Genomic DNA, 134,889 nt, shown 5'->3' on the forward strand with positions numbered 1-134,889 from the left:
GAGCCCTGACCGGAATCGAAGCAGTGACCTCTCGGTGCAGGGGATGGCGCCCCACCAACAGAGCCACACCCGCCGGGGCCATAACCGACGTCTTAAAACACCTGGGACCAATGGATGGAAACGCTGCATCCAGCCGTGCGGGGCGCACAGTGGTGCTTCCCGAAGTGTCAGCCGGCAGCAAGGAGGTGCAGGCTCAGACGCCGAGTCCGCCGGGAGGTCGGGGCTGGCCGGGGGCGACTGCAGGGGGCCATGGGGAACTGGGGTGACGACAGTATTTTAGACCCAGTTGCGCTGGCAGTTCCACAACGGGGTGCGTTTGTGAAAAGCCAGAACTGCGCCCCGAAAGGAGATGAACTGCGCCACATGTGAACTGTCCCTGACCTCGTAACAAATACAGAAAGAAGTTGCGGGAAGAAAGCGCGCGCACACAGAAAAGCCCGAAGAAAGTTGAAAATCAGGTGAAAGGTCAGCGGAGACGGACGTTAGTTCCCTGAACAAGGCGACCAACGAAACAGACCAACTTCTGGGAATAATGACCCGAACCAAAAGGAAAGGAGAGACACCACTCCAACCAGAAAGAGGAAGTGGCTGAGGACTTAGGTGAGAGGAGGCCGTGCCTGGCAGAAAGCGCTTGCAAACCGCGCGTCAGGCGAAGTGTATGCGGGATACCGTGAACTCTCAGAACTCAGCAGAAAAGAAACGAAATAACCCTTTAAGATGGGTCACAGACGGGGCACGGCGGGGGGAGGGGGGGCGGCGGGGGAGGATGGGGACAGCCCAGGGGGGCTTCCGTCACCTGTCATCAGGAGGCAAAGCCAACAAAACCACAGCGCGACACCCTGCACGCACCCTGCACGGCGGAAAACATTAATCCACCAAGTGGCTGACGGGGACGCTTTCCAACGGCACCGGGGGCCCCGAAGGGGGGGGACAGGGGGCCCTCCCACCCCGCGAGGGCCCAGCATTCACTCCAGAGAACGGAAAACGTACGTTCGTTCGCACGAAAGCCAGGGGGCGCCGGTAGGTGGCTTTGCTGATGATCGCCAGGTGTTCTCGGAAAAGGGAGGCGCTATCCCCGCGCCCGACGTGGGCGAATCTCAAGTGCGTGTCCCGTGGGGAAGACACCAGATTCGAAGGCCGTGATTCCGTTCCCGTGACATTCTGGGAAAGGCGGGACTAGAGAGGGAGGTAGACCCAGGGGTCCGGGCCGGGCTGGGGTCTGGGGGGGAAGGAGGCCTGGGGAGGGCGGCGGCGGGGACTGGGGAGCAGACGGGCCTGGGCGTTCGTGCCCGTGTGGTGCGCACGCACCTGCCTGCACCTGTCACAGAACTGCCTGTCGCACGGCGAGCTTCACTGCGTGTAAATTAATTGCAAAAACAATCAGCTCCCCGGAAGGAAACAAGACAATGCGGTCATGTTTCTGGAAACATGAATTAGACACACTCGGGGACGAGCTCGCCCAGGAGGGACGGAGGGCTGGGCTGGTCCCCCGACTCCGGGTGCTGACGCACATTTAAAAGCCCCACCGTGGGGGGAACCTGGATGCCGGCCTCGGTGACCTCAGTGCCCGGCGCCTGCCACAGCCACGTCAGAACCAACCCAAATACAGAACAGCCCTTGTCAGATCGCCGAAAGCTGGCGAGTGGCAGTCCTGCCTCCAGAGAAGGAAGGAAAGCACCTGGAGGCGGGCAGGAGGGCGGGGGCACGGAATGGGCCGACCTGGCACCGTTTTGTAATGGGGGGGGGGCTGTCTCGGCTGCGGAGGCCCCTGGGAGACGCAGGGGTCCCAGCCCCCCACCGGCCCCCAGCCCAGGCTGCAGAGCTGGGAAGAGACGTCCGTGCGTGACTCTGGGCTGTAAAATCCAGGGGGGATTGTGGCCGAGTGGCCCCGAGACTGCGGGAGACCCAGGCAGTTCCTCTTAAAGGGCCAGGGCACAGACTTACATACTAGTAGTCTCGCTTCCTCTGAGCTCCCGTGTTGGGGGAACCAGGGACGTAGGGGAGGAACTGGATTGCCTGGCATTGGGGCAGGAACTCGGGGCGGCTTTCCCCCAGATGGAGGTGCTGGCAGGGGTCACGGTGCCTGTGCTGGGGCCTCCCCCCTCTCTCCCTTCTCCCCCCAGAGCTGGCTGGCAGCCATATCTGAGTTTCTATCAGCCCTGATGATTCCCCGAGACCCTGCCCCAACCAACTTGCAGCCCCACCCAAGGTGTGCCTCCGCCTCCCCTCCCCTCCCCTCTGGCTCTGACCTCACCCCCACACCTGGCAGAGCAGCCTGTGCCCCGCCAGCCCCAGAGACCAGTTGCAAAGTTCTGGCCCCTCCCCTCGGGGGCGGGGGGCTCTGAGGGATCCCACTCGCTGCCCCTCTGCCCCAGGGAGCCCTCTGGGCGGCAGCTGGCTGAGCTCGGGGCTCTGAGCTCACTCTGGGACTGTGGCCCCTGCGTGCCTGCCGGTGAGGCCCCTCCTGGGGCTGTGGGCCTCCCGGGGGGTGTGGAGGGCGCAGGGTCCCAGGCCCCCCTGGGTGCCCAGGGCTGGGTCCCGGCCATGCAGGCCCGCGGTCCGGCTGCCCAGGGCCGTGCACAGAGCCGGGCTCAGCAAGCGCTCCCCCGGCTGGGGGGCAGGAAGCTGGGAGCTGAGGCGCTGCAGCCGGCCCTGCAGAGGAGGAAGCGGGTTGCTGCGGTGTGAGGGTGTGAGCTGGGAGCTGTGCGTGCGCTGGGCCGGCCTCAGCCGCCAGCCAGCGGTGCTTTCCCGCGGGGGCTGCCTCGTCCTGGAAAGGTGTCGTGGGGGCCGTGGGCGGGGGTCCCCACCCCTGGCGGTTCCCCTTCCAGGCTGCTTCTGCTTTCCACGTAGCCGCCCTGGGGGAGGGCTGGGTCCCGGCCACGCAGGCCTGGGTCGGGCTGCCCTGGCCTGGCTGCTGGTGTGGTCAGGGCTTCCCCAGGGCAGGGGGCGGGAGGGGGGCAGGGGCCTCCCAGGTGCAGCAGCACCTGTGCCCCTGCCCACTTCCTCCCACAGGACCCAGAGCAACTCCTAGCGGGGGGCCTGCCCACATGGTGGAGGTGACCTTCGGGCTGCCCTGTGCATTATGGGACGGTCAGCACTTTCCCCAACAAGGTTTCCAGAAAGGCTCAGTGTCCCTGGGGATGGAGCACCTGGTGGGGGACCCCTGGGTGGGCTGCAGGGGGTGAGGGTGAGGTGGGGGGTGGGGGTCCTCCAGAGGGGAGAGGAATCCAGGGGAGGATCTGCATTCATTCCAGCTGCTGACCTCTGACCTGTGAGAACTGGGGGGTCTGCTGACCTCTGACCTGTGAGAACTGGGGGGTCTGTGACCTCTGACCTGTGAGAACTGGGGGCTCAGTCAGCTGAGGGAGGCGCTAGGGCCGGGGAACAGTGGTCTGGGAGCGCAGGGCCTGAGGGAGGCCGGGGGCCTTCCTGGGGGGTGGGGAGGACACGTACCCCTTTGGGCCAAGGCACACAGCGGGCGTTTAATGCCACAGCTGCGGACCCAGCAGCACGTCCTCCCGTGGCCGTGGCCGTGGCCCAGGAAAGAGGCTCTGCCTGGCTCCCTCCTGGGCGTCTTCCAGGGACTGAGGCTGGGGCTCGGGTGGCCTCAGTGGACACGAGAGGCCGGAGCTGGGCCGGAGCTGCCAGGCGGCCTGGGGGGGGGCAGAGCCGTGGGCTCAGCGAGGTGACCTGGGGCTTGGGGTGACGGCGCCCGGCCCCGCCGAACCAGGACACCGGCCACTTTGTGAAACCGCGACGCCTGGGTGCCCGCTGACTCCCCCTGCCTCCCTGCCCCCCCCCCCACCCCGCTCTCTCCTAGGAACCGGCCCGAAAGCCCCTGGGAGCCCCCACCGGGCCCTGACTGGGCATCGCCGAGGCCGCGATGGCCCCTGGGCCCCGGCCGCCAGCTCGGCCGCCACGGACCGACTGACAGACGCAGGCTCGCTCCACCCACGGCGTCAGCCCCTCTGAGGAGGCGCGGTGCCAGCCCAGCGTGCCCCACGTCCGACAGTTTGAAGCCTCCAGTTCCCTCTGTGGTTGCAGAAGGGAAAATCCGGCGCCCGCACCCCCACCTTCACCGCTGCGTTACCCACAGTGGCCAGCAGGCGGCAGCAGCCCAGGTGCCCCCCAGGGAGGATGGACGAGCAGGTGGCGCGTCCACCAGGGTCCAGGGACCGGGATTCAGCCCTAACGAAGGCCGGCCGTGGAGGAGGCTGACCCACAGAGGTGGCCGGCGGGCGGGCGGGGCCCTGTGTGATGGGGCAGAGGCTGTCTGGGACGGTGAGAAAGTTCTGGAGGGGATGGGGGTGGTCGCACAGCAGTGAGGACGCGCTGAGTGCACTGAGCTGGGCAGTCAAAGTGGTTAACCGCGGACATTTCCTCCCGGCCGGTGTGGCTCAGTGGATAGAGCGTTGGCCAGTGGACCGAAGGGTCCGGGTTCGATTCTGGTCGAGGGCACGCACCTCGGTGCAGGCTCCTCCCCGGCCCCAGGCCCTGGTCGGGCGCGTGCAGGAGGCACCCCATCGATGTGTTTCTCGCACATCGATATTTCTCCTGTCTTTCCCGCTCTCTCTCTATAAATCAATGGAAAAATATCCTCGGGTGAGGATTTAAAAAAAAAACCTGAACATTTTATTTTTAAATATTTTTTGTTGATCTCAGAGAGGAAGGGAGAGGGAGAGAGATGGAAACATCAATGGTGAGAGTGAATCATGGATCGGCTGCCTCCTGCACGCCCCCCACTGGGGATCGAGCCCACAACCGGGCCTGTGCCCCGACCGGGGATCGAGCCGTGACCTCCTGGTTCAGAGGTTGACGTTCAGCCACGGAGCCACGCTGGCCAGGCCCTCCTACTTTTCTTCATAAAACCTTTAACACGCCCCACCCAGGAGGGTGGTCACATGGCCCTCAATGGGCCAGGAGCAGGTCACATGGCCCTCAATGGGCCACCCTCTGTGTCTTCTGAAACGCGGCTCTGGGCACAGGAAACGGGTATGAAGGCCACAGGTAACGGGTGTGAAGGGCGCAGGTGACAGGTGTGAAGGGCGCGGGGGACGGGTGTGAAGGCGCACAGACGTCCCGGTGAGGAGATGATGGAGATGACGTGGCAGGAGGACAAATGAGGAAGCACTCCAGGCCACGGCCCTGCCCGCGGAAGTCGGGGCCACGGAAGCCAGTGACCCTCAGGGTGAGGTCACGGGAGGCTGCAGACGCCCCTCCGGGAGGTACTCAGCCCTCTTCTCCCCCTAAAACCCCCCTCACACCCCCTCCTGCCCAGTCAGGGATCTGTGCCCAGGCAGGGGGCAACCTGGGTCCTGGAGGTGGGGGTGCAGCTGCCACGCCAGCTGCCCCCTCAGCTCCCACCTCCCAGGCCCCCTGGGAACCCTGTGAGGACTTTGCTGCTGTGACGGAGGGTTGGATCTGTGCTCCCCACCCGGACCCGCCACTGGGGTGCAGGGAACCCCTACGTGGGGGTGCAGAGGGAGCAGGCCCTGCATGAGTGACAGCTGCCTGTCACCCTGGGGCGCCGGGCTTGGTGGCCGACCTCCCTCATCGGGGCCTCGAGGGGCTGAGGGTCAGGGCGCCCCCCACCTCACTCCCCTGCTGGGAGGGGGACACTGTTGGGCGGTGGCCCGTGGGCACCGCAGGGCTCGGGCAGGCGCGTGGAGCTGAGGGGAGCCCGCGGGACAGCACAGAGCGGGGCGCCCCCCGCTGTCCCGGCCCTGGACACGCGGGGCCGGCGGCCCTGGCTGTGCCTGGGGACCGTGCTGAGTCAGGCTGGGTGCTGGGCCCAGGGAAGGGCCCCCGGCCTCTCACCCCGAACCCCAGAGTAGCCTCGGGGCTGAGGGTGGAGGGAGGCGGTCCCCTGGGGCCGCGGTGCCTGGGGCCTGGGCGTGTGTTTGGATGAGGCTGTTGGAGCCCAGTGGGCAGCGCGCGGGGTCGCTGTGTCCAGGGACCCACCGCCGAGGCCCAGCTCAGGCTGGGGTGTCTCTGGGGTGTCAGAGGCAGAGCCCAGGGTGGCGGGTGCGGTCTCTGCCCTCCAGCAGGCCCCCCGGACGGGCCCCAGAGGGCGGGGTTGGGCTTCGGGCGCCGTCTGGGGGCCGCCGTGCCCTGTGTGTTCCCGGAGGGTGCAGCTCCTTGGAGGCGGGCCTGTGGTGCCCACGCTGCCGGAGGCTGGTCAGGCTGGACCCCCCTCGAGGGGCCTGGCCCGGGTCCCACGCGGCCCTGTCTGGGCCCCGGGAGGCTCTGGTGAACTCAGAGGTGCTTCCCGCCAACTCTGGTGTTGTCAGAGGGGAAGTGGGCTGGGCCCGTTTCCTGTTATCAGCAGGCACAGCGACAGGCACATGTCACAACCAGAGAGCCGGCATCCCCCTCGGTCAGCCCACACTGGGGTCTGGGCCGGGCTTTCAGGACAAAGGCTCCTCCGCTGCTTCCTGGAGGCGCCCAGCCCTGCGGCTGGCGGCGGGGAGCGCTGGGCCGTGAGTCTGCGCTGGGGAGGGCGGTGGGGGCATCTGACAGCCGAGGGGGGTCTGAGGGGGGTCGCAGCCTGAGGCCTTCACCGGGGAGCCCGGGTGGCAGTGCCCAGGCGCTATGTGGGCAGAGGATTTGGGGTGCGGTGCCCTCCTGCGGCTCCGCCAGAACCTCACCCCGAGACCGTCTCCTGCTGAGGCCTCACCTGCTGCTGGTCAGGGCCAGAGTCCGGTGGCAGGGCTGTCCCTGGGACCCCCCATCCCCAGGTGGGGTGGGGGCTGGGCGGGCATGAAGCGGCCGCTCCCTCGTGTCCAGGGCTGCGGGCCCAGGGGCTGGAGGTCGCCTCCGCCTCGGGGAGACGGGATGAGATGGGTGCGAGCACAGATCTGGGGGCTCGGCCTCACTCGTGATGAAGGAAATGCACCCGATGAAAACGGGGGGATAGGAGGTGAGCCGGGGGGCGGGGGCGAGGCAGGTCTGCTCAGGCCGGGGATGCGGCTGGGGCTGGGGGGCCAGCGGACACGCGGAGGGGAGAGGGGAGTGCCGCCGACAGGAGCGCCGGACCCGCTCACCAGGGGTCAGGACGAGGGGACGAGGCCGGGCGACAGCGTGGGGTGCGAGGGGCTCGCAGTTGGTGTGTCCCCGTCTGTGTGAGACGTTCACAGTGAAACGCGAGTAGAACGACAGAGGACGTGCGGCAGGCGCAGGGCACGGGGCGGGGGCTCACTGGCGGCTCCGTGGGACAGTGGGTTTGTGTGGCCGCACCTGCAGCACAGGTGAGCGTGGGGGGCGGGGGCGGGGGCTGGGAGGACCAGCCCAGGCTGCGTGTCCCCTCCCTGGGCCGAATCAGGGCCATCCATGGGGTCTGTCGCTCTACAGCCAAGACCCGCCTGTGTGGGACCCCAGAGGTGGGCGGGGACACGGGGTGACCTTAGCAAAGAGTGTGCGTCCAGGAGGCAGCGTGGGGGACGCAGGGCTCCCCCTGCCGGCCTTGTCCTCCCACTTAGCATCCAGCCAGAGAGGCAGGGGTGTGGGGAGGGGGGCGGGGGGAGGACCCGGCAGGGGAGGGGGCGGGACGGCCGTGGACACTGGGGCAGTGGGGACGCCAAAAGGACATCCGCTGCCAGTGGCTGCTGCGGGCTCCCACTGCGGCTGGGCCGGCGCCAGGCCCTGACCCCCCAGGCTCGCCCACCTGGGGGCATGGACTTGAGGGGGCAGGGAGTAGAGGGGCGCCAGCTGGGCCGGAGGAGGAGGTGCCGGGAACGGGGTCCCGGGCGCAGAAAGTCCTGGGAGAACTGAAGCCACGCGTCCCAAGTCAGGACAAGCTGCGGAGTGTCCGCCAGGGAGTGGGCAGAGGGGCAGGAGCCCCGGTCGCTGACCATGGCGAGGGCAGGGCCTGGGCCCTGGTGTCGGGGGCCCGGGGGCCCCTCTCAGGCTGCGCTGGCCCCGGCCACTCAGCTGCGCCTTCTGCTGGGAGGCGGGTTCCCTCGGGGGGTCCCTTTCTGCTCCCCCACATGTCCAGCCTGGCCATCGGGGCCTGACGGTCAAGGCCATGGGCCCGGCCTGGGCATCAGCGCCCGGCTCTTCCCAGGCATGTGGGCAGCCTGCCCAGGACCCACCTCGCCCACCAGCCTGCCCTCAGGGCGGTGCTGGGAGGGGAGGGAGTATTCAGTTGGGCCCCACTTCCTCTGGCTTTTGTGGAAGTGCAATCTGGGTCCCCCCCTTCCTGTCTGCGGTGGGGAGAGGCCGGCAGTGGGCTGGGCCAGGGCTAACCCCACAGTGCGAGGGGAGCAGCAGGCTCCCCTCCCCCAGTCCCTCCCCCAGCAGCAAGGCCTGAGAGAGGAACTGGGGGGGGGGGTGGCTAGGCCAGTGGCACCCCATGCTTTGGGGTCCAGAACGTCTGGATGGTTCCCAGGTGGGCAGCTCCTCACCTGGGGGCCCAGCCCATGCGGCCTCTCCCCTTCCCTCCCCCAGAGCCGCTGGGTCTCCTCGGGGGCTGCATCTCCCACTGGGCTGTGGGCCCCGGGGCCTCAGGCCGTCTCCTTAGTGGGCAGAGCCCGGCAGGTGGGCCTTGCCACGGCCCCCAGGGTGGCCCAGGCCCCGGCCTGCAGCCGGCAGGCATCTGACCTGAGACCCGGGGACAGGGGCAGGGGCAGGGTGAGCAAGGCCCTGTGGCCTCCAAGCCCTGCGACCTCCAGGCCCTGCGACCTCCAGGCCCTGCGGCCTCCAGGATCTGTGGCCTCCAGGATCTGTGATCTCTAGGCCCTGTGGCCTCCAGGCCCTGCGGCCTCAAGGATCTGTGACCTCCAGGCCCTGTGGCCTCCAGGATCTGTGGCCTCCAGGCCCTGTGGCCTCCAGGATCTGTGTCTTCCAGGCCCTGCGGCCTCCAGGCCCTGTGGCCTCCAGGCCCTGCGGCCTCCAGGCCCTGTGACCTCCAGGATCTGTGCCCTCCAGGCCCTGTGACCTCCAGGCCCTGTGGCCTCCAGGATCTGTGGCCTCCAGGCCCTGTGACCTCCAGGCCCTGTGGCCTCCAGGATCTGTGGCCTCCAGGATCTGCGGCCTCCAGGCCCTGTGGCCTCAAGGATCTGTGGCCTCCAGGGTCTTTGGCCTCCAGGCCCTGTGGCCTCCAGGCCCTGTGGCCTCCAGGATCTGTGACCTCTAGGCCCTGTGGCCTCCAGGCCCTGTGACCTCCAGGATCTGTGGCCTCCAGGCCCTGTGACCTCCAGGATCTGTGGCCTCCAGGATCTGTGACCTCTAGGCCCTGTGGCCTCCAGGCCCTGTGACCTCCAGGATCTGTGGCCTCCAGGATCTGTGGCCTCCAGGCCCTGTGACCTCCAGGATCTGTGGCCTCCAGGATCTGTGACCTCTAGGCCCTGTGGCCTCCAGGATCTGTGGCCTCCAGGCCCTGTGACTTCCAGGCCCTGTGGCCTCCAGACCCCTGGGGGATGTCAGGCACTTGGCGATGGTGTTTCTGGATTCTTCTTTGCCTCGGCCCTCACCTCCCGTGCATTCGGTCTGACCTAGACTGTCTGGTCAGGGGCATCCTGTGGCTTCAGGGGGCGGAAATGGCTTTCGGAGGCAGGGCCGGGGGCCCTCGGGACTGTGGGCAGCGGCATCGGGCTTAGAGCCAGGGCTCAGCCTGCCGGCTGCCTCGTGGCTCCGAGACCCAGGGCCCTGCCCTGCAAAACGGCGCAGGACACAGCAGCTCCTGGCTGGGGCTCATCTACACCCTCTGAGGGTGGAGCCCGTCTTGGGCACCTATGGTTCGGGAGGGGAGCCGGGCAGGGGGAGGGCTGCTGGGTGCCCTCCGGGGCCTGGGTTCCTTTCACAGGAGCATGCTGGGATGTTCTTTCAGGCGACAGGTGCTGTGCATCTTGGGAAACGGTGGCCACATTGTGCCGGTTCACGCTGCCATCGGCACAGGGCGAGGCGTCACTTCCTCATGCTCTTGCCAACACCAAAAACTAAAGTCCTTTTTGCCAACCCGAGAGGCCAAAAAGGACTACCGCTGGAGCTTTTTAATTTATCTGTAGGGGCGACGTTTGTTTCTTCTGTGAATTACCTGCTCATTGGCTTCGACCCTTGTTGTTGTTGATTTGTGGGAGCGCTTTCTATATGAAGGACACACTGTAGAATCCGCAGGATAAATGCAGGACGTGCCTCGTAATAACTGCTCAGTCACCACTGTTTCATGCCTTCGCTTGTGATTTAATCGATTTCCCTAAAGCGGTTTCCACCGACTTGTTCTCCAGGTCATTTTAAACCGAGTGGTCTTCGGAGCAGGCCCGACGGTGTGATGTGCCCTGGGGCGCTGCTGTAGAGCCTGCCTGACACCGGACCCGCAAACATGCCAGGTGAGAGCATTTGGGAGGGAGCCGTGCGCGTTTCTCCAAGGGCACGCCTCTCAGACGGCGACCGGGCGTCAGGGAGGAGCGTGCGGCCCTGGCCGGTCGCTCCGTTGGCCGGAACGTCGTCCTCTGCACTAAAAGGTTGCGGGTTCGATCCCCGTCAGGGCACACCCCGGGTGGCATGTTCGGTCCCCAGTCTGGCTGCTTACAGGAGGCAGCCAATCGACGTGCCTCTCTCGCATCGATGTGCCTCTTTCCCTCTCTCCCCCGTCCCCTCTCTCTCTACAAATCAATAAAAGCATGTCCTCAGGTAAGGACGAAAAAACTGAGCATGCAGCCTGGCTGGTGTGGCTCAGTGGTTGAGCGTCGGTCGACCTATGAACCAGGTCACGGTTGGGTTCCAGGTCGGGGCACAGGCCCGGGTTGCAGGCTCCATCTGCAGTGGGGGGCGTGCAGGAGGCAGCTGATCCATAATTCTCTCATCGTTGATGTTTCTCCCTCTCCCTTCTTCTCTGAAATAAATGTATATTTTGCAATGAGCACACACAGGAGAGGCACAGGAGCTCAGAAACGGCAAAGCCAGAGGCTCTCCCTCAGGCGTTCGGAGAGCCCGGCTTGTCCTGGGACGCATGTGAGCAGGAGGCCAGGGGCTGAGGGACAGCGGGCTTCAGGGTGCATCCTGCTGCTGGTGACGGACCCAGGGCCGAGTCAGAGCTGTCGCGATGCCCACGGAGCCCCACCCAGGGGACACTTTTCCCAGGAGGTGCCTGTGGGGTGGGCAGGCTCTCCTCGGCACACCCGGGGCTGGTCGCCAGATCGGCACAGAGAAGGGACTGGGCACGGGCGAGTGAAGAGCTGAGGCCGCGTGCCCGGCCCGCGTGGCCCGAGCGAGTGTCGTGGACTTAACCACACCAGGGCCCAGTGGCCACGCCAGGGGTGGGCAGGGGGAGAGGGAGGGGCCCGGAGGCTCCCAGAGGCGGGCGCTGGGCCTGCGCCTGGGACTTTTTGCTTTGTTGATCTCAGAGAAGAAGGGAGAGGGAGAGAGAATCATGGGTCGGCTGCCTCCTGCACGGCCCCCACTGGGGATCGAGCCCGCAGCCTGGGCACGTGCCCTGACCAGGAATCGAACCCGGGAGCTTCCATCGCAGGCCGGCCCTCCCCCCCCCCCCCCCCCTGACTAGGGCCGAATCTTATCGTTCCTTAGCGTCTCCGGAAGGTCTCCTCCACCCACTCACGCCGTCTCTTCCCACAGGAAACCTCACGGCCGCGGCCGGCTGCGGGCTCGGCTGCAACGTGTCCTTCGAGGGGAGCCGGGTGCTCGCCGTGGGCGTGTACAGCACCGTGTGCGCGCTGGGGCTGCCGGCCAACTGCCTGACGGCCGCGCTGGCGCTGCGGGAGGCGCGGCGGGGCAGCGTGCTGGCCGTGTACCTGTGCGGCCTGGCGCTCTGCGAGCTGCTGTACGCCGGCACCCTGCCGCTGTGGGTCCTCTACGTGCAGAACCAGCACTGCTGGACCCTGGGGCCCTGGGCCTGCAGGGTGACCGCCTTCGTCTTCTTCTGCAACCTCTACGTCAGCAGCGTCCTCCTCTGCTGCGTCTCCTGCGACCGCTTCGTGGCCGTGGTGTACGCGCTGGAGAGCCGCGGCCGCCGCCGCCGCCGCACCGCCGCCCTCCTGTCCGGCGCCGCCTTCCTGCTCGTGGGGCTGGTCCACGCCCCCGTGTTCCTGATGGAGGACAAGGGCACCTGCTTCGAGAGGATGCCCGTGGACAGCCAGGTGGCCCGCTACTACTACTCGCGGTTCGCCCTGGGGTTCGCCGTGCCGCTGTGCGTCATCGCCTTCACCAACCAGCGCATCGTCAGGACCGTGGGGCTGAGCCAGGGCCTGAGCGCCGCCCGGAAGGCCCGGGTGCGGCGCACGGCCATCGCGGTCGTGGCCATCTTCCTGACCTGCTTCGCCCCCTACCACCTGGTGCTGCTGCTCAAGGCCGCCGCCTTCTCCTACTACGGCGACGACCAGGCCTCCCTGTGCCGCCTGGAGGCCCGCGTCAGCACCGTGTCCGTGGCGTTCCTGTGCCTGGCCACGGTGAACAGCGTGGCCGACCCCATCATCTACGTGCTGGCCACGGACCACTCGCGGCGGGAAGTGTCCAGAATCCGCAGGGAGTGGACCATGTGGTCCGCCAAGACGGACGCCGCGAAGCTCACGCGTTTGGACTCGGAGGAGAGGCCGCCGCCCGTGTCGCTGACAAGCAGCTGCCTGTTCCCCAGGCCCGCGCAGCCCCGCAGGGCACAGCCGGGCAGGTGGGCCCCACTGGGCGACCTGGAGAGGCCGCGGGAGGAGCCTGCTGAGCCCAGGCCTGCAGGGGAGGCCGGCCGGCCGGCACAGGGCATCTGGGGCCGCCCGCGTGGCTTCCCCGGCCACGGAGCCTGCCCACCGGCGTCCGTGGCGCTGCCATGACGGCCCTCTGGAAGACGTGCCACCGATTTCCTGTTCCTGGAGCCACACGCTTCGCAAGCCTCTTCCCCTCGGGTCCCAGCCCCGGCTTTCCCACCGGGCCGAGGGCGGCGGCTGTGCCAGGCGCAGGAGCCAGGCAGCCCAGGCAGGCAGGAGGCCCTTCATCCACAGCTCCTTTGGCTGTGAGCTGGCACATGCCGGGCACCGTGGAGGTGCTGAGTCAGCATCCAGTGAAGACTTAAAAAAAATATATATATATATATAAATCTTCAGAGAGGAAGGGAGAGGGAAAGAGGTAGAAACATGAATGATGAGAGAGAATCATGGATCTGCTGCCTCCTGCACACCCCACACTGGGGATCGAGTCCACAACCCGGGCCTGTGCCCTGACCGGGACTCGAACCTGGGACCTCCTGGTTCATAGGTCGGTGCTCACCCACTGAGCCGCGTGGCCAGGCCAGTGAAGACTTCATTTCTTGGCTTTCCGGTGGGCGTGGCCCGGACGACCGGTGGTTCGTGGCGGGCCATGCACAGGCAGCTCGCCTAGGCAAAGCCTGGTGACCGTGGGGCACCCGGGCCTGTGGGGGCGGGAGCCCAGCCCCGAGGGCCCTTGCGGGGCGGCTAGTCTGTGCCAAGAGGTCTGCGCGGAGGCTCCGAGCCCTCGGGGAGTCCTCCGCAGGAAGCTCCAGGCCTGTCACCCGGCCATGCTGGGGCTCCCAGGCGGTGGGAGTCCCTCACGCCAGGCTTCCCGGGCTCACTGTCAGGAGAGCGGCGAGGGCTGGGATGGGGTGAATGAGAGCCAGCCCTCGGCCGCAGGCCCTCACAGGCGAGGCGGAGCCCGGGCGGCCTGACCGGTGGCCGAGAGCACGTGGGCTCCCCGGAGACCACACGGCTCGGGGCCGGACCCAGGCAGGCCCCCGACAAGCCACTTCCGGGCCAAGTCACACCACTGCCTCAGTTTCCCCATCTGCAACAGGGCCAGCGACACCTACCTCACCAATACCAGGCCCCTCCCTCACCGTTTTGGGGGTTCCTTTCCCAAGAGGCCGTGCGGGCCGTGTGCTCAGCTACAGTCTCGTGTCAGGAAGGCAGTGCTGGTTGTCTGTCTTCACTGGGAGAGGCACTGAGAAGGCACATTTAGAAAATACATTTAGAAATAAACACGGGATGAACGCCTGCCAGTCTCGGCTTCCCCTTTACATGAAATAATGTCCTTTTCCCTTTTTGAGTAAAATCCCCTCGAGGGCTCCCCGGGAGGCCAGGCCCTGGAGGGGCGAGCGCGTGGGCTCCCTCGGGGGTGGGCCGGGGGCTCTGGAACAGTCTGGGGGAGAGTGAAGACAGGCGGGGCCCCGTGACGCACCCCGCGTGGAGTGTGTTTGGGTTTCCGGGGCTGCTCGATCTGCACCACAAACGGAGTGGCTTAAAGCGGCTTGTTCGCTGAGTCTGGGCAGGAAGCCGGGGTTGGGGCGTCTGGGCTAGTTCCGTCTGGAGGCTCAGGGGTGCCTGGGCCAGATCCCCCACCCCCCCAGCTCTGGGGCTGCCGGCCTCCTGGCCTCATCTCTCCCGGCTCTCCCTCCTCCTCTGTGCCCCTGTCCCTTCTATTATTTTATTTTATTTGTATATTTTTATTGATGTCAGAGAGGAAGGGAGAGGGAGAGATAGAAACATCAATGATGAGAGAGAGTCACTGATCAGCTGCCCCCTGCACGCCCCCCGCTAGGGATCGAACCCACAGCCCAGGCGTGTGCCTTGACCGGAATCGAACCCGGGACCCTCCAGTCCACAGGCTGGTGCTCCATCCACTGAGCGACACTGGCTAGGGCCACCTCCTCTATTTATTTAAATTAACTTTCCTGGGGTGATTTGTAAGTTTCAAAGGTACCGTTCTCAAAGATGTCACCTGTGTGTCTGTGGTGTGTGTCACCCGCCCCGACCCGTAGCCATGACCTCATCCACCATGACTGGGTTGTGGTCAGAGCCACAGCCTGTGACCTTTCGGCTGACTCTCGAAACTCGAAACTCCGCAGCCTCTGGCATCTCCCTCCTCCCTCCCTCCCTCCCTCTCACTCCTTCGCTCCCATCTCCCCCAGTTCATTCGCTCCCTCCACTCCCCTCTGCCCCCCACACCGTGAGCTGTGAGGTCCTTGCGGGGAGCCCTGAGAGCCACCAGGTGTCCCTCCACGGGGCACGCCACCTACGCTCCTGACTCTGCCCACAGGTGTGTCCCGGGGGCTCCTGGGGGACGGGACACCTGCGATTTATTCGCTGCCGGACGCCCATCTCCCTGGCACGACCTGCTCCTGAGCAGGCCCTCGCTGTCCTTCCCCGAATCACGTGTGGAGCCCTAGGCCAGCCACGGCCACGGCCACGGCCGCCAGGCTCCTGCCACGCCCGCAGCACTCACACGCCACGGGTTTCATAAGCCGTCGGCCAGCCTGGGACCTTCATCAGACCGCTCCAGCTTCCCACCCAAGGACATCAGCACGCCTGGGGCAGGACGGCCCTGCCAGGCTTCCCCCCCACTCCTCTATGGTGGCTGGGCCCACAGGCCGCACACCTGAGGGACCCCTGGGGGAGAGGTGGCCCCACCCACGGAGGTGGGCCCAGAGGGTTTGGCTGGGAATTCTGGGCTCCCATCCTCTGGGTCGGACTCCAAGCGGGGATGGCCCATGGGAGGGTCACTCCAGGGTAGGGCCACAGGGTCCTGCCTCTGCTGGACCCCGGGGTGCTGGCCACACTGGTGGGTAGATGGCCGTGGGCTGGGGGTGCAGACGCTGGTGGGGGTGCTCCGTCCCCCCAGGGAGGCGGCTGGCTGCCTGGTGTTGCTCCCTGTGACCGGCTATCTCACCCTCCGTGCCTCAGGTGCTCTGCCTGTAATTTAAAATAAAATGTTTTTATAGCCCTGGCTGGTTCGGATCAGTGGACAGAGCACTGGCCTGCAGACTGAGGGGTCCCAGCTTCGATTCCGGCCAAGGGCACGGACCTAGGTTGTGGGCTTGATCCCCGGCCCTGATCGGGGTGCATGCAGGAGGCAACCAATCAATGTCTCTCTTATCACTGATGTTTCTCTCTCTCTCTCTCCCTCTTCCTTCCTCTCTGAAATCAACGCAAATGTATTTTTAAGAAGCTTTAAAAAATATGTGTTTACTGATTTTAGAGAGGGAGAGAGAGCGAGCCCACCTCCCACGCATGTGCCCTGCCGGGCATGGAACTGGTGAGCCCGGGCTCCGTCCGCGCCGCCTGAGCCGCGCCCAGCCTGTGGTTTGGGACCGGCCACGGCACCTGCTCTGCTTAGGACGCGCACTGAGTCCGGCCCGGTTCGGCCTCCCCGGCCAGTCCTTCCCAGGGTCCGCAGCCCAAGGCCGTGTGCGTGTCCCGGGGCCCCTAGAGGGCGCTGGCGGCGGGGAGCCCGGAGTGTCCGATGCAGCCGCTAGTGGGCAGCGTTCCCGCGGGGGCGCTGGCCTGGCTGCTGCCCAAGGGCGTGGGGAGCCGGGCCACCCTGAGCCCTGGCCGCGAGCACCGGGTCGAGGCCCCTCTGAGACGGGAGGAACCCCAGGCCTGACATCAGCGCCGACCGCAGGGCCTGATGGCGGGAGGGCGGCGGGAGCGGGGAGGGGGCCTCGCCCACCCCGGGTGTGGGAGTGGGGACGGGGCAGGGGCAGCCCAGCCTCCTGAGGCGTCAGCCCACACCCGCTGACCGCCCCACGGCGCAGGGGCCCGGCTTCCCACCCGACACGCGGCCTCACACCCACGCGGATACCTGCGCCCCGGTGCTGGCTGGGCGGTGGGACAGCTGCGGTGGAAAACGGTGCAGGGTCCCCAGAGGAGCCAACATGGAGTCACCCCGTGACCCAGCGGCCCCACTCGCGTCCTTCCAGGGGACCCCCTCCTGCCCATCCCTCCCACGCCCCGCCCCTCTTCCTGCCCTACGCCCCGCCCCGCCCCTCCCACGCCCCGCCCCTCTTCCTGCCCTACGCCCCGCCCCTCCCACGCCCCGCCCGCTCTGGGTACGCTCCCGCTCCCATTGCCGCCCCGCCCTCAGGTGGCCCGCGCAGGCGCAGTAGGCCCGCGCGCGGAGACCTGGGAGCCAGCGGGGGCGGGGCGGAGGGCGCGGGGCCCAACGGCCAACGCGGCCGCGCGGGAACTCCAGCGGCAGGCCCCGCCCCCGGTTTGAACCAGAGACCCCGCCCCCGAACTCAGCCAATCAGCGGGCGGAGCGGCCGCGTCTGGCGGCTCTTTGTGGGCGCTGAGCGGCTCCGCCCCGGCCCCGCCCCCCCTCGGCGCAGGCGGCGCGGACGGCGGGCGGCCAGGTGAGCAGAGGGTCTCGGCTCCCGGTTCCTCCGCCTGGGGGGTGGCGGGGCCCGCGGGCGCGGGGAGGCTCGGGTCTGGGGCGGCGGGGAGGCGGCACATGGTCGCCTGGGCTCCTGGGGGGGCGGGGGCGGCCCGGGGTCTTGGGGGGACGGGTTGGCCCGGGGTCCTGGGGGGGCGGGGGGCGGGCGCCCGGAGGAGGGGCGCGACCTTGTGGAGCTCTGCCTCCCCCCTCCCGCCCCTCCTGCCCGGGGACCCGTCAGCCACCTGGGTTCCCCCCGGTGCTGCCCCGGCCTCCACGTTCGCTCTCCTGCCCCATTTTTACCCAAAAGTCGCAGCTCGTGGCTGTCGCCCGGCCCTTTTAGATGGAGACCCGCTGGGAGGGTTTGCAGCGCCGGGAAGTGGTGCCTCGTAGGGAGGCCCCCACCGGTCTCCTTCCCGGGGCGTCGGCCCAGGTCGGCGCAGGTCCGTCACCCAGGAGGCCTCCGGGAAGCCCGCCGGGACTCGGGGCGATGTGCGTCCCACTGACGTAAAGTTACATCCGACCAGGTGCCCTGTGGCTGCCCCTCCTTTCCCGCCCATCCCAGTCACCCACCCACCCATCCACCCAGTCACCCTCCCATCCACCCATCCAGTCACCCTCCCACTCACCCATCCACCCAGTCAGCCTCCCATCCACCCACCCAGTCACCCTCCCACCCACCCACCTACCCACCCATCCACCCATCCAGTCACCCTCCCACCCACCCATCCACCAAGTCACCCACCCATCCACCACCCAGTTACCCTCCCATCCACCCACCCAGTCACCCTCCCACCCACCCACCCAGTCACCCTCCCACCCACCCATCCACCCAGTCACCCTCCCATCCACCCACCCAGTCACCCTCCCACCCACCCACCCAGTCACCCTCCCACCCACCCACCCAGTCACTCTCCCACCCACCCATCCACCCAGTCACCCTCCCATCCACCCATCCAGTCACCCTCCCACTCACCCATCCACCCAGTCAGCCTCCCATCCACCCACCCAGTCACCCTCCCACCCACCCATCCACCCAGTCAGCCTCCCATCCACCCACCCAGTCACCCTCCCACCCACCCACCTACCCACCCACCCACCCACCGAGTCACCCACCCATCCACCCACCCAGTCACCCTCCCACCTGCCCACCCACCCATCCACCGAGTCACCCTCCCACCTACCCACCCACCCATCCACCGAGTCACTCTCCCACCGAGTCACCCTCCCACCCACCCACCCAGTCACCCTCCCACCTGCCCACCCACCCATCCACCGAGTCACTCTCCCACCGAGTCACCCTCCCACCCACCCATCCAGTCACCCTCCCACCCACCCACCCAGTCACCCTCCCATTCACCCATCCAGTCACCCTCCCACCCTCCCACCCACCCATCCACCCAGTCACCCTCCCACCCACCCACCCACCCATCCACCCAGTCACCCTCCCACCCACCCACCTACCCACCCACCCACCCACCGAGTCACCCTCCCACCCACCCATCCAGTCACCCACCGAGTGACCACAGCGGGAGTCGAGGTTCCCTCCTCACCTGCAGCCCTTGCAGAAGGAGGGGTGGCGGTGTTAGCGATGGGGCACTTGAATTTCCTCCCGGGAAGCTCCGTTCTGCTGGAATAGGATGCCGGGCAGAGTGGCACCTCCCCGGGAGCCGGGGCAGCGCAGCCTCCTGTCGCCCCGTGGGTGCCCCCTTTGTCTCTCGGCTTTGGTTGCCTCGTACACGGATGCTAAGGACGTTTAGCAGCGGCTTCCCTGCTCCACACTGCGGTGGGCCCAGCTCTCTGGTCTGGGAGGGCCGGAGCGAGCCTGCGGCTGGGGGTCTGACGCTGGCGCTCTGCCCGCTTCCCAGCAGCCTCTCCGCAGCCTCCGCAGCGTCCCAGGCCGGTGGGGACTGACGGGTGGGGTGGGCTGCCCTGTCCCAGACCCGCCGGCAGGAGCGCTGTCTGCTGTGGGTCCTGGTGCCGCCCCGCAGTCAGCCTGGGACGCGGCCCAGCTGTGACTCGGAAAAGTACTGGCAACTCGAGCCCACAGCTCCCAGGCCAGCTGAGCTCCACATCTTCAAAAGCTCATTGTCCCCAAAATAGGATTTCCAGGACGAGTCCCCAGGTGAGAGTGCCGGGGGCTGTGGGCGAGCAGAGCGGGCCCAGCCGCCTTTCCCGGGGGCCCACCGGGTTCACTGTCCTCGCCAAACGAGCCTAGAAGAACACGAAGGTTACTGTCTCATCGGCTTCCTGCCTGCTCCGCTCCGTGTGCAGGTGTGGCCACGGTTTATAATTACAGTTGAAATGCAGGAGAAAAAGTTCGCGATGACCGGTGGAGGTTTAGCCTGCAAGGAGGGCAGGGACGTTCCCTCAGCTGGCGATTGGCGCCTGTTTCATTCCAGGTAACCAGGGCCTGGATGCCCTGGTGGCAGCAGCCGTGAGAATGTCAGCCCACAGCGGGGCGGCCTCGCCTTGCGCACGCCCGTCTCCCCTCGCCGGCGCCCTGCTCCTCTCAGGTGGAGGGCTCCGCAGTAGATCTGACTGTGACAGAGGGTCGAGTTGCCTTAAAAACCTGAGGCCCGCGGGGTGCCTGGCAGTGGCTGAAGGTCACAGTGGTGGGTCAGGTCAGAGTCGGTCCTGTCCCCGCCCTCCTGCTCAGGGTCGGAGCTGCGTTCCCATCAGCCTCGCTGTGAGGTTGGTGTGGGGCTGGGTGCCCGCTGCAGGGGGGTCGCTCCCCATGTGAGCCCAGCCTTCCGTCCTCCTCTCTGTCTGGCCAGCGCCTGGGCTGGAGGAGGCCTGAGGGCCGGGGACGCTGACAGGGCGAGTGCCCGTGGGATTTGGGCATTAACTAGACGCGCCAGCTGGCCGACCCGAGATCATGGAGGTGGTGAGACCAAAGGGCTGTTCATCCTGAACAGGGAGCCGGCTCTGCGGTCCGGCCGGCCTGGCGGGTGGGCCCGTGTCCCCGTGAGGAGACTGTCCCACCTCCGCCCCGAACCCCCAGGGTCCCCTCAGGACACACTGCAGACTTTGTCCCAGCACAAGTGCATGAGGAGTGTGACCCTCCCGGGCCCCTCTGGGCCCGGCCTGACCCCGTTACCCGCATGTGGGCTCGGCCGGGTGACGCCGCGGGCGGCCTTGTGCTGAGGAGCGATTTGGACAGAGCACGCCCGCGGCAGGCTCCTCTCCTCGCTCGTCCGTCCTGGTTGTCGTCAGGTGTGCAGGGCGGCGACCTGCACGGACGCCAGCACTCGCCTGCGTTCCGACAGGCGCGCCGGCGGGCGTGTGTCCTCAGCGGCGCTGGTCAGCTTGCCCGCTCGGGGGCCAGGTGAACAGTCGGGCCGCCTCTTGTTCTTGCTTTTCGTTCCCGTGTTTTGAGGTTCACCATGTTGCCTGTGGTGGTGACCTCGACCCCCATGACCTCTGGTGGGAAACAGGCTGATGGCAGAGGCCTGTGGGCTGGTGAGAAGGAGCAGTGGGGAGCACGGGTGGGGGACCCTAAGGGGAGGGGGTGCGGAGACCTGGTGGGTGGGTGGGCACGGCCTGGAACGGCCTCCCAGTCCCGGTGGAGGCTCCGAGGAGTCCAGTGCTGGGCGGCGGGGCAGCCCCAGTGAGAGCCCGCGGCCCTGGGGGTGGGGAGGGGAGGGGAGAGCCTCCCATGTGGGTCAGTATGACTGGACGTTGGGATAAACCTGCAGGGTCCGAGGTGATTGTGACCTTGCACCTGATACGACTGATCGGCAAGAACGCAGATGAGCTCAGTTCCATAAACGAGAGAGAAAACGCAAGGGAGAACCCGGAAATAGGGGGTCCCGTCCGGGCCAGGGGCTTGTCCAGTCCTTTCTGATCCTCTTCCCATGAGTCACAGGGAGGACCCAGCCCCTGCTTGGCGGGCACGCCGGCCGGGAAGGAGGCGCTTCCTGTGGAGAAGGGGGCTCGGCACCGGTGAGGCTGGGGGCAGGGCGTCCTCCGGTGGGCCCTCGGCCGGAATGGGGCGAGGTAGGGAAACCACTGGCTGCTGACGGAGCCTCCTGCTGTGGCCGGAGGTTGTGGGCCTCGGGGCTGTCCTCCCGGAGAGACCCGCCTCCCTGCACTGTCAGTGCCTCCTGCGCCGTGAGGGAAGCCGGCCTCTGCCGCTCCAGGCCCCGTGGCACCCCCACTCCAATCGGCAGGCAGAGGCCGGACTTGAGCTTTTGTTGGAAACACTACTGAGAGCCAGAGGTGCAGAGCCTCGCGACAGGACCCCCGGAAACCTCGCCTGGTCCTCCACCTGGTGTCTGGCTGTTCGACATCATCTTATGGTCTCAGCTACAGGGTGGGCAAAAGTAGGTTCACAGGTGTCCGTGTGGAAAATAATGCAGTAATTTGATCAATAACAACCCCAGAATACACTTCTGTGCACTCAACGGTTTTAGCAGTGACTTTCCCAGGTGGTGCGGGCGTGAACGCCGGACTAGCTGCTAAGACCACACGTGACTCTGCCACCAGAGTGACTGGGATGGTCTTCCTGGTATGTGTTTTGGTGGTAAACTCGTGATGTGCGCACCGCCTGTGCACTGGTGTGAGGGCAGGACGGACGGACGGACGGACAGACGGTGGTGTCGGGCTGTGCTGATGCGTTCGACCTGCTTGCTGTTCTGGGGGACTTTGTCTTGTAGGGAATAAGCTATGGTCACTCAGGCCCATAGAGAGAGAGGAAGGGAGAGGGAGAGATACCGATGTGAGAGCAAAACCAAACGTGGATGCTGCCTCCTGCACCCCCTGCGGGGACCGAGCCTGCGCTCCGGGCGTGTGCTCTGACTGGGAATGGAACTGGCGACCTTTTGGTGCACACATGACGCCCACACTGGCCAGGCCTGGGCGGTCACAGGTCTGATCTGATGGCATGTGTGTGCGTATGCACGCGTGTGGTTCTGTGCACTTAGCAGGTGCATAGCTTGTGGACCCACCATGCAGACCTGTTCCGGCCACGCCCACCCGTCTCCATCTGTTAGAATGTCACCGCCGTGGGGTCAGCACACCCGTGTTCTTTTGAGATTGGCAGTTCCCTGGGGTCCCTGGCCGCTCCCATTGCTGGGGGAAGGGGGTGCGTGGTGTGGGCCACGCCGGTGCGAGCCTGTTCCGTGTTCAGCTCTGAGTGCCGCTGCTGTGAACATGCCTGTACGTGTTTGTTCGTGAACGTCGGTGTTCATGCCCCGGGTAAATGCCCACGGTTGCTTAAGCTTTACACGTTAAGTACATGGGAGTGAGGTCTCGGGTGTTGACATTCCGAGGACAGGGCCCTCCATCTGCAGGGCTGGCATGGGGGGGGAGGGTGTTGGTATTTTTAAAAAGGTTAAATCCAATAATTTGCAAATTTAGAAGATTCTAACCCTCATGAACAACTCAAATGAGTTATTTGAAGGATAGACGTTCAGCTACTTGACAAAGTTGGGAAGAGAAAACCTAACGGCATGGGTTCCTTTTCTAGAAAGGGGAGCCCTGGTGGGAGGCGCCCACCCACGGTGCTCACCCCCGCATGTCAGCTGAGAGCGCTGGTGGCCGGCGGCCCTGCAGCCAGCCCTCTGGGAGCCCAGGGGGACCTGCCCGCAGCCTGTGCCCCTGCGGACAGCCCAGATGGCCCCAGGGCCCTGTGGGGGGGCGGGGGCCCGCTCACATGAAGGTGACTCCGCCACGCTCGCGGGACTCTGAGGGCGCCAGCAGCGCCTCCTGCCTGCGGGGTTCGCTGAACCTCTTGGCGGGGCTGTTTGCGGGTTGGGGTGAGGCGCCCTGCCTGGCGCAGCCCAGGGGTTGTGCCTGCGCCTGCAGCCCAGCTCCTTAGCGTGAGCCTCCATTTCTAGTCCGTTGCCTGTGCGGGTGGAGACGGCTGTGCGGGGTTAGAGGCTGTGGTTCGCGCGCACTCAGAGCTCCGAGTGGCGGTGCGTGACTTACACGCGCTCCGGCGCTCGGGTCTCCGCTCCGCCCGGGCCGGCTGACCGCGAGGGGCCCTGGACGGTGCTCAGGGCGTCCTCGTCCTCTCGTCCCTGCAGGACACGGACGCGATGTTCGCCCGCGGGCTGAAGAGAAAGTGCGCCGACGGCGAGGACAGCCCCCCGGCCCCGCCCGCCTGCAGCCTGCAGCGCCAGTCGCTCCTGGACATGTCGCTGGTGAAGCTGCAGCTGTGCCACATGCTGGCGGAGCCCAACCTCTGCCGCTCGGTGCTCATCGCCAACACGGTCCGGCAGCTGCAGGAGGAGATGAGCCTGGACAGCGCGTGGCAGGTGCCGGCGCCCGCGAGCGCGGGGCGGGGGCCGCTGGAGCGCCTCGTCTCCACCGAGATCCTGTGTCGGACCCCGTGAGAGCAGCAGGGGGGGCACTCTGCTGCTGACTCGGGGGGCAGCCCGGCGCCAGACCTCCTCTCCGAACCGCCGGGGGGCCCGAGTGCGCAGGCGCCGCGGAGCGCTCCCGGCTGCGCGTGGGAGGCGGCCAGCCCGCGGGAGAGCAGGGGCGGCTTCCAGAGGTCGCTGGACCAGATCTTCGAGACGCTGGACAGCAAGGCCCCCCGCACGGCGGAAGGGCTGTTTGCGGACGTGGACGGGCCCTACTACGACCTGGACGCGGTGCTGACGGGCATGGTGGGCGCCAAGTCAGTCCCTGGAGACGGGTTCGAGACCTTGGCCTCCACGGGCGCCCCGCCCCCTGGCGTCGGCTACAAGCGGGACCTGGGCGAGCTGGACCACGTGGTGGAGATCCTGGTGGAGACCTGAGCCTGCGCCCACACTGCCCGCCGCCAGCAGCCCCGCAGCGCTGGCCACAGGGACCCGGGGCAGCCCCCGCTGCCTCCTCCTGCCGGCCCGACAGCCCCGAGGGCGTGGCCACCAGCGTCTGCCTTTCCTAGGTGAATTTTTAAAAATTGAGTTTTATATGTTTGGGGCAACATTTTGGCTTAAGATATATTTTGTAAACTTTTTATTATCTCTAGACTTTCTCAGCTATTTTCTTAAAAGTATATTTTTTCTATAAACATCCTCTGCTGCTAATTAGAAGCGTCTGTAGCCTGAGCACCTGCAGTTGGTGTGTTTTCTAAGGTTCCTTCTTAAGAGTCGCTCCCTCCAGGCAGGGTCTCTGTAAACTCAGGAGGAACCGCCATGAGCTGCCAGGCCCTGCGGGCGCCTCATCCGCTGAGGGGCCAGCCCACCGTCAGCTTGTGGGAAGGAAGTGAGAACCTAGCGTTTAATGGATGGCTGTCCTACATAATAAACGGCTGATAGGCAAGTCCACCGAATGGCAGAAGACTGGTTGCTCTGATGCACACTGACCACCACGGGCCGACGCTCAGTGCAGGAGCTGCCCACTAGTGGTCAGTGCTCAGCCAGGAGCCTCTCCCGCCTCTGAGGCAGCGCCAAGGACCCCTTGGGGGATGTCCCACTGCCGGCTTAGGCTCAGGCTCACTCCCTGCGGGCGGGCGGACATCCCCTGAGGGGTCCTGGACTGCGAGAGGGTGCAGGCCCGGCGGAGTACCCCTGCCACCCCCCAGTGCACGAATGTCACACACCAGGCCTCTAGTTTTATATAAATGTTCTTGGGGGCAAAGGTCAGATTGCTGTCTGGCCCTCCTGGATCTTCAGACACCTGAGGGGTCTCTGGTGCCCCCTCAGCACCGGCCATGCCACTAAGGCCTGTGCACACGCTCGCTGCTGGGCTGGGGCCTGCCTGCGCCTGCTGTAGTAACTGCTGGGACCCGTGTCAAGGTCAGTTTATGTCCAGGGTTAAAGAAATGTGGACCCGGGTCTTGATGGCCCCATGGTCATGAGGGAGTTGGTGGTGGGGTTGGCCGGGGTGCCTGCCCGGGGCCCTGGTGGACACCGCCTGTGCCACCTGGTCTTTCCCTCCAGCTCACAAGGGCGCTACCCTCCCCACACGGTTCCTCTCCCTGCCCTTCACCAAAAAGGAGGTTTTAATTCCAGGCACGTGATGATTTCATGTCAGTGCCGTCACCTCCCTTGATCAAAGATTACTCAGCGCAGTGTCCACGGCCTCCTGAGGGTCTGCCTGCTGGCTCAGCGGTGCCCCGTGGGTGGGGAGGAATTCCACTGGATGTCCGGGGGCAGTGGGACCGCCCGGGCCAAATACGAGGGCGCCCCTGGAGCCGGCCCCGCCCCGGGAGGAGCCGTCACGCTGGGCCGAGGGGCCTGGCAGGGCCGGCAGGAGGGGTGGCCCTGAGCAGCCCGTGGCTCCTTCAGGCTTTGGAATCCTCACGGTGGACAGTGGTTCCAGGTGTGTGTGTCTCAGAAGCAATAAACCGGCCTGTTGTGTCCACGGCATTTCTGTCTTCAGTGTGTTCCGTTTAGAAGTAGCTGGGGGCCCACCTTGCCAGCCTTCGGAGTGTAAACATCAGAGTGGGCAGGGAGGCGGCAGGCCCCGGCTTCGGGCTTGGGCTCGGGGGTCCCAATTTGTGGGTTCAGGTTTGGACAACGGGGAGGTGGCTCATGGCAGGGGCAGGGAGGCGCGGTGGGAATGGGTGAAGTGCGGCATCCAGCCTGAATCTGGGGGGGCAGCCGCAGTGGGCTGGCAGCCCCCAGGCATGAGCAGCGTGGTGGAAAGCAGCTCCAAACGCCGCCTCCTTCTGGCTGAAAGTGACGGCGGACGCAGTTCCCAGGCTCCAGCCACAGCCTGTGCGGCGCCCGGTGGTCCCTGCCACGCCCCCACCTGGGTCCGACCTGGGAAAGGGGCCTCAGACCCCAGGGGTGGGGCGGGGCTGCTGGCTGCCCGCACAGAGCGGTGAGTCAGTCAGAATGCGGTTAATCCAGGCGGTCTTATTTAGTGCAATTTTATAAACTTCAGTGCTGACTGCTGCTCTGTGAGGGGTTTCCTCAGCGGGTAGCAGGGGAAGCTCGCCCTTTGGTTGCAGGAGATGTGGGGACACGGGTGCCCCGGGCAGCGGCACAGGCCGCCGGGTCTGGGTTCCTCAGAGGCCCCCGGGGCCGGCCGCACTTCCTCGGGCAGAGGCCCTGGGTGCCACCTCGTTCCTGGGGTCCCTGGTGCCCCTTGGTGAGCGCTGGCGCTGCCGAAGGAGCCTCCATCTCACCTGATCCGAGGGCGCAGGACGGGTCTACCAGCGGACTCCCGGCAACTGGCCTGGGACTTGGAGAACCCCACAAAACAGCTCTGGGCTCCACCCCCCCCACCAGTGAGGCTGCACAGCACGCCCCTCGCAGCTGTCCCTGGAAGCCATGTCCCTCTCAGTCCCGCAGACCGGACGCCTTGGGAGGGAGGCACCCACAAGAGGGTGAGCACCCACAGGAGGGGCTCCCACAGGAGGGGGCTCCCACAGGAGGGAGGCACCCACAGGAGGAGGCACCCACAGGAGGGGCACCCACAGGAGGGGCACCCACAGGAGAGGGCACCCACAGGAGGGGGCTCCCACAGGAGGGAGGCACCCACAGGAGGGGGCACCCACAGGAGGGGCACCCACAGGAGGGGGCTCCCACAGGAGGGAGGCACCCACAGGAGGGGGCACCCACAGGAGGGGCACCCACAGGAGGGGCACCCACAGGAGGGGGCACCCACAGGACGGGGCTCCCACAGGAGGGAGGCACCCACAGGAGGGGGCACCCACAGGAGGGGCACCCACAGGAGGGGGCACCCACAGGAGGGAGGCACCCACAGGAGGGAGGCACCCACAGGAGGGGGCACCCACAGGAGGGGGCACCCACAGGAGGGGGCTCCCACAGGAGGGAGGCACCCACAGGAGGGGGCTCCCACAGGAGGGAGGCACCCACAGGAGGGAGGCACCCACAGGAGGGAGGCACCCACAGGAGGGGGCACCCACAGGAGGGCGAGCACCCACAGGAGGGGGCACCCACAGGAGGGCGAGCACCCACAGGAGGGGGCACCCACAGGAGGGGCACCCACAGGAGGGCGCGCGCTCAGTGCCGGGGTTGTTTCCAGTCACTCTGGCTTCCGCGCCCAAAGTCACTCGGACCTTCTGTCTCAGTCCGATGGGGCATTGGGAGGAGGAGGAATGTGGCTTCAAGAGGAGGGGCGGCCCTGGCGATGTGGCTCAGTGGGTAGAGCATCAGCCTGCGGCCTGCAGGGTCCCGGGTTGCAGGCTCGATCCCCAGTAGGGGGCGTGCAGGAGGCGGCCGGTCCATGATTCTCATCATTGATGTCTCTATCTTGCTCTCCCTCTCCAAAATCAATAAAAAAATATATTTATAAAAACAAAATAACATTCATCCCAACTGCAGGCCCTTCCTACCATTTGTGCCCAGATCCAAGGCCTGGCTTTTCCTCTCTGCTCCTCCCTAAGCAGTGGCCGAGGCCGGAGACGTCCTCCATTGCCTGCGGGACCGGCCATTCTAGAACAGCAAACCTGAAAATACTCTCACAGCTGAGAAGGGGCTGGAAAAGGAAAGAAACACCCACCAAACAGGAGGGACACGCAGGGAATGTCATCGCCTTCCAAGGACATAACTGGTCCCAACGAGGTTTGTGAAATGACTGCACGTCTCTGCTATCACAGGGTCCTCAAGGAAAACCACGCTGTGTGGAAAGGGCTTAGGGACGCGTGAAGGACAGGCGCCCTATAAATGCTGGCACCCCTTCCGCGCGTCAACGCTGTGGCACCCACCCACACGATGAATAGGCACTTTCCCGCTACAGGCCTGAGGTCCGGGGATGCGTCCGCGGGAGGGGGCGGGTGTAGAGGTGCGTGTGCGCCGTGTCTGTGTCGCCTGCTGATTCTCGCAAACGTTGGCTGCACCAGTCAGCTGGCGTCCAGCCGGCTCAGCTCTGTGGCTGAGCGCAGACCTGTGGACCGGGAGGTCGGTTCCATTCCGAGTCAGGGCACGTGCCCGGGTTGCGGGCTCGGTCCCAGGCGTGCGGCAATGATCCTCATCTCTCTCTCCCCTCCCTTCCCCTCTGAAATCAATAAAAATATATTCAAACAAAAACGGTGTGCGCGCCGAGCTGCCTGGGAGTGCGGACCTGGTCGGAGGCCCATCCCTAGAACCAGCCAGGCCGTTTCTCCGGCCTCTCACTTCTGTGTTTGGGAAGAGATGGGGGGAAAGAGGGCCGTGGGTGAAAGAGGAAGGCAGGAGGGTCAGAGGCAGCCACAGAACGCAAACCCAAACACGGTGGTCAGGTCGCGAGACGGGGTAGGGACCAGCACGGCCGGGGTGGGGGCTCCGGCACCCCCTCACGACACAGACTGGAGTGGGGTTCCTCCGGGGCTTTTGCAATAAGCTCACTGGCGCTTCCCCACGTGCCCTGAGCTGGTAGGTGGCAGTGGGGCTGGAGGGCGGACATGGCCAGAGCCCGGAGGAGTGGGCAGGGAGGCGGCCTCCCTTCTTCCCTGGCTCCAGGGGACGGGCAGGTGGCCACCAGGCAGGGGACAGCGGCCAGAAAGCAGCAGACCCCTCCCTAGCCAGGCTTCGCTTCCCGCGTACTTGAGAAATACCTCGAAGGGGCGGTGACAGCGCCTGTCACCCAGGGTCCGCCTGGTGAGGCTGGTGGGAGCCACACTCCTGGGCAGAAGGGGCTCCGGGCTCGAGGTGCTGCCGGCCCTCCGGGTCCCCAGTGCTGAGAGCTGCTCAGACTCGGCTGAGGATTCCCGGCCTTCAAGCTCCCCCAGGCCACCAGCGATGCGGGTGGAAAGCCCCACACGGAGCCTGGGGATCCTGGCTTCCCCATCTGACCGAGGAGGGTGGGAGCGGGCCCTCACCCGCTGGGCACAGGCACTGCCCTGGCCCCCAGGGCTCTCGCACTGTTTAGAGAACCGGAATCAATAGAGCGATGCTCAGAGAGTTGGAGTCACACTCTAGTCCCCGCGGTGGGCTTAGGGAAATGAATTCAAATCCTAGGCAGAGCCACAGCACAACTCCCCTTTTGATGGACGGGCCGGCCCTGGGTGTGCTTAGAGTTACCTCGCTGGCGGCCTCGGTAACTACGCAGTTCCATCCAATGAAAAAAGACACCGGCCTGGCGCTGAGTATGGGCGGGTCTAGTCTCTGGCCTGCCAGGTCAGACAGCTACGTTTACCTTCCTCAGTATGCAAGCAGGCCACAGCAGGCTGGGAAGCAAAGTCATTATTATATTTTTTAGAATAAGAGGCCGTCTAAAGAATAGCAGAGAATTCCAAACAGTAGTTTTACAAAACAGGGGTCAGCCTTCTCAGCAGCTGTCTTCGGAGGCCTGGTGGTCGGAGACCTCGCCTGCTTCCGCTGTGAGGTCACGCGGAGACCCGCTTAGAGTGGGAGTCGGCCAGGCCCTCACCCCGGCTCCCACGTGCGTGTGTGTGCGGGTGTGGCCAGCCCCCGCAGACGGGAGGACGCTCAGGAGACCGACGCTCAGCGGAGCTGGGCCGCCCAGGGCTGCCAGGGCCTGGGGGCCGCGGCTCGCCCACTGCCTAGGAGCTGCGGGTGGCTTCCCCCGGGGTGCGAGCGGCCCCGCCTGGTCCAGGGCCACAGTGGGACGCACACAGTCCGGACACCCAGGCGCCCGGCGACGTCCCGCACAGGGGCGTGTCCTCAGACAAGTGGGTGCCGTGGGGACTCTCGGGCCGGTGGGCAGGGGTCAGCGAGGCCCGGTCTGGCCAGAGCAAGGGAGAGTCCGGGGGGGGGGGGGCGGAGTCCCCAGTGGGATCGGGACTCCGGGTGGTCCCCGGGCGGGGCGGGGCGGACGCGAGGGCAGCCGGAGTTCGGGGTTGGCCACTAACCGCCCTCGGGGACCGGGTCTGCGGCTCCCGAGGGGCGAGCTGGGCGCGCTCAGGCCGGGGGTCCGGCTCCGGCCCGCACCCACCTGGGCCGCGTCGCCCCTGGGACCTCGATCGCTGCCTGCGGCTCCAAGTCCCCGCGTCCCGCTCCCGCCGGTTGCCCGGCAACGATGCGCACCAGCCCACTTCCGGCGTCGCCACCGTGACGTCACGCTCTGGCGCAGAGAGGGGCGTGGCTGAGACCGATCACGCCCCTTTGGAGCTCCGCCCCCGGCGCCGCCCAGACGCGGTGGGAAGAGGGGCGCGGATCTCCCTGCGCGAGGCCTGCTGCACGCGCCCCACGCGGACTGTCCGGCGGCTGCGTGACGCCTTCCCCGCGGGCTCCCGGCCTCGTCCTTCCAAACGCGAGGCGGGAGGAGCGCCCGCTGCCTCTGAGCCGCCGGCTGTGCGTGATTCCACCCGGTCCCCAGCCCTCCTGCAGCTGCCACCCAGGGCGAGGGGCGCCGATGGGCATCGATGGGCACCGGTGGGCCAGCCGTGCCCTCTGCCCGCGCCCCTCCCAGGCGGTGCAGGCGTTTCCATCAGCCCCACCCCGGGCTCCTGCAGTCAGACTCCCGGCGCGGCCATCAGGCCCCGCGAGGCCCGGATCCTCACCCGCCGGCCAGGCTCACCTCTCCCCACCCTGCGTCCTTGGGCTCCTCCGGGCCCTGTCCTGTTTGCACGAATCACCCTCCCTCCCCCTGGTCCTTCTCAGCCAAGCTACTGGAAACATCAATTTAAAAAGTCACCAGATGAGATCATTCTCTGAGCCCTGGACCGCAGCCTCCTGCCTCCTGCCCGCTGCCCGGCTGCCCGCACAACAGCGGGCTCTGCAGTGTGTGAGCAGTCACACTGTCCCGGCAAACGGCCCAGCCTGGACAGACACGGTGACCCTGCAGGAGGTGACCAGGCGCTGGCTCTCTCCTGCCTCGATGTCGCCGGGTCCAGCAGCCCCTGGTCCACTGTCGTTGCCGTCTTCTCAGCCCAGGGCCTCACCGTGTGTGCAGGTGGGGAAGCTCAGGTCCAGGCCCGAGGTCCAGGCCCGAGGCCCGAGTGGGGTGTTGCCCGGGCTGGAGCCAGCTCTTCTGAAGCTCCCCCTGCCCCGTGTCGACCTGATGGGGAGTGAGGGCAGCACTGTGGTCCTCAGGGTGCAGCATGGCAGCGCCCAGGCACACAGCATTACCTGGTGCCCAGACCTGTGAACATGGGAACTTACAGGTAAAAGGAACTTCACAGACGTGTTAGACTCTTGAGATGGGCAGGTGGCCCTGGGGGATGGTTATGCTGTGGAGCCCAGTAATCACAGGGCCCTGACAGAGGGAGGCAGGGGAGGGGGAGGGGGAGGGGAGAGGGGAGAGGGTGGTGACACACAGTACAACATGCAGATGACGTGTTGTAAGACTGTACACCTGAAGCCCATACAGTTTCATTAACCAATGTCACCCCAATCAATGCAATAAAAATAAATTGTTTTAAAAGAGGGAGGCAGCCCTGGCTAGAGTGGTTAGAGCAACAGCCCACAGACCAAAAGGTCGCGGGTTTGATTCCCAGTCAAGGGCACCTACCTGGGTTCACACACCTGGGTTGCAGGTGCAGGGGGCAACCAATCAATGTCTCTCTCTCTCTCTCTCTCTCTCTCTCTCTCTCTCTCTCTCTCCTCCCTCCCTTCCACTCTCTCTAAAACAGCATTTCTCAACCTGTGGGTCGCGACCCCTTTGGGGGTCGAATGACCCTTTCCCAGGGGTCGCCTAAGACCATCCTGCCTATCAGATATTTACATGACGATTCATAACAGTAGCCACATGACAGTGATGAAGTAGCAACGAAAATAATGTTATGGTTGGGTCACAACATGGGGAACTGTATTTAAAGGGCCAGAAGGTTGAGGACCACTGCGCTAAAAGATCAATGGAAAACAATATCCCGGGAGTTAGGAGGCTCAGAGGCTGAGAGAGGATGGAAGATGGGAGCAGGGCTCGGAGTTATGTGGGGCCCGGCCTGAGGGATGCAGGCAGCCTTGGGAGGCTGAAGAGGCAAGGCAATGGTCTTCCCTGAACCCCCAGAGGAACACAACCCCCCCCACCCCGAACTGTGAAAGAATGAACAGACGATAACTCTGTGTGGTTACTTGTCACAGTGGCCACAGGACACTCATACACCTGGTGACCCCACTCAGGAGGTGCTCCGGGGGTGAGTCAAGACTCAGAGGAGGCGGCAGAGGGGTCCCCGACATTGGGTGCTTGGCCCTGGTGGAAGGAGGGGGTGAGGGCAGCCCAGGTTGCTGATAGGTGAGCCCTGCTCCTCAGGTCAGCACCTGGACGGACAGACGCGGCATGACATGGGTACCAGCCAAAGCTCAGGCCTCCACGTGGGTGGGCAGGGCAGGCAGCTGCTCAAGGTGAACATGCTTCACAGCTGGGAAGACGGGCCAGCGGGGCCGGTCCCTATTAAAGTGGGGGTACAGGGGCCGTGAAGTGGGGTGCAGTGTGGTCAGGAGAAGAGCCCTCCCAGGCCCCTCAGGAAGGACACCTTGGCCTATCCCTGAGTCCCAGCCCTGCTGCATAGGGTGGGGGTAGCTGTGGAGGTCCAGATCCCCCCGCCCCCCCTCTGTGCCCCTCAGGGTGGGCAGGGCCAGGGCAGGGACAACGGCAAGAGCTATTTTTGCTTATGCTGCTGCGGCTGCTGCAAAAAGCATCAATCATTGATGCTCTCCCGTCCCTGCCGTCTGGAGAGGCGGAGAGCCCGGTCCGGTGGGTGGGGGCTCTGCCCGGAGCCAGGCCTGCAGAGATGTGGCTGGAGCCCCAGCTCCTCGCCCTGCCTCCCACAGTGCCCTGCACCCCAGCCTCTGCACCCAGGTGCCCAACCTGGGAGGCTGCAGGCAAGCCTGGACCCCGACCCGCGGGCCAAGGCCAGGGCTGGGTGTGGTCCGGGGTCCCGGGCTGGGGGTCCCGGGGGGAGGTGGGCCTGTTTGTCAGTGGGGAGAGCACTGCAGGACCCGCCCGGCCCCCACCCAGGGGGTGGTACCCGGAGGTGGCGTGTATGCCGGGGGGCTGTGAGGTGGGCCCTCGTCTCCAGCCTCTGGGGGACGGCGATTCCTGAGCCACGCCCAGATGCTGTGGCCGTCTGAAGTCGGGCATCTGTCCCCAGAGGGGGACACTGGGACAGGCTGCAGCTGAGAATGATGATCCAGCTCCTGGCAGCACAGGGCTCTGCGGCAGGCAGGTGGCCAGGCCTCGGCTGGGGGTCGGGCCCTGGGATCCTGAGGCCAGGCTGGGCTTCCAGGGCCCTGCAGGCGGGAGGAGGGGTGCGAGGGGCAGGGAGGGGTCCACAGGAGGAGGCAGGGCCTGTCTGTCTGGCCTGGGGGCAATAGCCAACTTCTGGGCAGTCTCCCTCTGCACACTGTGGGGTGCACTGCCCGTGGAGCCAGGGGCTCCCAGGGATAAAATGGGGCCCACAGGGCCCTAGGGCAGCGGTTCTCAACCTGTGGGTAGCTACCCCTTTGGCGGTCGAACGACCCTTTCACAGGGGTCGCCTAAGACCATCCTGCATATCAGATATTTACATGACGATTCGTAACAGTAGCAACATGACAGTTATGAAGTAGCAACGAAAATAATTTTATGGTTGGGTCACACCATGAGGAACTGCATGTAGAGGGCCAGAAGGTTGAGAACCCAGTAGTGGGTACTGGGGGTGAGCACAGCAGGTGATGTATGCCTCTGCTTCAGAGCAGGGAGGAGAGGAGAGGGGCAGCCCTGGGGTGGGGGTCCCTGCCCCCAATCCTGAATCTGGGGCCCCAGGACCACCCAACTGCACAGGGGCCAGCAGTGCGTGGCTCAGCCCCTTCCTCAGTGCTCAGGCCAGGCAGCCCCAGCCTCTCACCAGGCCCCCCCGCCCCCCAGAGCTGCTGGGCGTGCATCCTGCTTGACAATCAGGATGTGCCACTTGGTCACCTGGAGTGAGGCTGCTTCATTTGGGTGGGGGCCCAGGGTCCCCACAACTTCACCAAGGTCACATGCCAATGGGGACAGAGCTGTGCCCCAAGGACTCCTAAGACTGCCCGTGTCCCCTGGCACCCACAGCCAGATGGGTGCGCTGAGACCCCCGACAGACCTGCACAGACGCCGGACTCGACTCACTGCGGTCAGAGGAAGGCAGGGCTCCGGGGGGGGGGGGGGTGGCAGGGTCTCTGGCCCCGGGCTGCTGCCCAGCCTGAGAGAAGACACCAGGGCAGGAGGGGTGAGACCGTGGCCGTGTCCCCGCCTGAAGGACAGGGCTGTGCCCATCACGCCATGGGCTGGAGACGCAGGAGGCTGCCAGGGCCTCTTCCCGGCAGTGAAGCCGCGTCTCCGCGTCTGTCCGACCCGCTGCTGGAAGGCTGCCCGGCTGCGGCCGGCTGCCGGGAACTGGAGTCTGAGTCATGCAGCAGCGGCTCACCTGGGCCCTGTGCATCCAGGGAGCCAGCACACTGTGCACCTGCGTGTGCGTGCGAGCCATGCGTGTGCGTGTGTGTGTGTGTGTGTGTGTGCACGTGTGTCCCATCCCAGCAGGTGGGCTGGGGTGGGTGCACGTGTGAGTGTGTGTGCCTGTCTCTGAGTGCAGGGGACCTGTCCAAGCAGATCTGGACCTGGGTATGGGGCCGAGTGTGTGTGTGTGTGTGTGTGTGTGTGTGTGTGTGTGTGTTTCAAGGCTGTGTGTCTGAGTGGCCCTCTATTGCAGCCTGGCCTGCAAGTAAAGGGGGCTGTGTGTCCATCTGTCCGTCCCTGCACCAGCCGGCAGCCCCGCCAATGCCCTCCTTGGTGCTGTGCTCTCCTGGGTCTGTTCTGCCCCCCCACCCCCACCCCAGCAGGACCTGACCTCCAAGGTGCCCCGGCACAGCCTGAGCCTCCTCACCCCCGACTCCCATGGAAACAACTCTCCTGGGCTCCCCACTCGTTGGCCACTTCCCCGGGGAGCCTCCTTCTGCATAGCACCCCTGGCCCCCAACTGTCCTGCCGCCCTCACCAGCTCCCCTCCCCCCGACACCCCTCCTCCCATCGCCCACCAGCTCCTCCCACCCCCAGGTGGTCCAGCCCCACCCCCCGGAGGTCTCCGACTTCCAGCAGTTGCCCCAGGCACCCCCCCACCCAACGGGGTGGTCTTTCCTCAGCCCCCACTGCCCCCGCCCACGCCCACGGGTCACCGTCCTCTGCGCACACACTGCTCTGCTGCCTCTGTTCCCGCTCTCCTGAGGGCGTGGCCTAGACTGTCCGCCCTGAGACGACGGCCCAGGGCCTTCCAGGACCCTCTCCCCACCCACGGCCCCCAGGGAGGTCAGACCCCCAGTCACAGCCCCCTCCCTGCAGCCCCCCAGGGCGCCCACACCCAGCCGGTGACGACAATGCCCGTCCCTGGACGAAGCGCTAAGACTGCGGCTCACGGTCGACCCCTCCCTGGCAGGGTCCAAAGTCACCTCTCCGGACCGGAAAGTGGGGCTGGGGGCGCCAGGGGCGGGCGGGGTCCAGCGGGAGGTCCGACGTGGGCGGGGCGGAGGGCGGTCATGGGGGCGGGGCCTCGAGGCGGGGCCTGCAGGGCCCTCCCCTGCCAGGGGCCGTAGTGGGCGTGGTCTGCGCAACAGGGGGCGGGGCCTGTGCCCCCGCAGCCAATGGGCTGAATGAGGCCGGCGGCACGGCCCCCACCCGCTCACAGTGGCTGGACGCGGGCTGCGGGGGGCTGGGCGGGGGCTGGGCGGGGGCTGGGCGGGCCGGGCGGGCCGGGGCGGGGTCCGGGTGGTGGCGGGGTCGCGGGCGCCGGCTCGGTCCTCAGTCCGAGGCCGGCCGTCAGGGGCAGCGCAGAGCAGCGGAGCCTGAGCGCGCCGCCCGCCCCGCCCCGGGCCGCCGGCGCCCGGATCCGGACCAGCGACTGAACGCGAGGGCCGCCGCCGGCCCGCCCGCCCGGCCGCCGCGATGTGCGACTGCTTCCACATGGTGCTGCCCACCTGGCCCGGAGCCCCCGGCAGCGGTGCGCCTCCTCCCGCCTGCAGCCCGCTCCCCGGGGCGGGTGGGTCCGCGCGGGGTGCGGTGCCGGCCGGGGTGAGGGGGCCTCGGGCACCGGCCCGCGGTGCCGCGCGCGTCCGTGCGTCTCGGGAGCCTCTCGGTCTCTGCCTGCCTCCTCCCGGGCCTCTCTCCCCGCCTCCCATCGCGCACCTGCCTCTCCAGGTCGCCCCTCATCTAACCACTGTGGCCCCTGCCCCTGCCCCTGTCTCACTGTCCGCCTCTCTCCCTGCCGCGGTCCCCCTGCTGTGACCCTCTGGGAGGTGGGCTTGTCCCTAGAGATGCCGCACGTGTGAGTGGGGCGTGAGGGCCGCGGGCCACCAGACCTGCCGTCGAACACGTTTTGGGGGCGAGCAAGATTTGGGGCGAGCAAGATTTGGGGCTTGTTGGTCTCCGTCCATGACTGCCTGGCTGGCCGGGCTGGTCCCCTGTGCGGGTGGTGGCTGTGGCAGGAATGGACCTGAAGTCTGGGGTTTGGTGAGGGACCCGAGGGGTCAGAGGTCAGGCCACAGTGCTAGAGGGGAGGGGGGTGTTGTGCCTCCGGCCTGGGGATGACCGCCAGGTGCTCTCCGTCCCCGTCTGCTGGGCACTAGTCCTGGCCCTGGCCCTCAGCGTCTTGCAGGGAGGGTGGGGCGGAGGCTGTCCTCCCAGCCGCGGGTCAGGGATGCGGGTCAGGGATGCGGGTCAGGGATGCGGGTCAGGGATGCGGCAGCCTGGCCACGCCCGGACACCTGGCCCGCTGCCGGCGGGGGCTGGGCTCAGCGCCTTCCGTGCAGGCTGGACCCCCCTCCTTGGAGAGAGCAGATCAATGAGGGTGATGGCGCTGCTGATGCCGGGGACGGGGTGCTCCCGCCTGGGCACACCCTCCAGCCACAGCGGGACCTGCCGTGGCCCCCCTGCTCCCCATTTGTCTGATGACACCGAGGCCCAGCTGACCTCCTGTGTGGGCCTCCCTCACCCAGATGGGAGTGGGCGGGAGACTGATGGCCACTGTGGGCCCACAGCCCCCAGCCCCCAGCCCCCGCCCTCCTCCCCCAGGGCCGGCCCTGGCCCCCGTCCCTGGGATCCAGCACATCCCAGGGAGAGCAGAGGGGGCCTGGAGGACATGGGGCGTCGCTCTGCCTCCGCCCAGGGGCCGCCCCAGGCTGCAGGCTCGAGGGTCCATCTCGCCAGCCTCCTGCCTCTCAGAGGCCTGGGCCCCTCCCCAATCGAGGCCCTCATTCTCTGCTTGATTTTGGTGGTTCCCTGGCCTCCTGGCGTCCAGCTAGGCGTCCGCTCTCAGGGATGGAGGTCAGTGCCTCTGGTGGGCAGTGGTGGGAGACCTGCTGCATCAGAGCGGGGGTGGGGGTGGGGGCCTGCATCCCTGATAAGGCCCCAGGGGGTTGGTCCAGGCCTTTTCCAGCTGAGATTCCTCCCTGGCAGGCTCGGAGGGACCACACGCCCTGGTCTCTCCACCCACCCAAGCCTGCCCCCTGCACCAGCCGTGCAGGGCGGGTCTGCACCCCTATCCAATCTAGGGGGAGAGAGCCATGTCCCGTCCAGCCTTCGTGTAAAGGCTGCCCCCTGGTGGCTGTGCAGGGAACACACCCAGCCTTCCCCCACCAGACCAGGTCCAGCTCCCTCCCCACACCCCCAACCGCCCTCCCAGGTGACCCTTCCCTCTTCCAGAATGTCCCGTGCCACCCCCACCCCCACGCAGGACCCCGAGTCCTTCACCTGCGATGGCTCCAGTGGTCACATCCCTTCCTATCCTGGGGCCACGGTTCCTTCCAGAGGCACAGCAGGGCGTGGGCAGCTGGGCTGACGGGGAGCCCCTGGTCTCCGGCCGGGGGACCCGCCTTACACCTGAGAGCCCCTGGCTTGGCCTGAGCCCCCACCGGAGAAGCTCCCACCAGGGCCAGGGAGGCGACATGGCCAGTGCTGACCATGCGGGGGGCTGGGTGGCTCTGGGAATGCCAAGGCCTCCCCAAGGGCAGGGCAGTGCTGGGCCCCCCCGTAGCCCCGCCCTCCTGCACAGCCCAGGGCTGGAGGGGCTGGAGGGGCTGGAGGGGCTGGATCTCGCATCTGTGAACAGGAGTGACCACAGCTGCCACGCCCAAGGTCAGGCAGAGCGGGCAGCCGGGCAGGCAGTCTTTGCGCCGTCCGCATTAGTGCAGCGCTGTGTCCCCATTTTGCAGATGGGAACACTGAGTCTAGGAGCAGCGTGGAGGCTCTCTGGCCTCTGCAGGGCCCGGAGCGGCCATGTCGCATGCTTTACGCAGTGACGAATGACCGGTGCCGGCTCGGCCCCACCCCACCGGGCAGGGGTGGGCATGGAGGAGGAGGCAGGCGAGGTCATCTTGGCCCAGGAGCCAACCCTCCCAACCCCTTAATGAGACGGACTCTCAAAGCCACTGCTGGGGATGGCTGTGCCCCTGACAGCACCCCTGGGTCTGGGACAGCTCGGCGCGCGCCCCAAGTCCTGGGAAAGGGGCTCCACAGGTCCAGTGCCCAGGGCCCCGCCTCCCCTGGGCACTGAAGCAGCGTGTGCCCCCCCGCCTGGGCCCATGGTGTGTGGACCTGCGGCAGGAAGGCCCTTGAGGCCTTGTCTCCCTCGGTCCCAGCTCTTCTGTCCTGGACCAGCCAGGAGCCGCCTCTTCCAGGAAGGCCCCCTGACTGCTGGGCCCACCCGCTCTCCTTCAGGCTCTGACCCTCTCTGCCTCCTTCCAGGGCGGCCCTTTGTTGAAGGCCCCTGTGTTTTAGGTTCGGCCTGGGGGTGAGCCCCGGGCAGGTGGGGTGAGGCACTGGCCATCTGGGGGCCCTGCCACCCACTTCAGGGCTGAAAACCCAGACCTTCCCAGCTTGGTCCTCTGCCTGGGAGGAGGCGGACCCTGCGCTCAGAGCTCATGTGAGGGGGTCTGTCTGCCTTCCGAGGGCCGGGCCTTGGAGGTCATGGGGCAGAGGTGAGTCAGGCAGCCTCGGGGCAGGAACAGTCAGGGAGGGCTCCCCGGAGGAAGCTGGAGGAAGCTGTCAGAGGGGGACAGCGCACGTGCAGGAGGCCTGGAGAGTGTTGGCTGGGGGAGCCGCAAGTGGCCAACAGGGTGGGGGTTCAGGGGAGCGGGCGGGCGCCAAGCTGTCAGGAGGGAGGGCTCTTTTGAGGGCACCAGGACACTCCAAAGGGTTTCAGGGCAGGTCCTGAGGGGAGGGGGGAGGCTGGACGAGAAGATGGGGGGCTGAGGGCTGAGAGGGGAGCTGGGGTGAGCCCAGAGCGGTCTGGGTGTGCACCCGGGGAGAACAGCTGCCTCCATGACCCCCACCCCCATCTCCACTCCAAGGCAGCTGCTGCCTGTGGGGGGTCAGAGCCTTGGGGGCGTCTCTGCCAGCCCCCCCCAACCCCCGCCCCTGCCGGCACCTCCAGGCTTCCCTGTGTTTTTCTTTTTTTGGAAGCCCAGGGCCGGGAGCCAAAGGCCCGCCTTGCTGGGATGAATATTTAATGGCAGAAGCACTTTCTAAAACGGAAAAATGGACCTGGGCCCGCCGCTGGGAGGTGGGGTGGGGCGGGGGCAGCCCCCCTGTGCCCCCTCCACGGCTGGTCCCTGCCCCTCAGGAGCCGCCGGAGACCCTGCTGGCCCGGGGCCCACGGGAGGGCGGCCTCGCGGGCTCATGGGCGGGGGGCTGGGGTGGACCCGCCTCGAGCTGCTGAGTCCTGTGGAGGGTCCTCCAGCCGCATCCGGCCTGGCCCGGGGTGGGGGGTGGGGGGTGGGGGGTCCACGGCCAAGAGCACAGCGAGGCTTGGAAGCGAGGCTGGTGGGGCCTCGCCTTCCCGCGGGCACAGCGGGTGGAGGGGCGGCTCAAGCCCACTGGCCGCCGGGGAGCTGTGCGGTGGGTCCACCACGTCCCCTGGAATCTGCCCTCCGGCCGCCCGCGCCCCGCCGGACCCTCCTTTCCCAAGAGCTGCTGGCCTCGCTGGACCCTCGGGGGCGGGACGAGGGCGGCCTCACGGGCTGGGCTGTAGGACCCTCCAGGGCGGCCCCTTCCCAGCAGGCCTTGCTCCTGGGTGGCGCCCGCACCCGAGGGCGCCTCGTGACACATCCCCTGAGAATGGCACGCTCAGTCCCGGCCGTTGTGCCAGCTGATTCACTATCAGCTGTCCTGGCCCTGCCCTCCCGCCTGCAGCGCCTTCCAGGGGACTCTGCAGGGCCCGGCTGACCGCCTGTGCAGGGGCCACCGCGGGCACAGGCTGGGCAGGGGCTCCGGCCCACGCGCTGCAGCTCCGAGCCTGCCTGCCAGGCCGGCCGCGGGGAGCCAGGGGTCGGGCAGGGCCTGCTCAGCGCCCTTCCCTGCTGGGGGCCGGGCGAGGCCTTGCAGGACTGGATCCAGCTGGGGCAGCTGTGAGGGCCGCCCCTTGGCTTGAGCCTCACGGTGGTCTTGACCCTGAGCCCCATGCTCCCAGCCAGACCCTCCCTCCCTGCCCAGGGTTCCCGGCCTGTGCGGCCCGCGTCCTGTCGGTCCATCTGGGAGCCACAGTGCACAGCCCGGGCCGCCTGGCTGCTGGTGCTGCCCCCGGCGGGTGGGGTCCGGGGTGGGGGTGCGGGGGCGTCCAGTCCGAGCCGGGGGGGCGCTTCAGGCCCAGCCAGCGGCATGAGCACAGGCCTGAGTCAGGAGGGGCCTGTGGTGGGGGGACCGAGCCTGGGGGGTCAGGGAGGGCCCAGCTCGCAGGCCCCAGAGCAGAAGGCCTGGAGGTGCCGCCCTCGGCCTCCCAGGTGGGGGCCCGACCCAGGCGACCCCACGGTGCAGGGCCTGAGGTCAAGGAGGCCGTGGGGTTCAGGAGACGGGGCTCCCAGGCTGAGGGGGGGGGTGCGGCGACCCTGCCCCCTGCCAGCCCCCTCCTGCTCCTAACTAGGCTCCGCCTCCGCCGCCGAGACAGCCAGCGCCCCGATGGGCCCTGGGGGGGCGGTGAGGGTTTGTGGGGCGTCAGGCTGTAAACAAGGAGCTCCCAGGTGAGAGCGTGCGGCCGTGGGAGGGGTGACCTCACCCTCCGGCAGGCCTGGCTGCTGTCCTCTCCCCGGCAGTGAAGTTGTTTGTGGCTGTTAAGGTTTTAGGGTGGAGGCGGCCAGGAGGGGCCGGGGTGGCACACCCCAGGGCCTCGAACCCGTCTGCCCACCGGGCTCCCTGCGCCGGGGCTGGAGCTTTCTCGGGGAGCCCTCGGAGGAGCCAGGGCCCTTCTCTGCCGTTCCCCCACCTCCCACTGCTCCGGCTCCTTGTGTCCGGGTGGGGAGGGGGGTGTCCTCTCCAGCAGCCGCTTTTGTGCCTGGGGACCCCAGCTGCCCAGGGCCCCGGCCTGCAGCCACCACTGCCCTCCCTGACCACTCGCTGCCCCAGCCCGCCGCGCGCCTGCTGCGACCTGCGCGGGATGCAGTGCCCCGCAGCGGCCCACCTGCAGGCCTGGGGCGAGGGCGGGCGGCCCTGGTGCCGCAGATGCTGGAGAGCACGGCGTGTGCTGTCCTGCCCGGGCCTGCACCTGCCGGCCTGCCAGGGCTCCCGGAGCTGGGAGGAGCCCTCCCCGGGTGTGGGCTGGTCCCGGAGGACGGCCGGGGGAGGTGACAGAGGTGGCAGGCCAGGCAGTCGGACCTCTGAGGAGCTGGGGACCTGGGGTCTTCAGAAGGGGGGGGTTGTGCATGCCCAGCCACCTCTTCTCGGCAGATGACTGGGTGGGGGTGTGGAGATGCTGGCCCCCTCATGCCTGAGCTCTGAGTGGCAGGGCCTGCTGAATGTGGGCTGAGAGGGCCGGAGGGTCCGGCTGCCCTCCGGGGGCACGGGCAGGCCACGGCCACTCCCCCCAGGTCCCAAGGGTGGGCTGGCCCAGCCCTGTCTGGCCTCGGTGGCCCGGCTGCTGCAGGGCTGGCTGTGCCGGGCAGGGGTCTCCACCGCCTGAGGCCCCAGATGGAGCAGGATCGCGCCCGTCTCGGTCCCTCCAGGAAGGGCACCGACCGGGAGGCTGAGGCAGGGGGCTGCGTGCGGCCTGTCCGAGGGTCCCATCTGACATCCGATCTGTCCGAGGCAGGAGTGGGCCGGGCCGGGCCGGGCAGAACTGGCCTGGCTTGGGCGGGGCCGTGGGTGCCGTGACTCAGACATCCCCACGCCCGGCGGTGTTTCCTTCCCCAGTCAGCTGCTCGGGCTGGGGGGCTGGGGGAGGGGCGGCCCCTCCCTCTGGTGGGGCTCTGGGCCAGCCTGGGAGGAGGTCTGAGGGAGGGGCCCGGGAGGGCAGCTGGGCGAGCCACGGGCTGGGGATCTCACTCCTGGGCGAGCTGAGAGGACTGGGGCTGGGTAAGTGGCTGCAGCTGTGCCCCGTCCCCACCCTGCCCCTGCCCCTGCCCCTTCCAGGTCCTGCATGGCACCTGCAGGTCTGTGGGGCCTGGCGGGGGGCAGAGCTGGGCTGTGCGCCTCCCCACGCCCTGCCCTGCCCCCGCTGCTGTTGGAGGGCTTTCCCCAAGTTGGACCATGTGACCTGGGGGGGGTCCTGAGCTTGTTTGGCATCTGGGCCCCTGGAGTTTGTGGAGGGCGTTCAGGCAGCCGCCCGCTTACCTAAAGGTGACGGGTGGGCCTGGGGCCGAGGGGTCAGCCACCGTCAGGGCCGCACTGTGCTGGGCACCTGGGGGCTGGCCTCTCGGCCCCGAGAGAGAAGCAGGCTGTGCCCCTGGGCCCATCTGGGGTGGCCACGCCTTTGGCTGTTGGGCCCGTGGAGTTGGGGGCTGCCTCGGTCTCCCCAGTTACTGCAGGAGATGCGCGGAGCCCACCTGCTGCCCCTCTCAGTCCCCGAAACTCGGCTGCGCCCTCGGGCTGGGCAGGGCCCTGCTCGTTGCAGGAGATCTGCCCGCTCCTCCCCTTCTTCGTGCATCACTCCCTGCTCCAGCACTTATTATGCACCTACTGTGTGCCTGGCTCTGGCGCTGGGTGAGCAAAGTGGGGGACCAGGGAGCTGGCAGTGGCCGGAAGGGATGGAGGTGGCGGAGGAAGCAGTGTGAGAAGCTCGGGGGTGAGAGGCGAGCCCGGAAGGTTGGGGCGCAGGCACAGCAGGGCGGGCGGCCGTGTGGCTTGGGGGGCCCTGAGCCTCGCTGACCGCTGACCGGGAGGTAGCAGGGAGCTTTGAGGGGTGCTGTGGAAAGGGTGTCCTGTGACCCCTGATGGGGTGGCTGACCACAGGGGCTGCTGAGAGGGCTGGTGGGGAGGCGCGAGCCCCCCCCCAGATCTCGGGGACCCAGGCTGGTCCCGGCCCCCCTGAAGGCCGGGGCACAGCAGGAGCCGGCCTCCTGGCCAGTTATCTCGAGAGACAGCAGGAGGGGTGGCCGCCTCGGGTCTGGAGGTCTCATGACCAGTCAGCCGAGCCCAGCGCTGTCCTCGTGCAGCTCCAGGGCGGGGGGGGCTGTGTCCCAGGGGTGAGCCTACGGGGGGGCGTGGGGGTCACCCCACCTCTGCCCGGCACGGTGCACCGGAGCTTGAAGCAGGGTCTTAGGCCCAAACACACTTGTCCACCCCTCTTCTCCCCCTGCCCCCTGCCCCGCCCCCCGCGACCTCTCAGGCCACCATCTGGGGCCCCCTGGCAGCTCTCCTCCTAGCAGGTCCAGGCCCCACCGTTGCCTGGGGAACATGCAAACGCGCCCACCACACCTGGCCCCACCCGGAGGCCTGTGCTGGGCCCGTGGCTGTTTGGATGCAAACTGGGGTTTTGTTTAAGCACCATTGCCGTCCACGGGCTCCCACTGGGCATGGCCCCCCCAGGTCCCCTCTCCGCTCCCTCAGGCCTGTGCTCTGCCCCCTCCAGCCACTTCCTGGCACGCCCCCCCAGAGATTCCAATTCCTGGGACTGCAGCTTTCAGGATGAAGGGGTGCCCCTCCATGCACCCCAAGTCCAGGGCCTCCTCCCTGGAGTGTTTAAGGCCTGTTTGAGGCCGCAGAGGGTTGGGGCGGGGCCCTGAGCCAGGAGGGGGGGTGGGTGGGCATGTCACCTGCAGGTCCCCCTGTGAAGTGGGGCTGTGGTGCCCTTATAATCGTCATCGTTATCTGAGGGCACCGCGGGCCGGGCCTCTCCTGTCTTTGGGCTGCGGGGGGTGGGGGTGGGGTCAGGCGGCTGATGGGACGCCCGCGCTGGGGGCAGGTGAGGGGTGCCCTCGGGACAGGACGGCAGAGAGATGCTCAGGGCCTGGGCGCCCTCCTGGTCCCTCTGTGGGGCCTGGCACGTGGCCTTGCCGGGCAGCCAGCATTTCCTCCTTCTGGTGGTGCCCCTGGGTGGCCGGGCTCTCCCTCAGGGGCGCAGGGGACCCAGAGCTTGAAACTGCAGCCTGGCACCCCCCACCTGCCCCCAGCCTGCTCCTGGCCCCTGGCGAGGGCTCGCTGCCAGCGAGGGGTGGCTGGGGCCTGCGTGGGGAGGGGCCTCCACCTCAGCCTCCCAGCCGGGTGTGCCCGCCTCCAGCTGTCAGCACCATCCTCCCGGCCCTGGCGCCCACGGTGCTCCCTGGAGCCGGTTTGGGGCGCAGCTTCTCAGGGGCCTGGGTCCCTGCCCGGCTCAGGGGCCCTCCCACCGCGGTGCCCCTGCACAGGGCACCCCCCGCACGGCGCCCAGCCCGAGCCCCACTCTCCGGGGCACCCCCTGCCTGGGTCCCAGGGCCTTTCTCAGATCCATGCCAGCGCCGCCCCCTTGGGCACGGACGCGCCTGCCGGCTGCCTGCCCAGGAGGGCGTCACGGCCTTGTTTTGTGTTTTGTTGTGACTCAGAGTCAGGCTGCGGAGGCTGCGCTGGGGAGGGAGGCGGGTTTCTGGGCTACAAGCGCTCCCTGCCCACCCTCCGCTGGGCCCCTGGGCCCTGGCCCCAGGCAGGACCTGCCACTGCCCAGCCCAGCGGCCCCCCTGCTGGCCGGCCCTGGCCAGGCGGCTTCCCCTCTCGGCCTCAGTTTCCCCACCGCCTGCCCACACTCACTCCCTGTAGGGGTGGGTGAGGGTCTGGAAGGGAAACCACCGCCCGAGAGAGTGGGATCGGCGGCGGGGGAGGCAGGATGGGGTCCAGTTCCCACCCCTCCCCCCACAAGGCCAGAATCGGGGTCCAGGACGCGCTCTGCTCCCCGAGCTCCCCCCTCCCCATTGCTCCCCCACGACCCCCCATCACCCCCCCATCACCCCCATCACCTCCCCATCCCCCCCCCCAGTGCTTCTGGGTGGCCGGGGTGGCCCTGGGACATTTCCAGGGAAATCAAGGCTCAGAGAGGGGACAGGCTCCCTCAGGGTCACACAGCAAATTGGCCAGAGAGCAGCTGCCAAACTCGCCCTCCCCCAGCTCCGGCTTCCCATCTGCTCTGGAGGGCCCCCCCCCGCCCACCGCTGCCCCCCCCCCGCCCCCCAGTCTCCAGCGGCGGGTGCTCAGGGGGTGGGAGCTTCACTATTTCTCCGAATACTTCAGGGCAGGCTGGGCCCGGGTGGAGGGAGGCGGGTCGGGTTGGGGGCTGAGTCAGCACAGACCATTGTCTTCGGCCGGTGGCCAGCGTCCCCCTAGGGCTGCGTCCAGTTCCTCTGAACGTTCAGTTTTATTGGCATCGCGTCCGGTTTCCGCATTTCACTCGCAGGGAGCGGGGAATGTGTTTTTCTGGGAACGGCAGCCCCTTTGGCTCGGCTCCGTGTTGCCAAACCTCAGCCACACGCCCGGGCACCGTTCACGGCCTGCCTTGCCCAGGACGTTCCACGGGACAAAGCCCACCACTGTTCTCTTTCTTATTACTTTTTTTGTGTGGGCAAAGTTTAAAATCTTTATTGTTCAGATTATTACATTTGTTCCTCTTTTTCCCCCCATAACTCCCCTCCACCCAGTTCCCACCCCACCCTCCGCCCTCACTCCCCACCCACTGTCCTCATCCATAGGTGCACGATCTTTGTCCAGTCTCTTCCCGCATCTCCCACACCCCTTTCCCCGGCCCCAGAGAATAGTCAGCCCACTCCCTTTCTATGCCCCTGATCTACACTAATAAAAGAGAAAAATGGTAATTGGCGTACGACGATACCCTTTTCATTGGCTAATCAGGGCTATATGCAAATTAACTGCCAACTATGATTGGCAGTTAACTGCCAACAAGATGGTGGTTAATTTGCATATGTAGGCACAATGCAGGGAGGCAAAAGGAAAAGCAGGAAGAAGCCCCCTGCCACTGACAGTGATCAGAAACCCAGGGGGGAGCTAAGAGCTGGGGGGCAGGGCAAAGGCGGCCCTGCCCCCCAGCCATGATTGGAGAATCAGGTGCCTTTTCTGCCCTGGCCAGTGATAGCAGGAAGTAGGGGTGGAGCCAGCGATGGGAGCTGGGCACAGTCGAAGCTGGCAGTCCCCGGAGCTAGGGGTCCCTTGCCTGGGCCTAAAGCGGAGCCCACGATCGCGGGGCCGCTGCAGCTGCGGGTCCCTGCTGCCCGGGCCGGACGCCTCAGCCAGAGGCGTTAGGCCTGGGAAGGGGCGGAGCCTGCAACCGCGGGGAGCTGGGGGTCCCCTGCCCAGGCCTGACACCTCTGCCGGAGGCCTCAGGCCTGGTCAAGGGGCCGATCCGGTGATTGGTGATCGGAGGGTGATGAGGGTCAACTCCTCTGGCCAAGGCATCAGGCCTGGGTGGGGGGCTGAGCCGGGGATTGGGGGGATATGATGGTCCCCTTGCCCAGGCCTGAAGCCTGGGTCAGAGGCGTCAGGCTTGGGCGGGGGGTGGAGCAAGCGATCAGAGGGAGATGGGAGTCCCCTGCCCAGGCATGATTCCTGGGCCAGAGGCCTCAGGCCTGGGCGGGGCCAGAGCCAGTGATCGGGGGGAGATGGGGGTCCCCTGTCCAAGGCTGACACCTCTGGCGGAGGCGTCAGGCCTGGGCAAGCGGCTGATCAGGCGATCGGAGGGTGATGGGGGTCAACGCCTGAGGGCTCCCAGTATGTGAGAGGGGGCAGGCTGGGCTGAGGGACACTCCCCCCCCACACACACACCCAGTGCACGAATTTCGTGCACCGGGCCCCTAGTTCTATTATAATCACCAGTTCATTCTGTTCATCAGATGATTTATTCACTTGATTCTTAGATTCACTTGTTGATAGATGCATGTTTGTTGTTCATAATTTGTATCTTTACCCTTTTCTTCTTCTTCCTCTTCTTAAAGGATACCTTTCAGAATTTCATATAATCTTGGTTTGGTGGTGATGAACTCCTTTAGCTTTTTCTTGTCTGTGAAGCTCTTTATCTGACCTTCAATTCCGAATGATAACTTTGCTGGATAAAGTAATCTTGGTTGTAGGTTCTTGGCATTCATCACTTTGAATATTTCTTGCCATTCCTTTCTGGCCTGCAAAGTTTCTGTTGAGAAATCAGCTGACAGTCGTATGGGTATTCCCTTGTAGGTCACTGAGTTTCTTTCTCTTGCTGCTTTTAAGATTCTCTCTTTGTCTTTTGCTCTTGTTATTTTAATTATGATGTGTCTTGGTGTGGTCCTCTTTGAATTCCTTTTGTTTGGGGTTCTCTGTGCTTCCTGGACTTGTAAATCTATTTCTTTCACCAGGTAGGGAAGTTTTCTGTCATTATTTCTTCAAATAGGTTTTCAATATCTTGCTCTCTCTCTTCTTCTGGCACCCCTATAATTCAGATGTTGGTACAGAAGTTGTCCCAGAGGCTCCTTACACTATCTTCATATTTTTGGATTCTTTTTTCTTTTTGTTTTTCCGGTTGGGTGTTTTTTGCTTCTTCGTATTTCAAATCTTTGACTTGATTCTTGCGATCCTCTAGTCTGCTGTTGGATCTCTGTATATTATTCTTTATTTCAGTCAGTGTATGCTTAATTTCTAGTTGGTCTTTTTTCATATCCTTCAGGGTCTCACTAAATTTATCGGCAGTTTCTAGAAAGTTCTTGAAAAACCTTAAAAGTGTGGCCTTGAACTCTATATCCAGTCGTTTGCTTTCCTCCATTTCTGTCATTTGTGACCTGTTTCTTTGTCTCCACATTTTTAATGCTTCCCTGTGTTGATAGAGTGGCTTTGTGTGCTAGGTGTCCTATAGGGCCCAGTGGCTCAGCCTCCCCAATTACCTGGGGTGGACACTCTTGGTGCACCCCCTTGTGGGCTTTGTGCACAATCTTGTTGTAGTTAAGCTTTGATTGTTGTAGATATCACTGGGAGGAATTGACCTCCAGGCCAATTGGCTGTGAGAATCAGCTGTGTCTGCAGTGGGAGAACTTCTGTGCTGGAGACACCCTTCTGGGGCAAGACTTGCTTCAGTGGGGCTTTGGTGCTCACTGAGTCTGCCCCCTGAGTGTGTCCCTTATAGAACTGAGGAGTTGTAATCTGGATGGTCCCACTCTGACCTCTGGGTACACTGGCTCTTGGATCTCTAAGGAGGTGCTAATTTAGCCTCTGCCTGAGGCTACCCAGCAGGGGCTACGGAGAGATCTGCAGATTCCTTTTCTTTGTTTGGGGTTTGGAGGTGCCCAGATGAGGCCCAGCTGTGAAGCAATGCAAGCTGCTGTGGGGCCTTGGGCCTTCTTTTGGAAGTTCTGGGTCTCTCTGACCCAGCTGCAGTTTGTTAGGTAATTTTAGATTGCAAAGGGCCAGGGCATTCATATGCAAAAGCCTCTGCTCGAAGTTTGGGTGGGGCGGGGTCTCAGGGAATCAACAGGGAGGAGCAAACAGCTATGGCTGATCCTCAGCCCTGCCCTAAGAGGCTCCTCGTCTCAGTGTCCCGGTAATCGCTGCAAGCACCTCTGAGAGAAAGCCGCCCTCCAGTTCTGCCCAAGGCCAGACAGTCCAGTTTCTCTCCGTATGACTCTGGGTCCCCAGAGACTCGCCTGGAACTGGTGTTCAGAACCGTCGGGAGCTTGTGTCTCCCTCCCGATTGAAAAAGACAACCGCGTCCTCAGTTGCCAGCCCTTTCCGTGTGCGCCTCCATACCTCTGCACTTTACTGCCGCACCTCCTCTGAGTCTCAGTGCGCTTTTCTCTTTCCTTCTAGTTGTAGAATTTCCACTCGGCCAGCCTTCCTGTGGTTCTGGATGATGTTTGTTTTGTCTTTTAGTTGTATTTTTGAAGTGGTTGTGCGAGGCAGCAATTTCCGGTGCTTACCTATGCCACCATATTGGTTTCTTCTCTCTTTCTTATGTCTTTAAAAGATTTTTAAAAATTGCTTTTTAAAGAGAGAATAAGGGGGAAGGGGGGAGACTGGTCGCTGTCTCTGTGGGCCTGTGTCCTGACTGGGAATTGAACCGTGACCTCCTGGCTCCTAGGTCTGAGCCACCTGGCTGGACTCGCTCTCCTGTTGGTGGACGTGGAGCCCCTGGTGCCTGGCACTGACCGGGTGCCAGGGGCCGCGTTGGTAGCTGTCTGTTAGAGGCCGCCGGCTCCTCCAGCGCGGGGGTGGGGGGCTCCCCCGGCCTGCAGCGGCGGATGGGCGTGTCCTGAGGACTGAGGGTGCTGGGCCCCTCTTGGGTCAGCTGCCCCCTCCCGACCTCCCCCCCCCATTGCTGCCCCCTGGACGTCCCTGTGAGTCGCTAGCCCAGTGTTTTCCTGCCCGTTTTTCAGTTGCGCCTGCGTCTCTCCTTTGGGGTGCAGCTCCCTGTGCACTGGGGTGGGGGGGCTGCCTGGCAAACTGTTGTGTCTCTTCGCCCAGGGACGGCTTGACCTTTACCCCCCCCCCCCCCCCGCCCAGGTGCCCTTTGACTAACAGAAGCTCAGGTGGCTTCTTCCGGTTAAGGACCGTTTCCCTCCCCCCAGGCCATTCCCATTCGTCTTGGGAAGTTTGATTTTTTGCGTTTGTTGTTGTTAATCCTCGCCCGAGGGTATTTCCCACTGATGTTAGAGAAAGTGGAAGGGAGGGGAGAGGGAGAGACGGAGGCATCGATGTGAGAGAAACATGGATGGGTTGCCTCCTGCATGCGCCCCGACCAGGGCCTGGGCTGGGGAGGAGCCTGCAACCGAGGCACATGCCCTGGACCGGAATGGGACCCGGGGCCCTGTGTCCGAGGGCCGGGCTCTACCCACTGAGCCACCGGCCGGGGCCTGGATTGTTAAACCTCCCCCTCGGCTCTGCCTCTCCCAGGAAGCGCACACTTCCTGCGGCCGATGCAGGGCGCCAGGAGCATGTTTCCATTTGGGTACCAGGGGGCACCGGCTACGGAAGGGCCTGCTGTCTGTCTGTCTGAGTCCGCTCCTGGGAGTTTGGTCCGTTCTGTGGTCTGAATTCGCAGTTGCCTGGTGACTGCCGATGCCGACTGCGTCTGGCCTTGTGCTGTTGGTGCGTATTTGGGATGTGTCTGTTCAAGCCTTTGCCCCCCCCCCCCCCCCAATATATTTGTACTGATTTCGGAGAGGAAGGGAGAGGGAGTTGGAAACATCAATGATGAGAGAATTATGGATCAGCTGCCTCCTGCACGCCCCTCCCCCCCCCAGGGATGGAGCCCACAACCTGGGCCTGTGCCCTGACGGGGAATCTCACCGTGACCTCCTGGTTCCTAGGTTGAGTCTTAACCACTGGGCCACACAGGCCGGGCTCTTTTGTCCATGCTTAATGGCGTGTCTTGTCTTTTTCTATCCTGTTGTGGTTCCGGGTGCCAGTCCTTTGTCAGATACACGCGTTGCTTTTTCATTTCCTGAGGAATTTCCACCCTGGCCTGGTAGCTCAGTGGTTAGAGCGCCGTCCCCCAAAGCCAAGGTTGCGGGTTCGATCCCTGATCAGGGCACGTAGAAAAATCAGCCAATGAATGCACGGATGGGTGGAGTGACAAACCGATGTCTCTCTCTCTCTCCCCCCTTCTTCCCTTCTCTCGGAAATCAATCAACAAAAAACACAAAAAACCCAAAACTTTACAAAACGGATGCCTCTCCAGACCAGAGGTGCTTCATTAAGACGGAACGGGCTTACCCCACTTTCTCTTGCGGGTCACGCCTTCCGTGTCGCCGGCGGCCTCGCGCCCCTCCCGGCCTCCTGCCTGGTGGTAGCTTCGGCCGCACGCTTGGCTCTGTGGCTCCTTTAGATCCATTTTCACGTGTGATGGGAGGTGAAGACCCGGGTCCCCCCAATACATATCCCGTCGCCCCGGCACCACTGGGGGGAAGCGGTTGTTTTTCTTTTGCCATAACTTGCCTGCCTGGCCAAAGCCGCTGAGCACCCGAGGGTGGGTCTACGCAGGACTTTCTCTGTCTACACCACACGGCCCCAGCCCCCCGGGAGCCAGAGAAAATCCTCGGTGGCTTAAATCATTTTACACTTACTGAGACTTTCTAAAAAATATGTCTTTATTGATGAGAGAGAGGAGAGAGAGCGGGGAGAGAAAGAGAGAGAGAGAGAGAGAGAGAGAGAGAGAGAGAGAGAGACAGACATCAGTTGGCTGCCTCCAGTAGGCCTGGCTAGGATTCCAACCAGCGACCTTTTGGCTTGTGGGACGATGCTCAACCAACCGACAGGCCGGCCAGGGCTGGGACATGGTGAATGAGCCGCATGCCGTTGTCTTGCCGACGGTCCCAGGTCCCAGGTGCCCTTAGCGAGCGCGGTGTCAGGCAGCGTGGTCCCCCGGCGCCCCGAGGCTGAGGGCGGGCACCCGCGTGGGGTTACAGGCTGCGTCCCTGAGCGAGGGGGCCCCCCCCCGGGGACAGTGGGTCTGCCTGTTTGTCCTCCCGGTTTTCCCATCCATGTTCTACCCTGGGGGCAGGTGCCCACGGATCAGGTGCAGGTCGCAGGTGTGACCGCCGCCGCCCACGCTGGGCACGGCCATGGGCCGCCCTCTCCTGCCCCATCCTTAGACGCCTGCTGTCCCCCCGGCCCTGCCCCTCGAGGGGCCGCTCGCCCGTGGCCTCTGCTTGTCGCCCCACACGGGCCATTCGCCCCCGAGGCTGCAGACGACCCGTTGATTATGTTTCCTGGTGAATTATCCCCGATTTTCATTATGAAGGACAATTCTCCATTGCACTACACACACACATATTTCTTTGGTTTTACTTTTTTATTTTTTAGTCTTGTTTTTCCTTTGGTTTCACTTTAAAACTGCACACACACATATACGTATGTTCGGTTCCAGCACACAGCTAGGTCTCGCTTCGTCATCTCATCTGGCAATCTCTACCTTTTGTCTCAAATTGTAAACCCCCTTATGTTTAAGGGAATTGTTGATATGGTTGGTTTAAATCCTACTGTCCTGCTAATTGCTCTCTGTTTCATCCCATCCATTCTCCGCTCCTCTTTCCGTACCTGGTTTTTAGGATTAAGTAAATATATTTATGTACATAGTCACACACTAATACACATAATATGCATACATCGTGTACATTTATATGTAACATGCTATTAGTAGTCCATGTTATTTCCACTCTTAGCCTCTTTTCCAATGGGCTTATGGTTTGCATGATGCATTTATTACATTTTTTTGTTAATCCTCACCCAAGGATATTTTTCCATTACTTTTTAGAGAGAGAGAGGGAGGGAGGGAGGGAGAGAGGGAGAGAAACATCGCTGTGAGAGAGACACATCGCTGGGCTGCCTCCCACACGCACCCCGCCTGGGCCGGGGACCGAGCCTGCAACCCAGGAAGGTGCCCTTGACCGGAATCGAGCCCGAGGCCCTTGGGTTCGAGGGCTGGCGCTCGAACCCACGAGGCCCCGGCCAGGGCTCCGGGCACCGCGCTCTGCTGTTCAGCCCCCGCAGGGAATTTCCGACCCCGGGCTGTCGGCCGGTGTTCTGTTTTTTAGAATCTGTTTCTTTACGGCCGTCTTCCTTCACGGATGCCATCTATTTCCCAGTCATCCTTTGAACGTGCTTTCCTTTAGCTTTTTGGACAGCTTTGCTCATTTTTTCCAGGTTTCCAGTTTGTTCTCGATCATTTTATTTTATTTTAAGTCTTTACCGTTGGAAGCATTACACAGGCGTCCTCTTCCCCCTTAACCTCTGCCAGCCGCGCCCGGCCCCGTCCCCCCTCCCCGGACAGGTGGGTACAGTTGCTCTGAAGCCTGTGCCCCTGGGAGTCAGGCCCGCCCTGCCCTGCTCCCGCCGAGGCCTCTGCCCGCCTGGAGTTTCTGGCCGACGCTGGCCTCGCTGGCGACACCCCGTGCCGCTCGCTTCCGCCGGGGCTGGGATCGGTTTGTTCAGTCACTTTCTTGGGGAAACCTGTGAACTCTGTCGCTTTGTCTGAGCTCCCCTCCTCCTGGCTCCCTGCCCGCCCTGGCCGTGGGCCCGCCCCCGCCCGCCTGCGATCTCGGACTCAGCGTCCAGGACGGGGCGACACCAGCTGGATGTGCACCTGCTCCGGGCCCCACCGCCAGGTGCCCGCCTGTCCCCCCCCCCCCCCAGCTCCTCTGACCCAGCCTCTCTCCCTCCGCAGTGTCTGGACGGCAGCTGCAGCCCGAGGACCCGGACGCGGACACGGAGGAGGACCGCTCTGTACGTGAGGCCCGGGGGACGCCCTCTGCACCCCTTCCCGGGCCTGGGCAGGGCCCGCGGCTGAGGGTAACCTGACTCCCCCCCATCCCCCCCCCCCAGGTGACTGAGGGGCCCGTGGAGGAGATCATCCGGCCCCGGCCACAGGGGTCCTCGCCCGTCTACGAGTGTGTGACTGAAGGTACCGGCTTCGGACTCCAGGTGAGCCGGCCGGACAGACCCCGGCTGAGGGAAGGCGCCAGCGGGGCCCTGTGGCCGCCCCCTCTCCCGCACCGCCCCGCATGGGCAGCTCACAGGCGTGTCTGCGCAGCCCCGCCGCCCCGCCCGCCGCCCACGGTCACGGCTGTGCCTGATCGGCTGCCCTCTCTGCCCCCACCCCTCCCTTCAGCTGGTCAAGCAGGTGTGTGCACACGTGTGCGCGCACACATATATGTTTGCATATGTGTGCATGTATGTGCGCATGTGTGAGGAGCAGATCTCCTGCTCCTGTGGGTGGCAGGGGAGGAGACGGGTGGCGTCCCACTGCCGAGGCCCTCAGCCCCCCTGCACGCAGCCCCGCCCGGGTCCCTGCCTCCCCAGGCCACTCGGTCCCCGGCCGGGCAGGGGCGTGACCCGTATCTGTGGCCGCAGGAAGACACGCAAAGCCAGCCAGGCTCCTCCGGGCGACGGAGGTCCTGGTGGAAGCGGGATTCCGGGGACTCGCGGACCTTCTCCAGGATGAGCCGTTCGGAGGTGGGTCTGGTGGGAACGGGGGTCAGGGGGGTGGACCCCCCACAGGGCTCCAGCCAGAGGCCCAGGCAGAGCAGGGGGAGCGGTGCCGGAGCTGAAAGCTGCCCGTGGCAGGGCGTGCACCCCGTCAGGCCGGGGTCGGGGCTCCAGGGGCCGGGCCAGGCTCCCCCCTGCCTGGGCCCCTATGAAGAGCCAGGCTGCCGGCCAGGGACCTGGGTGCACACACCTCCCTGCTCAGCCGCATGTGGTTGAGGCGGCTGCCTGCTGCACAGGCTGCGGAAGGTGCTGGATTCTGTGGGCTCCCAGCGGGGAGGGGGCACTGCCCCTGCGGCCACCTGTCATCGGGGTCCCTGGCAGCCCCGCCCCAGCCACGCCCAGGCCAGGCAGGCCGCGCCCTTGGCTGCGTTTCCCTCCGCGTTTGTGACCCAGGCAGCTTGAGCACCTGCGGCCTCCTTGGCGACCAGCGCTCACAGCGAGTGAAGAATGAACCACATGGGGGAGGGGGGTGGGGGAGGGGGCATGGAGGCTCTGACAGCTGGGAGCAGAAGCCCCTCCCCTTTGCTCCCCAAGTCCCCTGGGGCTGGAGGGCTGTGGACGGGCTGCCCCTGAGTCCTGGCAGGTGGGAGCGGGGACAGGAGGAGGCCAGCCCCCCCAGGCGGCTGCAGCTGACTTCCTGAAAAACTGGGCCACAGCAACCCAGGCCCACCTGGCTGCGTCCCCCACCCCCCCCGTGCCCTCTGCCAGGCCCACCTGGCTGCGTCCCCCCACCCTCCCCGTGCCCTCTGCCAGGCCCACCTGGCTGCGTCCCCCCACCCTCCCCGTGCCCTCTGCCGGTGAAGTTGGGCAGGACCTGGACTCTCTGTCCTGGAGGAGGCAGCCCCAGCACTGGGCCCATGGCAGGACGCACATGCGCTCACCCAGGCCCCGGTGTGCTCCGCTCCGTCCACGCAGGAGGCGACCGAGGTGACACTGAAGACCGAGGTGGAGGCCGGCGCCAGCGGCTACAGCGTCACGGGCGGCGGGGCCCAGGGCATCTTTGTCAAGCAGGTGCTGAAGGACTCCTCGGCCGCCAAGCTCTTCAGCCTGAGAGAAGGTGCCCTGGCCGCCCGTCCCTGCTCCCCTGGTCCCATCAGCATGGGAGGGTCTGCAGGGGCCAGGCCAGCCCGGAGCTCAGGATGTTGTCCCCATGCCGGGCTCTCTCCCCTGTGACAGGGGGGACACCTGCCCGCGCAGAGCTCCGTGGAGGGAAGGGCTGGGCACATGGCGACTTCCTCTTGTGCACACACCCCTGCAGGCCCCTCCACACCCCTGCAGGCCCCTCCGCACCCCTGCAGGCCCCTCCACACCCCTGCAGGCCCCTCCGCACCCCTGCAGGCCCTCCATACCCCTGCAGGCCCCTCCGCACCCCTGCAGGCCCTCCACACCCCTGCAGGCCCCTCCGCACCCCTGCAGGCCCCTCCGCACCCCTGCAGGCCCTCCACACCCCTGCAGGCCCCTCCGCACCCCTGCAGGCCCTCCATACCCATCCAGGCCCCTCCATACCCATCCAGGCCCCTCCGCACCCCTGCAGGCCCCTCCACACCCCTGCAGGCCCCTCCGCACCCCTGCAGGCCCCTCCACACCCCTCCGCACCCCTGCAGGCCCCTCCACACCCCTGCAGGCCCCTCCGCACCCCTGCAGGCCCCTCCACACCCCTCCGCACCCCTGCAGGCCCCTCTGTCCCAGCAAGGATGAGCCTGGGGGAGCTAAGGCCACGACCCCTCTGTCTCTGTCTAGGGGATCAGCTGCTCAGCGCAACCGTCTTCTTTGACCACATTAACTATGAGGATGCTCTCAAAATACTTCAGTACTCAGAACCGTACAAGGTCCAGTTCAAGATCAAACGGAAGCTCCAGGCCGCAGGGACCGAGGACTGGGCCTCCAGCACTGCTCAGCGCGCCCCAAAGCACACGGGGACCCAGGTGAGCCCGCCGTGGCCCCGGGGAGGCCGGCGGGGGGGGGGGGGTGGCCCTGAGCCCAGGGCCACGGACTGCTTGTACCGGCTCCAACCCGCTCCTCTCCCTGCGTTTCAGGACGAAGATGTCGCCGAGGGGAGCACAGACACACCCGTGAAGACGCTGGAGAGAGACGGGGACCAAGAGAGGCTCATCTCCAAGTCCAGGGCAGGCAGAGGCCGGCGGGCCCAGAGGGAGAGGCTGTCCTGGCCCAAATTCCAAGCCACGAAGAGCAAGCGTGGGCCCCGGAGGTCGCACAGCTCCTCCGAGGCCTACGAGAGGGGCCAGGCCCCCAGCGGGTCCCCCACGAGCTCGGACACGGAGGCCCAGTTCCTGGCAGAGGAGCGGGAGCGGACGGCCGGGGCCGGCAGCCAGCGGAGGAGGCGGTTCCTAAACCTGAGGTTCAAGGTGGGTTCCGGGAAGGGACTGTCGCCGGTGGGGCGCCGAGGCAGAGCAGCCCGAGGCGGGACTGTCCAGACCCCCCACCTTGCGGAGGCGGGGTCCTGGGGTGACAGCCGACAGGAAAAGAGGGAGAGCAGGGCGGCAGAGACCCCGGCGGGGACACCTGTTCTGAGCATGGAGGGTGGAACGGGCATGGCACCCAGACGCCGAAAGAAGACAAAGGCGGGGCAGGGCCAGGGGGAGAGGGTGCCACGGGGGACAGCCGGGGTGGGCCCAGCCCCCGGACGAAGCCGGGCGGGCCACGGGGAGGGAGGCAGAGGCTGGACACGGGCACTGCCAGGTGATCCCTGCAAGACCCTGCCGGTGAGGCCGCCCACGGGGCCACCAGCCGAGTGCCAGACCCGAGCACCAAACCTACAGACGCCCACCTTCAGCTTTTCCAAAGGAAAAGAGCTGGGCCCCGAAGGAGGCATGCAGGCCCACGAGCCGGGGCGCCAGCAGGAGCAGCCGGCCGCTGCGGCCATGGAGGAGGGGGCCCAGGGCCCAGACACTGCGTGGGGCAGAGTCCCCACAGCGCACAGGCCGCACGGGGAGGATGCCAGAGCAGAGAGGGGCGCGGCAGGACAGAGAGAGGGCAGCAAAAGGGGGGACAGTGACGTGGGGGGCAGGGAGGAGAAGAGGAAAATGCTGGGGTTGAAAATGCCCTCGTTCGGACAGTCCCCGGAGGAGGCAAAGCCCAGGGCAGGAACACGGGGACAGGAAACAGACAGAGAGACCCAGGGACACAGACACCTCACGGCTGTCAATTTGCAGATGGACCCAGAGGATGCCGATGGGAAGGAGAGAGGAGCCCAGAAACACCCAGCGAGGAGGACAGCAGAGAGGGACCGGGGGGCCAAGCCACAGGGCAGCCTCGGCCTCGGGGACAAGGAGGTGGCCGCCCACGACAGCAAGTTCAAGATGCCCAAGTTCAGGATGCCTTCCTTCTGCACGTCAGGGGCAGCCGTGGAGGCCTCAGGGGACGTGTCCCTGCCAAAGGCCGAGGCAGACGTGTCCCTGCCCTCCATCCAGACTGACGTCAAGGCCAGTGACCTCAGTATCGAGCTGCCGTCTGCCGACGTGGACATCAAGACAGGCGAGCTGGGAGTGAAGCTCCCGGAGGGCCACCTGCCTGAGGGGGAGCTCGAGGGACCCGCCTCTGGAATCGAACTCAAAGGGCACCTGCCCAAGGTGCACATGCCCAGCATGAAGATGCCCAAAGCAGACTTCAAGGGCCCCCAGGTGGACATCAAGGGGCCCAAACTGGACCTGAAGGGCGCCAAAGGGGAGGTGTCGGCCCCTGACATGGAGGTGTCGCTGCCCAGCGTGGAGGCGAACATCCAGGCACCAGGCCCAATGGTGGAGGGAGATGTTGTCCTGAGGGACAGAGAGATGGACACCTGGGAGGGGATGGTCAAGATACCCAAGTTCAAGATGCCTTCCTTCGGAGTATCGAGGCCAGAGATAAACTGGGGGACATCTGTGGACGTGCCCGAGACCGAGTCGAGAGGGGAGGCGAGACTTCCTTCCCTGGAGGGTGAGATGCGAGTCCCAGAGGGTAGCATCCACTCGCCATCTGCTGACCTCGAGCTCCCTGGGGGAGAGTGGGCGGTGGCCGTCCCTGGGGGAGAGGTGACCCAGGGAGAGCTGAAAGGCAAAGCAGGAGCCAGATTCAAAGGCCACATGGCCAAGGTGCAGATGCCCAGCATCCAGGTACCCAAGGTGGATCTAAAGGGTGCCCAGGGGGACATCAAGGGGCCCAAACTGGACTTGAAGGATGCCAAAGGGGAGGTGAATGTACCCAATATGGAGGTGTCACTGCCAAGCGTAGAGAACATTCCGGCACCAGGGCTCAGACTTGAGGGTGAACTCATCCAAGGGGATAAGAAAGTGGCGGCCAAGGAAAGCATATTCAAGATGCCCAAGTTCAAGATGCCTTCGTTCGGCACATCTGTACCGAGCAAGGATTGGGGAAGTTCCGTGGACATGCCAGGGCCCATGGACGAAGGGAAGATGACGCTGCCTTACTTCCAAGGTGAGATGGGAGTCGCAGAGGGCAGCGTCAGAATGCCATCGGCTGGTCTCGAGCTCCCTGGGGGAGACATGGAGGTGGCCCTGCCTGAGGGACAGGTGAGCCTGGGAGAGATGAAGGGCAAAACAGAAGGAGCCAGCTTCAAGGGCCACATGCCCAAGATGCAAATGCCAGGCATGAGGATACCCAAAGTAGACTTCAATGGTCCCCAGATGGACTTCAAGGGGCCTAAACTGGACTCGAAGGGCACCAAAGCAGATATGACAGCCGCTGAAATGGAAGTGACATTTCCCAGTGTGGAGGTGGGCATGCAGAAAAAAGGGGTCGAGCTGCAAGGTGACATTGTCCCAGGGGGCAAGCAGGTAGCCACCAAAGACAGCAAATTCAAGATGCCCAAGTTCAAGATGCCTTCCTTCGGGGTGTCTGGGCCAGGCAAGTCCATGGAGGCCTCAGCGGACGTGTCCCTGCCCTCCATCCAGACTGACGTCAAGGCCAGTGACCTCAGTATCGAGCTGCCGTCTGCCGACGTGGACATCAAGACAGGCGAGCTGGGAGTGAAGCTCCCTGAGGGCCACCTGCCTGAGGGAGAGCTCGAGGGACCCTCCTCCGGAATGGGGTTCAAAGGGCACCTGCCCAAGGTGCACATGCCCAGCATGAAGATGCCCAAAGTAGACTTCAAGGGCCCCCAGGTGGACATCAAGGGGCCCAAACTGGACCTGAAGGGCGCCAAAGGGGAGGTGTCGGCCCCTGACATGGAAGTGTCGCTGCCCAGTGTGGAGATCGACGTCCAGGCTCCGGGCGCCAAGCTGGAGGGCGACATTGTCTTGGGCTCCAAGGAGGTGGCAGCCCACGACAGCAAGTTCAAGATGCCCAAGTTCAAGATGCCTTCCTTCGGGATGTCTGGGCCAGGCAAGTCCATGGAGGCCTCAGTGGACATGTCCCTGCCAAAGGCTGAGGCAGACGTGTCCCTGCCCTCCATCCAGACTGACGTCAAGGCCAGTGACCTCAGTATCGAGCTGCCGTCTGCCGACGTGGACATCAAGACAGGCGAGCTGGGAGTGAAGCTCCCCGAGGGCCACCTGCCTGAGGGAGAGCTCGAGGGACCCTCCTCCGGAATGGGGTTCAAAGGGCACCTGCCCAAGGTGCACATGCCCAGCATGAAGATGCCCAAAGTAGACTTCAAGGGCCCCCAGGTGGACATCAAGGGGCCCAAACTGGACCTGAAGGGCGCCAAAGGGGAGGTGTCGGCCCCTGACATGGAAGTGTCGCTGCCCAGTGTGGAGATCGACGTCCAGGCTCCGGGCGCCAAGCTGGAGGGCGACATTGTCTTGGGCTCCAAGGAGGTGGCAGCCCACGACAGCAAGTTCAAGATGCCCAAGTTCAAGATGCCTTCCTTCGGGACGTCTGGGCCCGGCAAGTCCATGGAGGCCTCAGTGGACGTGTCCCTGCCCTCCATCCAGACTGACATCAAGACCAGTGACCTCAGTATCGAGCTGCCCTCTGCCGACGTGGACGTGAAGACAGGAGAGCTGGGAGTGAAGCTCCCGGAGGGCCACCTGCCCGAGGGAGAGCTCCAGGAACCCGCCTCCGGAGTTGCACTCAAAGGGCACCTGCCCAAGGTGCACATGCCCAGCGTGAAGATGCCCAAAGTAGACTTCAAGGGCCCCCAGGTGGACATCAAGGGGCCCAAACTGGACCTGAAGGGCGCCAAAGGGGAGGTGTCGGCCCCTGACATGGAAGTGTCGCTGCCCAGTGTGGAGATCGACGTCCAGGCTCCGGGCGCCAAGCTGGAGGGCGACATTGTCTTGGGCTCCAAGGAGGTGGCAGCCCACGACAGCAAGTTCAAGATGCCCAAGTTCAAGATGCCTTCCTTCGGGATGTCTGGGCCAGGCAAGTCCATGGAGGCCTCAGTGGACATGTCCCTGCCAAAGGCTGAGGCAGACGTGTCCCTGCCCTCCATCCAGACTGACGTCAAGGCCAGTGACCTCAGTATCGAGCTGCCGTCTGCCGACGTGGACATCAAGACAGGCGAGCTGGGAGTGAAGCTCCCCGAGGGCCACCTGCCTGAGGGAGAGCTCGAGGGACCCTCCTCCGGAATGGGGTTCAAAGGGCACCTGCCCAAGGTGCACATGCCCAGCATGAAGATGCCCAAAGTAGACTTCAAGGGCCCCCAGGTGGACATCAAGGGGCCCAAACTGGACCTGAAGGGCGCCAAAGGGGAGCTGTTGGCCCCTGACATGGAAGTGTCGCTGCCCAGTGTGGAGATCGACGTCCAGGCTCCGGGCGTCAAGCTGGAGGGCGACATTGTCTTGGGCTCCAAGGAGGTGGCAGCCCACGACAGCAAGTTCAAGATGCCCAAGTTCAAGATGCCTTCCTTCGGGACGTCTGGGCCCGGCAAGTCCATGGAGGCCTCAGTGGACGTGTCCCTGCCCTCCATCCAGACTGACATCAAGACCAGTGACCTCAGTATCGAGCTGCCCTCTGCCGACGTGGACGTGAAGACAGGAGAGCTGGGAGTGAAGCTCCCGGAGGGCCACCTGCCCGAGGGAGAGCTCCAGGAACCCGCCTCCGGAGTTGCACTCAAAGGGCACCTGCCCAAGGTGCACATGCCCAGCGTGAAGATGCCCAAAGTAGACTTCAAGGGCCCCCAGGTGGACATCAAGGGGCCCAAAGTGGACCTGAAGGGCGCCAAAGGGGAGGTGACCGTCCCCGAGGGAGAAGTGAAGCTGGGAGAACTGAAGGGCAAAGCAGAAGGGGCCACGTTCAAGGGCCACATGCCCAAGGTGCACATGCCCAGCGTGAAGATGCCCAAAGTAGACGTCAAGGCCCCCCAGGTGGACATCAAGGGGCCCAAGCTGGACCTGAAGGGCGCCAAAGGGGAGGTGACCGTCCCCGACATGGAGGTTTCGCTGCCCAGTGTGGAGGTGGACATTCAGGCCCCGGGCGCCAAGCTGGAGGGAGACATCGCTCTGGGGGACACAGAGGTGGCCACCAAAGACAGCAAGTTCAAGATGCCCAAGTTCAAGATGCCTTCCTTCGGGATGTCTGGGCCAGGCAAGTCCATGGAGGCCTCAGTGGACATGTCCCTGCCAAAGGCTGAGGCAGACGTGTCCCTGCCCTCCATCCAGACTGACGTCAAGGCCAGTGACCTCAGTATCGAGCTGCCGTCTGCCGACGTGGACATCAAGACAGGCGAGCTGGGAGTGAAGCTCCCTGAGGGCCACCTGCCTGAGGGAGAGCTCGAGGGACCCTCCTCCGGAATGGGGTTCAAAGGGCACCTGCCCAAGGTGCACATGCCCAGCATGAAGATGCCCAAAGTAGACTTCAAGGGCCCCCAGGTGGACATCAAGGGGCCCAAACTGGACCTGAAGGGCGCCAAAGGGGAGCTGTTGGCCCCTGACATGGAAGTGTCGCTGCCCAGTGTGGAGATCGACGTCCAGGCTCCGGGCGCCAAGCTGGAGGGCGACATTGTCTTGGGCTCCAAGGAGGTGGCAGCCCACGACAGCAAGTTCAAGATGCCCAAGTTCAAGATGCCTTCCTTCGGGACGTCTGGGCCCGGCAAGTCCATGGAGGCCTCAGTGGACGTGTCCCTGCCCTCCATCCAGACTGACATCAAGACCAGTGACCTCAGTATCGAGCTGCCCTCTGCCGACGTGGACGTGAAGACAGGAGAGCTGGGAGTGAAGCTCCCGGAGGGCCACCTGCCCGAGGGAGAGCTCCAGGAACCCGCCTCCGGAGTTGCACTCAAAGGGCACCTGCCCAAGGTGCACATGCCCAGCGTGAAGATGCCCAAAGTAGACTTCAAGGGCCCCCAGGTGGACATCAAGGGGCCCAAAGTGGACCTGAAGGGCGCCAAAGGGGAGGTGACCGTCCCCGAGGGAGAAGTGAAGCTGGGAGAACTGAAGGGCAAAGCAGAAGGGGCCACGTTCAAGGGCCACATGCCCAAGGTGCACATGCCCAGCGTGAAGATGCCCAAAGTAGACGTCAAGGCCCCCCAGGTGGACATCAAGGGGCCCAAGCTGGACCTGAAGGGCGCCAAAGGGGAGGTGACCATCCCCGACATGGAGGTTTCGCTGCCCAGTGTGGAGGTGGACATTCAGGCCCCGGGCGCCAAGCTGGAGGGAGACATCGCTCTGGGGGACACAGAGGTGGCCACCAAAGACAGCAAGTTCAAGATGCCCAAGTTCAAGATGCCTTCCTTCGGGATGTCTGGGCCAGGCAAGTCCATGGAGGCCTCAGTGGACATGTCCCTGCCAAAGGCTGAGGCAGACGTGTCCCTGCCCTCCATCCAGACTGACGTCAAGGCCAGTGACCTCAGTATCGAGCTGCCGTCTGCCGACGTGGACATCAAGACAGGCGAGCTGGGAGTGAAGCTCCCTGAGGGCCACCTGCCTGAGGGAGAGCTCGAGGGACCCTCCTCCGGAATGGGGTTCAAAGGGCACCTGCCCAAGGTGCACATGCCCAGCATGAAGATGCCCAAAGTAGACTTCAAGGGCCCCCAGGTGGACATCAAGGGGCCCAAACTGGACCTGAAGGGCGCCAAAGGGGAGGTGTCGGCCCCTGACATGGAAGTGTCGCTGCCCAGTGTGGAGATCGACGTCCAGGCTCCGGGCGCCAAGCTGGAGGGCGACATTGTCTTGGGCTCCAAGGAGGTGGCAGCCCACGACAGCAAGTTCAAGATGCCCAAGTTCAAGATGCCTTCCTTCGGGACGTCTGGGCCCGGCAAGTCCATGGAGGCCTCAGTGGACGTGTCCCTGCCCTCCATCCAGACTGACATCAAGACCAGTGACCTCAGTATCGAGCTGCCCTCTGCCGACGTGGACGTGAAGACAGGAGAGCTGGGAGTGAAGCTCCCGGAGGGCCACCTGCCCGAGGGAGAGCTCCAGGAACCCGCCTCCGGAGTTGCACTCAAAGGGCACCTGCCCAAGGTGCACATGCCCAGCGTGAAGATGCCCAAAGTAGACTTCAAGGGCCCCCAGGTGGACATCAAGGGGCCCAAAGTGGACCTGAAGGGCGCCAAAGGGGAGGTGACCGTCCCCGAGGGAGAAGTGAAGCTGGGAGAACTGAAGGGCAAAGCAGAAGGGGCCACGTTCAAGGGCCACATGCCCAAGGTGCACATGCCCAGCGTGAAGATGCCCAAAGTAGACGTCAAGGCCCCCCAGGTGGACATCAAGGGGCCCAAGCTGGACCTGAAGGGCGCCAAAGGGGAGGTGACCGTCCCCGACATGGAGGTTTCGCTGCCCAGTGTGGAGGTGGACATTCAGGCCCCGGGCGCCAAGCTGGAGGGAGACATCGCTCTGGGGGACACAGAGGTGGCCACCAAAGACAGCAAGTTCAAGATGCCCAAGTTCAAGATGCCTTCCTTCGGGATGTCTGGGCCAGGCAAGTCCATGGAGGCCTCAGTGGACATGTCCCTGCCAAAGGCTGAGGCAGACGTGTCCCTGCCCTCCATCCAGACTGACGTCAAGGCCAGTGACCTCAGTATCGAGCTGCCGTCTGCCGACGTGGACATCAAGACAGGCGAGCTGGGAGTGAAGCTCCCCGAGGGCCACCTTCCTGAGGGAGAGCTCGAGGGACCCTCCTCCGGAATGGGGTTCAAAGGGCACCTGCCCAAGGTGCACATGCCCAGCATGAAGATGCCCAAAGTAGACTTCAAGGGCCCCCAGGTGGACATCAAGGGGCCCAAACTGGACCTGAAGGGCGCCAAAGGGGAGGTGTCGGCCCCTGACATGGAAGTGTCGCTGCCCAGTGTGGAGTTCGACGTCCAGGCTCCAGGCGCCAAGCTGGAGGGCGACATTGTCTTGGGCTCCAAGGAGGTGGCAGCCCACGACAGCAAGTTCAAGATGCCCAAGTTCAAGATGCCTTCCTTCGGGACGTCTGGGCCCGGCAAGTCCATGGAGGCCTCAGTGGACGTGTCCCTGCCCTCCATCCAGACTGACATCAAGACCAGTGACCTCAGTATCGAGCTGCCCTCTGCCGACGTGGACGTGAAGACAGGAGAGCTGGGAGTGAAGCTCCCGGAGGGCCACCTGCCCGAGGGAGAGCTCCAGGAACCCGCCTCCGGAGTTGGACTCAAAGGGCACCTGCCCAAGGTGCACATGCCCAGCGTGAACATGCCCAAAGTAGACTTCAAGGGCCCCCAGGTGGACATCAAGGGGCCCAAAGTGGACCTGAAGGGCGCCAAAGGGGAGGTGACCGTCCCCGAGGGAGAAGTGAAGCTGGGAGAACTGAAGGGCAAAGCAGAAGGGGCCACGTTCAAGGGCCACATGCCCAAGGTGCACATGCCCAGCGTGAAGATGCCCAAAGTAGACGTCAAGGCCCCCCAGGTGGACATCAAGGGGCCCAAGCTGGACCTGAAGGGCCCCAAAGGGGAGGTGACCGTCCCCGACATGGAGGTTTCGCTGCCCAGTGTGGAGGTGGACATTCAGGCACCGGGCGCCAAGCTGGAAGGAGACATCGCTCTGGGGGACACAGAGGTGGCCACCAAAGACAGCAAGTTCAAGATGCCCAAGTTCAAGATGCCTTCCTTCGGGATGTCTGGGCCAGGCAAGTCCATGGAGGCCTCAGTGGACATGTCCCTGCCAAAGGCTGAGGCAGACGTGTCCCAGCCCTCCATCCAGACTGACGTCAAGGCCAGTGACCTCAGTATCGAGCAGCCGTCTGCCGACGTGGACATCAAGACAGGCGAGCTGGGAGTGAAGCTCCCCGAGGGCCACCTGCCTGAGGGAGAGCTCGAGGGACCCTCCTCCGGAATGGGGTTCAAAGGGCACCTGCCCAAGGTGCACATGCCCAGCATGAAGATGCCCAAAGTAGACTTCAAGGGCCCCCAGGTGGACATCAAGGGGCCCAAAGTGGACCTGAAGGGCGCCAAAGGGGAGGTGACCGTCCCCGAGGGAGAAGTGAAGCTGGGAGAACTGAAGGGCAAAGCAGAAGGGGCCACGTTCAAGGGCCACATGCCCAAGGTGCACATGCCCAGCGTGAAGATGCCCAAAGTAGACGTCAAGGCCCCCCAGGTGGACATCAAGGGGCCCAAGCTGGACCTGAAGGGCGCCAAAGCGGAGGTGACCGTCTCCGACATGGAGGTTTCGCTGCCCAGTGTGGAGGTGGACATTCAGGCCCCGGGCGCCAAGCTGGAGGGAGACATCGCTCTGGGGGACACAGAGGTGGCCACCAAAGACAGCAAGTTCAAGATGCCCAAGTTCAAGATGCCTTCCTTCGGGATGTCTGGGCCAGGCAAGTCCATGGAGGCCTCAGTGGACATGTCCCTGCCAAAGGCTGAGGCAGACGTGTCCCTGCCCTCCATCCAGACTGACGTCAAGGCCAGTGACCTCAGTATCGAGCTGCCGTCTGCCGACGTGGACATCAAGACAGGCGAGCTGGGAGTGAAGCTCCCTGAGGGCCACCTGCCTGAGGGAGAGCTCGAGGGACCCTCCTCCGGAATGGGGTTCAAAGGGCACCTGCCCAAGGTGCACATGCCCAGCATGAAGATGCCCAAAGTAGACTTCAAGGGCCCCCAGGTGGACATCAAGGGGCCCAAACTGGACCTGAAGGGCGCCAAAGGGGAGGTGTCGGCCCCTGACATGGAAGTGTCGCTGCCCAGTGTGGAGATCGACGTCCAGGCTCCGGGCGCCAAGCTGGAGGGCGACATTGTCTTGGGCTCCAAGGAGGTGGCAGCCCACGACAGCAAGTTCAAGATGCCCAAGTTCAAGATGCCTTCCTTCGGGACGTCTGGGCCCGGCAAGTCCATGGAGGCCTCAGTGGACGTGTCCCTGCCCTCCATCCAGACTGACATCAAGACCAGTGACCTCAGTATCGAGCTGCCCTCTGCCGACGTGGACGTGAAGACAGGAGAGCTGGGAGTGAAGCTCCCGGAGGGCCACCTGCCCGAGGGAGAGCTCCAGGAACCCGCCTCCGGAGTTGCACTCAAAGGGCACCTGCCCAAGGTGCACATGCCCAGCGTGAAGATGCCCAAAGTAGACTTCAAGGGCCCCCAGGTGGACATCAAGGGGCCCAAAGTGGACCTGAAGGGCGCCAAAGGGGAGGTGACCGTCCCCGAGGGAGAAGTGAAGCTGGGAGAACTGAAGGGCAAAGCAGAAGGGGCCACGTTCAAGGGCCACATGCCCAAGGTGCACATGCCCAGCGTGAAGATGCCCAAAGTAGACGTCAAGGCCCCCCAGGTGGACATCAAGGGGCCCAAGCTGGACCTGAAGGGCGCCAAAGGGGAGGTGACCGTCTCCGACATGGAGGTTTCGCTGCCCAGTGTGGAGGTGGACATTCAGGCCCCGGGCGCCAAGCTGGAGGGAGACATCGCTCTGGGGGACACAGAGGTGGCCACCAAAGACAGCAAGTTCAAGATGCCCAAGTTCAAGATGCCTTCCTTCGGGATGTCTGGGCCAGGCAAGTCCATGGAGGCCTCAGTGGACATGTCCCTGCCAAAGGCTGAGGCAGACGTGTCCCTGCCCTCCATCCAGACTGACGTCAAGGCCAGTGACCTCAATATCGAGCAGCCGTCTGCCGACGTGGACATCAAGACAGGCGAGCTGGGAGTGAAGCTCCCCGAGGGCCACCTGCCTGAGGGAGAGCTCGAGGGACCCTCCTCCGGAATGGGGTTCAAAGGGCACCTGCCCAAGGTGCACATGCCCAGCATGAAGATGCCCAAAGTAGACTTCAAGGGCCCCCAGGTGGACATCAAGGGGCCCAAAGTGGACCTGAAGGGCGCCAAAGGGGAGGTGACCGTCCCCGAGGGAGAAGTGAAGCTGGGAGAACTGAAGGGCAAAGCAGAAGGGGCCACGTTCAAGGGCCACATGCCCAAGGTGCACATGCCCAGCGTGAAGATGCCCAAAGTAGACGTCAAGGCCCCCCAGGTGGACATCAAGGGGCCCAAGCTGGACCTGAAGGGCGCCAAAGCGGAGGTGACCGTCTCCGACATGGAGGTTTCGCTGCCCAGTGTGGAGGTGGACATTCAGGCCCCGGGCGCCAAGCTGGAGGGAGACATCGCTCTGGGGGACACAGAGGTGGCCACCAAAGACAGCAAGTTCAAGATGCCCAAGTTCAAGATGCCTTCCTTCGGGATGTCTGGGCCAGGCAAGTCCATGGAGGCCTCAGTGGACATGTCCCTGCCAAAGGCTGAGGCAGACGTGTCCCTGCCCTCCATCCAGACTGACGTCAAGGCCAGTGACCTCAGTATCGAGCTGCCGTCTGCCGACGTGGACATCAAGACAGGCGAGCTGGGAGTGAAGCTCCCTGAGGGCCACCTGCCTGAGGGAGAGCTCGAGGGACCCTCCTCCGGAATGGGGTTCAAAGGGCACCTGCCCAAGGTGCACATGCCCAGCATGAAGATGCCCAAAGTAGACTTCAAGGGCCCCCAGGTGGACATCAAGGGGCCCAAACTGGACCTGAAGGGCGCCAAAGGGGAGCTGTCGGCCCCTGACATGGAAGTGTCGCTGCCCAGTGTGGAGATCGACGTCCAGGCTCCGGGCGCCAAGCTGGAGGGCGACATTGTCTTGGGCTCCAAGGAGGTGGCAGCCCACGACAGCAAGTTCAAGATGCCCAAGTTCAAGATGCCTTCCTTCGGGACGTCTGGGCCTGGCAAGTCCATGGAGGCCTCAGTGGACGTGTCCCTGCCCTCCATCCAGACTGACATCAAGACCAGTGACATCAGTATCGAGCTGCCCTCTGCCGACGTGGACGTGAAGACAGGAGAGCTGGGAGTGAAGCTCCCGGAGGCCCACCTGCCCGAGGGAGAGCTCCAGGAACCCGCCTCCGGAGTTGGACTCAAAGAGCACCTGCCCAAGGTGCACATGCCCAGCGTGAAGATGCCCAAAGTAGACTTCAAGGGCCCCCAGGTGGACATCAAGGGGCCCAAAGTGGACCTGAAGGGCGCCAAAGGGGAGGTGACCGTCCCCGAGGGAGAAGTGAAGCTGGGAGAACTGAAGGGCAAAGCAGAAGGGGCCACGTTCAAGGGCCACATGCCCAAGGTGCACATGCCCAGCGTGAAGATGCCCAAAGTAGACGTCAAGGCCCCCCAGGTGGACATCAAGGGGCCCAAGCTGGACCTGAAGGGCGCCAAAGGGGAGGTGACCGTCCCCGACATGGAGGTTTCGCTGCCCAGTGTGGAGGTGGACATTCAGGCCCCGGGCGCCAAGCTGGAGGGAGACATCGCTCTGGGGGACACAGAGGTGGCCACCAAAGACAGCAAGTTCAAGATGCCCAAGTTCAAGATGCCTTCCTTCGGGATGTCTGGGCCAGGCAAGTCCATGGAGGCCTCAGTGGACATGTCCCTGCCAAAGGCTGAGGCAGACGTGTCCCTGCCCTCCATCCAGACTGACGTCAAGGCCAGTGACCTCAGTATCGAGCTGCCGTCTGCCGACGTGGACATCAAGACAGGCGAGCTGGGAGTGAAGCTCCCCGAGGGCCACCTGCCTGAGGGAGAGCTCGAGGGACCCTCCTCCGGAATGGGGTTCAAAGGGCACCTGCCCAAGGTGCACATGCCCAGCATGAAGATGCCCAAAGTAGACTTCAAGGGCCCCCAGGTGGACATCAAGGGGCCCAAACTGGACCTGAAGGGCGCCAAAGGGGAGGTGTCGGCCCCTGACATGGAAGTGTCGCTGCCCAGTGTGGAGATCGACGTCCAGGCTCCGGGCGCCAAGCTGGAGGGCGACATTGTCTTGGGCTCCAAGGAGGTGGCAGCCCACGACAGCAAGTTCAAGATGCCCAAGTTCAAGATGCCTTCCTTCGGGACGTCTGGGCCCGGCAAGTCCATGGAGGCCTCAGTGGACGTGTCCCTGCCCTCCATCCAGACTGACATCAAGACCAGTGACCTCAGTATCGAGCTGCCCTCTGCCGACGTGGACGTGAAGACAGGAGAGCTGGGAGTGAAGCTCCCGGAGGGCCACCTGCCCGAGGGAGAGCTCCAGGAACCCGCCTCCGGAGTTGCACTCAAAGGGCACCTGCCCAAGGTGCACATGCCCAGCGTGAAGATGCCCAAAGTAGACGTCAAGGCCCCCCAGGTGGACATCAAGGGGCCCAAGCTGGACCTGAAGGGCCCCAAAGGGGAGGTGACCGTCCCCGAAGGAGAAGTGAAGCTGGGAGAACTGAAGGGCAAAGCAGAAGGGGCCACGTTCAAGGGCCACATGCCCAAGGTGCACATGCCCAGCGTGAAGATGCCCAAAGTAGACGTCAAGGCCCCCCAGGTGGACATCAAGGGGCCCAAGCTGGACCTGAAGGGCGCCAAAGGGGAGGTGACCGTCCCCGACATGGAGGTTTCGCTGCCCAGTGTGGAGGTGGACATTCAGGCCCCGGGCGCCAAGCTGGAGGGAGACATCGCTCTGGGGGACACAGAGGTGGCCACCAAAGACAGCAAGTTCAAGATGCCCAAGTTCAAGATGCCTTCCTTCGGGATGTCTGGGCCAGGCAAGTCCATGGAGGCCTCAGTGGACATGTCCCTGCCAAAGGCTGAGGCAGACGTGTCCCTGCCCTCCATCCAGACTGACGTCAAGGCCAGTGACCTCAGTATCGAGCTGCCGTCTGCCGACGTGGACATCAAGACAGGCGAGCTGGGAGTGAAGCTCCCCGAGGGCCACCTGCCTGAGGGAGAGCTCGAGGGACCCTCCTCCGGAATGGGGTTCAAAGGGCACCTGCCCAAGGTGCACATGCCCAGCATGAAGATGCCCAAAGTAGACTTCAAGGGCCCCCAGGTGGACATCAAGGGGCCCAAACTGGACCTGAAGGGCGCCAAAGGGGAGGTGTCGGCCCCTGACATGGAAGTGTCGCTGCCCAGTGTGGAGATCGACGTCCAGGCTCCGGGCGCCAAGCTGGAGGGCGACATTGTCTTGGGCTCCAAGGAGGTGGCAGCCCACGACAGCAAGTTCAAGATGCCCAAGTTCAAGATGCCTTCCTTCGGGACGTCTGGGCCCGGCAAGTCCATGGAGGCCTCAGTGGACGTGTCCCTGCCCTCCATCCAGACTGACATCAAGACCAGTGACCTCAGTATCGAGCTGCCCTCTGCCGACGTGGACGTGAAGACAGGAGAGCTGGGAGTGAAGCTCCCGGAGGGCCACCTGCCCGAGGGAGAGCTCCAGGAACCCGCCTCCGGAGTTGCACTCAAAGGGCACCTGCCCAAGGTGCACATGCCCAGCGTGAAGATGCCCAAAGTAGACGTCAAGGCCCCCCAGGTGGACATCAAGGGGCCCAAGCTGGACCTGAAGGGCCCCAAAGGGGAGGTGACCGTCCCCGAGGGAGAAGTGAAGCTGGGAGAACTGAAGGGCAAAGCAGAAGGGGCCACGTTCAAGGGCCACATGCCCAAGGTGCACATGCCCAGCGTGAAGATGCCCAAAGTAGACGTCAAGGCCCCCCAGGTGGACATCAAGGGGCCCAAGCTGGACCTGAAGGGCGCCAAAGGGGAGGTGACCGTCCCCGACATGGAGGTTTCGCTGCCCAGTGTGGAGGTGGACATTCAGGCCCCGGGCGCCAAGCTGGAGGGAGACATCGCTCTGGGGGACACAGAGGTGGCCACCAAAGACAGCAAGTTCAAGATGCCCAAGTTCAAGATGCCTTCCTTCGGGATGTCTGGGCCAGGCAAGTCCATGGAGGCCTCAGTGGACATGTCCCTGCCAAAGGCTGAGGCAGACGTGTCCCTGCCCTCCATCCAGACTGACGTCAAGGCCAGTGACCTCAGTATCGAGCTGCCCTCTGCCGACGTGGACGTGAAGACAGGAGAGCTGGGAGTGAAGCTCCCGGAGGGCCACCTGCCCGAGGGAGAGCTCCAGGAACCCGCCTCCGGAGTTGCACTCAAAGGGCACCTGCCCAAGGTGCACATGCCCAGCGTGAAGATGCCCAAAGTAGACTTCAAGGGCCCCCAGGTGGACATCAAGGGGCCCAAAGTGGACCTGAAGGGCGCCAAAGGGGAGGTGACCGTCCCCGAGGGAGAAGTGAAGCTGGGAGAACTGAAGGGCAAAGCAGAAGGGGCCACGTTCAAGGGCCACATGCCCAAGGTGCACATGCCCAGCGTGAAGATGCCCAAAGTAGACGTCAAGGCCCCCCAGGTGGACATCAAGGGGCCCAAGCTGGACCTGAAGGGCGCCAAAGGGGAGGTGACCGTCCCCGACATGGAGGTTTCGCTGCCCAGTGTGGAGGTGGACATTCAGGCCCCGGGCGCCAAGCTGGAGGGAGACATCGCTCTGGGGGACACAGAGGTGGCCACCAAAGACAGCAAGTTCAAGATGCCCAAGTTCAAGATGCCTTCCTTCGGGATGTCTGGGCCAGGCAAGTCCATGGAGGCCTCAGTGGTCGTGTCCCTGCCAAAGGCTGAGGCAGACGTGTCCCTGCCCTCCATCCAGACTGACGTCAAGGCCAGTGACCTCAGTATCGAGCTGCCGTCTGCCGACGTGGACATCAAGACAGGAGAGCTGGGAGTGAAACTCCCTGAGGGCCACCTGCCTGAGGGAGAGCTCGAGGGACCCTCCTCCGGAATGGGGTTCAAAGGGCACCTGCCCAAGGTGCACATGCCCAGCATGAAGATGCCCAAAGTAGACTTCAAGGGCCCCCAGGTGGACATCAAGGGGCCCAAACTGGACCTGAAGGGCGCCAAAGGGGAGGTGTCGGCCCCTGACATGGAAGTGTCGCTGCCCAGTGTGGAGATCGACGTCCAGGCTCCGGGCGCCAACCTGGAGGGCGACATTGTCCTGGGTTCCAAGGAGGTGGCAGCCCACGACAGCAAGTTCAAGATGCCCAAGTTCAAGATGCCTTCCTTCGGGACGTCTGGGGCCAGCAAATCCATGGAGGCCTCAGTGGACGTGTCCCTGCCCTCCATCCAGACTGACATCAAGACCAGTGACATCAGTATCGAGCTGCCCTCTGCCGACGTGGACGTGAAGACAGGAGAGCTGGGAGTGAAGCTCCCGGAGGGCCACCTGCCTGCGGTAGAGCTCCATGGATCGGCCTCCACAGTTGGCAGCAAATGGCATATGCCCAAGGTGCACATGCCCAGCATGAAGATACCCAAAGTAGACTTCAAGGGCCCCCAGGTGGATATCCAGGGGCCGCAACTCGACCTGAAAGGCTCCAAAGGGGAGGTGACTGTCCCTGACTTGGAGGTGTCTGTGCCCAGTGTGGAAGTTGAAATCCAGGCTGATGGCTCCAAGCTGGAGGGAGACATTGTCCTGGGGGATAAGGCAGTGGCTACCAAAGACAGCAAGTTCAAGATGCCCAAGTTCAAGATGCCTTCCTTCGGTGCCTCTCCACCAAGCAGGGATTGGGGAACATCAGTGGACGTGTCCATGTCCAACACCACGGGGACGGCCACTCTGCCGTCCATGGTAGGTGAGATTCACGGCCCAGAAGGCAGCATCCACCTGCCATCTGCTCATCTCGAGCTCCCTGGGGGAGAGGTGGAGGTCCCCCTGCAGGAAGGAGAGGTGACGCTGGGGGAGCTGAAGGGCAAAGTAGAAGGGGCCAGGATCAAAGGCCACCTGCCCAAGATGCAGATGCCCAGCATTAAGGTGCCCAAGGTGGACATCAAGGGGCCAAAACTGGACCTTAAATGCGCCAAAGGGGAGGTGACCCCTCCTGACACAGAGGTGTCTCCATCCCGTGTGGAGGTGGCTGTCCAGGAGCCACACGCCAGGGTGGTGGGTGCCATTGGCCCGGAGGACAAGGAGGTGGCCACCCGAGAGAGCAAGTTCAAGATGCCCAAGGTCAGCATGCCGTTCTTCCGACCATCATCCAGTAAGACGTACTCGGTGTCTTCGCACGCCCGCGGAGGCGCCCCCGTTGCAGAAGTGACTTCCTGTCCTGACATAGTGCGTACAGCTGTTGACTCAGCTGATCATTCTGTTTCCACGGGAGACGCGGGTTGGGAGGACGCCACACGTACGAAGTGCCAGGTGCCTCTCCCCAGAGCCAGCGTCTCTCCAGAGGTGCCTAGGGAAATCCTCTCTGAGTCCAAGGGGGGTGCGCCCCAGTTCAGCGCCCCCCGTGCTGCCGACCTCCCATCCTGGGAGCCCGTTCCTTCGTCCCAACCTGACAGCCGCCCTGGCCCTGCGGACCCCCCGGTTCACACGTCTTATGGCCGCGTGACTTTTCCTAAATTCCATCGACCGAAGTTCCGGTTTTCAGTCGCAGTGGCAGCCGAGGCCGAGGGAGAGCCCCGCGCCCTGGAGGGTGCCCCCTCCCCTCGCAGCCCCACACAGGTCCTGGACTCTGAGGAAGCCACAGTGTGCCTGGGCTCAGCCACTCCGCTGCCACCTGCAGGCGTCTCCATGTCCAGGGGCACGGAGGAGCCCGCGGGCAGTGCTGGGACATCCGCCATGGCTGCAGGGGGGGTGCCCGTGGGGGAGGTGGCAGCCGGAGCCGAGCGGGCCAGCTCGCAGGACAGCTGGTTCAGGATGCCCTCGCTCCGCCTGCCCAGCTTCTGGCGCTCCTCGAAGGAGCAGGGGGGGGCGGGGGCACCGAGGGAAGGGGAGGCCCCCGCTGCAGCCAAGAGTCCAGGGGTCTGTGCTCCTGGGTCAGAGGCGGAGGCAGCCGTGGCCCCATCGCCCCCAGAGGCAGAGGCGGAGGCAGAGGCAGAGGTGGATGCGGTGGAAGCTCTCAGGGGAGGTTTGCACAGCCCAGCCCCAGGCTCGGAGCTGCACCTGCCTCCTGCCAGCATGTCCCCCGATGAGCCTCCCACTTCCCAGGCCCGGGTGGGTCCCGGCGAAGGCCCCCTTTCCCTTCAGATGCCTGGAGGGAGACATTCAGAAACCCAAGCTCCTGCCAGGGGGGCAGGGAGCGCTGAGCACCCGTCTACCCCACCGGAAGGCCCTCTCAGACTGAAGGCTTCGAGGACAGACGTGCCAGCCCAAATCTCCATCGTGGGTCGGGTCTGGGAGGACTCTGTGCTCACTGTCAAGTTCCCCAAGTTAAAGGTGCCCAGGTTCACCTTCCCCGCCCCCAGCTGCGAGGCCGACATCTTCATCCCCCCGGCTGTGCGAGAGGTGTGGTGCCCGGACAGCAGCCTGGATCTGGCCCTGAGCAAGGAGCACCCTGGGGTGTGGGGCGTGAGCCTCCTGCAGGCCGGCGCTGTGGGCCCCGGGCAGCAGCCCGTGGCCTTGGACCTCCCCGCGGAGGCCAGCCCCATTTCCAAGGTCAGAGTCCACATTCAAGGTGCCCGGGTGGAAAGCCGGGAGGTCACCATACACAGCAGGGTCCTGGCAGAGCCTGCTGACTGGCCGGGACCCCAGGCTGGCTCCACTCAGATCGTCCGGGAGTCAGAGATCCCAGCCTCCGAGGTCCAGACGCCTTCCTATGGGTTCTCCTTGCTCAAGGGGAAGGTCCCCGAGTGCCCCTTGCGGGCCCAGGTGCAGGTGGTCACTCAGGGCAGCCAAGCCGCTTCCCAAGGTGACCGTGGGGCCCTGGGAGCTGACCGGGGGCCTGGAGCCCTGCAGCCCGACACAGAGACGTTTGAAATCATCTTCTCTGGCACTGACGAGGGACCGCAGACGGCCACGTCGGAAGGGAGCTCAGGCCTCCAGCCTGCAGACAGCGGTTTCGACGACGAGGAGCCCGCGGAAATCCTCGAATTGCCCCCCGAAGACGGCCGAGAGGGAGACGGGGCTGCTAGGGAGAAGCCGGAGAGCAAACGGTCCTCCGGGCGGTTCCGGTTTTGGCTTCCGAGCATCGGGTTCTCCTCCGCGGCGGCCGAGGACACCAGCACCGCAGCCACAGAAGAGGAACCCACACCGGCTCCGGTCCAAACGCAGCCCGAGGCCCGCCCGGCGGCCGAGCTGCCCAAGAAGCCGGAGAAGGCGGGCTGGTTCCGATTCCCCAGATTAGGGTTCTCCTCGGCCCCCAGCAGGAAGAGCGAGGGCGCTGGGGACGAGCCGGGCCCGGCGGAGGCCAAGCCCCAGGAAGAGGCGCTCACGTTTTTCGATGCCCGAGAAAGCTTCTCCGCCGAGGACAAGGAGGGGGAGCCCGGGGAGCCCGCGGGGGCTGCAGGCGCCCGGCCGGCCCCCAGCGCCACGGCGGCGCCCAAGGCCGGAACGGAGGCAGCCAGGCCGGAGCCGAGCAGGAAGGCCGGTGCCCAGCCCGCGCCCGCGCCCCAGACCCAGTGAGGCCGCAGGCGCCACTTTCCAGGGGGCAGAGGCGCACGTGTCCACCGCGACAGGACTGAAGCCGCGCGCCATCGCGGACCGACTCTGCAAGCGAAGGGCCACGCGGGGCGGGGGCTCCCGAAGACGTGGCTGGAGGGCTCATCGGGTGGGGACCTGCGCTCACGCCCTGCCGGGCTCTGCTGGCTGCGCACGTGGCCGTGGCCTTGGCCGTGGTGCGCGGCTGTGGTGTGGTGTGGGCGTGGTCACGGTGTGCGCGTGGGCGGGGTCGCGGTGTGGGCGTGGCCTCCCCTGCTCTGCCCCCGGGCTCCTCCAGCTTCCTCCTTGCAGACAGAGTCCCCCATATCCCTGGGAACCCCGCTGCCCGCTCGCAGATACGTGTAACCAGCTCCCTCCGTTGTTGACCGCCCCCCGCAGCCTGGGGCGCTCCCTGGGACCCGCGCAGACCCCGGCAGGAAGGCGGTGCCAGGTGCTGGCTGTGGGTGCGAGCCAGCGGGGGTGCCCCCGCGCGCCCCAGCCCCTCGCTGTGCCCTGCCGACTCCACCCGCTGTTCCCCGCCAGGCAATAAAGGAGGTGATGCGCCCACGGTGCGACTGCGAGGGCTTTTGTTCTGGAAGCTCGTCCCAAGGTTCCCCCCCCCCCCCCCCACCAACACACACTGCTGGTCCCGGGGTTGTCCATGGATCCCTCTGGCCGCGCAGACCCTCCTGGGAGACCGAGAGGTGGTGGCCTGGGGCTACATGTCCCACCGACAGGCACAGCAGACAGTGCAGAGGGGCCTAGGCCTGGAGGGGCAGCAGGGTCCCAGGCCGCGACAGGGAGGGGGACCATCTCGGAAGCTTGCCTGCCCTAGCGCCCTCCCCCCGCGCAGCAAGCCCACGCTGTGTGTGTGGGTGGGGGGGGCGGGGTAGGGGTTCCCACAATGGCCCCGGCTCCGGGCTCCCGGGCCTGCTGTGTTCGGAGGAGCCTGGCCCCCATGCCCGGCCCGGGCGTTGGAGGGGATGCTGCTGCCCTGGCTGTGGGTGCGGGGGCAGGAGCTGGGCTCTATGCCCCCAGGGGACTGCTGCTCCTGAGACTGCCCCCCCCCCCAGGCCCTGGGACGGCAGGAGGCAGCGTCCACAGGGACATGAGGTCAGGTCCGGAGGAGGCCAGGTCCCTGCCGGTGGTGGGTGGGAAGGGTCATCCAGGTTCGGGGACTGGGACCCCCTGGAGGGGAGCTGACAGCAGGCCCCTGAGCGCCTCCTGAGGGGGGGGGGGCATGAAGGAGAGCTCGGTGGGTCTTCCTCCTGCAGGCAAGCGAGGCTGCACCCGCAGGCTCCGGCCCCCGCCCCCGCCCCCGCCCGGCCAGGGCAGGCCTCTGGGAACACGGGTGGGGCTGCCTGGCTCAGGGATTCACCCCCCCACCCTGGCCGGACCCCGGGATCAAGGCCTGCGATGCTGACCAGCGTGGCCGCCTCCCGCGTGCGTGTTATATGCACCGTGTGAGAAACCACCACAGCTCGCGGGGTGGACATCACACGTTACCGTCTCCCAGTGTCTGGCGGGGAGGCCAGCCCACGCCCCTCCGCAGGTCCAGGGGGCTGGGACCCAGGTGGCCGGGGGGCTGGACGGCGAAGAAGCTGCTTCCGAACTGGCAAGCGGCTGGCAGCTTCAGGTCCTCGCCCGCCGGCACACAGGCCTGGTTCCTGCCGGCAGTGTTCACTGCCCCTGGGCAAGGGGGGGCCCTCCTGGCTGCCCCCCTCAGTCCCGCCCCCTGTGTGCACTGTATTGGTTACAAGGAAGGACAGGCTCCCCTTGGGGCTCCGCAGGACGGGGTTCCAGCAGGTGGCACCCCCAGAAGGGGCCACATTAGGGAGCCCCCTTCCCCCCCCCACCCCCCGCATCTCTCAATCCTCATCCATCTGGGCTCTGGGGAGGGGCTCTGCCATCCAGGCGGCCACTGAGGTGGGGCCCCCAGACCAGAGGGCAAGGCCTGGGCTGGCTGAGGCCCCCGGGATGGGGTGGACAGGCCTGGGCAGCAGGTGGGGTGGGGTGGTGTCCACTCCCGTCCCCGCTCGGTCAGTGCAGCTCACACATCGACCAGCCCCAGCCGCCCGCTGCCCTGCAGGCTGAGGGGGTCCCGGCACCCCCGCAGGTCCGTGCCCGTGGTGGGCGTCAGGTGGGCTCTGGGAGCACCTCCTCACAGGCAGGATGCTGGTATCCGAGGCGTCCCACCCGACCCCCAGCTCCCCAGGGGCAGCGCGGACTTGGGGGGCAGGAAGGGCCAACCCCGCGTGTGGGGGAGCGGGACCCCGGTGTCTCCTCGCTTCGCTTCCTCAGCGTCCCCTGCCCCTGGGCCCCTGAGCCAGCCCCAGGCGCCACCCAGCCTCGGTGACCGGGACCTCCTCCGGGGACTGGGGCTCCTCACAGGGTCGGGATTTGGATTCGGCCACGGGCTAGACCCACACAGACCAGGAGACGCACATACTGCGAAGGCCCCACTTCTGGGCCAGGATTGCAGTTCTGTGGGAATTAAGAGGCATCCTAGAGGGCTCCCTGGAGGAGGTGGGGGTTAGGGGGCCTGTATTTGGACAACAGGAGAACAAACAGTTCACAACACTGGGCATTGGGCAGTCTCGACCCTGACCAGGGCTTGTGGGAAAGGAGCTGCTTGGAGTCCAGATGGGGGGACAGACCAGGAGGCCTGGGGGGGGGGGGGGCAGTGTCCACCAGAAGCTGTGCTGGCCGGGAGCCAGGCAGGGCTGGGTCTCAGCCCTGCCACACGCAGTCCTGGCCCTGGGCCTGTCCGTCCAGGCCGACGGCGTAGCGGGAGCTCCAATCTCGCTCGAACAGCTGCCGCAGCTGCTCCTGCACCGAGCTCAGCCGGGGCCGGGGCCCGGAGGCCCGCTGGCTGACCACCAGGCCCACGCCCGACGTGCTGCTGAAGTAATCTTCCGACCAGTTGGAGGTGCCTGGAGGGGCGTGCAGGAGAGATGCTGGCGCCTGGCCTGGCGTAGGCCCCTCCGGCCTGGCCCAGTCCCGTGGGGACGGGGATCACGGGGCTGGTTTCGTGTCCTCGGAGCTGCACGGAGACCCTCTGGTCTGAGAGCCACGCCCCCCCGTCCCCCTCCGCGGGTCTGTGGCCTCTGTGTGTCCCCCCACACACAGGGACCCTCACAGACAAGGGTCTGCGGGCCCAGGCCTGGCCCTGCCCACAGACCTGCCCCGGGCTCACCTATGTAGGCCGCCTTCTCCGTGACCATGAACTTGCTGTGGCTCATTCTGCTGAACGGGATGTTGGAGTGATTCCCCACGGGCATGATGAAGACTTTCTTTGGGGACAGAGAGGGAGCGTGTGGAGGAGGGGAGGAGGGGGAGGGAGAGGAGGGGGAGGGAGAGGAGGGAGAAGGGAGGAGGGGGAGGGGGAGGAGGGGGGAGGAGGAGGGGGAGGGGGGAGGGGAAGGGAGGAGGGGAGGGGAGGAGGGGGAGGGGGAAGGGAGGAGGGAGAGGGAGAGGAGGGGGAAGGGAGGAGGGGGAGGTGGAGGAGGGGGAAGGGAGGAGGGGGAGGGGGAGGGGAGGGGGAGGGGGAGCCTGTCCGCTGGGGACTGGGTACTCACCACGTCCACGGACACGTTGGCCGCGGGGTTGCTGAAGGCCTGCAGGGACCGCAGGTAGGGGAACATGCTGGGGTCCGTGTGCAGCGAGCAGCTGACCAGCAGGCGCACCTGCACGTGCCTGCCGAAGGCTGCCTCCCGCAGCGCGTTGTCCAGCACCGGCCAGTACCTGGGGGCGCGGAAGGTCAAGGCCCTGGCCGGAGGGGGGCGTGCCAGGAGCTGCTGTGGGCACAGCGGGTCTCCCCTCCGGGGCCACGGGCTCCCACCCACCTGGGCGGGCGGCTGAAGCGTGTGGTGGGAAAGTAGTCCATCACCGAGACGTGGAGGAACCGCCGGGCCGCCCCCATCACCGCCAGCAGCGCGTCCAGGTCCCGCGTGCGGCCACAGGGGCAGAGCGCAGGCGGCGAGGCCTGTTGGGGGGCAGGGGGGAGAGGTCCCTGAGGGCGCTGCCCGCTGCTCGGAACCACTCGGCTCCTGGACCTGGGAGCCCTCCCTGCAGCCACCCTCCAGGATTTGGGGTCCAGGAGGAAGACGGGGCGCTGCCTAGAGAGACGGGAGGGGCTGAGGGGCCCTGTCCAGGCCAGGCTTCCCATCTGCCCAGGGCGACCCCTTGTCCAGGGTCACGTCCCCGCCCTGACGCCAGGTCTCTGCTCTGGACCAGCCCGGGGGCTGAGGGCATCTGCTGGGGGCATGGCCGGCCGCGGGGCTTCCTTCCGACCCACAGAGCGACAGGACGGCGGGATGAGCTGGCCCCGCAACCTCCCCCCTCCCCTGTTTGGAGTCCCCCCAGACACCTCTCAGGCTGCCTGTCTCCTGTGGGTGCTGATAGCTGCCTCCCCTGGCACTGCCTGAGCCTGCCCTCCCCCAGACACAGCCCACCGGCGCCCCCACTCCCCCCCAGGACCCCGCAGGCGTGTGGGACCGCGGAGCAGGCCAGGGCGGGGCCGTCCCTGTGGGTCCGGGCGGCGCTCTTACCGAGAAGTAGGCTGTGGTGGGCACCCCATCGAAGCGGGCCCGCAGGGGCTGGAAGTGGTTGATGTGGGACGAGAAGTTGTGAGGCCAGTGCTTGGGGAGCACAGCCCGGGGCGCCCCCAGCACCCAGTAGGTCTGGAAGGTCTTCTCCAGGTCCCGGGCCAGGCGGCTGCAATTGTGCACCACCACCCCCAGCTCCTTCACCTGCGGGGCAGGGCGAGCGGCTGTGGGAGGAGGCCCGAGGGCAGGGGTGCGGCCCCCACCAGCAGCCCCCCCTCCCCGCATCGCCAGGAGGAATCCCTAACGGACAGGGTGCTGGGAGCGTGGAGTGGGGTGCCCGGCGGGTCCCTGTGTGCCTTGAACGTTGCTTCCAAGGATTGAGGCCACACAGGTTTCCTTCCGAAACGCCGGAAACGCGTAAGGCGGGAAGGAGGAGAGCCCGCTCCCCCTCAGGGTCAAGGCCAAGCACGGTGACCGTCCAGCCGCGTTTGACGGCGTTAATGCGTCCATTTTCCTACAAGGGACCAGGCTGTGCCGTCTGTGTGTTTGCCTGGATGGAGGCACCAGTTAAGTGAGGTTCCACAGCCCTGCCGGCAGGGCCCTGTGGTTGGAGCGTCGCCCTGCGCACCAAAGGGCCATGGGTTCGCTTCCTGCCCCCGGTTGGGCTCTCTCTCTCTCTCTCTCTCTCTCTCCCTCCCTCCCCCCTCCCTTCCACTCTCTCTGAAAAGCAATGAAAACATATCCTCGGTGAGGATTAACAACAAACCCCACTCAAGAAAGAGGTTGTGCAGTGAGAGCTGGGGGCCGCGTGGCGTCTGTAACTTCAGGGTCAGCCTCAGGGGGTCCACGGGGGTGAGGTTATGGGCGTGGCCGCTCACCCACTTCCCTCCGGTGATGGTGACGGTGACGAGCCGAGGGGACACCGGGCAGAGCCCCCGGAGGGCGGGGAGGGCCACCCCGGGACTCACCTGCGTCAGGGACCGCCAGTCCATGTTGGCGCTGCCCATGTAGACGTGCCGCCCGTCCACGATCCAGAACTTGGAGTGCAGGACGCCGCCGGTGAGGCGCCCCATGGGCACGGAGCGCACCTGGGCGCCTGGCCAAGCCGGGGCAGCGGGTCAGCCTCCGTCTGCCAGCTGGCTCCACGCTTTCCCTCCCAACAGTCCCGCTCGGCCGACGCCCCTGTCGCCCCCTTTTACCGGGGGGAAACTGAGGCATTGGCTGTCCCGGGACCTGCGCAGGGCAGCCTGGCTCCTGAGCCTCCTTGTACCAATTCTGCCGCCCGCAGAGCCCGCCCCCCCCCCCCATCAGAGCGGCTGGGTTCTGCGGGACCCGGGACCCGGGCCACCCGTGCTGCGCCCGCGGCGATGACCCTCTGGCTCTGTCACAGCCGGGTCCCAGGAAACTCTGCGCTCCCACTTCCTGGTGCCTGGGAAGCTCTGGGTGTCTTCCCGCCGGCCCCCGGCCACCGCAGCTCCGGTCCTGTCTCTGTCCATGGCCCAGCCAGTCAGCTCGGCCCCTCCCCGCCCTGGGCGGAAGGTGCGGGCAGGCCCCTACCTCGGTCTGCCAGGACCTTCAGGTCGGAGGAGTTCCTGGCCAGCGTGGGGTGGCTGGTGGCCACAGCCAGGGACACGTTCCTGCCCAGCACCTGCAGCAGCTTCTGCAAAAGGGCCTCTCCCTGCGGCGGGCGGGGAGCAGTCACCCGCTGGCCCTCTGCTGTCCCAGAGGGAGGACCCAGGCCTTCCCCGGGGCCTCCCTGACCCCCCACAGCAGTCACACTGCTGGGCCCCGGCTCGCTGTGGGGGGGGGAAGGGGGGGCGCACCAGCTGGGAAGAGGAGTCGTTGACCCCGATGTCCTGGCCTGTGAGCGACCAGTAGTAGGAGGCTATGTGGACGCTCTCCTGCGCGGCGTCCAGCAGCTGCAGCCAGGCCTGCGCCAGGGGCTGGGCGGATGGGCTGCCAGCTGCGAAGGGCAGGTCCTGGGGGTGGCTCTCCACGAGCACCAGCCTGGGGGGGGCGGGGGGGCCATGAGCTCAGGAGCCCCCAGCCGCCTCCCATCTCTGCCTCATCCCTGCCCGCCAAGCCTAGTGGCTGCCCCCTACAGGGCTCAAGGCAGAGCCAGGCCAAGGGTGCAGGGAGGGGCTGAGCCAGCAAGCCTGCAGGGGTGGTGACACCCAGGAGCCTGCCAGGGAGGCGGCCAGGGCTGGCCCACGGGGAAGGGCTGGCCCACAGGGAAGGGCTGGTCCACGGGGAAGGGTCCACGGGGAAGGGCTGGTCCACGGGGAAGGGTCCACGGGGAAGGGTCCACGGGGAAGGGCTGGCCCATGGGGAAGGGCCCGCCCACGGGGAAGGGCCCGCCCACGGGGAAGGGTCCACGGGGAAGGGCTGGCCCACGGGGCAGACACCACTCCCAGGCGGGGCCTCGAGGTGCCACACAGCCCAGGTGGGACCTGCCTGGTCAGAGCCCTGGTGGCCCCTGTGTTTGCTGCAAAGAGCACCCAGGCCACGCGTTCCCGCCCACTCCAGCCCGTCCAGCTGGCCTTCCCCACCCCTGCCCCTGCTCCTGCCCCACCGCCACCCCCTGGGGACCCAGGAGGAGCTGGGAGCCCGGGAGGCGGGATGGCCCGGGGCTGAGACCGGCCCCCACGGCTCACTCACCGGCAGGAGTTTCGCCACAGCCACTGGGCCTCCCCTCCCAGGGGCTCCCAGGCTGGGCTGGAGCCACAACCTGGGGACCCGGCCGGCCCTTCCTGGGGGTGTCGCTGGCCCCAGGGGGTCAGCCAGGGCGCCTCCCACAGGAGGCAGAGGAGAGCGGCCCCGAGCCCCAGCACAGCCAGCGCTCCCAGCACCTGCAAGCGGAGAAGGCGTCACTGAGGGCCCCCAGGCCAGGGCCTGCAGCTGGGGGATCGGGAGGGAGGGGAGCCAGGTGCTGAGGGGGCCCAACCCCAGTGTTGGAGGGATCAGGCGGCCACATGGTCACTGGCGGTCCTTCCAGGCCCCCCAGGGGGTGGGGCAGGTGCCCCGCTGCTCTCGGGTTGGGGTGCCTGAGGCTCCCCAGGGCTGGCTCTGTCCTCACCCTTGTGCCCACAGCCTATGAGGCGGGTGGACCCCCTCCCTAAGCCCCATCCTTCCACGCCCGCCTCTCTGCCCCGGGCAGCGTGGCTGTGGGTGCCTGCCTGGCCCCTGGCTCTCTCTGTGTCCCAGCCCCTGCAGGGCAGCCTGGGCCACCCCATCCTGGCCACATACCCGGCTGCTGGGCACTGGGGATCCCCACCATGGGGACGCTGCAGACACCTGCTCACCCCCGAGCCTCCCACTCCTGCCTGGGGCCCCTGGGTGTGAGGCTGCGCTCCTGCCCACCCGGGCAGTCTGCCTGCAGGGCGGGCCCAGCACTGGAGGAGCCCTGGCCTTCCACTGGGGCACGTGCATGTGTGCGTGTGCGTGTGCGTGTGTGTGTGTGTGTGTGTGTGTGTCCCGCTCTGTGTGTGTATGTGTGTGTGATCTGTTGTGTGTGTGTGTGTGATCCGCTCTCTGTGTGTAAGTGTGTGTGATCTGTTGTGTGTGTGTGTGTGTGTGATTGCTCTGTGTATAACTGGCTGTGTGTGTGTGTGTGTGTGTGTGACCGGCTGTGTGTGTGTGTGACTAGCTCTGTGTGTGTGTGTGTGTGTGTGATCCGCTCTGTGTGTGTAAGTGTGTGTGATCTGTTGTGTGTGTGATTGCTCTGTGTATAACTGGCTGTGTGTGTGTGTGTGTGTGTAATTGCTCTGTGTGTGTGTGTGTGTGTGTGACCGGCTGTGTGTGTGTGTGACTAGCTCTGTGTGTGTGTGTGTGTGATCCGCTCTGTGTGTGTAAGTGTGTGTGATCTGTTGTGTGTGTGATTGCTCTGTGTATAACTGGCTGTGTGTGTGTGTGTGTGTGTGTAATTGCTCTGTGTATAACTGGCTGTGTGTGTGTGTGTGTAATTGCTCTGTGTATAACTGGCTGTGTGTGTGTGTGTGTAATTGCTCTGTGTATAACTGGCTGTGTGTGTGTGTGTGTGTGTGATTGCTCTGTGTATAACTGGCTGTGTGTGTGTGTGTGTGTGTGATTGCTCTGTGTATAACTGGCTGTGTGTGTGTGTGTGTGTAATTGCTCTGTGTATAACTGGCTGTGTGTGTGTGTGTGTGTGATTGCTCTGTGTATAACTGGCTGTGTGTGTGTGTGTGTGTGTAATTGCTCTGTGTATAACTGGCTGTGTGTGTGTGTGTGTAATTGCTCTGTGTATAACTGGCTGTGTGTGTGTGTGTGTGTGTGTGTGATTGCTCTGTGTATAACTGGCTGTGTGTGTGTGTGTGTGTGTGTGTGTGTGTGTGATTGCTCTGTGTATAACTGGCTGTGTGTGTGTGTGTGTGATTGCTCTGTGTATAACTGGCTGTGTGTGTGTGTGTGTGATTGCTCTGTGTATAACTGGCTGTGTGTGTGTGTGTGTGTGTGTGATTGCTCTGTGTATAACTGGCTGTGTGTGTGTGTGTGTGTGATTGCTCTGTGTATAACTGGCTGTGTGTGTGTGTGTGTGATTGCTCTGTGTATAACTGGCTGTGTGTGTGTGTGTGTGTGTGTGTGATTGCTCTGTGTATAACTGGCTGTGTGTGTGTGTGTGTGTGATTGCTCTGTGTATAACTGGCTGTGTGTGTGTGTGTGTGATTGCTCTGTGTATAACTGGCTGTGTGTGTGTGTGTGTGTGATTGCTCTGTGTATAACTGGCTGTGTGTGTGTGTGTGTGTGATTGCTCTGTGTATAACTGGCTGTGTGTGTGTGTGTGTGTGTGATTGCTCTGTGTATAACTGGCTGTGTGTGTGTGTGTGTGTGATTGCTCTGTGTATAACTGGCTGTGTGTGTGTGTGTGTGTGTGTGATTGCTCTGTGTATAACTGGCTGTGTGTGTGTGTGTGTGTAATTGCTCTGTGTATAACTGGCTGTGTGTGTGTGTGTGTGTGATTGCTCTGTGTATAACTGGCTGTGTGTGTGTGTGTGTGATTGCTCTGTGTATAACTGGCTGTGTGTGTGTGTGTGTGATTGCTCTGTGTATAACTGGCTGTGTGTGTGTGTGTGTGATTGCTCTGTGTATAACTGGCTGTGTGTGTGTGTGTGTGTGATTGCTCTGTGTATAACTGGCTGTGTGTGTGTGTGTGTGATTGCTCTGTGTATAACTGGCTGTGTGTGTGTGTGTGTGTGTGTGATTGCTCTGTGTATAACTGGCTGTGTGTGTGTGTGTGTGTGTGTGATTGCTCTGTGTATAACTGGCTGTGTGTGTGTGTGTGTGTGATTGCTCTGTGTATAACTGGCTGTGTGTGTGTGTGTGTGTGTGTGTGATTGCTCTGTGTATAACTGGCTGTGTGTGTGTGTGTGTGTGTGTGATTGCTCTGTGTATAACTGGCTGTGTGTGTGTGTGTGTGATTGCTCTGTGTATAACTGGCTGTGTGTGTGTGTGTGAGATTGCTCTGTGTATAACTGGCTGTGTGTGTGTGTGTGTGTGTGTGTGTGTGATTGCTCTGTGTATAACTGGCTGTGTGTGTGTGTGTGTGTGTGATTGCTCTGTGTATAACTGGCTGTGTGTGTGTGTGTGTGTGTGATTGCTCTGTGTATAACTGGCTGTGTGTGTGTGTGTGTGTGTGTGTGATTGCTCTGTGTATAACTGGCTGTGTGTGTGTGTGTGTGATTGCTCTGTGTATAACTGGCTGTGTGTGTGTGTGTGAGATTGCTCTGTGTATAACTGGCTGTGTGTGTGTGTGTGTGTGTGTGTGTGTGTGATTGCTCTGTGTATAACTGGCTGTGTGTGTGTGTGTGTGTGATTGCTCTGTGTATAACTGGCTGTGTGTGTGTGTGTGTGTGTGTGATTGCTCTGTGTATAACTGGCTGTGTGTGTGTGTGTGTGTGTGTGTGTGTGATTGCTCTGTGTATAACTGGCTGTGTGTGTGTGTGTGTGATTGCTCTGTGTATAACTGGCTGTGTGTGTGTGTGTGTGTGTGTGATTGCTCTGTGTATAACTGGCTGTGTGTGTGTGTGTGTGTGTGATTGCTCTGTGTATAACTGGCTGTGTGTGTGTGTGTGTGTGATTGCTCTGTGTATAACTGGCTGTGTGTGTGTGTGTGTGTGTAATTGCTCTGTGTATAACTGGCTGTGTGTGTGTGTGTGTGTGTGTAATTGCTCTGTGTATAACTGGCTGTGTGTGTGTGTGTGTGTGTGTGTGTGTGTGTGTGATTGCTCTGTGTATAACTGGCTGTGTGTGTGTGTGTGTGTGTGATTGCTCTGTGTATAACTGGCTGTGTGTGTGTGTGTGAGATTGCTCTGTGTATAACTGGCTGTGTGTGTGTGTGTGTGTGTGTGTGTGTGTGTGTGATTGCTCTGTGTATAACTGGCTGTGTGTGTGTGTGTGTGTGATTGCTCTGTGTATAACTGGCTGTGTGTGTGTGTGTGTGTGATTGCTCTGTGTATAACTGGCTGTGTGTGTGTGTGTGTGTGTGTGACCGGCTGTGTGTGTGTGTGACTAGCTCTGTGTGTGTGTGTGTGTGTGTGATCCGCTCTGTGTGTGTAAGTGTGTGTGATCTGTTGTGTGTGTGATTGCTCTGTGTATAACTGGCTGTGTGTGTGTGTGTGTGTGTAATTGCTCTGTGTGTGTGTGTGTGTGTGTGACCGGCTGTGTGTGTGTGTGACTAGCTCTGTGTGTGTGTGTGTGTGATCCGCTCTGTGTGTGTAAGTGTGTGTGATCTGTTGTGTGTGTGATTGCTCTGTGTATAACTGGCTGTGTGTGTGTGTGTGTGTGTGTAATTGCTCTGTGTATAACTGGCTGTGTGTGTGTGTGTGTAATTGCTCTGTGTATAACTGGCTGTGTGTGTGTGTGTGTAATTGCTCTGTGTATAACTGGCTGTGTGTGTGTGTGTGTGTGTGTGTGATTGCTCTGTGTATAACTGGCTGTGTGTGTGTGTGTGTGTGTGTGTGTGTGATTGCTCTGTGTATAACTGGCTGTGTGTGTGTGTGTGTGTAATTGCTCTGTGTATAACTGGCTGTGTGTGTGTGTGTGTGTGATTGCTCTGTGTATAACTGGCTGTGTGTGTGTGTGTGTGTGTAATTGCTCTGTGTATAACTGGCTGTGTGTGTGTGTGTGTAATTGCTCTGTGTATAACTGGCTGTGTGTGTGTGTGTGTGTGTGTGATTGCTCTGTGTATAACTGGCTGTGTGTGTGTGTGTGTGTGTGTGTGTGTGTGATTGCTCTGTGTATAACTGGCTGTGTGTGTGTGTGTGTGATTGCTCTGTGTATAACTGGCTGTGTGTGTGTGTGTGTGTGATTGCTCTGTGTATAACTGGCTGTGTGTGTGTGTGTGATTGCTCTGTGTATAACTGGCTGTGTGTGTGTGTGTGTGATTGCTCTGTGTATAACTGGCTGTGTGTGTGTGTGTGTGATTGCTCTGTGTATAACTGGCTGTGTGTGTGTGTGTGTGTGTGTGTGATTGCTCTGTGTATAACTGGCTGTGTGTGTGTGTGTGTGTGATTGCTCTGTGTATAACTGGCTGTGTGTGTGTGTGTGTGATTGCTCTGTGTATAACTGGCTGTGTGTGTGTGTGTGTGTGATTGCTCTGTGTATAACTGGCTGTGTGTGTGTGTGTGTGATTGCTCTGTGTATAACTGGCTGTGTGTGTGTGTGTGTGTGTGTGTGTGTGTGTGTGATTGCTCTGTGTATAACTGGCTGTGTGTGTGTGTGTGTGTGTGATTGCTCTGTGTATAACTGGCTGTGTGTGTGTGTGTGTGTAATTGCTCTGTGTATAACTGGCTGTGTGTGTGTGTGTGTGTGATTGCTCTGTGTATAACTGGCTGTGTGTGTGTGTGTGTGATTGCTCTGTGTATAACTGGCTGTGTGTGTGTGTGTGTGATTGCTCTGTGTATAACTGGCTGTGTGTGTGTGTGTGTGTGATTGCTCTGTGTATAACTGGCTGTGTGTGTGTGTGTGTGTGTGATTGCTCTGTGTATAACTGGCTGTGTGTGTGTGTGTGTGATTGCTCTGTGTATAACTGGCTGTTTGTGTGTGTGTGTGTGTGTGATTGCTCTGTGTATAACTGGCTGTGTGTGTGTGTGTGTGTGTGATTGCTCTGTGTATAACTGGCTGTGTGTGTGTGTGTGTGTGATTGCTCTGTGTATAACTGGCTGTGTGTGTGTGTGTGTGTGTGTGTGTGATTGCTCTGTGTATAACTGGCTGTGTGTGTGTGTGTGTGTGTGATTGCTCTGTGTATAACTGGCTGTGTGTGTGTGTGTGTGTGATTGCTCTGTGTATAACTGGCTGTGTGTGTGTGTGTGAGATTGCTCTGTGTATAACTGGCTGTGTGTGTGTGTGTGTGTGTGTGTGTGATTGCTCTGTGTATAACTGGCTGTGTGTGTGTGTGTGTGTGTGATTGCTCTGTGTATAACTGGCTGTGTGTGTGTGTGTGTGTGTGATTGCTCTGTGTATAACTGGCTGTGTGTGTGTGTGTGTGTGTGTGTGTGATTGCTCTGTGTATAACTGGCTGTGTGTGTGTGTGTGTGATTGCTCTGTGTATAACTGGCTGTGTGTGTGTGTGTGAGATTGCTCTGTGTATAACTGGCTGTGTGTGTGTGTGTGTGTGTGTGTGTGTGTGATTGCTCTGTGTATAACTGGCTGTGTGTGTGTGTGATTGCTCTGTGTATAACTGGCTGTGTGTGTGTGTGTGTGTGTGATTGCTCTGTGTATAACTGGCTGTGTGTGTGTGTGTGTGTGATTGCTCTGTGTATAACTGGCTGTGTGTGTGTGTGTGTGTGTGTGATTGCTCTGTGTATAACTGGCTGTGTGTGTGTGTGTGTGTGTGTGATTGCTCTGTGTATAACTGGCTGTGTGTGTGTGTGTGAGATTGCTCTGTGTATAACTGGCTGTGTGTGTGTGTGTGTGTGTGTGTGTGTGTGATTGCTCTGTGTATAACTGGCTGTGTGTGTGTGTGATTGCTCTGTGTATAACTGGCTGTGTGTGTGTGTGTGTGTGTGATTGCTCTGTGTATAACTGGCTGTGTGTGTGTGTGTGTGTGATTGCTCTGTGTATAACTGGCTGTGTGTGTGTGTGTGTGTGTGTGATTGCTCTGTGTATAACTGGCTGTGTGTGTGTGTGTGTGTGTGTGTGTGTGTGATTGCTCTGTGTATAACTGGCTGTGTGTGTGTGTGTGTGTGTGTGTGATTGCTCTGTGTATAACTGGCTGTGTGTGTGTGTGTGTGTGTGATTGCTCTGTGTATAACTGGCTGTGTGTGTGTGTGTGTGTAATTGCTCTGTGTATAACTGGCTGTGTGTGTGTGTGTGTGTAATTGCTCTGTGTATAACTGGCTGTGTGTGTGTGTGTGTGTGACCGGCTGTGTGTGTGTGACTAGCTCTGTGTGTGTGTGTGTGTGATCCGCTCTGTGTGTGTAAGTGTGTGTGATCTGTTGTGTGTGTGATTGCTCTGTGTATAACTGGCTGTGTGTGTGTGTGTGTGTGTGTGTGTGACCGGCTGTGTGTGTGTGTGATCCGCTCTGTGTGTGTAAGTGTGTGTGATCTGTTGTGTGTGTGATTGCTCTGTGTATAACTGGCTGTGTGTGTGTGTGTGTGTGACCGGCTGTGTGTGTGTGTGACTAGCTCTGTGTGTGTGTGTGTGTGATCCGCTCTGTGTGTGTAAGTGTGTGTGATCTGTTGTGTGTGTGATTGCTCTGTGTATAACTGGCTGTGTGTGTGTGTGTGTGTGTGTGTGTGTGTGTGTGTGTGACCGGCTGTGTGTGTGTGTGACTAGCTCTGTGTGTGTGTGTGTGTGTGATCCGCTCTGTGTGTGTAAGTGTGTGTGATCTGTTATGTGTGTGATTGCTCTGTGTATAACTGGCTGTGTGTGTGTGTGTGCGCGCGCGCACGTGCACGTCCCTCTCAGTGAGTGTCTGGGTGTCAGAATCTCGGTTCCTGTTTCAGCCACAGTCGCACTGAGTGAGAGTCCCTTCTGCCTGGGAGTGTAGCCTCCTCTCAGGCCTATAAATAGCTGCTTCCGGCCTGGCCTGGGCCCCCTCCGCCCCCACCCAGAGCTGCAGGCCCTGGTCCTGCCGGGGAGATGCCCCATGGAGAGGCAGAGAGGCCCAGTGGGGGCTGAGCTGGGACCCCACATGCTGTCAGGGGGCTGGGGGCTGAGTCGGGGGCCTCGAGGCGCTGTGGGGGCTGACAGGGGCTGTCCCTCTGCAGCATCTGGGAGCAGACGTGGCCTCAGAGTGGTCGCTTCCCCAGGGAGCCGAGGCCAGGCCAGCGGAGCCCCCGCTGGAGCCGGGCCCCTCCGCACAGCGGCCTCTGAGGCCGCCCTAAACAGGATGCCCCCGGGGTCAGTGAGCCCCCCTGGGGTCAGCGACGGGCTGTGTGTGATGACTGGGTCACCCTGGACCGCCAGACTGACACCTTCATGGGGGGCACAGCCTCCCTCCCTCCCAGACGTGGTGGGGAAAGGGCTCTGCTGCCTGGGGCCTGGGCTGCACAGCACCCAGCACCCGGCACCCGGCACCCAGCTCACAGCACCCGGCAGCCAGCTCCGCTCTGAGGCCTCTGAGGTCAACCCTGGCCTGAGCAAGGGGAGGGGCAGCCACGGGAGCTGCACCTGGGTCTGTCTGCCCGGGGCCAGAGCATTCAGGGTGGTGGGGACCCTGAAAACCAGAACGAGGGGGGGCTCTGCCAGGGTCCCCTGGGCTGGCGCCCTCCCTGCCGGGAAGGCCCTACGGAGGAGAGTCAGGCTGCCTCCCCCAGAGGGGAGCTCAGGGCCTTAGGGGTGCTCACTGCAACCCCCTCCCAGTGAGGATTTGGGGCCCAGCTTCAGGCCTTCACTAACTCTCAGGAGAGGTCATCGGTGTCGTCCGGGGCGGGGGGACGGGTGAAGGGGGCACAGGGGTGTCCTTGGGCAGGCTCCCTGAGCCCACACCACGTGGCCAAGGGGCCTCCCCCATAGCCTGCGGGCAGGGGCGGGTGAGCCCCGTCTGAACATGGGGCCACCAATCCCCAGAGCACGCCACCCCACCTCTCGGCCACTGGGAGCTACAGGAACGGGGGGAGGGGGAGAGCGGTGGGGGCTGGCCGCCAGGGTGCTAGGCGGGTGCAGACCTAGTCCCTCGCTGCAGCCCTGGGGACCCGGGGGCGTCCCTGGGTGGGGCCTGCTGCTGCGAGAGAATGACCCACTGGCTCCCCCCTGGGCAGCTGAGCCCTCAGCCCGTGTGGGCAGCCGTGGGCCCTGCAGGCACCAGAGGTCCTGGCTGAAGCTGCAGGGCTCCCGGCCTGCAGGGCGCGGGCGGCTGCGGGCCCAGATGGACACAGAGGCCGGCGGTCAGCTACGGGGACCCTGGCCCTGGTGGTTCCGGCAGAAGCTGGGAGGAACGGGTGGTCGCAGGCCCAGCGGCTGGCTCTGTGACCCTCTGGGCCGGGGCTGCTGGCAGCATGGGGCCAGGAGAGGACCACAGCCTGTGGCCCGGCCCCGTGGGCACTTACCTCTGGGGGTCCTGCCTTGGCACCCATCTTGGCTCCAGCTGCAGACTGCAGCCCTCAGCTCTCGGGGCGGCTCCCCGGCCGCCTCCGCCCCGCCCCTGCCGCCTCCCCACTTGCCTGCAGCTTCCTCTTCGGCTACTTCCTCTTAGTCCGGAGCATCTGGCTCGGCACCGGCAGCTGGAGCCGATGCGCCAGCTCGACGGGGAGGCCGAGAACTTTCACCTCCAGAGAGAGGTCACGCTCCGTCCACCTCCCAAGGTGGAGGCGCCCAGGCCCGCCTGCGGGTCAGGTGGACTTCGCGCCAGCCACAGCGACCCAAGGGACCAGCTCGAGCGAGATGGCTTTTCCCTCTGACTCTGGCCGAGCTCAGGGCTCGGGGCTAGACCCCGTGCTGGCTCCACGGCCTTGGGGGCAGGCCCCTCAGCTCTCACTCGTGCCTGAGGGTCGACCAGCAGCCTCATGGCCCCACCATGGCTGCCTGAGCTCAGCCGTCACCTCCGCGTCCCAGCAGAGCGTCCAGGACACCCCCAGGACTTCCTGGGGGTCCCACCGGGCACTTCTACTGGGGTTTCCTGATCTAGAACTTAGTCACATGACTGCATCTAGCTGCAAGGGAGGCTGGGAAATGGAGGCAGCCAGGACCTGGAGAGGGCACGTAGGGTGGCTCCTTGGCCGTCGGACAAGGCAGGCCTGCCCGGCCGGGTGGCTCAGGGGCTGAGCGTCAACCTAGGAACCAGGAGGTGACAGTTCAGTTCCCGGTCGGGCCACATGCCCGGGTTGTGGGCTCCATCCCAGGTGTGGGGCAGCCGATCGATATTCTGGCTCATCATTGATGTTTCTCTCTCTCTCTCCCTCTTCCTTCCTCTCTGACATCAATAAAAATATTTTAAAAATAAATAAAATAGAATAGAAACGGTGCCCACGTGAGGCCGATTGTGAAGGAGGCTGAGCGTGTCCCGTGTTCCGTGTTCCGTGTTCCGTGTTCCCGTGTTTGCCAGCCCGGCAGGCCTCCTCTCCCGTGAGGCCTGGTTTTGTCTCGGGCCCATTTTTAAATTGAGTTGTTGACTTTTCCTTAAAGCGGACAACTGCATTTAGAGGACCCACTCACTGTTCCGAGTTGCCGGTTTCAAGGGTGGCAATACCGTCTCTTAATTTTCTTCCCCTTTTCCCCTTTTTTTCTTCTAATTCTCAGAGATGTGGAAATGGGCGAGGATGGTGCAATGACTCCCACAAGCTCACCACTTAGAATCCACGACTGTAAGCATTGTCACACCTGCTTCATTGACATTTTTGCTAAGGAACCTTCATATATATATTGATTTCAGAGAGGGAGGGAGAGGGAGAGAGAGACAGAATCATTGATCGGCTGCCTCCTGCACGCCCCCTACTGGGGATGGAGCCCACAACCTGGTCATGTGCCCTTGACCGGAATCGAACCCGGGACCCTTCAGTCCACAGTCTGATGCTCTATCCACTGAGCTAAACCAGCCAGGCATTGCTAAGGAATCTTAAAGCAAAGGAGGACGCCAATGACATTTCACTCCTAACTACGTTAGTACACATTTCCAAATAAATAAATGTTCTGCAAAATCATAGCCCAGTGATCACCCCTGACCACGTCCGTAATTCCTTCATTTTATCAAATCCTTGCAAGGCTGTTATTATTATTACTAGAGGCCCGGTGCACAAAATATCTGTGCACTCGGGGAGGGGGGGGGTCCCTCAGACCGGCCTGTGCCCTCTCGCAGTCTGGGACCCCTCGGGAGATAACGACCTGCTGGCTTAGGCCTGCTCCCGGGTGGCAGAGGGCAGGCCCAATCCCTAGGTGCAGCCCCTGGTCGGGCTCAGAGCAGGGCCGATTGGGGAGTTGGGGCGCCACCCCCTGTCATGCACAGAGCAGGGAGGATCGGGAGTTTTCAATGCCACTCTCAGTCACGCTCAGGGTAGGGCCAATTGGGGGGGTTGGGGCACTGTCCCCTGTCACACTCAAGGCAGGGTTGGGGGAGGTTGGGGAGCTCCCCCCTGTCACACACAGAGCAGGGCCCATCAGGGGAGTTGGGGCTTCTTACCCTGTCACGCACAGAGCAGGGTCGATCAGTGGGTTGCGGAGCTCCACCCTGTCACACACAGAGCCGCAGGGCGATCAGGGGGTTGGGGCGCCTTCCCCTGTCAGGAACAGAGCAGGGCGGATAGGGAGGTTGTGGCCCTGCCCCCTGTCACACACAGAGCCGCAGGGCTATCAGGGGGTTTGGGCGCTGCCCCCGGTCACGCTGATCCCGGTGCCAGGAGGCATATTACCCTTTTACTATATAGGATAGAGGCCTGGTGCATGGGTGGGGCTGGCTGGTTTGCCCTGAAGGGTGTCCTGGATCAGGGTGGGGGTCCCCACTGGGGTGCCTGGCCAGCCTGGGTGAGGGGATGATGGCTGTTTGCAGCTGGTCACACACCCTTCAGGGTGGGGGTCCCCACTGGGGTGCCTGGCCAGCCTGGATGAGGGGATGATGGCTGTTTGCAGCTGGTCACACACCCTTCAGGGTGGGGGTTCCCACTGGGGTGCCTGGCCAGCCTGGATGAGGGGATGATGGCTGTTTGCAGCTGGTCACACACCCTTCAGGGTGGGGATCCCCACTGGGATGCCTGGCCAGTCTGGGTGAGGGGCTGAGGGCTGTTTTCAGGCTGGCGGGTGACTGACGCTCCCAACTGCTCCTTTTTTTCTTTTTTTTTTATTCTGGGCCAGCTTTAGCTCTGGCTCCAGGTCTGAGGCCTCTGCTGCTGAAAGCAGGTATCTGGTTTGTTTGGGTTCTATAATTGAAACAATGTATAACTCCAGCTCTGAGATCCGGCTCGCTGAAAGCAGGTTTCTGGGGTTTTGTTTAGCTTCTATATTTGTTACAATGTTTCAAACTGCAGGCTCAGAGGCCGGCAAGGCAGGTGGGGAACGTTGGTTTCCTCCGTCACTGAAGCAAGCAAGCCTCATGTTAGTTTCTAGCTGCCTGGCTGCTGGCCACCAACTTGGCTGGCAGTTAATTTGCATATCGCCCTGATTAGCCAATGGGAAGGGTAGTGGTCGTATGCTAATTACCATGTTTCTCTTTTATTAGATAGGATTATTTTAAGCCCCGTGAGTTATACACCTTATAATTCTTCATCGGTCAGGGTAGGTTTAGAACGACCCACTTTTGCCAATTTGTCTACTCACTTTCCTTGTTTTGTTTGTTTCTTTGAGACCCTCCCTGTGCGACCACGGGCCTCCTTCCTGCAATGCCTCCTTTAGCACCGACTGGACATACTTCAGCCGGATATAGAAGTCCTGGTTGCCCACGGAGGTGCCTTGCGTGGGGATCCGTGCTGTTCTCGGGAGCGTGGAAACGCCTCTAGCTTTCCTCCATGGCTGAGGGGCGTTTTCTATAGACGGAGCTCCCGATTGGCGGTTTTCCTCTGGAACCCGGTCCTCAGGCTCCGTGATTGTCGGGAAATCCATGTCCTCGCTTAGCGGGGACTCTCTCCTCCCTCTGTGGATGTTCTCTTGGTCTCTAGGGTCCTTCATCGTGACAACGATGAAACGAAGTGTTGTTTCCTTTTACAAATCCTGTTTGGACCAGCCGGTGTGGCTCAGTGGCTGAGCATCGACCTATGAACCAGGAGGTCACGGTTGGATTCCCTGTCAGGGCACATGCCCGGGTTGTGGGCTCAACCCCCAGTAGAGGGTGTGCAGGAGGCAGCCTATCAATGATTCTCTGTCATCCTTGATGTTTCTATCTCTCTCTCCCTCTCCCTTCCTCTCAGAAATCAGTAAAAATATATATTTTAAAAATATAAAAGTCCTGTTTGGATTTTTTATTGTCCCTGAAGCGTCCTGTACCATGGGTACATATACTAGTTTGCTAGGGCTGTGGTCACAGAGCCACACAGCCTGGGCGACTTAAACACAGAAATCGTCCCAGTTCCGGAGGCCAGAAGACCCAAGTCCGGGTGCCAGCAGGGCTGGTTCCCGCTGCAGGCCGTAGGGGGGATCTGCTCCCAGCCTCCCTCCTCATTTCTGGTGCCCTCGGGCATCCCTGGCTTGCAGATGGCATTCTCCCTGTGTCCACCCATCATGTTCCCTCTGTGCAACCTCTGTCTCGGTGTCCAAATGCCCCCGTCCTGTAAGGACACCAGTCACGGTGGGTTAGGGTCAGACCTGATGACCTGGTCTTAACTGGATCACCTGTAAGGACCTCATCTATCTTATCTACACTAATAAAAGAGTAATATGCGCGTGCGCGTGCTCTCTCTCTCTCTCCCTTCTCTCTCTCTTAAAAAAAAAAAGTAATATGCTAATTAGACCAGGTGACTGGACATCTTCCCGACATCCGACTTCCTTCCGGACAGTTAGGGAGTGACCAAGCCGGCAGGGGGGCAGTTGGGGGTCAGCCAGGCAGGAGAGCAGTTAGGAGCCAGTGGTTCTGGATTGCGAGAGGGTTGTCTGCCGGTTTAGGCCCGATCCCTGCGGGCCTACACTGGCAATCAGACATCCCCTGAGGGGTCCCTGATTGGAGAGGGTGCAGGCCGGGCTGAGGGATGCCCCACCATGCACGAATTTCGTGCGCTGGGCCTCTAGTTCCCCAATAAAGCTCACAGCCTCAGGAACTGGTCTTCAGCATCTTTTGGGGCGGAGGGGTGACATAACTCAGCCCATTGCACGTCTTTCCCAACTCTGAGCGTTTCTTCTCCCCACCCCCCTCCTCGGGAACTCAACGCACACGTATGTTATGTTTTGTCACAGGATCCTCTGTGCCCACTAACCTCTGCTTCCCATTTTGTCTCCAGGTTCCTGGGCTGTGCACTCGGGGTCATTTCCGCCGATCTTTCCTGCCGCTGACCAATCCTTGGCTTTGCTCTGTCTCATGTGCTAACGCTCCTATTGAGGTTTCTTAAAAAAGCTTTATTTCCACTCATTATTGTTTTCAATGTGATGCTTTTCCAACTCTAAGCAGCTATGTTTTACTTCCTTTCCCTTTTTTTAAGCCCCATTTCCTATTCCATTTTCACTTGTGATGCTGTGCTGGTGTGGGCTATGACTTCTGGTCGTGGGTTCACTGCTGGCCGACTTTACCGGGGGCTTGCTGAGGGTCCTGGGCCAAGGCCTTTCTCTGGAGATAATCTGCATTTTCTCCTGCAGGAACAGGGGTCCCTATCCACCTGGAGCCACTCTGAATGGAAACAGAGGGGAGAGCACAGAAGACATGCAGGGCACAGTGCAGGCCGAGTCCCTGGGAGGGAAGGCGGGGAGCAGAGCAGGGCAATATCGGAAAAAGGCACGAGCGGGCTTTCCCACCACCGGCGAGAGCCACCGAGCCACCAGCCCCTGAAGGGCTGCGGATTTCAACCCAGGTAACAGCAGATATTTGTATGCAAACTCTAGTCAATTAAACCACGGAAATCCAATAACAGAAAAATCCACACAGAAAGACACGTCTCAAAGAGGCAACATGCGTACTTGACTTCTCCACGTGAACAATGGAAGCCGGAAGAAGATGGAATGTTACGTGTTAAGCGCTGAAACACTGGCCAGCTTAGATGCGATATCAAGTGAAAGGCGCGGGGACATGCATTTTCTTGGCGGCCGGGGGGGTACGTGGGGGGGGGGGGGGGCTGTGTGAACAGGGCTGCCGGGAGCCCTCCCAGGTGCCTTCCCGGGGCCGTGTGCACGCAGTTCTCCTGGGTCGGGGCAGGCACTTGGGCAGTGCTAGCGCACGCTGCTCACTCGGCCTGGGCGAGCGCCCGGTGGGAGCCGTCCTGCTGGCCGCGTGGGGTAACTGCATGGCTCTGAGCAGGGGCTGACCTCGCGGGTATCCCCCGGCTGCTCGCTCGAGCCCTTGCCCGTGTTTTATTGGGTCATCTCTCTGCTTCTGGCTTGTAGAGCTGTCATATGCTTCACGTACAAATTATTTATTGGATCTAAGAATAGTAACATCTTTCCTTTTCACTTCTGAGAGGTGTCTTCTGAGGAGCTGAGTGCCTGTGGGGCCGCCACGGGGCCAGGAGATAAGGCCCAGCAGGGAGCAGCTGGTCTCCTGGAGGTCTCCACTGGGGGTCAGCGGGCCCAGCTGCCGAGACTGGCGAGGGGAACAGGGACGTGGGGAACAGAGCTGGTGAGGGGAACAGAGGCGTGGGGAACAGAGCTGGTGAGGGGAACAGGGATGTGGGGAACAGAGCTGGTGAGGGGAACAGGGACGTGGGGAACAGAGCTGGTGAGGGGAACAGAGGGCGTGGGAACTGCTGAGGTGCAAGTGCCTCCCGCGCTTCTGGCCAAGTGACTGGCCTCGGGGGTTCCCCGCCTGCTGGACACTGGCTCCAGCCCAACTTGTCCCTCTTTTTTTTAAATCTATTTTTTTACTTAAAATTTTTTTTTAAATCCTCACCCAAGGATGTTTTTTAGATTTTTAGAGAGAGAGGGAGAGAAACATCGAACACGCCCCAACCAGACCGAACCGGCCACCTAGGCATGTGCCCTGATCTGAGTCAAACCCGCAACCTTTCGGTGCATGGGACGATGCTCAACCAACAGAGCCACCAGCCAGGGACCGACCTGTCCCTCTGGCCTCAGGGTCCCCCGGCAGCTGGAGGTGGGATGGTGGTGGCCGTGGGTGTGAAGGCGCAGGCTGCAGGCACCGGGTGGGGGGCAGCACAGGGGGCCCCCAGCACAGCTGGCTTTGGAGAACTGCTCTGGGCGTTGCCCTCTGGACCCGTTGGAATCAAACAGCTTTTCTCTTGGAGGAGCAAATCTCTGGAAATTTCCACTCTGCCTTCTGGCCTCGGCTGCCCCCTGGTGGCGATGCCCCTGCATTGCAGTGTCCCCTGGGCTTGGGGATCAAATGGGAGTTTCCATCCCAGGAAGGGAGACCGTGGGCCACGCACTCCCTGCCCAGCCACACGCCGCCACCGAGAAACAAGGCCACGGCGCCGCCGCCGGAGGCTGCCACGTGATAGAATGATTTATTAGAACAAATTCCATGACAAATCATATAAAATAACCATTTTCTGAAAGACACCCACAGACCACCTGAGGACAAACCCGGAGGAGCCCCCGCGAAGCCGGACAAATAAGTTACTGACCCCGGGTATGGGCTGGAGGGGACACGCGTCTGTGAATAAAAAAGTGTGCGGCGACCGGGAGGGTGGGCGGGGAGGGCCGTGCGGCCGGGGAGCCGTGGCCACCGCGTGTCCGGCGGCTGCGGGCGGGGCGTGGGGCAGGCGGGTGGGGCCAGCACTAGCACCTCCTCTGAGGGGCTCCGCAGGCTCTGGGGGGGCGCCAGGCAGGGACCCCACTGCCACTCACACACGTAAACATGGGGGGGGGGCGCAGGCCACGCCCGGGCGCCCAGTGTAAACAGCCACGACCCCTGTGGCCTCTGTCCAGCTGCAGTGCCCGCCCCCCAGATGGTCCCCCGGCAATCGACTCGCATGCAGGCGCCAGGGGCTGCCCGGCGCACCCACACCACTCTGGTCGAGGGGGCACCCCGCCCCCCAAACAAGCTCTTTGGCTTAGAGGCTCCAGAAACACAGGCCCCCAGGAGGGGCCGCCTGGCATGTTCCCACCAACAGAATCCTGAGAAAACGAACCTGCTCCCGGGCCTGTCCCTGCCCCTAGGACGGGGCCTGTGGGGCCCGCGCCGAGTGTAGATGCCCCGTTAATGCCCGGCGTCCGGGACGGGGCGGGCTCCTGGGAGCCCGGCTGCAGCCACTTTGGCCGGCAGTCGCCTCCACCTGGCCCAGAGGCCCGCGAACCAAGAGCAGGGGCCGGCACCACCGCTGGGGCAGGCCCCGCACACGCAGATGTGCCCGGGCTGGGGGGGAGCAGGGGTGGGCGTGTGCGTGCACCTGCCAGGCGGCCGCCCGCCCAGCAGCCTCCCTCAGAGGCCGCACGCTTGGGTCTGCAGCTGTGTTGGCACCGAAGGCGGGACGTGCTGGGGCCCCTGCCCGGCCGATGGGCCCTGGGCGGCTGGCGCGGCACCTGCCTGGCCTGCACCCTCGCGTCCCGGGGCATCCAGCCCCTCCGCTCCCTGTTTGGCACTGAACGACCCACGGATGCCCCCTCCCCTGCCCCACCCGGCCAGCGCCCGGGGACACGCCAGGCAAGCTCGCGCTCCAGCCCACAAGGCCGGCGGGCCCTCCAGGCGGGGAGGCTGCTGGAATGGAACAAACTACTTTCCTCCAAAACTAAAGACAAAAAGAACAACGATGCAGAGGGCACGGGAGGACCCGGACGCCGGCCCTTGGCAGCGGCCGCAGCAGGAGCTGGGCCAGGAGGCCGGCGGGTGGGGCAGGTGCTGGCTGGGGGCGGAGGGGGCCTGTGCGGCACCGCCCGTGGGGTTATGGCACGTGTGGGGGTCTTCACGGCGAGCCGGCCACAGCCGGGAGGGGCAGAGGCGGGGCGGGGGGGGGGGGGGCAGGGACACGGGCACACGGGCCGCGGCCCGGCCACTAGATCAGGAACCGCTCTGAGTCCGGGAGGAAGTCGGGGAGGAAGGCAGGGTCCGGGAGGCCGGGGGACCCGCAGGGGGCCCGCTGCGGGAAGCCCCTCAGGGTCAGGGCCGAGGGCGGCGAGGCCGGGCTCTGGGCGGGCGGCCGGCCCTTCCCGAGGGGGCCGGAGCCGGCGGAGCCCCTGTTTGCCGCGAGCAGGTCCAGGTTCCCGCTGGGGTCCACGATGGCATTGATGACTGCAGGGGGGGCAGCGTCAGGGGAGGGTCCACCCCCCCCACACCCACCCTGCGTCTCCGCCCAGGTCCTCGCCTCCACCCCAGCTGGCCACACCCACCTTCCAGCTGCTTCTGCACGCGCCTCAGCTCCTTCAGGATGGAGCTGATCTCCTGCAAGAGGGGGAGGAGGCTGATGGGCGGGGCCTGACCACCGAGGGTCCCACCCTGGGCCAGCACCCAGGCCTCTCTGCAGCCAGGGCTGTGGATGGGGGACGGGCCCTGCCTGTGGGTTGGGGGGCGGGGGGCGGGCCCTGCCTGTGGGCTGGGGGGCAGGGGTCGGGCCCTGCCTGTGGGCTGGGGGATGGGGGCGGGGCCTGCGTGTGGGTGGGGGGGGAGATGGGGGCGGGGCCTGCCTGTGGGTTGGGGGATGGGGGCGGGGCCTGCCTGTGGGCTGGGGGATGGGGGCGGGGCCTGCCTGTGGGCTGGGGGGCGGGGGGCGGGCCCTGCCTGTGGGCTGGGGGGCGGGGGGCGGGCCCTGCCTGTGGGTTGGGGGGCGGGGGGCGGGCCCTGCCTGTGGGCTGGGGGCTGGGGGCTGGGGGGGGCCTGCCTGTGGGCTGGGGGCTGGGGGGCTGGGGGATGGGGGACGGGGGCGGGGCCTGCCTGTGGACTGGGGGTCGGGGGATGGGGGGGCCTGCCTGTGGGCTGGGGGCTGGGGGGCAGGGGTCGGGCCCTGCCTGTGGGCTGGGGGATGGGGGCTGGGGGGGGCCTGCCTGTGGGCTGGGGGCTGGGGGGCTGGGGGACAGGGGACAGGGGCGGGGCCTGCCTGTGGACTGGGGGTCGGGGGATGGGGGGGGCCTGCCTGTGGGCTGGGGGGCTGGGGGACGGGGGGCCTGCCTGGGGGATGGGGGGCCTGCCTGTGCCCGCACGGCCGCCCAGCTCACCTTGTTGGACGTCTTCAGGATGGGCACCTCGTTCTCGGCGTTGATCCGGGCCTCCAGGTCCTCCCACGCGCGCCCCGAGTTCTGGAAGAGGATCCTGCCCAGCCGGGGGGCGGGGGGACAGACAGGATGGTGACCTGGGCCTGAGCACCTGCCCTGACCCCCGTCCTGTGCCCCAGGGGAAACTGAGGCCCAGAGCAGGCCCTGGGCTGCGGGTACCAGCGTCCGTCTCTGCCTGGCCTGGGTCAGGGCGGGGGAGGGGGTGCCCCAGGCTCAGGGTCGGTGTCCAGGAGCGGCGGGCGTGGGCGGGCGTGTGCGTGTGCGTGGGCGGGCGTGTGCGTGGGCGGGCGTGGGCGCCCGTGTGCCCTCGGAGGACGTCAGCCCCACCGTGCACATGTGCCTGTGGGTCTGAGGGTGTCCCGCTGGGCCCCCCGGCCCCCCCTCCCGGCAGGGCTCCCGCCGCCATCGGAGCACCGGGGACTCACTTCATCTTCTCGGCGAGGTGCTCCGTGTTCTCGCGGATGGCCTGGGACAGCTGGGACACGGGGTTCAGCATGAGGTTATCGAAGATCACCTGCGGGGACCAGGCGTCAGCACAGCGCCGGCCCCCAGAAAGCCCTGCTCCTCCCCCGCCCCCCGACCCGTCCCCGCCCTGAGGGACCCCCTGGGCGCGGCCAGGTCGGGGAGGGCTGCCTGCCTCCTCGCGGTTCCGAGGCCGCGTCTTGTTGGCCAGGGTGTCCTCACGGCGGTCGTTCATGTTCTGGTCCAAGTCCCGGGAGTGCAGGGAGCCGGGCGGCACCTTCTGGAAGTTGAGGCTGGCCTCTGGGATGCGCTGCACCAGCTGGGGGGCCGGGGGCAGGTCAGCGGAGAGAGCAGCACCCCCCCTGCTACAACCCCAAGCCTGGGGCTCAGGGACCCCGGACGCCCCCCGCCCCCCATGGAGGCAGGTCCTGGACCTCGTGCTCCCAGGTGGCCTCCGTGAGGGCCCACAGCTCCCTCGGCCCTCGGCCCTCGGCCGGCCGGCTCACCTCCTCGCGGGCAGAGATGGTCGAGGCGGGGGTGCTGGGCATGTTGCCGAGGGAGGCGCTGCGGGTGGGTCCCGGAGGGCCCAGCGTGTCACCGTCCCCCGCCACGTCGTGGATCTCCCGGGCGAGGATGGCCACGTCCTTCACCAGCGTCTGGCTCAGTCTGAGGTGGCGGGAAAGGGGCAGGTCTGTGGGGCCTTCCCAGCCTGCCGGGGGGGGGGGGGGGGGGGGGCAGGAGGACTTGATGCTCCCTCCCGGGCCACACCCTCCCAAGGATGAATGCCTCCCAGGGCAGCCGCTAAGCGGGGCATGCAGCCTCCCAAACTTCGCCCAACCGGCCACTGGCAAGGGCTCCCCTGGGAGGCACAAGTCCCGGACATCCGGGAGGAGGTGGGCGTGGGGGGGCGGGGGCAGGGAGTTTGGGCAGAGACACCCACGGGCTCCCAGGCAGGCACCCTCCCACCCTCCTCCTCCTCCGGTGACGGGCTAAACACCAGGGCTGCCACAGAACACGGAGGCCACACAAGCCCTGCTCTGCAGGGAGGGAAACTGAGGCAGGAGAGGGGGCGGGGTCTCAGATGAGGGTCAGAATGGGGCAGAGGAAAAGGCAGGAAAACACACAGAAGCCAGGGACCTCCCCACCGCGTACGGCGGCCCAGGGAGCTGAGCCCCAGCACCAGCCGGCCCGTCTCCCTCCACAGTGACACCCGGCTCCGAGGCTCCCAGACCACCCAGCCAGGACCCCTCCTGCCCTCCACAGGCCCTGCACGGCCCGATCACTGCTGAGAACGACCGCTCCCCCCAACACACCTCTCTGCACCCCTGGCCTGGAGGTGGGCCTTCTGCTAAATGACTGCACACGGGAGCACATCTTTAACACAGACCTTCTCGGCGGCCCGCCTCCCACCAGATCCCCCCCTCCCAGGAGCATCGGCATCCACCCACCCATCTCTCTATCTGACATCCAACCCTCACCCACCCACCCATCCATCCATCCACTCATCCACCCTTCCATCCACCCATCCATCCCTCCATCCACCCTTCCATCCACCCATCCATCCATCCACCTGACCATCTATCCCTCACTCTTATCCATCCTCCCATCCAATCACCCATTCATCACCCATCCATCCATCCATCCATCCACTCATCCATCCTTCATCCACCCATCTACTCACCTGATCTATCCCTCACCCTTATCCATCCTCCCATCCAATCACTCATCCATCCAACTACCCATCCATCCATCCACCCAATAACCTACCCATCCATCCTTCGTCCACCCTTCCACCCATCCACCTGACCATCCATGCCTCCTCCCTCCTCCCTCCTCCCTCCTCCCATCCATCCAAAGAGCATTTGTGAAGCCCATTTGGGAAGAAAGCCCAGCCCCAGCCCTGCCCTTGGGGTGCTCTTGGCCCCAAGGGAGGCCCCCCGGCCCAGGGCGCCCACCTGGCGATCTCCGCGATCTCCGCCGTCTGCACGATGAACCCGTAGGGGTCCGGCTCCTCCTCATCGTCGGTGTCCCGGAGGCCAGGGGCCCGGGGCCGGGCCCGGGCGGAGCCGGCCCGAGGGGTCTGCGTGGCTGTTGAGGCACGGGAGCGCGTGTGTTTGGGGGAGCCGTGGCGGGAGCCGTGGCGGGAGCCGTACTCCTCCTCGGAGGTGGACGTGCAGTCGGAGCCCTGCTGCCGGCGACGCGCGCCTGGGCGAGTGAATTGGTTCCAGAAGCAAGAACAGAACGGGGCAGCGCTCAGCTCCCGTGGCAGCCCAGGCTCCCCCAGCAGGCCTGGTGCCGCACCCCGCACCCCTGCAGCTGGCACCCTGCACCCTGGCACTCAGCCAAAGTGCCGGCAGCAGCTAAGCGCCCGGGTCCGTGAGGCCACCACCAGCCCAGGCACATGCAGGGCCGGGCAGCCTGGCGTCTCCACGGGCCAGGCTGTGCGTCAGGTGGGAGCTGTCCTGGTGGCAGGGAAATGGTGCCCACACACCAGGTGGGTAAACCTCCCCAGTGGGCTGGCCCAGCCCTGGGTGGCGGAGCACGGCCTGGCCTGTGGGCAGAGCCTGACCTCACCCCTCGAGACCTCCCTGCACCTGCCTGACCCTTCACCTGACCCTGTGCAGCCGCTCTGAGCTCCAGGGGGGCCACGCCATGCACAATAAATAAAAGGGGGCGCGGGCAGCATTCGCAGCAAGCCACCCCTTCCTCCCATGCACCCCACGGCTCAGCACTGCTTGGAACTAGCTCTCAGGCTGAGCCAGCGTAGGGAGGGCGAGGGGTGTCCAGGTGGGGGAGGGGTGTCCAGGTTGGGGAGGGGTGTCCAGGTGGGGAAGGGGTGTCCAAATAGGGTAGGGGGTGTCCAGATAGGGTAGGGGGTGTCCGGGTGGGGGAGGGGTGTCCAGATAGGGCAGGGGGTGTCCGGGTGGGGGAGGGGTGCCCAGATAGGACAGGGGGTGTCCAGGTGGCAGCAGCAGCAGCAGCAGCAGCAGTGTCTACACCTTAAACCAATTCACTCGGAGCTGCGGGTCAGCCCCCCGTGGGTAAGCCAGCTGGGTAGGCATGAATGTCCAGCCCCCCTGCGCAGGAGGCCAGCTCCGGTGGCCACAGCGGCCCGGCCCCTCCTTGCTGCACACGTGGCTGCAGGTGACTCGGGTAGGGTGGGGAGAGGGACACAGCCGTCCCTTGACCACAGGGCCCAGGCTCACGGGGCACCCAGGGGCGCCGCACCCCCACAGCGGCGGGCAGTGTACCCTCCCCGGGCCCCAGCCCACATGGACAGCCCAGCCTGCACAAGGGCCTCACACGCCACCAGGGTCCCAGCTGAGGTCCCAGCTCCCGGGAACAGGGGGACGCACCCAGGTCCCCCCCAGGAGATGGAGGGGCCCTCCATCCAGGACACCTGGCCATGGCCGGGGTCTCCCGCCCTCACACCAGGCCAGTGGGACACCTGGGGGCTGGGCACCTGCCCGCGAGTCCTCGGTGACACGCCCGCCCACGGATCAGGGCTCCGTGGGGCCTGGGCTGCCCCAGGAAGCTGCCCCCCTCCGCCCACCCGCCCCCAGGGCACTCACTGGGTGAGGAGTAGCGGGCACTGCCCGGGCGGGCCCTGCTGAAGGGCTGGCGGGCGGCCGGGGCGGCGTTGGCGGCCTTCCGGGCGGCCGTCTGGGCCTCGGCCCGGGTGGGCTTGCGGCCCGTGCAGGACAGCTCTGCGCTGCGGCCGGAGAAGCCGGCGCGGGCGGGCGCCGCCTCGGACTCGCTGGGCCCCGTGAAGGAGCCCGCCCGCTTGCGGGGCATGGCCAGGATGTCCAGGCGCGAGAGCTTCTTGGCCTGTTCGGCGGCCGGGCGCCCCGCCGGCTCGTGGCTGGCCGGGGACCCCCGCTCGCCGTCCGCGGCCTCCGTGTCCGAGGCGTCCCCCAGCCGGGCCCGCCTCAGCCGGGAGGCGCGAGTGGGCCGCGGGGTGGACAGGCTGTTGGAGCGGGTCAGCGCCTGCTGCACCTTCTGGGCGCTGGCCGACACGCGGCCCTGCTCCTCCCGGGCGGCCGGCGACGGCGGCGGGGCGGCGGGCTTCCGGCGAGACCCTGGCCGCCCGGCCCTGCTCAGCGAGGGCGCCTCGTGGTCGGAGGTGGCCGTGTCCGAGCCGTCCCGGGCCAGGCTAGGGCCGCGCTCCTCCTCAGGCCAGTCCAGGGACCCCTGGCCCCGCCGCACGGCCAGGCGCCGCCCGGGCTCCCCACGGCCCGCGTCCGTCGGGCCCACCAGGCGACGAGGCTTCTCCGAGAGCCACTCCCGGGCGCTGCTCGGGGGGACGCCCCCCAGGTCCTGCGCGGCCGGCGGGGCCGGCGGCTTCTCCCTCTGCAGCCCCAGCAGCTGGGGGCTCGTGGGGCTGGGCCCGTTCTTGCCGCTGAGCAGGCTGACCGTGCTGGCCGTGTCCACGTCGGAGTCGCCGGACAGGGAGTCCTCCGGCGGCCCCGGGGCGCTGCCCCCCTCGCCCTCGCCCTCGCCCGCAGACTTGGAGAGCAGCCGGGCCTCCAGGGCGGCCAGGGCCGTCTCGGTCTCCTTCAGGATCAGCCGGGTGTCCTGGGAGTGGGCGTCCAGGCGTGAGGCCCGCACCGCGGCCAGGTCCTGCAGGAGGGGGTGGCTGGAGATGTTGGGGAGCTGGCCGGGCGCCGGGGGGCCGCTGGCCGGCTCCTTGGTGAAGCTCTCCTGCCGGATGAAGGCTGTGGCCTCCCTGCCCGGGGCGGGGCCCTCGGGCTCGGGCGACCGGCCCATCTGCAGCCTGAGGGCCATCCTGCCGCTGGCGCTGACGTACACACCGTCCCTCGCGGGGGCGCTGGGCTGGGGCGCCCGTCCCGGGCCCTCGGCCTCCCCCGGAGCCGCAGACGTTTTCCGGGGAAGGGCCGCCTCCCCGTTCTGGTCCCCGATGAAGAAAGCGCTGGGGGCCGGCTCCCCGGAGGTCCTAGGTGAGCACCGGCCCCTCATCCACACCAGCCCCTCCTGGGGGCTCCTGCGTCTCTCCTCCTGGGGGCCCCCGCCTGGCTCAGGGCCCCGCCCCCCGTCCGACCCGCTGGCATCACTGAGGCTGTCGGGCTCCACGTCCTCCTGGCCCAACAGGCGGCCGGCCGGCTCGCTGCCCGGCTCCGGGGGCCCAGGCCCGCTCTTCCTGGCGGCCTCAGGGCCAGCGGGGCTGCCCGCCCTGTCGCTGGGGAGCTGGGGGAGCAGCCGCCGCTGGCGCACGGGCACGGCCGCCTCGAGCTCCCCAGCCCTGCGCCCCGGGCCGTCCTCTGCGAAGACAAGGGCAGTGGTCAGAAGGGCCGCCGGCTGCAGGGCGGCACGAGCTCGCCCCCCTGCCCCTGGAACAGCCCTGGAGCCACTTACCCGCCAGACCCGGGTCCGAGTAGCTGTCAGCCAGGCTGGCCCAGCGGGACGCCCACTTTGGACCTCCAGGGGAGCCTGGCACTGGGGGGTCCTGCAGGGAGAAGGCAGGGGTGTGTCTACAGGACGTGGGAGCCCCACGGAGAGGGGCCGGGGCACGAGGGGTGCCCGAGGCAGCCATCCCAACACCTGGCTCAGAACACCATCGCCATGTCCGCCACGAGTCCCCCCGCACCAACAGCCAGACACCCTCCCCTGGGCTGTGGGACCCCAACATGCCACCTGCACCTGGGCCCAGCACAGCGGCTGAGACCAGCAGCCAAGGCTCAGCCCAGCCCTGCCCGCGGGCGGCGCACACCCATGTGCCCAACTGGACTCAGGGCCTCAGCGCCGCCGAGCCCTCCTCCTGGCCCAGCCACCTGCCAGGGGGCCCGCTCCTCGGGAACATGTGGGGCCCAGCCTCATCTGGGGCCTGGAGTCCAGCTCCGGGCAGAAGCAGAGCCTGAGTGAGCGCATGCAGGACCCGATGGCCCCGCGTGGACCCTGGCGCTGCCTGCGCGTGACCTGCTCGTGGCCTGCGTACCTGGAGCTCCCCCTGGGGGGCCACGCTCACCGGCCGGGAGGTGAGCTCCTGCAGCAGGGACACCCGCTGGGCCATCCCCTCGCTGCCTTCCTCTCCATCCCCACGGATGACTGGGCGGAAGATGGCCGAGGACGCCCTGGAGAGGTCAGGGGTCTCCAGTACCCCGAACACCTGCGGGAGGGACCGGAGGGACGGCGGCTAAGGTCAGGGCACCCGGACCGCCCCACCCCCTCAGGCACGCCCCGCCCACCTCTTCCCAGACACGCCCCGCCCCCCTCCGCCCAGGCACGCCCCGCCCACCTCCGCTCAGGCACGCCCCGCCCCCGAACACGCCCCGCCCGCCCGGGGACAGGAGCCCTGATTGGCCGGCCGGGCCCGGGACCCCAGCCGCGCGTCACCTGGTCGATCATCTTGCGGGCCTCCTCCACCTCCTGGTCCTGCGCCTCCGTCTCGATGGTGTAGGTGCCCGCGTCGCTGAGGCTGTCGTCCTCCTCCTGCCTGCGCGCCTTGGTGAGCTGGGGGTCGGCGGGGGGCGGCGGGGGCGAGGGGGCCACGGGACTGGCCCCGCGGGGCGTCAGAGGGGTGGGCAGTGCCGCGGGCGCCTTCTCGGGGCCGGGGCCGGGCCGGGCGGCCGGAGAGCCCTCCCGCAGACACTGGGCCATGAAGTCCTGGGCCAGGCGGGAGCGGCGCCCCACGGAGCCGAAGGGGCGGGCGGCGGCCCGGGCGGGGGCCGGGGGGCCGCTCAGCCGCTCCTCCGTCTTCTCGCGCTTGAGCGAGCTGGCCCGCTGCGGCCCCGAGCTGCCGCCCGCTCCCCGGGGCGGGGCCGGGGCCGGGGCGCCCGCGCGGTCCCTGTCGGCCGGCCCGGGGCCTCGGCGCCTGTCGGGCTTGGCGTCCCCGGGCGGGGCGTGCGTGAAGGACTGGGAGCGCTTCTTGCGGGGCGTGTCTTCGTCGAAAAACTCGATGACGAAGGCCTGCTGGTTGTGCAGCAGCTCCTGGGGGTCCCGCTTGATCTGCCTCTGCAGCCGCGCCTGCTCCCCGTTCTCCACGGGGACCCCGGCCGCCGCCGCCTTGGCCACCGGGTCCTCCGAGTCGCTCTGCGTGCCGTCCTCGTGTTTGTGGCCTGGGGGCGGGGAGTCCAACTCATGAGGCCCAGGGGGGCCCACACAGCCAGCCACAGCGCCCCGCTCCACACGGGACCCAGCGCACGGGGCCAAGGCGAGCACTAGGGACACGCTGGTCACCCCCGAGGGGCGTGCAGGAGGCAGCCGAGCCATGGTTCTACCTCATCACGGATGCTTCTCTCTCTCCCTCTCCCTTCCTCTCGGAAATCAATAAATATATCTTAGAAAAAGAGAGATTGACCCTGACGGAGCTGAGTGGGCCCTGCACTGGGCGGGGCCGCGGGCCGCGGCGGGCACTCACCCTTCAGGGTGCGGGTGTGGACGGGCAGGTCGCTCTTGGCGCTGTGGCGGTCGTCGCCGGGGCCCGCCTGGCGCAGCAGGCTGGGGTCGTTCTGCACCAGCCAGTCGGCCACCTTGGTCTCCGCGGAGACCACCTCGCCGGGCGCGGCCTTGCCGGGCGGCCGCCGCTGGCGCAGGGAGAACTTGGTGACGTGGTCCTTGATCTTCACCTTGCCTGGGTTGCAGTCGTCAAACTCGATGGTGAAGGAGGCGTGGCTCTGCACCACGGGCGCCCCGCCCGGCTCCACGTCCTTGGTGGGCGCCTCGTGCGCGGGCACCTCGGGGGGCCGGGGCGGCGGCTGCGAGGCCTCCTTCGTGGGGATCTCGAAGTAGCTGGGCTCCCGGCGGAAGGAGTAGCCCTGGGGCTCGGCGGGGGCCCGGAGGCCGGGCGGCGTGCCAGCCAGGTCCCCATCCTGCTGAGCCAGCTCCTTGGGCCGCTCTGGGGAGTGGGGGGGGGGGGGGCACCTCCTCAGGTGGGACCGAGGGCGGCACCGTCACCCACCACCTCCCCTGGACTGGCAGCTCCAGGCCAGGCCGCCCTCGGGAGTCCGGGGCTCGCAGGGCCCTGTCCGGCCGGGGACCTACCTGCGTACGGCCCCTCCGGCGGCCTGTCCTCCGGGGGGGCGCCCGCATCGTCCTCCCCCCACCAGGAGGGCTGCCCGTACAGGGGTGTGCGGTAGGCCGCTGCTTCTGCAGAGAGAGCGTGGACTCTGGGTCACGGTGGCCACAACCAGACAGGGCAGACCCCAAGCTGGGAGACTGGGGTGGGAGGGAAGCCTGGCATCGCCTCCCAGCTCAGCCTGCAGCTGCCCAGGACCCAGCCAGCTGCCAACAGCCCCAAGTCTTTCCACGTTGAGGGTGACAGCTCATGGCCATGGGCCCACGGCCATGTACCTCTCCAGCCCAGCGGGGCCTGAGCGCCAGGTGGATGCTGTGGGGCAGGCTGGCCTCAGGGGACCACTGTCCTCAGCACCCATCCTGGGCGGGCAAGCCCTTTACCCTGCCCTGGGCCTCTGCCTCCAGAGCCGGCCCGACGGGGAGCCCACATCCAGAGCCTGCCTCTTGCCAAGGCTCCGCAAGGGGGACCCTGGAAGCTGCGTGCCACCAGTCTGACTCGACCGCACGGGGTGCGGGGTGCACAGGTCTGTGTCTGCAGGACGCAGGAATGCGGGCACACACAGTGGGGGTGTCTGTAGAGCTGGAGGGCTGGGGCGTGCACAGGTGAGTGCATGTACACGGGTGCAGGAATGTGGGCACACTGGGTGGGTGTGTCTGCAGGGGGCAGGGAGCACAGGTGGGTGTGTCTGCAGGAGACAGGGAGCACAGGTGGGTGTGTCTGCAGGAGACAGGGAGCACAGGTGGGTGTGTCTGCAGGGGGCAGGGAGCACAGGCGGGTGTGTCTGCAGGGGGCAGGGTGCGCAGGTGGGTGTGTCTGCAGGGCGTGTACATGGGCACCTGAGCTCATATGTGAGCGGGTTGTGCCATGGCTGCTGGGGGTGGGAGCCCAGGAGGCTGAGGTGGAGCGGGGAGTCCTGGGGCGTGAGAGGACTGCCCCCCGTGAGGTGAATCAAGGGGAGCCTGTGGGGGCCGCGGGGAGGGCAGGCCTGTGTGCGCTCCCGGCCGCGCTGCAAAGCCGTCCGTCATACCTGTTCCGGGTCTCCGGTCCCGCTCCGGCCTGGGGTTCGAGGACTCGCAGTAAGGCGTGTGCTCCGGCAGGGCCTCGCCTCTCTTGGGCGCGGGCCCCCTGACGCTCACCTGCAGCTGGCTGGTGTACTTCTCGTGCTGCGGGAGGAGGGGGCGAGGGGCAGCCTGAGCCCCGCCCGCTCCACGCCCCAGCCGGGGGGGGGGACCCTCAGAGCACAGCTTCCAGGGGAGCAGCTTGCTTAGGTGGAGGAGGGGGTGGGCAGCCATACCAGAGGGAAGACTGCCAACCCAGCCCGCCCAGAGCGGGGCGGGCAGGCCCAGACCACGGGGTCAGCCACTCAGGGCTGGGGGGGGGGGAGCAGTGGCCTGTCCAAGCAGATGGTGAGAGCATATGTATGCATGTGCATGCATGTCTGGGTGTGTGTATGCATGTGCATGCATGTGTGTCTGCCCACGTGCCTATGTGAATGGGTGCTCACTCACATATACACATCTGCTCATGTACATGTGTGTGCACGAGTATGTCTGAAAATGTACACATGTTTTAGTATGTCTTTGCATGTGTGCGCATGTGTGGGTGTGTGTGCTTGTGTGTGTCTGCACCTGTACACATGTGTGTGCGTGTGTGGGTATAGGTGTCTGTGCATGCCAAGGCCACCTGGCTGAGCTCTGCAGTCATCAGAGCTGGGCTCACACTGGCTGTCCCCGCATGGTCCTGTGGCCTTGGGCTGGCCACCCAGGGTCCGTGCAGAGCCCAGGCTCATTCGGAAAGTGAGCTGAGACCCAGGACCCTCAAGCCGGGCTGCCAGCCTCACCCCCCCTCCTGCCTGCTGCTGGCCGCCCACGGCGGCCGGATGAGGGTCCTGCAAGGGCTCAGGCTGCTAGGCAGGGCCCCTAGGGCCCCAGCTACACCCACCAGCCACGCCCCCGTGGTGGCCGAGGCAGCCTGGCGGGGATGAGTCTCCCACTGGCCGGACTGGGTGACCCTGCAGAGCAGGCCGGGCCGGCGGCAAACCACAGCCAGGCCAGGGAGGGTGGGCGGTGGGGAGCGGCGGGCTGGGGAGACGCAGGGACACGCGGCCCCGTGGCGGGGGTGGGGGTGGGGTCCCGGCCGAGCGCTGGCACTGACCCTGAGCGCCTCCTCGGGAACGCGGTGCTGCACGCGCTCCAGCACGTACATGTTGGCATGTGGCAGGGAGTTAAGGAGAACGGGGGAGGGGACAGCAGCTCAGCCCCGGAGATAAGAGGCCGCTCCTGGCAGGCGATTAAGGGGGGAGGGCCTGGCATCAGGTTGCCCCTCCCCCCGAGTGTGGCCACCGACCAGCACACCCCCACGTGTACACCGGGCATGAGTCCACACCGCGGGCACAGCCTGCACCCTGTGCTGCCCCCACCGCAGGGGGTGGGGGGCAGAGGCCACTCCAGGTCCCACACATACATGCCCGAGGGCTTGGGGCACACTGTGCACCCCCCACTCCCCTCAGGGCATGGCAGGCCGGAGCCCCCGAGGGCACCCCCACAGCCATCCCAGAGCACCCAAGTCCGGGGTGCCAGGGCCTCGGCCAGCAGCCGAATGTGGGCTGCAATAGCACCGTTCCTGTCGTGTGCACGGCCCCCGCTGCCTGGCGGAAGCACCGCCCCACTCACCGTATTCTGGGCACAGAACGCCGGGCCTGCAGCCCCCAGGCCACACGGGCTCTGGGTCCCAGGGACCGCAGGCCAGTGGGCAGGCGGCAGGGGCTGGTGTGGGGTTCATCCCTGCCACCTCTCAGCCCAGCTGTGTCCGCTGAGGCCCCCACCTGCTCCCAGGATAAGGGCGAGGAGAGAGAGCGGCAGAAAGGATATCGTAGCCGAAGCGGATGACATCGTTGAGCTTCAGCGTGATGTACTTCTGGTCTGGGATGCGCACCTCATTCACGAACGTCTGCGGGGAGACAGGCCGGCTGAGGGGGAGCCCCTTCCCTCTGGCTCTGGGCAGGCACTGCCCTCTGGCACACGGGCACCAGCCGCGAGACCACAGGCAGGACAGCTGCCGCCGAAGGTGGGGGGTCGAAGTGCCAGGCCCCTCCAGCTGCAAACCCCTGGCCATCTCTCTCTGGGAAACAGACTCTCTCGTCCACAGACTCGTGCTGGCCCCGGGCCCCAGCCAGACCGCACGGAGCCCTCAGGAGCAGCGAGGCACACGCGAGGGCGGCCCCATGGCCAGGCTGGTCAGGCCGTGCAGCCGTCTGACGCCGCTCCCCACACGAGCCTGCCGAGGGGGCCGCCTCTCCCCTGAGCTGAGGTCCTGGAGGGGCCGGTGCACCCAGCAGAGAGGTGTGGTCGGGAGGGGGGTGGGGACAGAGAGGGACAGAGCTGGGGTGAGGCCAGCAGAGGGAGGGGCCATGGAGTGGGGTGGGGCCAGTGCAGACTGAGGGGCCATGGCAGGTACTGGGCCAGTTAAGAGCGTGGGGCCATGGAGAGAGGCAGGAACAGTGCAGAGGGGCCACGAAGGGGGCAGGGCCAACGCAGAGGGAGGGGTGGGGCCAGTGCAGAGGGCGGGGCCATGGAGTGGGTGGGACCATGATGGGGCGGGGCCAGCGCAGAGGGGGTGGGGCCAGTGCAGAGGGAGGGGCCATGGTGGGGGCGGGGCCAACACTCACCCCATTCAAGCTGCCCAGGTCCTTCACCCAGTGCTCATCCCGGTCCTGGTCGTAGTTGATGACGGCATGCTGCTTGTCCACACTGCGGGACTGGGGGACACGGGCGACTTTCAGGTGACCTTCCCTGCTAGGCCAGTCTCAGGAGGCAGAGGCACCCACAGGGGCCCCCATCGTCCCCACCACGCCCCCAACGCCAGCCTCATACCAGAGCCCACGAGGTCCCACCCACACCTCGCACCTGGAGGGTGTGCGCCCTCCCAGCCCCCAGGTCAGGCCAGAGATTTGCAAGATGCCAGGCCGGTTCCTCCCACCCCCTGGTGCCACCCTGGCCCCTCCCTTGGTGACCAGCCTCCATGGCACCATAGGCCAGTGCCCTCCTGTCCCGTGGCTGCTCCCGGCTCTGCCTGGGAGGGCTGGGAACCCTCTGGTCCCAGCAGATCCGGCAGAAGCCACAAGGAGGCGGGGGGGGGGGGGGGGTGAGGGGCTCCCCCACTTCCGGCCCACCCAGCCGGCCCCGCGGGGCTCACAACCGCTCCGAGTGACGGACACGTGCACCCGGACGTGGGTGCCGCCTCTCGGGCCCTGCGGGCTGTGCATTCAGGCACAGGACTCGCACACCCTGGGCGCCCCGCCCCCGCGCACACGTGCACACGGGTACTTCCGCCGGACACTGCCAATGCTTCCCCACCACCAGCCGCCAGGACCCCCCAGGACAGCAGCCAGCTCCCTCCATCAGCTGGAGGGCCCAGCCCCGCTTCCCCCCCCCCCCCCAACACACACACCTCCAGGGCTTGGGGACCAGGCAGGGACTGGTCGGGCCACCGTCCACCGGCTTAGGCACTGGCACGGCCGCCTCACCAGCCGAGAGGCCGGGTCTCAGCACGAGCTGCCCCCCTCAACCCCCCCCACCCCCGCCCAGGCCCAGGCCCACGGCTGGAGGCCCTGGCCCATGAGGAGCCACATGTCCAGGCCCAGCACCAGGAGAGGCCAGCACCACGGCCAGCCCTGGGCGCAGCATGTGACTCCGGGGGCCTCCAGGCAGTGCCCCCAAGACTCCAGGCCTCCACAGCACACACAGGAGCGAGGGGCCGTGCACTTGCGCCCCGCCGCCTGGGAAGGTGGCCCCGGACCCGAGTCCCTGCGTCCCCACACCTCCAGGCCTCAGCTCACAGGCGTGTGCCCAGACCCTCCGCCTGGGCTGCGGGCCACTATCCAGAGCCCAGGCTTCTCATACCCCCACCTGCCCAGCCTCGGGCACCACCCTGAAATGTCCCACAGTCTGGGGAGCCCCAGGGTGAGGCCTCCTTCCTCACCAGAGGCCGAGCCCAGGGCAGGGGAGGTGGGTTGGGGGTGGGGGTGAGGGTAGGGGTGGGGGTGGCCTGGGCTCCGGCCCCGCCCCGCCCCCAGCCAAGGTCACTGCAACCAGTTTGGATTCCGAGGCCCCGAGATAGCGGCTCGACCCACAATGATGACACCACCGTGGGCGGTCTGGGGGCGCCGTGAGGAGGGAGAGAAGTGAGGGCAGGACCCACACAGCCTCCTACAGCGGCGCAGGGGTGACAGAGGGCAGAGCACAGTCTGCAGGGCCACCCTGAACCCCCCGCCCCCACCCCCCCCCAGCCTGGGAGGGAGGAACAGGGTGTCCCTGCCCCAGGTGCCCCCCCGGGGAGCCCCCAGAAAGGATCCTGCTGGCACTCCGGGAGCAGCCTGCCTCCTCCCAAAGCAGGGGGGCCCTGGCAAGGAGGGTCTGACCTTGAGACCCATGCCCTCCCCCGGGCCTCACCTCTGCCCTGTCCTGAACGCCTCAGTGAAGCTGGCACAAGGCCAGCCAGCTCCCGGCCACCGGCCACCAGCACCACCTCCTCACGGCTCCTCGCTCTGCCCCACGCAGGCCTGCTGGGAGCTCACCTCCCCCAGAAGCCGGCCCGGTGACCCTGCCCGCGGCCTTGGCCAGGGCCTCCCCGGCCTGGCGCCCAGGGCCACTGCGCTGCCCGCGCAGGGCCTGCTCTCCGGCCGCAGGGCACTGCAGGAGCTTCCCTGGGAACCCACAAAAATCAGCACCTCTCAGGCCGCCCCACCTCAGGCCCGGTCACTGCCCCTCTGGGCAGCCTCGGGTCAGGACCACGGCTCCTTAAGAGCCCAGCCTGGCGGCGGGAGGATCGGCTCACCTCCCCCTGTGCCCCCCGCGCCCCCATCACCGCCCAGGGCTCGGAAACAGGCCAGCTGCCCACTGGGCCAGAGGGACCCGCAGTCTCAAGGAAGCAAACCGTGAGGCCGGGCCGGGCCCTGCCTGCTCGTGGCCGGGATCGCCCGCGCAGGGGCCTCGCCGAGAAGGGGCACCGAGGGGGCACTGGTCTTGGGCTGCGCAAGCTCTGGGCCAGGACTCAGTGGGAGGGGCCGGCCCGGGGGCCGCCACCCCAGGCGACCAGGGGGGCGGCAGTGAGAGCACCCTGTCCCTCGCGCTTAGAGGCCACCTCTGTTGACTGGCCCTGCAGCCTGAACACTCCCCAAACGGAAGGCCCCCCAATCCTGGCCACCCCAGGCAGTGCCAGCGACCAGCCAGCCCCGATCCGGCCTCACCTCCCTGACGGCCCCTGGCCTCCCAGCCGCTCCACTGTCCTCCGCCGCACCCCTCCCCTGTCCACCTGCCTCCGCCCCTGCGGCCACCTCTGTCCTGTCCTCCCAGCCCCCACCCGGCCCTGCCGGCCGCTCTGCTGCTGAACCTTCCCAGGAGGAGGGTCGGGCTGCCCCTGAGCCACAGGCCCAAGGCCTCGCAAACTCCGCGCCACCCAGCCAGCCGCCCCGGCCTCTGCGGGCTCCGGAGGTCCCATGCCCCCCACTGGGCCTGGGTCCCCTGGCCGGGACCACCGCCCTGTGCCCACCGTCCCGCTCCAGCAAGATGCCCTGCCACCTTCGGGCTCCTTGGACTTGGCACAGCCCACCCCCAATTGGCTCCCAAGCCGGGGCTGCCCCGTCCACTCCTGGCCAGGGCTTGTCACCACCGGGCACAGCTCCTGCCGAGCCCCCTCCAGGACCTGGGGTGGCACCAGGGCTCCTCAGAGCAGGGAGGGCCCCCCCCCGCCCCACCCCCACCCCCACCCTGGCCCAGAGGAGAGGCCGAGCGAAGGGAGCAGCCACAACACGGACTCGAGGAACGGCTGACGCTCCAAACACAGAACACGGCGTCTGGGGAAGGGCCGTCCGTTCTCACTTTAAACGGAGCAACGATGTGCTTCCAACACTCACGCCTGCCGCCTCCGCCCCGCCCGGGCCTCGCCGATGGGCAGCCGCCAAGCCCAGGCCCGCCGCCTCCTGCCAGCTCACCCAGCACCGCCCGCGACGGCCCGGCCTGCGGAGTGTGCGGGCGCCGGGCTGCCCACGGCCAGTCTCCGGGGCAGGATGCCAGCAGACGAACCCCCGTTGCCACAGGCCCCCCCGGGGTGCAGGCATGTGCGACCACGTGTTCACACACACACGCATCCGTGTGTGCACAGGCGTGCACGTGCCTGTGCACTCACATGTGCGCATACGCATCCGTGTGCGCATACACACCTGCACCGGAGCTCTGGCACCAGGCGGACCTGGGCCGCCGTGTCTCCCCCGCTGCCCGGAGTCCAGGCCATGACCCTCCTGCCCAGACCGGGGCATGAGCCTGCAGGCCAGCCCGGCTCCCTGGCCTTGCCCCCCACCTCTCCACACAGCCTGCCCCTCGCTCTGAGCAGAGGCCCCTCCCCCACCACATCCACCCCATCCCTAGTGCCACCTTCTTAGGGCAGGTGCGGGAGAGGCTGGGGCCCAGCGCAGGCCTGGTGGGAGGGGTGCCCTCAGGAGGGTGGAAGTGGCAGACAGGGACCCCCGGGCATGGGTAAGGGTGCGGGAAGGGCAGGGTTTGCCCCTGTCCACGCTGGTGGGGGCCCTGGTGGAGGGACAGGATGGCGGGTTTCCACAGCCCCGGCCTGGGCCCCTGTGACTGCGGGAGGCTAGGACAGGGGCGGAGGCGGGCGGCACTCCACACGCACTGCACGCCTGCAGACCCCCCGAGCCTCAGTTTCCCCACATGATGGACAGCCAGGCGCAGACACCCCGGCAGGCCCAGGCCAGGGCCCGGCCCAGCTTGAGGGCTGAGAAGGCCCTGCCACTCCCACCCTGCTCAGGGCCCCCAGTGACCAGCCAGAAACTAGGAGGGGACCCCAAACTCCTCCTGAGCACGACCCCCCAGCCCCTCTCAGCACGCGGGAGGACGCCGGCCTGGGGGCACCAGGCCCCGCACCCCACCACCACACAGGAGGCGCGGAGAAAGGACATGCGGCCGGCCGGACCTCCAGGGCCAGCCCCTCCCCTCCCCGTCCTGTTCCCGAAGAGTCAGGCGGTGAGCCCCAGAAGCCGACTCGGACTCCCACACCCGGGCCAGAGAGTCCTGATGCCAGTCCCGGTGCCCGGCTGGCTGTGGCCCTGCCAGCTCTCCTGCCTGAGGCCGCCCTCTCCCAGGGCACCTCCAGGGGCACCAGCCGCGTGGACAGGCCTGAGGGTCGGAGCTGGCCCCGCGGCTCCCCCCGGCCGTGGCCCACGCCGGCCCACGAGCTGGACAGACCACTTCCCAACACCGTCCCGGGGGACCGGGCGCCTGAGTCTCACGGCAACAAAGCCCTGTGGTCACCCCACAGCCGAGCGTGCGGCCTGCACATGCCCACCAGGCCCAGAGCCCGCCTGCGCCCAGGGCCCCGCTGTGCAGCCCCCGCTGTGCACCCCCTGCCCCCCCCCCGCCGCCGCCCGCCCCCCCGCCCGCTCACCTGCAGCATGAGCTCACACTCGTCGCGTCCCACGAAGATGAGCTCCCGCGGGAGCCGGTGGCGGGTGCCGCTGCTGCTCACCAGGAACCAGGAGGTGACGCTCATCTTGGCGCCCGAGAGGCCCGTCCGGCCTGGGGGTGGAGGGGCTGTCAGAGCGGCTCCCTGGCGGCCCAGGCCCGACCGACCCCTAAGCCCAGCACAGACCCGGCCCCTCCGAGGCCCAAGCTCCGCCCGGAAACGCCGGGCTCCCCCACCCCAGGCCCCAGCATAGCCTCCCTCTCCTGTGGGTGCAGCAGGGGTGAGTCTGGGCACGGCCTGCGTGTGGACCCACAGATGTCCCCGTGACCTGACCAGAGGCCGCTCCCCACAGTCAGGGTCCCCACCCTCCCAGGACACAAATTCTCAGCCAGAGGCTCCGCTTCCCTGAGCGGGCACTCTGGGACCAGCCCTGGGCACAGGGGCTGGGGGGCAGCTGGAGGCAGGACCCTGACCCACCAATGCTCCCCCCACTGAGAGGAGACCACACACCCCTCAGCGGCCACTGTGACCACCCTACCCTGCAGGCGCCCCCTGGCCAGGCCAGGAGCTGTGGTTGGGGCATCAGGCAACCTCTCCAATGCCCAGGAGGGAAGGGGTGCCCAGGGGGAAGGGGTGCCCAGGGAGGAAGGGGTGCCCAGGGGGAAGGGGTGCCCAGGAGGGAAGGGGTGTCCAGGAGGGAAGGGGTGCCCAGGGGGAAGGGGTGCCCAGGGAGGAAGGGGTGCCCAGGGGGAAGGGGTGCCCAGGAGGGAAGGGGTGTCCAGGAGGGAAGGGGTGCCCAGGGGGAAGGGGTGCCCAGGGGGGAAAGGGTGCCCAGGGGGAAGGGGTGCCCAGGGGGAAGGGGTGCCCAGGGGGGAAAGGGTGCCCAGGGGGAAGGGGTGCCCAGGGGGGAAAGGGTGCCCAGGGGGAAGGGGTGCCCAGGGGGAAGGGGTGCCCAGGGGGGAAGGGGTGTCCAGGAGGGAAGGGGTGCCCAGGGGGAAGGGGTGCCCAGGGGGAAGGGGTGCCCAGGAGGGAAGGGGTGTCCAGGAGGGAAGGGGTGCCCAGGGGGAAGGGGTGCCCAGGGGGAAGGGGTGCCCAGGGGGAAGGGGTGCCCAGGGGGGAAGGGGTGCCCAGGAGGGAAGGGGTGCCCAGGGGGAAGGGGTGCCCAGGGGGAAGGGGTGCCCAGGGGGAAGGGGTGCCCAGGGGGAAAGGGTGCCCAGGGGGGAAGGGTGCTTTGGTGCCCAAGGTCCCGGAGCATCAGCGAAGGAGGACCTGAGGGCTGATGTGGTCGGACAACAGGGGGCTGCACGGTGGTTTGAGGGGCACAGCGGGGGCAACCTGAGCAATGACAAGGGCTGATGTCACCCAGCCACGGGCAGACACTGCGCACGCTCACCACGAGCAGAGCTGTCCCAGCACCAGCACAGGGCACGGGCTCCAGGTGTGTGGACACACCTGCCACACCCAGGTGCATGTGGCCTGGAGCACCACCCACATCCCACAGTGTCCTGGCCACTCTCCTCTGCACACACTCACACATGCACACCTGCATGGCACATTCACACACTCACACTTGCATGGCACACTCACTCACACACGCACACTTGCATGGCACATTCACATACTCACACATGCACACTTGCATGAAACATCCACATACTCACAGACTCACATGATACACCTGTACCAGCACTGCACACTTGCATGACACACATGACACACACATGCATACCCACAGGGCACACACTACACATACATGCCCACCACACACTGTATGTGTACACACTGCACACACATGCACACACACTGAACACAGTGTGCACACACTACACACATGCACACTACACACACATGTACACTGCACACACACTCATATAAGCGTGTAAACCAGATGCATCAAATGCATCCTGGGGCTTCCTTCAAAAGGAGAAGCTGTGAGTGACAGGAGGGTCAGGGAAGGCTGCTGGGAGGGGACACCTGAGCGACACAGGGGCAGGCGGAAGTGGGTACATGGCATGGGGGGGGGGGGCATTCCAGGCAGAGGGAACAGCCAGGGCAAGGACCTGGGCCTCCAGCTCTGGGAGTCGGGTGGCTGGTCCTGGAGCCAAAGGGGAGTCCTGAGGCCCAGCCTGAGTGCAGGACCCGGCACAGGGGTCCCACGTCCACGGCCTGACCCGTGTGCAGAACAGGCGGAAACTCGCTAGGAGCTGAGTCAGTGACCGGGGAGCTGCTGGTGCCGGCACCGTGGAGGTCCCAGGCCCTGTCCCCGTCCCTGCAGGCCTGCACCATGGATGCCCCCGACCCCCGTCCCTGCAGGCCTGCACCATGGATGCCCCCGACCCCCGTCCCTGCAGGCCTGCACCATGGATGCCCCCGACCCCTGTCCCTGCAGGCCTGCACCATGGATGCCCCCAACCCCCGTCCCTGCAGGCCTGCACCATGGATGCCCCCGACCCCCGTCCCTGTAGGCCTGCACCATGGATGCCCCCGACCCCCGTCACTGCAGGCCCGCACCATGGATGCCCCCGACCCCTGTCCCTGCAGGCCTGCACCATGGAGGTCCAGCCCCGTCCCTGTCCCTGCAGGCCCCCATCATGGAAGTCCAGTCCCGTCCCTGTCCCTGCAGGCCCGCACCCAGAGGCCTCTGCTACCTCCCAGGCGGGCAGCTGACCAGGCCAACACCAGGCCCCACCCAGCTGTGAAGGCCAAGGGACCGAGTGTCCCATACCCTCATGCTGCTGGGCAGGCAGATCTGAGGATGTGGACACTTCGCCCCAGGAGAAGGCAGCTCCGTGGGTCAGAGCCCTGTCGCCCTGGGCCCCCGGCACTTCCCCAGGGCCCACGGGGGCTGCCACTGGAGACCAAGGGGCGGGCACCACCCAGGACCCTTCAGTCCTCGGAGGCCTCCACAGCCCCAACTCCTCAGAAACCCCTTCAGGCCGTGGGGGCACCCCCAGCCCATCATTGCTTTCCAGCCCTCAGCCCCTACCCCTGGGGGACCCACACCTGCCACCACCTGCCCACGATGGGCAGCAGGCAGAGACCCCACCCAGAGGAGGCCACAGCCTTTGCGTGTGGCCAAGGGAGGCCCAACCCCGGCCCAGCCACGCTGCCGGGGAGCCGGGTGCTCTGCCACCCCGCGCGTCCTAAAGGCCCAGGCCCCCGGGCCATGGATGCTCCCCAACAGTCTGCCCCCACTTCCAGGCTGGGCAGCCGCGTTGCTAGGAGGGAATAATAAACACCCCAAACGTGTCCCCTGGCCCCCCAGCCAGAGAGCCACCGCCGGGGGGGGGGGGGGGGGGGGGGAGGCGGAGGTACAGGCTCTGGGGCTGGGAAAGGCGAGGGACAGGGGCCGGGAGGGGCCGGGCGGGCGGCTGGAAGGAGCAGACGGCCGGAGGCCGGGACGGCAGAGAGACGGCGGCGGCGAAGGGAAATCAGGAGACGGAGGGGAGGAGGAGGAGGGCACGGGGAGGGACGCGGGAGCAGAGAGACCAGCCGGGAGGCGGCGGCGGGAGCGCGGGCCGGAGGGGGAGGGAGGAGGGCGCCTGCTCCTGAATCAGCGCTCCCGGGCGGCCATGGCGAGCTGGTGCCGGGCCCGCGCCCCTTCCCAGGCCGCGGAGACGCGCCCGGCGGCCCCGCCCAGCCTGGCGCAGACCTGGGCCGTCTCCGCAGCGCAGAGACCGGCCCGGCCAGGTGCGCCCGCGGCCCGCACCCGCGCCTTTGTCCGGCCCGGCGGGGACTCCGATCGCTGCCCTGCCCCGGCCCCGGCCCCGGCGCCGGTCCTGCCCCCGCCCCAGCCCCGGCCGTACCCCTGCCCGCGTGGCCCCCGGGCGCACAGGTGCGGGCGGCACAGGCTCGGGCGCCGCGGGCGCAGGCGGCGCGTCTTACCTGCGGCTCGGCCCCGGCCTCCCGTCCGGCCGGCGAGCGCGGTGCCCGGGGCCGCCACCTAGGACCTGCCCGGCGCGGCCCGCACGCGCGCGGAGCCCCGGCGCAGCCCGGGCTGAGCGGCGGCCTCGGCCTCCCGCGGCGGGTCCCTGACGTCTGCGGGCGCCCGCCCCGCCCCGCCCTCGCCCAGGCCCCGCCCCGCGGCCAGACCACGCCTCCTCGGGCCCGTCCCGCCCTGGCCCCGCCCCCGGGCGTTCTGGTTGGGCCGGGCCGGGCTCCAGGTGAGCGCGTCCCCGGCCCCCGCGCCCCGGGCCCTGCCCCCGGCCCAGCCCGCAGACCCGCCTCTTCCCGGCTGCGTCCGGCCCCGTGCGGTGGGAACCCGGCGTCCGGCTGCCCGCGTCCTGGCCCCGGGCCCGGGGTTAACGCTTAACCGCGCCTGGGGAGCCGCGGCCCTGCCCTAACCTTTGGGCCGCCCGCCCTCCCGGACCTTCCTCCTGCGCCCCGGGCTGGACGGGATGCAGGGCCGTAGGGGACGGGGCCCGACCCGCCGGGGCCGGGGTGGGCTGGGGCCGGAGGGCTCGCCGCGCCTGGGTGAGTTCTCCGGGCTCTGCCCCGCGATGGCCGCTACGACGCGGGTGTCCGGTGCCGCGGGAGCCGGGCCGGGGGTCCCCCGGGGGCGTGGACGCGTGCGAGGCGCCGGGCCCGGGGGTCGCGCTGCGGGAGGTGAGCCCCGAAAGTGGAGGCAGGTCCCGGGAGGCTGGGCAGGTGAAGCGCTGAGCGTTCACGGCCACGGCCGCGTCCACCCCGCCCTGCCCTCGGGCCAGCTGCCGCCCCCTCCCGGCCACGCTCCACCGTCCGCCGGCGCCGGCCGCGCCCGGCATTGCCCTCCGGCCAGGCCCTGCCCTGGGAGCACCTGAGTGTGGAGCCCCGCCTGCCGGGGGGAGCGGGCCGTGGGCGGGTGCCTGCGGGCCCACGGGGAAGACGGGGAGGGGGGGGCGGGGGGGCGGCAGGGGAGGGACCTGTGCTCGGTGATCGAGGAGTTTGGACCCCATTCCAGGGACTGGGAAGGAGTCTGACGCGCCTGCAGGGAGGAGTGGGGGGAGCGCTGGTTTGGGGGCGGAGGGCCAGGTGTCCAGCCAGCGGCCAGGAGGGGAAGGGGTCGGCTGTTTTTCCTCCTTTGCCCCCAGACCTCAGGGCAGCATCAGGGACCCCAAGCCCCACCCTCCACTCCCACAGCTTCCGGGTGAGTTTGTCCTCCAGCTCAGAAGTGGGGGGGGGTTCCCCCAGCTCTCCCTGCTGGGGGATGGCCTGCTCTCCCCGGGGCCCTGGGACAGCCCCACCCAGGACTCCCAGCACCTGCTCCAGCCCCTCGTCCACACGTGGTAAATGGTCCTTCAAAAAAGTTGTTTTCTTTCTTTGCAGCTTTCCCTGCCAGGACCCAGCCTTCCTCCAGGTGATGGGGGGCCGGGGGAGGGGGGTGCGCCCAGTGGCCACCTGGACCCCTGCTGTCAGTGGGGACAGGTGAGAGCAGGTGTGCAGGGACCGGGCGTTCAGAGCTGGACCCAGAGGGATGGAGAGAGCTGAGGGCCTGGCCAGCGTTTGGTAGTTCAGCTCGGAGCCAGGGGAGCAGGTGTGGGTGGCACTTGGAGCCACGAGGGGGGGGCATAGAGAGAAGGAGGTAGTAGACCCAGCCAGGAACCTGCAGGGGAGACCCAGGAGGAGTGAGGCCACAGCCCCCCCAAAACGGACCCACACACTGCACGGCACCAGTGAGAAAGCACAGGGTGTTTTCATACCACCGGAGCCGCGTCTAAAGTCCGGAGGAAATACAGGTGCGAGATAAACGGCTGAGCACCAGGGACCGGCGCAGCTTGAGACTGAGTGTGACCGTGATTGAGACGGAAAGCGTAGCCCTGCCGGCTTCGCCCAGTGGACAGAGCGTCAGCCTGGGGACTGGAGGGTCTTGGGTTCGATTCTGGTCAAAGGCACGTACCTCAGTTGCAGGCTCGATTTCCCGCCCAGTTGGGGCGTGTGCGGGCGGCAACCAGTTGATGTGTCTCTCTCATCGATGTTTCTCTCTCTCTCCCCCTCCCTCCCACTCTCTCTAAAAATCAACGGAGCTCGGCTGGCGTGTCTCAGTGGTTGAGCATCGACCTGTGAACCAGGAGGCCATGGTTCCGTGCCGGTCAGGGCACATGCCCGGGGTGTAGCATGATCTCCAGTAGGGGGCGCGCAGGAGGCAGAATTTCAGTGATTCTCTCTCAGTGTTGATGTCTCTCCCTCTTCCTTCATCTCCAAAATCAATAAAAATATATTAAAAAATAGAAATCAGTGGAAATAAAGACCAAATAGTCTGCAGGGGGCGGGGAGTTAAGAAGAAAAAGAATAAATAGTCTGAAAGGACTTGAACAGACGGGGCCAGAACAGAGGCCGAATGGCCAGCCAGCACGTGGGAGGAGGCACAGGCTGCCCGTCAGCAGGAAAACGCACCCCAAAAGCGCGCGGGAGACCCCTCGCTCCCCGGAGGATGGAGGGACGTGCTGGCGAGGGTGTGGGGAGAGGGCCCCCTGCCCTGCGGGGGGAGGTCCGCAGTGCAGCCTCCGTGCGGAACAGCGTGGATCGGCCTCAGAACCTAGAAACAGACCACGCGGCCAGCAGTCCCACTCCTGCCGCCCGAGGAGGCAGCAGCCACGGCAGTGATGGCGGAGCGCTAGTGAAACCGGCCGTGCCTCATGCCCTCGTCGGGGAAACTCGAATCCGTGCCGCTGAGAAGGGGGCTCTCGCCCACAGTCCCCCAACACGGGAGGCGAGGGGTGGGGAGACAGGAGCCCGGTTATGCTGGGTGCGCCAGGGGTCGGGTGGGGAGACGGTGCCTGTTGGCTTTCCAAAGGAGTTTGGCGTCCACCCCCGGCGTCCAGGCTGCACCCGGCGCAGGTGGGATGTCATCCAGCTGGGATGCCCGTCCATCGGGGGCCCCAGCCACGTGGGCGCGACGTGGCAGCTCCCTGGGCTGGCACAGAACCACCTGGGATTCTAGGCGCGCGCACGGCCGCCTCGCTCGCTTCACTGCCGGTCCCAGGGTGGCCTCTGGGCGGGAGCTGGACCTGGGTTCCGGTCTGCCCTTGTCTCTACCTGAGTTGGAGTGTTAACGGGGATGAGATGGGCCGTATTCCTCAGGGGAGCCGGGAGCCGGTGAGACTCCAGGGGGAGCCCAGCAGGTCTGGTGGACCCGGAGCCGAGGGCACCTGGCTTCAGGGCCTGGCAGGGGCCTGAGGTGGTGCCAGGGGCTGGCGGGGGTGGGCAGAGGCCCCGTCCAGGGGTGGGAGTGGGCCAGGGGACGAGTGGAAGAGAAAAGCAAGGTCGGGGGCAGAGGCCTCCCCCCCCACCCCCCTACTCCCATCTCGGGGCCCGGCAGCCCTTTGAAGCTCTGGGCTCTGCAGGTCCAGGAGGGCTGGGGCTGGGGCTGGGAAACCCGCAGGACATCGGCCACGTTCCCTCCGGCTCCTGACCCCCATACCCCGCCGTCCGGGACTCGGGCCAGGGTCTGCGTCTGCACCGCGGCCTCCCCCGGGGGCAGGACTGCGGGACCCTCCCTGCCTCCGTGGCCCTTCCTCGGAACGAGCCATGCCCCTGCCCCCTGCTCCCGGCTCACAGAGGCCTCAGCGCCCCCCTCCAAGGCCTCAGCGCCCCCCTCCAAGGCCTCAGCGCCCCCCCAAGGCCTCAGCGCCCCCCTCCAAGGCCTCAGCGCCCCCCCAAGGCCTCAGTGCCCCCCAGGCCTCAGCGCCCCCCCCAGGCCTCAGCGCCCCCCCAGGCCTCAGCAGCCCCCCAGGCCTCAGCGCCGCCTGACCTCAGCACCCCCCCAGGCCTCAGCGCCCCCCCTAGGCCTCAGCGCCCCCCCCGGGCCTCAGCGCCCCCCCCAGGCCTCAGCGCCCCCCCCCGGCCTCAGCACCCGCCCCCCAGGCCTCAGCGCCCCCCCCTAGGCCTCAGCGCCCCCCCCCCGGGCCTCAGCGCCCCCCCCAGGCCTCAGTGCCCCCCCCCAGGCCTCAGTGCCCCCCAGGCCTCAGCGCCCCAAGCAGCACGGAGCTGCCTGCCCAGTACCTCCCCCCCCCCCCCCCATCCAACAGCCCGGCTCTGCGCTGCCAGAGGGGAGCATGGCCGGGCCCAGAACTGAGTGTGGGCACTTGCCCCACTTTTTTTTTTATTTTTTAATTAACATCAGAGAGGAAGGGAGAGGGTGAGAGAGATGGAAACATCATTGATGAGAGAGAATCATGGATCGGCTGCTCCTGCACACCCCACACTGGGGATCGAGCCCGGGCATGTGCCCTGACCGGAATCGAACCTGGGACCCTTCAGTCGCAGGCTGACGGACTGTCCGCCAGGGCTGGGCGGGTCTCTAGCGAAGAGTGACGGAGAGGCCTGCGAAAGCCCCATCCACGCCTCTTACCGCACCGAGCTCAGCTTTTATTCAGCAAAGGGCCTTTTTACTTCGGTTCACAGAATGGAATATTTTGTTTCACGTCTCAGATTTATTGTACACTAGAGGCTGGGTGCACGAATTCGTGCGCGGGTGGGGTCCCTCGGCCTGACTGGAGACCGGGGCCTATTCGGGCCCTCCCACCCAGTCCCAACTGGGGCCGATCAGGGCAGGCCGGCTGTGGGGAGGGACCAAGGGGAGGTTGGCTGTGGGAGCGCACTGACCACCAGGGGGCAGCTCCTGCACTGAGCGTCTTCCCCCTGGTGGTCAGTGCGTGTCATAGCGACCGGTCGTAATGGTCACTTAGGCTTTTATATACATAGATTGTTAACACTCTGCCTTACTGTCCTCTGTGACATAGTCTTTGTCTAGTTAGGAAATTTTAATAAGTCAGCAAATGTTTTAAATGTGTTACAGCTGCATTTATAGATATTGTTATACTGAAACCATCTTTTTTTAAAAAATATTTTTATTGACTTCAGAGAGGAAGGGAGAGGGAGAGAGAAACATCAACGATGAGAATCATTGATCAGCTGCCTCCTGCACGCCCCCTACGGGGGGTCGAGGGCATGTGCCCTGACCGGGAATCGAACCGTGACCTCCTGGTTCATAGGTGGATGCTCAACCACTGAGCCGGGCCGGCCGGGCCTAAAGCTATGTTTTTAAAAAGGCAGATATATGTGACTCTATAGAGATATTACATTGTGTGTGAGAAAAGATACCACACACAAACTCAACACGAACGTGATAAATTTTAAATATATTGTTGATAGTATTACAGATGTCCCCCCCACACTCTCTCTTAAAATCAATGGGAAAAATATCCTCGAGTGAGGATGAACAAAAACATAATAATAATAAATAAAATAAAAATCAAATGTTGGCCAGAGGTCAGTAGTAAGATAAAACATAACTCGGGAGAGAAGAGGAAATTCAGAAACCACTTCCACCTACAATAGCTCCTACAGGAATGAGCTGTTCGGGGGTGAAGCTCCCCGGGTGCTGGGGGCCTCCCACAGGGGCTGGCGGGAGCGAGAGGAGGGGGGTGCGGGCCGGTAAAGAGATCAGTTCCAGCCGGGCCGGGTGGCTCAGTGGGTGAGCATCACCCATGATCCAGGAGGTCACGGTTCGATTCCCCGTCAGGGCACAGGCCTGAGTTGCAGGCTCGATCCCCAGGGTGGGGCGTGCAGGAGGCAGCCGATCCATGGTTCTCTCGTCATTGATGTTTCTCTCCCTTTCCCTTCCTCTCTGAAATAAAAGTATTAGAGAGAGAGAGAGAGAGAGAGAGAGAGAGAGAGAGAGAGAGAGAGGTCAGCTCTATCCGGTCCCAGATCTATGAAAACTCCAGCAGCCTCCCCCCGCGCCCCCATCGCGGGTTGCCTCCTGCACGTGCAGGGTCCAGTGGGGGGCGCGGGGTTTGCACGGAGAAGCCCCCCACGCTCCGCCCCAGCAGCCAGGCGCGGGCGCTATTGCGGCGCGGAGCCGCCAGGGGGCGCGCGGGGTGCGGGGCGCCCAGCGCCGGGGAAGGGGCTCCCGGTGCAGACGCGAGCGCGGGACTGGCGCCCGCGGCCTCAGGGTGACATGGGACGCCCCGCCCAGCGGCCCCGACCGCACAGCTGCCCTGGGAACCCCCGTGGGAGCTTTAAGGCGCTGGGTTTCTTCCGCAGAACCGGGCGGTGCGATCCACGGCCCCCCCTCCTGGGGTCGAGGCACCCCCAGCCCCCCCGCCCGGCCCTGCCCTCCCCAGCTCCCCTGCGGGCTGTCCACACCGCCCAGGGCCGGTGGTCAGAACCCACGTCCAGAACCGGACCCTCCATGGCGCCGGGCACTGGGAGGAAAAATCAAAGCCCACAGCGGCTGCCAGGCCGTGTGCCCACCCGCCCGCCCCCCCCCCCATCCCTCAGCCGCTCGCTGCGCCCCAACACCCAGCAGGCTGCCCGCATCGCCCGCCTCCGCCCAGAGGTCCCAGGCCGCGCCCTCGCCCCGCCTCCTGGAGCCCCACGCGGGCTTCTGCCAGGCCCGACCACGCGTGCCCAGTGCACCTGCGCCGGGTCCCTGCCTGCGCTCCACGTGGGCGCCCCTCAGCTGCTTCCTCCAGCCCCGCCCCCCCGCTCCCCTCCCTCCCCCCCTTCCCCCCCCCCTCCCCCGCGCCGGCTCAGCCTGCACAGCAGGTCGCCGAGTCCGGGTCACACGGACATGGGCGCAGGGCCCGCAGGCGCAGACAGGGTAGCGAAGTAGCCACTGAGGTCACGGTCAAGGTTCCTGAACCTCCCTGCGCACCCTCCCTCCCTCCATCCAACCACCTCCCTATGCGCCCACCGAACACCATCTGTCCGTGCATCCATCCTCCCATCCCCACACCCACCCTCCACCTGCCGGTCCCTGGAGCCCCCCCCACTGGGGTGTGAACGCCTGCGCCCTCTCTGGCCCTCCTCACCTGTAGCTCCGTCTGGGCCCAGGCAGGGCCCGCGGTGTGCAGGCATCAGGATGGTCCGGAAGTTCAAAGGAATTGGTGGGACTGTTTCGTTCTCTAATTTTTAAAATTGATTTTAGAGCGAGGAAGGGGGAGGGGGAGAGAGAGAGAGAGAGAGAGAGAGAGAGAGACATCCATCGTTTGCCTCCCATACACGCCCCAGCCGGGACCAAGCCCACAAGCTGGGCATGTGCCCTGGCCGGGAATCAAACTGCTGACCGTCTGGTGCCCAGGGCGACGCGCAGCCAATAGAGCCCCCGCCGGTGAGTCTCTGCTGTCAGCCGCCCTGTAGGCCACTTTGCTGCCACGGCCCTGGCACCAGCACAGCCGGGACCGGCTTCGGACGCGTGGCAAGGCGGGCGGTGCGGCCCTCAGCCCGGAGCCGCGGCCCTCTCCCGTCCCTCTCCCCGCCCCAGGTCCCAGGCCCGTCCTCAGCCCCACCCTCCCACCCCCAGCCTGGCCCTCCTGCATAGGAGGGTGCACAGGGAGGTGGTTGGATGGATGGACGCCCCTCACAGCCTCCTGGACCACCCTGCCTGCTCCCTAACGCTGCCCCCCGCCCCCCGCCGCCATTCTGCAAACAAGCCCTGTGCGGGGTGACCTCTGTTCTCTGCCACCCTGGGCTCTCATCGCCAAGGGCACATGGCCCTCCCGTCCTGTCCCCTCGGTGTGGCTACTCTAAGAGCCCCCCCTTTCAGAAACACCAGGGGGAGTGGGCACAGCTCCGAGGTGGCGGGCGCACGACTGGGGGCCTGGTGCCGTGCCCTGGGCACGTCACACTCCATTTCACACGGGCTCTGCAGCGCCCTCCCTGCTGGGGTGACGCAGAGCGAAACCGAGTCCTCTCGCCACCAACGCTGTGCCCCGTCGGGCCAGGCCTCTCCCTGCCTGCCTTCCCCCCAAGGCCTCCCGCACACGGGCAGGTGGGCAGGTGGGCAGGTGGGCAGGTGGGGGGGGGGGGTGAGGATCATGGACCTGGTTGCTAGGTTGTTCTGATGCCTCCTGACAGGGCAGGGCGGGGTCTGGGCCGGAGGTCCAATGTCTCTTCAGGATGCGGGAGCCTGATGGGAGCAGGTTCCGGGGCCAGGTATCCGGGTCCCTGTCGGCCGCCCTCCTCTCACTCACGCAGACAGTGCGGCCCAATGGGCTGGTCCTTAGCCGCTGGGTTGGTCTGGGGGGAGCGGGTCTGTAACAAGGACCACAGTGGGCTGCCTACTCTCACCCATACTTTTTTTAAAAAAAACATTTTTATTGATTTCAGAGAGGAAGGGAGAGGGAGAAAGATAGAAACATCAGTGATGAGAGAATCATGGATCGGCTGCCTCCTGCCCACCCCCCACTGGGGATGGAGCCCACAATCTGGGCCTGTGCCCTGACCAGGAATCGAACCCTGACCTCCTGGCTCATAGGTCGAGGCTCAACCACGGAGCCACGCTGGCAGGTCTCTCCCATTCTGAGGTCAGGAGTCAAGGTGCCCCAGGGCGGGCTCCCTCCGGGCTCCGGGACCTTCCTGCCTCCTCCAGCGGCGGGTGGCGGCCCTCAGTCCTGGGCTGGCGGCTGCGGCACCTCCACCTCTGTCCTTGTCACATGGCGCCGTCCCTGGTGTCTGTGTCCCAGTTTCCCTCTCCTTAGAAGGTCACCCCGACAGCCTCCTCCCGACTGGTCGGGCCTCATTCCGGGTACCGGGGTAGGACTCAGTGCAGCAGCGTGGGGTGGGGGCGGGACCCAGCACAGAACCCCTCCAGCCCCTTTAAGCAGGATGGACTCCCACGGAGCCGGGGATGGCTCAGATCAGGCTGAGCTTCCGGGAACAGTGCCAGGCCCCCTGCCAGATGGGGCTGCTGCCCCACGGAGCCCGGAGTTCTGTCTCTGCAGCAGGAAGCTGCCATGCCCAGCCCGGAGGATGCTGTGGGGGGGGGGGGCGGCACACAGACCCCCGCCTCTGCATGCGTCAGGTCACACGGCTGTGCTTGGCGAGGGGGTACAGGCCAAAGTCACCCTTCTGACCCCAAGTGAGGAAACAGGATTCCCCGTGTGGGCACCATCAAAAGGCAGACAGGAGAGTCCAGAGGCTGGGCAGCCGCTTCCTTAGGTCTGTCTCCATCCCCCCTCCTCTCCCCGCTGAGCACCGGGAAGTCAGTGCACACAGCCGGCCGGGGCATGGGGCGTGGCTCTGGCCAGTGAGCTGCAGCCATAAGCCGCGGGGGTGGGGGGGGGGTGGTGGTGGTGTACTTCTGGGAATTTTGTCTCCACGATAAAAGAGATGGCCCCGCCTGCTGGCTCAGGGGTTGAGCCTTGACCTATGAACCAGGAGGTCAGGGTTCGATTCCTGGTCAGGGCACATGTCCGGGCTGTGGGCTTGATCCCCAGTGTGTGGTGGGCAGGAGGCAGCCGATCCATGATTCTCTCTCATCATTGATGTTCCTATCTCTTTCTCCCTCTCCCTTCCTCTCTGAAAACAATAAAAATATTTTAAAAATTTTTTTAAAGAAATGGACACCTGTCACTACCCTTCCCCCCTCATCCAGCCTGGAGCAGGATTGTGGCAACCCCCGTGACCAGGAAAAAAGGACAATGGCCCACAGAGGTGCCGGCTGGACACCCTGGCCGGACACCCTGACACCCGGGCTTAACGACATGCCGCCTCCAGGCTCCCTGTCTAGGAGGAAAACAATCCCCATCAACTCGAACCACTGCATCTGCCAGAACATCTGCTATTTGAAGCCAAAAGTTCTTCTCACAGATACACTAGCCATCCATCCACTCATCCACCCACCCATCCATCCACCACCCATCCATCCACCCATCCATCCATTCATCCACCAGCCCACCCATCCATCCACCCACCCATCCATCCACCCATCCATTCACCCACCCATCCATCCACCCGTCCATCCATTCATCCACCCGCCCACCCATCCATCCACCCACCCATCCACCCATCCATCCACCCACTCATCCACCCACCCATCCATCCATCCATCCATCCATCCATCCATCCACTCATCCACCCACCCATCCATCCATCCACTCACCCATCCATCCATCCATTCCACCCATCCATCCATCCATCCATCCATTCCACCCATCTATCCATCTATCCATCCATCCATTCCACCCGTCCGTCCATCCGTCCATCCATCCATCCATCCAGCCACCCATCCACCCATCCACCCACCCATCTATCCATCCATGCATACACCCATCCACCTGAACTAGAGCTGACGAAGCGTGTAACTGCTCCAGTGAGTTCCAGGAACAAGTTGTGCTTGTTTTCTAAGAAGGAGAGGAGAGAAGGAGGCAGAGCGGAGGGAGGTGGAGGGGTGTGTCGTGGAGTCGCCTCTAGAACGTGGCTTCCTGTGAGAAGCAGGAATCGGGACATGCTCAGTTTTTTAATAAATATTTATTTTTATTTTTTTAAATATATTTTCTTGATTTTTTACAGAGAGGAAGGGAGAGGAATAGAGAGTTAGAAACATCAATGAGAGAGAAACATCGATCAGCTGCCTCCTGCACACTCCCCACTGGGGATGTGCCCGCAACCAAGGCACATGCCCTTGGCCGGAATCGAACCTGGGACCCCCCAGTCCGCAGGCCGACGCTCTATCCACTGAGCCAAAGCCGTTAGGGCGAACCCCACTTCCCCAGGACTCGGGGTTCGTCCCCTCGGTCCCGCCGTCACACCGGTGGCCGCAGTGCACCTGCTCACACCGCACCCACCGCCCCACCGGCGGGGTCAGGGGCTGAGCGCGGCCCGGGACCAGGAGGTCAGGCTCATCAGGTCCAGCGCTCAGGCCGGTGGGCTCCATGCCCATGGGGCGCAGGAGGCGGCGATGCGGGACTCCCTCCGCACTGATGTGTCCATTCCCTTCCTCTCTGAGACCAATTTTCTAAAAAAAATAACTAACTCCTCTGCCACGTCCCCCTGCCCAGCCTCCGACGCGGAGCGCCGAGCCAGGCACTGACGGACACGCCGCCACACAGGTCCCGCCTCCGCGCCACCGCCCAGCGGGAGGCGGCAGGTAAACCTGCGGTCCACGGCCGGGGCGTCGGCGCCGGGGGTCAGCAGCCACCTGCGCTCCTTCCGGGGCTCCCGCGGGGCGGGCAGGACGTGGGCCGGAGCCCCAGACCGGACAGCGGCCGCACCGTCCGCGCACAGCAGCGCCGCGGGAGCTCCGCAGGGGACCGCCCGCCCCGCACCCGGGCGGAACCCCAGGCCCCGGCTCGCGTTCCCCGGGGGCCACTTCCCAGGCGGCCCGCGCGCCTACGCCCACGTGACCCGGGAGCGCGCCGGAGGGGCGGTGAGCATGCGCCGCTGGCAGGCGACTTCCGGGCGAGCTGCGGGCTGAGCCGGTCGGGCCTCCCCGCCGCCAGAGGGCGCCCTCTGTCCACAGCCGGACCTGCGGCACCTTCCTTTTTTCTTTTTCTTTTTCCTCTTTTCTTAAAAAAAAATAATGAAATGTTTTTTATTGATTTGAGAGGAAGGGAGAGGGGGAGAGAGAGAGAGATAAAGATCAATGATGAGAGAGGATCATTGATCGGCTGCCTCCTGCCCGCCCCACCGGCGATCGAGCCCGCACCCCATTGAACTGTGACCCCCGGGTTCATAGGTCGAGGCTCACCTGCGCGCTGAGCTTCACCTGCACCTGCCGCTGGACTTGCGGGCAGTTTCCGCAGCATCCGCCCCCCGGGGGCTGCAGTGCCAACTCGGGGAGGGCGGGGCGGACCGCGCCCCTCCCGAGCCCCAGGAGGGGGGGGGCATGAACGGGGAGCCCGCGGCCGAGGGCAGCGCCTGCCGATGGGCTGCAGGTGGAGAGAAGCCGGGAGGGGCGCTGGCTGGAAGCAGGGGTCTCCCCAGCAAAGCGCTGCTGAGAAATGGGCGGGGGGGGGGGGGCGGCGGGGTGATGGCGGGAGGGCGGCGGGGTGATGGCGGGAGAGCCCCGTGGGTCGGGCAGCCTGGGGGCATGGGGGGCTGTGGCGGAGATGGATGTGGGAGGACGCGGGACAGAGACCTCAGTGAGACCGGACGATCAGGATCGCTGCCTCCGGCGCCCCACGTGCGGGTCCAGCGGGAACCGGCATGTGCCCGGACCGAGTCCCACCGTGACCTCCTGGTTCACAGGTGGACGCTCAACCACGGGCGGCCTGGGGCAGCTCCCCGGAGCCAGAGGAGCCCACTCCTGTTCCCATGGAGGACAGAGAGGCAGAAGCAGCCACGGAGACGGGAGAGGAGGAGGGTGCGAGGCGAGGCCTGCGGGGATCAGAGTGGGGGGGGCAGGGGGGGGCGCCCTGGCCCCAGAGGAGAAGCCACCACCCGGAGTGAGAGTGAGGGCTGCTCCCCAGCGCGGCCGCGGGCTGCTCATCCGGATGATGGGAGGACAGACCCTCCGGGACCACAGCCAGTTAAAGCGAACGGGTCCGAGGTGCAGCTGAAGGAAGCAAAGCCACTGAAAATGCTAGAAAGAAGGGCGACCTTTAACACGGAGCGAAGTGCCCGGAGGCCAGTGCTGGCAAAGACAGGAGCAAGAGTCAGCCCAGACAGCCCCGGGGCCCTGGGCACAGGGAGCGGCTCGCCTTCCCTCTAGGGAGAGAAACGCACGTGAAAACGATCCTCGAGCCCTGGCTGGTGTGGCGCAGTGGATAGAGCACCGGTCTGTGGACCGAAGGGTGCCGGGTTCGATTCTGGTTAAGGGCACGTGCCTGGGTTGTGGGCTCGATCCCCAGTAGGGGGCGTGCAGGAGGCAGCCGATCCATGATTCTCTCTCATCAATGTTTCCATCTCTCCCGCCCTCTCTGAAATCAA

General features: G+C 65.2%; 5 protein-coding genes and 1 long non-coding RNA gene across 9 annotated transcripts; 3 read left to right on the plus strand and 3 right to left on the minus strand.

The window, feature by feature from the left end:
- Positions 1 to 9,789: 9,789 nt before the first annotated feature.
- Positions 9,790 to 13,787, plus strand: GPR132 (G protein-coupled receptor 132). The gene is made up of 2 exons (XM_059684732.1): positions 9,790 to 10,325; positions 11,572 to 13,787. The coding sequence occupies exons 1-2, from the start codon at positions 10,319 to 10,321 to the stop codon at positions 12,774 to 12,776; spliced, it is 1,212 nt and encodes a 403-aa protein (XP_059540715.1). The 5' UTR covers positions 9,790 to 10,318; the 3' UTR covers positions 12,777 to 13,787.
- A 3,626-nt stretch (positions 13,788 to 17,413) lies between these two features.
- CDCA4 (cell division cycle associated 4) lies at positions 17,414 to 24,143 on the plus strand. The gene is given in 2 exon segments (XM_059684745.1): positions 17,414 to 17,630; positions 23,133 to 24,143. A coding segment is annotated over 1 exon segment (705 nt). The 5' UTR covers positions 17,414 to 17,630; positions 23,133 to 23,144; the 3' UTR covers positions 23,850 to 24,143.
- Positions 24,144 to 35,634: 11,491 nt separating this feature from the next.
- On the plus strand, positions 35,635 to 76,121 carry AHNAK2 (AHNAK nucleoprotein 2). Its single transcript, XM_059684775.1, has 15 exons — positions 35,635 to 35,836; positions 53,201 to 53,259; positions 53,359 to 53,457; positions 53,887 to 53,988; positions 54,937 to 55,078; positions 55,762 to 55,946; positions 56,058 to 61,103; positions 61,287 to 62,267; positions 62,451 to 63,431; positions 63,615 to 64,544; positions 64,728 to 66,446; positions 66,630 to 69,509; positions 69,693 to 70,673; positions 70,857 to 71,198; positions 71,886 to 76,121. The coding sequence occupies exons 1-15, from the start codon at positions 35,782 to 35,784 to the stop codon at positions 75,537 to 75,539; spliced, it is 18,156 nt and encodes a 6,051-aa protein (XP_059540758.1). The 5' UTR covers positions 35,635 to 35,781; the 3' UTR covers positions 75,540 to 76,121.
- Positions 76,122 to 78,081: 1,960 nt separating this feature from the next.
- On the minus strand, positions 78,082 to 91,686 carry PLD4 (phospholipase D family member 4). The gene is made up of 10 exons (XM_059684761.1): positions 91,610 to 91,686; positions 82,760 to 82,950; positions 81,925 to 82,108; positions 81,659 to 81,779; positions 81,070 to 81,197; positions 80,105 to 80,305; positions 79,400 to 79,539; positions 79,133 to 79,298; positions 78,751 to 78,847; positions 78,082 to 78,487 (listed from the first exon to the last, which is right to left on the minus strand). The coding sequence occupies exons 1-10, from the start codon at positions 91,634 to 91,636 to the stop codon at positions 78,285 to 78,287; spliced, it is 1,458 nt and encodes a 485-aa protein (XP_059540744.1). The 5' UTR covers positions 91,637 to 91,686; the 3' UTR covers positions 78,082 to 78,284.
- Positions 91,687 to 98,565: 6,879 nt separating this feature from the next.
- Positions 98,566 to 122,318, minus strand: CEP170B (centrosomal protein 170B). Of its 4 annotated transcripts, none has more exons than XM_059684795.1 (19): positions 122,140 to 122,306; positions 118,237 to 118,367; positions 113,447 to 113,536; positions 112,648 to 112,728; positions 111,934 to 111,990; positions 110,807 to 110,942; positions 109,746 to 109,850; positions 109,123 to 109,599; positions 108,099 to 108,820; positions 107,731 to 107,871; positions 107,121 to 107,211; positions 105,320 to 107,026; positions 103,703 to 103,952; positions 102,254 to 102,413; positions 101,923 to 102,066; positions 101,711 to 101,799; positions 101,229 to 101,322; positions 100,407 to 100,458; positions 98,566 to 100,308 (listed from the first exon to the last, which is right to left on the minus strand). In XM_059684795.1, exons 2-19 carry the CDS (start codon positions 118,339 to 118,341, stop codon positions 100,073 to 100,075), a joined length of 4,737 nt encoding a protein of 1,578 aa, XP_059540778.1. In that variant the 5' UTR covers positions 118,342 to 118,367; positions 122,140 to 122,306; the 3' UTR covers positions 98,566 to 100,072. The 4 variants fall into 4 exon arrangements, with proteins under 4 accessions (XP_059540778.1, XP_059540785.1, XP_059540770.1 ...); XM_059684802.1 differs by having other exon boundaries at positions 103,703 to 103,835; positions 107,701 to 107,871; positions 122,140 to 122,305; XM_059684787.1 differs by having other exon boundaries at positions 107,701 to 107,871; positions 122,140 to 122,305.
- A 5,056-nt stretch (positions 122,319 to 127,374) lies between these two features.
- LOC132228434 (uncharacterized) lies at positions 127,375 to 133,899 on the minus strand. Its single transcript, XR_009451348.1, has 4 exons — positions 132,995 to 133,899; positions 132,297 to 132,443; positions 129,051 to 129,143; positions 127,375 to 127,861 (listed from the first exon to the last, which is right to left on the minus strand). It is a non-coding gene; the product is annotated as an uncharacterized LOC132228434 (long non-coding RNA).
- Between the last annotated feature and the right edge of the window lie 990 nt (positions 133,900 to 134,889).

Source organism: Myotis daubentonii, chromosome 1 (genome assembly GCF_963259705.1).
Source record: "Myotis daubentonii chromosome 1, mMyoDau2.1, whole genome shotgun sequence".
Classification (NCBI taxonomy): Eukaryota; Metazoa; Chordata; class Mammalia; order Chiroptera; family Vespertilionidae; genus Myotis; species Myotis daubentonii.

Bases quoted from the DNA above. Each gene is read 5' to 3' on its own strand.
- CEP170B (XM_059684787.1), bottom strand. From the start codon at position 118,341: ATGAGCGTCACCTCCTGGTTCCTGGTGAGCAGCAGCGGCACCCGCCAC. The intron at 107,027-107,120 runs GTAAGTGGCTCC...TTGTCTTCGCAG, and splicing joins CTCGGACCCGGGTCTGGCGG to AGGACGGCCCGGGGCGCAGG. The intron at 101,800-101,922 runs GCAGGCAGCCCT...TGGTCCCCGCAG, and splicing joins GGCCTCGGAACCGCGAGGAG to GTGATCTTCGATAACCTCAT.
- PLD4 (XM_059684761.1), bottom strand. From the start codon at position 91,636: ATGGGTGCCAAGGCAGGACCCCCAGAG. The intron at 79,299-79,399 runs GTGGGTGGGAGC...CCGCGCCCCCAG, and splicing joins CGCTTCAGCCGCCCGCCCAG to GTACTGGCCGGTGCTGGACA. The intron at 78,848-79,132 runs GTGAGTACCCAG...CTGTCCCCAAAG, and splicing joins CCAACGTGTCCGTGGACGTG to AAAGTCTTCATCATGCCCGT.
- AHNAK2 (XM_059684775.1), top strand. From the start codon at position 35,782: ATGTGCGACTGCTTCCACATGGTGCTGCCCACCTGGCCCGGAGCCCCC. The intron at 53,989-54,936 runs GTGGGTCTGGTG...CCGTCCACGCAG, and splicing joins CCAGGATGAGCCGTTCGGAG to GAGGCGACCGAGGTGACACT. The intron at 64,545-64,727 runs GTGCACATGCCC...CACATGCCCAAG, and splicing joins TCAAAGGGCACCTGCCCAAG to GTGCACATGCCCAGCGTGAA.